Source organism: Ursus americanus, chromosome 1 (assembly GCF_024610735.1).
Source record: "Ursus americanus isolate L20-20 chromosome 1, mUrsAme1.1.p, whole genome shotgun sequence".
NCBI classification, from domain to species: Eukaryota; Metazoa; Chordata; class Mammalia; order Carnivora; family Ursidae; genus Ursus; species Ursus americanus.
The window spans coordinates 99,643,660-99,767,026 of NC_142127.1; the positions used below are offsets into that span (position 1 = coordinate 99,643,660).

Genomic DNA, 123,367 nt, shown 5'->3' on the forward strand with positions numbered 1-123,367 from the left:
AATATATTTTTTCTTTTTTAAATATTTTTAAATTTAAATTCAATTAATTAACATATAATGTATTATTTGTTTTAGGGGTCCGGTCTGTGACTTATCAGTCTTATATAATATCCAGTGCTCATTACAACACATACCTCTCCAATGTCCATCACCCAGTTACCCCATCCCTTCACCCACCTCCCCTCCAGCAACCCTCAGTTTGTTTCCTATGATTAAGAGTCTCTTATGGTTTGTCTCCCTCTCTGGTTTCATCTTGTTTCATTTTTTCCTCTCTTCTCCTATGATCCTTTGCCTTGTTTCTTAAATTCCACGTATCAGTGAGATCATAGGATAATTGTCTTTCTCTGATTGACTTATTTGGCTTAGCATAATACTCTCTAGTTCCAACCATGTCGTTGCAAATGGCAAGATTTCATTTTTGATGGCTGCATAATATTCCACTGTGTGTGTGTGTGTGTGTGTGTGTGTGTGTGTGTGTGTGTACGTACATAAGACACATCTTCTTTATCCACTCATCTGTCAATAGACATCTGGGCTCTTTTCACAGTTTGGCTATTGTGGACATTGCTGCTATAAACATTGGGGTGCATGTGCCCCTTTGGATCATTACATTTGTATCTTTGGGGTAAATATTCAGTAGTACAATTGCTGGATCATAGGGTAGCTCTATTTTTAACTTTTTGAGGAACCTCCATACTGTTTTCCAGAGTGGCTGCACCAGCTTGCATTCCCACCAACAGTGTAAGAAGGTTCCCCTTTCTCCGCATCCTTGCCAACATCTGTCGTTTCCTGACTTATTAATTTTAGCCATTCTGACCGGTGAGGTGGTATCTCAGAGTGGTTTTGATTTGTGTTTCCCTGATACCGAGTGATGTTGAGCATTTTTTCATGTGTCCGTTGGCCATTTGTATGTCTTCTTTGGAAAAATGTCTGTTCATGTCTTCTGCCCATTTCTTGATTGGATTATTTGTTCTTTGGGCGTTGAGTTTGGTAAATTCTTTATAGATCTTGGCTACTAGCCCTTTATCTGATAAGTCATTTGCAAATATCTTCTCCCATTCTGTCAGTTGTCTTTTGGTTTTGTCAACTGTTTCCTTTGCTGTGCAAAAGCTTTTAATCTTGATGAAATCCCAATAGTTCATTTTTGCTTTTGGTTCCCTTGCCTTTGGAGACATGTCTAGCAAGAAGTTGCTGCGGCCAAAGTCACAGAGGTTGCAGCCTGTGTTCTCCTCTAGGATTTTGATGGATTCCTGTCTCATATTTAGGTCTTTCACCCATTTTAAGTCTATTTTTGTGTATGGTGTAAGGAAATGGTCCAGTTTCATTCTTCTGCATGTGGCTGTCCAATTTTCCCAACACCATTTGTTGAAGAGACTGTCTTTTTTCCACTGGCTATTCTTTCCTGCTTGAGACAGAGACTGGTTGCCTAGGCTGAGGTGGGGGATAGGGGTGATAGCTGAAAGGTATGGAATTTCTTTTTAAGGTTATGAAAATCTTCTGAATTTGGCTATGATGATGGCTACGTATATTTGTGAGTAAACCAAAAACTACTGAATTGTCTATTTTTAATGGGTGAATTGTATATGTGAATTACATTTTAATAAAACTGTTTAAAAAGCTGATGATGAACGGGCGCCTGGCTGGCTCAGTCAGCAGAGTGTGCAACTCTTGATCTCAGGGTCATGAGTTCAAACCCCATGTTGGGCGTGGAGCCTACTTAAAAAAAAAAAAAAAACTGATAAGGAATATACCACAGCTTCCTCCCCGTTGGTGGGACACCTCTGAAGTATGTTCCACACAGTCTCTCAGAACATCCCCTGTAGGACCGAACCCACTTCCCACAGCCACGACATGCCCGTTAATACGCACTATATTTTCTTTCCTTTCTTCTTGATCTCATTTCTGCACCCTACGGTTTCTGAGATCACATCTCAAATGAACTCCTTCATGCAGCTCTTGTTTCCAGGTTTGCTTTTGAAGGAACCCAAACTAAAGCAACCATGTTCTTTGGGTCAGAGGTCATGGGGCCAATTCTGCACCCGTCCGTGGGGAACCCAGATGGGAGGACTGTGCCCACTGGTGGACTGTCCAGGGTGAAGGCTTGAACCAAAGTCCAGAACAGTCACAGAGCTGCCTCCGTCCCCTCAGCACGCCCAGCATGAGCCTGGTATGATTCGCACACACGCTAACACACACACACACACACACATACGCACACACACTTTTAGGCCTGTGACAGTTCACCCAGCCTGTCACTGCCCTTTACCCCAGAGCCAGGCTGTGTGGGACATGTTCATTTCCCCTTTGGCTTATTTTGCCTGTCTCTGTGGCCGGGCATCACCTGACCACACAAACCACCAAAACGGAGAAGCCGGAGGCTACGAAGGGCCATGTGGGACACAACCGGACACACTCTGTAGGAAGGGTCTTCCCTTCAGTGGTGACCCAGAGGTATCTGACTGAGGGGGGAGAAAGATTTCACAGCTAAGACTTGAAATTAAAGAACCAGGAACACCCCAGGAGGCCCCCCCAGGCACGAGCGTGGGAAGGCACTGCCTGCACAGTGAGGCCCCGGTCACTCTGGCTGTGAACCCCACCAACTGTCACTGACCACAGGCTGACTGTCAGACTGGGGAGGGAAGACTGGGGCTCAACCCAGCTTCTCACACCAGTCTCCAGGCCCCAGACTGGGAAACGGGTGCCTGGAATTTTATTCTTTCCTCAATTTAGGTCTCCTCAGCCTTGGTCAAATGCCATCATCTTTAAGCAAAAGACAGTTGCGGATGTTAATGCTGTTGGCACTCATGCACAGGGTTGCCCAAAGCAGCAGAACGAAGGAGCTCCAATCGGCTCAAAGATTTCCTGAGTTGGCCCTAGAATAAGAACTTCGATTTCATTTTTATGTATTTTACTGTGATGCTTAGTTTAATGTGTCAAATTGGCTAGGCTATAGTACCGCTATGTATTCAAACACTAATCTAGGGGCGCCTGGGTAGTGCAGTCGTTAAGCGTCTGCCTTCGGCTCAGGGCGTGATCCCGGCGTTTCGGAATCGAGTCCCACATCGGGCTCCTCCGCTGGGAGCTTGCTTCTTCCTCTCCCACTCCTCTGCTGTGTTCCCTCTCTCGCTGGCTGTCTCTCTGTCACATAAATAAATAAAATCTTAAAAAAAAAAACACTAATCTAAATGTTGCTATAAAGGTATTTTGTACATGTGGTTAACATCTGCAAGGAGTTGACTTTATTATCTTTCATAATGAGGGTGGGCCTCGTCCAATCAGTTGAAGGCAGTAGCAGCAAAAGCGGAGGCTTCCCTGAGAAGTTTGGCAGCACCAACTCCTACCTGAGTTTTCAGCCAGTGAGCCTGCCCTGTAGATTTCAGACTTGCCAGCCCTCATAATCACATAAGCCAATTCCTTTAAAAAAAAAAAAAAAGATGGGGTACCTCAGTGACTCAGTCAGTTAAACATCTGACTCTTGATTTCAGCTCAGGTCAGATCTCAGGGTTGTGAGATTGAGCTCCACGTCAGGCTCCATACTCGGCACAGAGTCTGCTTGAGATTCTCTGCCTCTCCCTTGCCCTCTGACCCTCCCCCTGCTCTCTCTCTCTTTCTCTTTCTCAAATAAATAGATAAAATCTTTTAAAAAATACATATACATATATGTAAATATCACCTATTGGTATTGTTTTTCTGGAGAGCCATGACTGATACATTTACCCTCAGAGGAAGGTAGTTCTGAGAGGGGCTGAGCTGTGGGACATCAAAGACAAAGAGTCCATCTTTCAGGGACACAAGTGTCTCTCCTGGGGGAGACAATGCCAAGGTCATAGGGAAGCAGGTGGGGAATTTGCTGAAACTTACCCTGCTGCTCTGTACCCATAAAATGCATCCTGCTGTTGGTTTAACCAAATTGGCCAGAGAACTGAAAATAACTCCCATAAAGCTATCCCAAGACAGTACTACAAATGGAAAAGTATAGAAACCACTCAAAGGATTCACAAAATCCAGGTCCCATAGCCAGGTCCCATAACTCAGAACAGGTCACACCACTGCCCTGATGGAAATCCTCCCAAGGATCTTAGAATAAACCTAAGCTTAGCTCAGCCTGTAGCCCAGCCTTGCCCACTTCATTTCACCTTCTCCTTCCCTTTGCTCTGCCAGACCACTCTCTGCCACCTCAGGACCTTTGCATATGCCTTTTGCTTTCCTGGAACTCCTGTTTCCTGGCTCTTTGCTTGGCACCTTCTCATCCTTCAGGGCTCTGAGATGGCTTCCCTGACCACACATTCTGACATGCCCCCCTCTACCCGCAAAACCATCTGCTATGTCCCCTGTTTATGCCCTTTATAGAACTTATCACAGTTTGGAATGATCTTATTTGTTTGTTTTCATGTTTATTGCCTGTGCCCTCACTCCGGCCTGGAAGTTCCAGGAGAATGTGCCCATCTCATTCTCTTATGTCTTCCCAATAAGCTCATCCATGTTCAGGTCAGGGCCCCTCCCCCCTGGCGATCCATATCTAGCCGTCCAGGAGTTTGGACCTGTGCCTGGAGGGTGGAGGACATGGACACTTCTACAAAGGTTGCAGGGTTGAATCTAAAAAGAAAGTCTTGTCGCTGAACAAGGTAGAATTGAACCGAACCCTGAAGAGTGTTCCAGGCAGAGAGAACGATGAGGGGAAAGGACGCAAGGCAGCATCTCTAGGGACCGGCTCAAAGCCGGAGAACCAACCACTATAAGCCAGATGGAGAGTGGTGTGAGCCGAGGGAGGGCAGGGCCTGAGAGCAGACTAGATCCACAGGGGGATTTTCAGTAGGGAAATGATATGGTCTGGTCCACACACTGAAAATCTGAGGGAGTGGGGAGTAGGGGTGAGGAGACATTTTTTTATACTATGGTATTGGCTAGACTGCCAGATTTTTTTTTCACTATGTACATGTATTGCCTTAAAATTTAAGCAGACAATCACTCTGGCTGCTAGGCGAAGCCTGACTACAAGAGGTTGAGGGGATTTGGTGGGAGCCTGTGACAGAGACCACAAGCTGCCCGCCTGATACCCAATCTCTTCTCCCCCTCTCTCCTCACTGACAGATCCTACTCTCTTTTCTCCCAAGTGACCATTTACGTCAACAGCAGGCTTCCAGCTAAAAGACTACATTTCCCGCAGAGGGGACGCCATTGAGTAGAAGCTGTTGAGTGGGACTTTTGAGGAAATTCTTTAAAACAAGGACAGGCGGGGCGCCTCGGTGGCTCAGTCAGTTAAATGTTTGCCTTCCGCTCGGGTCATGATCCCAGGGTCCTGGGATCGAGTCCTGTGTCGGGCTCCCTGTTCAGTGGAGACTCTGCTTCTCCCTCTTCCTCTGCTCCTCCCTCCTGCTTGTGCTGTCTCTTAAATAAATTAATTAAATCTTTTTTTTTTAAAGATTTTATTTATTTATGTGACAGAGAGACAGCCAGTGAGAGAGGGAACACAGCAGGGGAGTGAGAGAGGTAGAAGCAGGCTCCCAGCGGAGGAGCCCAATGTGGGACTCGATCCCAGAACGCCTGGATCACGCCCTGAGCCAAAGGCAGATGCTTTTAACGACTGCGCTACCCAGGCGCCCTAATTAAATCTTTTTTTAATTAAATAAAAGAGGGACAGGCAACTGACGAGAGATATTTTTACTCTCTTCTGCTTTCCTTGGTTTTGACCCTTTGTGACTCAACTTCAGTGGGGTTACTTTCGGCGGGAGTCCCTCATTCCTAAGTCACAGAAGCAAACCTACAGCTTCACATTTGCCTCCCAAGCCCCTGAGATTCGTTGGTTCTGGTCATTTCTTGGCTGTGTAACTTCAGAATTCCTGCCCGTGGCTGGGAAGGCCAGTATCTGTCTCCAAAACGCCATTTCTACTTCTAACTTCACTTCTTTTATGTTCCCTCTGCATTCCTGACACCTGGGGTTTCCCTTTCTTAGTTTAAACCTGGTTACGTATTCAAAAAGTTACTGTACTGTATTTTATTCCGCATCCCCGTGTATAATCACTTCCCGCACACGGTCTTACTTTCTTGTTCATCTACGGCACTCAGTTTAACAATTAGTTGCGCGCCATCTTGTCCATTCCTTCAGGGGATATATTTTGTCTCCCCAACTACATGTAGATGCTCCCACTTAGGGGCCGAATTATGTTCCTGCAAAATTCATACGTTGAAGTCCTAACCCCGTGGTTCATGAGACTGTATTTGGAGCTAGGGGCTTTAAAGAGATAATTAAGGTTAAACGGGGTCCTTGGGGTGGGCCCTAATCTGATATGACCGGTGTCCTCATAAGAAGAGGAGATTAGGACGCAGATGCTCAGAGGAAGACCCTGTGAAGCCGCAGGGGGGAGAACAGCCTTCTACAGGCCAAAGAGAAAGGCCTCAGAAGACACCAACCTTGATAACACTTGATCTTATCCTTCCGGCTTCCAGAACCCGGAGAGAATGCATTTCTGCTGTTTGAGACCCCCAATCTGTGGCACTTGGTAGGGCAGGAAACTAGTATACCCCATTCTTTCATTTGAGCGTCTAGCGTGTGCAGGGCTCGGTGGCCACACGCTCCTGTCTGCTTCCCAGGCCTACTTTCCTTTCCCACCGACTGTTGCGCTGGTCCGCGGTGCGAGTGCGAGCCAGCTGGTCCCCGTCAGCTATTTATAACCCTTCCCAGCCCCCCTGCCTGCTCCCCTTCTGCCTCAGACCCCTGTCTCCAGGCTGCGGCCTGACCCCTGCCCTCCCTCCCTCCCTCCCTCCGGGTAGTCACGCTCTCCCTTCCTGGGGGTGGTCCTCAGAGAGGCTTCCCCGACCCTCCAACAACAGCCTCCAGGCTCAGCTCTTCCCTACCCTCCCCCCACCCTGCCTTCTCCCCAGCCATGCAGTCCGCAGGCTGGTCCTCCCTCACTTGCAGCTGCTTCTTGCCATCTCCTGCTCTGGTGACCAGGTCTGTTCTCGCGGCCACCCTGGCTGAGCTTTGGCTTCTTCAAACTGTCTCTCGCCTCGGCCCTTCCACTCTGCCCCCGGAACCCCGCTTGGGCAAGGGACTCTTTACCCCTGAAGGTCCTTCTTAGGTGAATTCAGAGGGTTTGCTGAGCAAGTAAAAAGGAGGAAGGGCACAGTAATAGCTAGAAGGGGGGCAAGTTTCCCTCCCTCAGTTAGAGGGTGGGAGGGAGGATCAGGCAAAAGGAGGAGAGGAGAGGGAAGTCAGTGGGTCCGAGGGCAGCGGGGTCCATCTCCTGTGTCCTGGCAGTGCCCCAGGGAGGGGCAGGACCAAGAGAGGAACACCACTGGCCTGGTGCCCCCAGGATGATGGGCCTATGGCAACATCATTAAAAAGTCTGAGCCCAAGGGCAGCCCCACCCCTGGGGAGGAGCCCACCCTCAAGGATTCAACAGACAGGAAAAGGGGGTCTTGCAGCCAGGGGTGGGTTATTGCCTGAGGCCCCTCTGCTCGCCCAGCCTGGCCCCGGCTTGTGGAATGATGTGGCAGGTCACATGGAGCAGAAGAGAGCCCCGAGGAAGGGTTGGGGGAGACCCATCACAGTGCGGTTGGGCGGCCAACACTAAGCAAGCAGATCGAGCTCTCTATGCTGCAAAGCTCAGCAATGAACTTGATTTGGAAATTTCTGACAGTCACGGGCTTGATATTTTTCCCATCTATTTCCCAGATGGAAAGTGCAAAGACCCCACTAGCTGGTTCCAGACCAGACACCAGGCAACTCTGGGCCCACAGTCAGGGCTGGAGAGACCTGCCAGGGCAAGCAGCCCTGTCCCCAAGCCACACATGCACATGTCCACGCCTCAGAGGAGAGAGAGGGGCAAGCAGCCTCCTCACCTGGATCTGTGGCAATCAGGGCAGGCTGCCTGGAGGTGGAGGTGCAGCACCCATGTGGGGGGGGGAGCACCAGGTGGGGAGCATCACAGAAGGCCAGGGGCTCGTAAGCCGGGCTCCAAAGGAACATTTTTCACAGACTCCCACGAGAACAAAATGAAAGGCATGAAGACAATATAGCTGGACAGGCACTGTTAGCAAGTGCAGTGACTCAGCCTGAGCTGAGTCTAAACGGGACGGGATGGAGTCTAGAGCATCGCCCTCAGGCTCTGCCATCCTGGTGAGCCCCCTCCCCCATGACCCCCGGAGTGACCCAGCTCCGTGACCCCCGGAGTGACCCAGCTCCAATGCCAGTCCCTGGGTGGCTTTGCCAGGCCCTGGGTCTCCATCCCAGTGGGTCCTAGACTTCCCGGCTGGGCACGGTCATCCCCATGCCAGGAACGCATGCACAACAAGGGACACAACAGACATCCAAGCCCCCACAGAGCAAGCACAGAGGAGCAGGAGGTCACCTTGCCTGATGTGCTTCTAAGATGCTCCACTTGGGACTCAGGTGGCTGGCCCAGAAGCTTCCCTTGGAAGGACAGTCCTAGGGGTTTCCCATCTGACCCTGGACGCTCCTTCCCCCATATGACCTGGATCCCCTTCCCTAAACCTTCAGGCCCCAGAAGCTTCCCCTTGCAGCGCAGAAGCCGCCTTCCGACTTGGGGTCTTCTCTTCTCGGACTCACGGCCCTCCTCCTCCTTCTGACCCTAGATCCTCCAGCACTTAGCTCCCCAGCTGTGGACCAGGGTCCCCCGCTCTCTGTGATCAAGACGGCTCCAGCCCTTGCACTGAACCCCCTGTAGCTGTCCCGTGGCAGGTGGTGGTGGTGGCAGTCTCAGGGTGGGGACAGGAAAGGGAACCTGGGAGGGGCGGGGGAGCATCTCCACGGGCACTCCCCAACCAGGGCGGTCACCAAACGGCAGGGGAAGGGGCTTGGCTCACAGGAGGAGGATACTAGTCTGTCTAGTGGAGCCGGGGTGTCAATCTTCGGTGTCATCAGAGTCACCTCCTTGCTGCCTGGAACCCCAGAGTTTCTGAGCCAGCAGGGCTGGGGCGGGGCCTGAGAATGTGCATGTCTAAAAAGGTCCCTGAGCACAGCACTTTCAGAACTGCTGATACAGACGTTTGGCTCCTCGGTTTCGGGCATTGGTTAACGTCAGTTCCAGTTGAAAATCTGCCCCCTGCTGGCAAGTGGCCTCTTAGACAAAGAAATCGCTCCTTCAACCTAAGTTTGTTTCTATCGGAGGGATCAATATATTTACCTCCTGATATGGGTTGTAAGGATTAAGTTGAAACAATTCGGGTAAATTCTTTTGCACCATTCCTGGCACAGAGTAAGACTAGGGACTAATCAATCGTTTTTCAATTGGGTGAGGTGTGGGAATTTGGCTGGAAAGAAGCTGCTCTTTGGGGGGTTTTCTTTCTCTCTAAGTCTTAAGGAATTATTTGACTTTCTTTAAAAAAAATTTTTTTTATCTCTACACCCAATGTGGGGCTCAAACTCATGACCCCAGATCAAGAGTCCGTACTCTACCAACTGAGCCAGCCCAGCACCCCTTGAATTACTTGACTTCTATTTACTTATTTATATTTATTTGTCAGAGAGAGAGCGAGCACAAGCAGGGGGAGTGGCAGGCAGAGGGAGAAGCAGACTCCCCACTAGCTGGGAGCCTGATGTGGGACACGATCCCAGGACCCTGAGATCATGACCTGAGCTGAAGGCAGAAGTTTAACTGACTGAGCAACCCAAGCGTCTTGAATTACTTGACTTTTAAAAACGTGTACCTTGGGGTGCCTGGGTGGCTCAGTCGGTTAGGCATCTGCCTTTGGCTCAGGTCATGATCTCGGGGGTCCTGGATCGGGTCCCACGTGGGGCTCCCAGCTAGTGGGGAGCCTGCTTCTCCCTCTGCCTCTGCCCCTCCTCCCTACTCATGCTCTCTCTCTCTCAAATAAAATCTTTTTTTAAAAAAGTGTACCTTGGTTACAATTAAAATTTAGTTTAAAAAATTACATATGATTGCATATCATTAAAAAAGAGAAATCAAAAGCACTTTAATAGTTTAAACATGAAAACATCTGTAGATGATTGTATTATTGTCCCCAGCTATTCACTCTCCCTTCCTGAAAGGGGATTATACAACCCTGCCCACTGCCACGTGACCTGCGATGCCTCCCAGGGGAGAACTATTCAAGCCACCCCACAGACTTTGGCCTTGAACCCTTGATTACTTTTGCCAATGGAGTGTGTGTGTGCGTGCGCGCACGCGACATGGCGGGGGCACCTTGGAGCAGAGACTTTAGCCGTTGCTTATTTCCACCCCATCGCTTGCTCTTGTCCTCTGCCAAAAGACTGACTGACACGTCTCTGGTGGGGGCTGTCCCTTCAGCTTTGTTCTAGAATGAGGAAGAATCACTGAACGACCCACAGCCAAAAGGAGCCACGCCACATCCAAACTGTGAAGGAAATGTGGACAGGCACGGCCGTGAGCTGCTGAGACGTTAGGACACTCCTTCCTGCGCTAAACCGACAGTGAAATCTGACTGAAACTATCCTGAGACAACCGGCTCGATAGAGCCCAGCGCGTGCGTATGGTGGGAGCACAGCCAGCAAACTTAAAGTTACGTCCTCAATTACATTAACTTTATATATTTTTTAAAGATTTGTATTTTGCATTTTTAAAGATTTGTATTTTAAGGATTGTATTTGGGGGGCGCCTGCGTGGCTCAGTTGTTAAGCATTTGCCTTCAGCTCAGGTCATGATCTCAGGGTCCTGGGATCGAAACCCACATCAGGCTCCCTGCCTCTCTCTCTGTCAAATAAATAAAACCTTAAAAAAAAAAAAAGATTTGTATTTATTTATTTATTTATTTGAGAGTTGGGGGGAGATAGAGAGAGTGAGCACGAGCGGCGGGGAGGAGCAGAGGGAGAAGCAGGCTCCCCGCTGAGCAGGGAGCCCACGGCGGGCTCAGTCTCAGGACCCTGGGATCATGACCTGAGCCAAAGGTAGACACTTAACTGACTGAGCCACCCAGGCGCCCCAACTTTAAATTTATATTCAAATGTATGCAGCTATTGGGGCGCTTGAGTGGTTCAGTCCCTTAAGCATCTGACTTTGGCTCAGGTCATGATCCCAGGGTCCTGGGATCAAACCCCACATTGGACTCCCCACTGAGTGGGGAGTCTGCTTGTCCCTCTGCCTCTTACCCTCCCCCGGCTCATGCTGTGTGTGTGTGTATGTGTGTGTGCGTGTGTGTGTCTCTCAAAAAAATAAAATATTTTTTAAAAATGTATGCAGCTATCGAAATTATATGTGAGGAAATAGGTAATTGCTCAAAGTATCATTTTTAGTAAGTGAAGGCAAAATTTAAAACTGAAAGTACAGTGGGATCCCCATTTTGAAAATAAAAATATATCTTAAAAAATATGTATCTTGTATATATTGGTTAAGGTAAGTTGGGTGGTAACTTTGCCTTAAAAAAAAAGGATTGGGGGGGAAAAAGTCACCTAAATATTTTCACAGTGGTTATCTCAAGTTAGGGAGTTAGGGAGGGTGGTTATTCTCCTTTTTACTTATTTGAACTTTCCAACTTGTATATGATAACCATGTCATGCTTTCATAATCTAGAAAAATAGTTACACTGTACAGGTAGGTTTAAAAGAATCAATAGCAGAGGGGCACCTGGCTGGCTCAGTCCCTAGAGGGACTCTTGATCTCGGCGTTGTAAATTCAAGCCCCGTATCGGGCGTAGAAATTACTTGAAAATAAAATAGTAAAAGGGGCGCCTGGGTGGCTCAGTTGGTTAAGCGTCTGCCTTCGGCTTGGGTTGTGATCCTAGGGTCCTCGGATCGAGCCCCGCATCCAGCTCCTTACTCAGTGGAAAGCCTGTTTCTGTCTCTTTCCCTCTGTTGGTCCCCCTACTTGTGTGCTCTCTGTCTCTCTGTCAAATAAATAAAATATTTTTAAAAAAATAAAATAAAATATTAAAAAAGAAAATAATCATTAGCCGATAGCAGTGCAGAGAACAGGGAGCCCTGAGAAGGCAGCAGGGCCAGGGTCCCAGGGGTCTTGGTGGGACACAGAGGGAGGGATGGAGAAGCCCCAGTCACACTCGCCTTATACCCAGGCACCCCAGGCACACCCCTGAACCCAGAAGCTTTTAACGTCCTGTGAGACCATGTATGACTTAAAAAAATATTGACTGACTCCAAATATGAAAATAAAAGTGTGATTACTGAGTTAATAAATATTTAATAATAAAAGCCAAATGTTTAAATGTTTACAAATTATAACATGATGTCAAAAAGTCAAAAAGTCAAATGCAGTGACTGCTTCATGGGTACAGGTTGCCATTTGGGGTGATGAACAAGATCTGGAACTAGCTATAGTGATGGTCGGACTACGCTGTGAATGTACTTGATGCTGAATTGTACACTGTAAAGCAGCTAAAATGGTAAATTTTGTATGTATTTGATCACCAAAAACAAGGCTCCAGATCCAACTGCAATGCACGTAAATTCTTATAGAATTATATGAAACTCCCATTGAGGGTAGGATGTGGGGACCTTCAGTGTATTTAATGTGAATGGGAACCCCACAAAAATTTCCCCAGAGGAGGTGATGGTTGCTAATGATTCGTGTTCTCCTGTCACTGGATACCTTGTGGAGTGACAGTGATGTGTAGCTTTCGGGAGTGAGGTATGGAGCACAAAACGCCTCTCCACTCTGCCACAATGGGGCTTAGGGCTCAGACCCAGACCCTCAGAGGGATCAGCCGCATAGAGACCAGATCAGAGTGGTAACCTCCTGCAATGCCACAGAACCAGCACCAGGGGACAGCAGAGAGCCAGGTCAGGCTAGGAGGGCGCCAGGGCGCTTGCCCACGTCCACTGCTCTCCGAACCGGACTCCCGCCTGTGACCATCCCTACCACCAGGACAGTGGCTACAGCTTGAACTTCCAAAGATGGGGCCATTTTCCAAAAGGAAATTGCTTTGCAAGTAAAACCCAAGTGTTTCACTGGCTCCTTCCAGTGGGATGTTCAAGAATATTCAAGATGGGTCCGTTTTGGGGGGTACTGACCTAATAAAGTTCACATCCCATTTTGGGGGGTATCAGTTTAAGATATTTTTCACCTGGTATTCATCATGCTGATACCTTTAAGAGGCCAGAACACTTTAACAGCAAGGCTGGTGGGACAGTTTCTCTGTAATACTGAGGTGAACAGGGTCCAGCCAGCAATGCCCTGACACCATTCTGTAGAAAGCAGTGACAGTCCTGAATCTCTTCTAATTTGCCTTTACTATGATGTAACAAACCACCTCAAAACTGAGCAGTTTAAAGCAATTATTGTTACTATCACTACTATATTTGGGGGGCTGGGCTAAGCAGAGTGGTTCTTCTGCTGGGCTTCCCTGGCTTCACTATGTGCCTGCGGTCAGCAGGCAGGGGTGCTGGGAGCTGGTTGGTCTGGGTCCGACGTGGCCCCACTCACGTGTCTGGTGTTTGGCTGGGGTGATGGGGGGGGCAACGGGGCAACGGGGCGACGTTAATCTCATCATCAAACAGGCCAGACTTCTTCACTTGGCAGCTGGGCTCCAAAAGGAGCAGGAGAAGCCAAGCCCCAGTGCAGGAACGCTTTTTAAGCCTCTGCTTTGTCATGTTTCCTTCTGTCCCCTTGACCAAAGCAAGTCACACAGCTACGCCCTGATGGGGGGTGTGGGAGAGAAAAGAGGCTCCATCTTTTGACAGGAGGAGCTGCAAAGTATTATGATCTTAAAAAACATATCGACCACATGCTCTTTCTCCTCTTCTGCCACTACCAAGAACATCCTTGTACAAGCAGAGATGGATAGCAATCCCCACCCCTCCCCCATGAACCCTCTGATCAAGTTCAAGGCAACTAAATGTGCCTTTCCCAGCTGTCTGTGGAACACCAGTCTCACGAAGTTAGATATTACAGGCTGAATTGTATCCTCCCACAATTGGCATACTGAAGCTCTAACCCCCCAGTGTGACGGCATGTAGAGATAGGGCCTTTAAGGAAGTAATTAACACACACACACATACACACACACGCACACGCACACACGCACACACACACACAGTCCTGTATACGCAGCTGGATGAATATGTGGATGGGGGTTTTGTTTGCTGGACCGAGGATTTTTTAGATTGTTTCCTTTTTGTTAAATCAGAGCACAGATTTCAGCAGATTGTATTTTCTGAAAAATGGCCACAGCAACATTTCCAGTCCTGCATGACTCTCTCATGAAAGGAGGCAGCCTAACAGAACCAGAATACAGACTCTGGGGGTGCCAGGCTGGCTCAGTCAGTGGAGCACGTGACTCTTGATCTCAGGGTTGTGAGTTCAAGCCCCACGTTGGGCATGGAGCCTACCTAAAAAAAAAAATTTTTAAGTACTCTTAAAAAAAAAAAAAGACCACAAACTCTGGAGCCAGACTGCCCATGTACAGACCCAGAGCCACCATTTTCCAGCTGTATGCCCTTGAGCACGTTGTTCTTCCTTTATGTGTCCCTGATTTCTTTGTCCGCAAATGGGATGATAATAGGACCAACTTCAAAAGGTTGTTTTGAGGATTAAAAAACACATAAAACTCATAAAAACGGAAGTAATTGAGGTTAAATGAGGTCATCAGCATAAGACCCTAATCCAATAGGACTGGTGTCCTTATAAGAAGAGGAAGAGACTCGGGAGTTCTCACTGTCTCTGAGTGTAGGCACAGAGTCCATCTGAGGACACAGCAAGCAGGCGGTCTGCAAACTTACCAGAAACCAGCCCTGCCAACACCTCGATCTTGGACTTGCAGCCTCCAGAACGGCTGTTCAAACACCCAGTCTGCAGTGTTCTGTGATGGCAGCCCGAGCTGACTAAGACCTAAGGGTTCCTTATTAATTATGTTTGCGAAGTGAGTGTCCAATACTGATCCTCCCCCCTTGGAAATTCATAAAGCTCTGTAGCCTAGCAAAGGCTCCGAGCAGTTCCTCAGCCCAGAAGCTTTATCACAGTGTTTCCCAGACTGACTCAAACAGGAGGTTCTTTTCCCACACCTACGATCACTGTAAGAAGCCATGTTCGTTTCCAGGGCTGTTGTCATAAACGAGCACAAACTGGGTGGCTTTATTCTCTCATAGTTCTGGAGACCGGAAGTCCGAAACCGAGATGTCAGCAAGGCTGGCTCCTTCTGGCTCTGAGGGAAAATTCACTCCATGCCTCTCTCCTAACTGCTGTGGCCGCCGGCCACCCTGGGTGTTCCTCAGCCCACTCCACCTCTGCCTCTCCGTCTTCATGCGCCCTCCCCTCTGTGTCTCATTCTCAACTACAGTTCCTTTTTTTTATTATTTTATTTTTTTATTTGAGAGAGAGAGAAAGCGAGAGACAGAACATGAGCAGGGGGGAGGGGCAGAGAGAGAGGGAGAAGCAGACTCCCCACTGAGCAGAGAGCCTGAGGCGGGGCTCCATCCCAGGAGCCAGGATCATGACCTGAGCCAAAGGCAGACACTTAACCAACTGAGCCACCCAGGCGCCTCTCAATTACAATTCTTATAATTACATCTACGCCCTTATTCCCAATAGAGTCATATTCTGAGGTTACAAGTGGACATGTCTTGGGTTGGGGGGGGGGCACCGTTCAACATACTACAGAAGCCAAAGGTCCACCAAGGTGGCTGGGTCAGTGTGGGCATGGAGCAGGAGAGAGTGGGATGCCTCCGGGTGTCTGTGGAGGGTTCACCCCTCCAGGGGATACACGGTGGGGGAGCACTCTCCCCCCTTGACAATGCTGGCTTGCCAAATCCTCATTTCCTAACCCCCTTTCTGACCACCCCCATGAACACATTCCTGTCTTGGGCAGCTCAGGACTTACTGTTCCAGTCACCCAAAACCCAATAGGACTTCCTGCCCCTGCTCTTGCTGCTTTGTCCTAGAAGACAGAGTCAGTCTTTAAGGGGAAGTATTTGCAAAAACGATGTTTGTGTATGGTGGCAATATGGCAGGCAGGCTCTTACAGGGCTGTGCTTCTAGAGGCTTCCTCCCAAAGCCTTCCCAAAGTCCTGCTTCCTCCATGTTCCTCTCCTGTCCAGAACCCTCCACCACTGGCTTGACTTCAAGGAGGAAATGAGACCTCTTCCTCCCCTTAGGGACAGCCTTCCAGAATCAGCCAGGGTGTTCTTACAGCTCCCCCCACAGGGGCTGCCTCTTCCTGCCTTGGCATCTTCCTCCTGGATTGCATCCCTGCCCAGCCTTCCCCCACCTGTCCCCACATCTATTTGCCTATAAGCCACATGGCAGGTGTGTTTCAGGGGTCTGTAGGTCCCTGGAATGTAAATAACCAGAAACAGTTCAAACCTCAAGGGGGTGGTGCTCAGGGAGTCTGTGCCTGTGCATTTTTCTGGGGAGGGACCCAAAGCTTTTCATCTCTTCTCCAAATCATTCCTTCCTGACCTAGGGAGGCTAGAACTGCAAGAACTGCAAGCAAGAGAGCAGTGTTCGGGGGCCCGCACAGGAACAGACAGTAGGCCTAGCCCATCTAAACGGGTCAATCGTCCACAGGGATCAGATGTGGCAGCACAGCCTGCAGGATGCCCTACAGACGGACAGATGGACGGAGCAAAGCTGGCTCCACACAGAGTGGCAGCTGTAAGCAGGAGGGGAAGCTCAAGGCTCTACCCCCTCCACATGCACCCCCACCCTCCAGCCCTGTACCCCAAAGATGACTAGCAGATGGCTGGGGCTGGGAGAGAGCTGGGAAGCCTGAGGGCAAAGCGCTGTGACCCCCACCCCCACCACACACTATGGTTTGGCCTCTGGCTGGCCCTGTCTCTAAGTCTTACCAACATCCTAGATTTCGGGAACGTGCACACTCCTGGGAAGGTGCATTTGGCGCACGGGGCTGTGTTGTGACAACAGGTAGGTAACTTGTCTCTCAACTTGGATAATACAGGTTTCACAAGCAGCCATCTATCTTTAACCTCTTCGAGATTCTATTTGAGAGCCTAATCCTGTGCTCAAGGATTCTGTATTTGTCAGCCGGGGCCACCATAACAAAGTACCATGGACTGGGGGTCTTGAACAACAGAAAGATATTTTCTCACAGTTCTGGAGGGAGAAGTCAGAAATCAAGTTGTCTGCAGAGTTGGTTCCCTCTGAGGGCTAAGAATGGAGGGTTGTTCCCCTCCTCTCCTTAGTTTATAGATGGTCTTCATGTTCACATGCCCTTCTCCCCTCAGTGTGTGTCTGTGTCCAAATGTTCTCTTCTTATAAAGACACCAGTCCTATTGGATTAAAGGCCACCCTAATGACCTCATTCTAACTTAATTACCTCTTTAAAGGCCCACTCTCCAAATACAGTCAAGAGGTACGGGGAGTTAGGACTTCAACATGTGAATTTTGAGGGGATACATTCAGTCCAAAACAGACACCCAGGAGTAACATGAGGGTGGATGGTGGGACTTGTGGGCAGAGGGATAACAGTTTGATTCTGACCTCTCAAAGCTAGTCTACACCAGGACCCCCTCAGGAAGCTGCATGGCCACCAGCCCAGCCTCTGAGGGGCGTGGGTGGCCCATCCCTCCTGGGCCCTCAGACACTTGCCCAGAGTCCTCTTACAGCAGCTGGCAGGCCAAACCTGAGGGTGGAGAGGCATGAGGGTGGACCCTGGAGCAGCCTGAGGGGGTGTACATGTGGTTTGGGGAGGGCTAAAGTACCCCTTTGTTTTGGAGATGGAGGTGGGAGGGATAGTCTCTCAGTTCAGTTGGCCTTCTGCTCTGGAGTGGGTGTTAGGGTGGCCCCAGGAATCCTATTTGCATACAGGGCCCAGACTTCTGGGAGGTTAGGCAGAAGGAATGTATTTTAACTTGCAAATTTGTTCTAATACTTAAAGTGATATTTACTTGTTGTTGAAAGGATAAATGAATCATATAAGTTAAAAATGCACAAAAGCTTGAAAGAAAAAAATTTGCCCATGATCCACCAAAACTACCAGTCTTTGACACTGGTTAGTCATTTGTTATTTGACAGTATCATGGGCTTTCAGGATCTTCTCTTAATGCAAGTACTAAATGATGTTACTATAGAAAAATTAGAAAATGCCGTTCACCAAAAGAAAGAAATTTTATTAGGTCACTTATAATCCCACTACCTAAAGAGACCTTGTTGGGGCTTTTTTTTTTTATCTTATATTTCTTGGACTACTAATACAGTCGAATATTTTCTCATGTTTATTAGTTACTTAGATTTCTTTGGTGAAAGGTCTTTTCTTGTCTTTTGCATACTATTTTTGGGTATTAATGGTATCTTATCAATCTGTGGGGAAGCTCTATATACTAAAAAGGTCCTGAACAAGACTCCCACAAATGGCTCCTACTTTTGCATGTAGACTATTTTGAGCTGAAGGCAATCAAGACCATGTGGGCCCCTTCCTTAATTACCTAGAAGAATCTTAATTGGGGGTCTCTCCCAGAATAAAAGTTATTGCAAGAGATATATCTTACCTGAGTGACCCATCTGTATGGCAGGGCAAGCATCTAATTACCAAACATCTCTTCTTCTTAGTGCCCTGTGAATTGTCCTCCTCCTCTTTGAAGCCCCAGGCCCCTATCCCATTCCTTAGCTCAGCATGGCCTGTATACTTCATTTTACTTTTCTGTTCTTGAGTCTTTCATGTATGTGGGGCTCCTGCAATTAAATTTTTATTTTCTCCTGTTAATCTGTCTCATGTCAATTTAATTCTTAGAACAGGCAGAAGAACCTTAGAAGAGTACAGGAAAGTTTTTCCTCCCCAACAACAGTACAGATGATAAACCTTTGTGGTATTTGTAGCAAATATTTTTACCCAGATTGTGGTTTGCTCTTGTTTTTTAGACCTGTGTCTATTTTTTCCCTTTGGAAATTCTTTACTGGCTTTTATGTTTAGAAAGTACTTCTCCTTCCCAAAATGAACTATCTTTTTTTAGTTTACTTATGACCTCTCTCTTTTTTTCTTTCTTTCTTTCCATTTACCTCTTTAAAATCCGGAAGTGAGGGGTGCCTGCGTGGCTCAGTCAGTTAAGCATCTGCCTTTGGCTCAGGTCATGATCTTGGGGTCCTAGGATCAAGCCCTGCATCAGGCTTCCTGCTTGGTGAAGAGTCTGCTCTTCCCTCTCCCTCCGACACTCCCCACCGCTCATGCCCTCTCTCTGTCTCTCAAATAAATAAATAAAATCTTTAAAAAATAAATAAATAAGACAAAATCTGGAAGTGAAAGTGAGAAATTTACCCAGGGTTTTCCAAACACTTAACCAATTGTCCCAGCACCTCTTTGTACCCTGGCCCTCCACTGTCCCTGCTCTCTGTGTCCTTGAGGGCAGTCTCAGCTACAAGCCAGCCTAAAGGAGTACACTTCCCCCGGGGCCTGCAGTCCCCCGGCTGTTAGCACTCACACAAAAGCATTAGAAAACAACTGTGATTTTTGATGTTGTGGAGAAGGTGAGGAGTTTACCTTGGAGAACTCCACACAAATAACTTAAAAATTCCCTATAGACATTTCTGTTCTCCTGAGCCTCCGCAGCTCCATCCCGGTGGGGGGGGGGGGGGGGCAGCTGACCTTACCTCCCCTCTCAGGGCAGCCGCCTTGCTGCCATCTGTAACTTGACATTCATTTCTCAGGAAGTTCAAAACCCTCACTGCCTCTCTCCTGGAGAACAATTGGCCAGTACAGCTCCGGACCCAAACCCAGCTCTTTCCAAACAAAGACCTCCAGCTAACAGCATCCACCTCCTTAGAAAGCAGAGTAGCAACTGTTTTTTGTCACTTGAGAATTCCTTTGGGGTCTCAGTCCCCACACCATGGGGCTTATTAACCTATTTCTTCCAAACACATCCAGTGTACGTCTAAGTGGAATTCCCCTACCATCTGCTAATGGAGCTCTAGGGTGTTCTGTCTCCTCAGTGTCTCAAACGTGCAGGAAGTGGGAGTTCTGGAAGATGAAGAATCTGGAGCCCCTCCCTGGAGCACCGATATTCAAAGAGCCTGCCCTGGGAGCAGAGAGTGAGGACTGAGCAACTGGGGAGTAGCCAGCCAAAGAGTCAGACCCCCAGGGCCCTTCCCAGGTCCCCAAGGTGGTCTCGCTGGCAGGCAGGGTCCATGTGCACCACCCTTCTCAAGGTAGATGGGGTCACGGGGGACATGTGGGCAGAGCAGCAGAGCTGTGGAAGGCTCCAGGCCCACAGTCCCAGGAGCAGCCACAGGAGCCCCGGGGTGGCAACAGCCAGAGCAGTGACCACGTGAACTGTGCCCATCACAGCAGGTGTAGAGAGCGGGTGGCAGCCTTAGGGACTCTGAGATAGGGGAGAGGACTGTGCCCTCCCCCCATGTGATTGCACAGGCGTGTAGAGGCGAATTCTGACCTGGATCAGTACAGCGGTTAAGAGCACAGCCTTATGGGCGTGGCCAGATGGCCTGGCTTGCATCTCAGCTCCTGCCCTGACTGAGCCACACTTTCTTCACACCTGAAATGGGACAATGGTGCGTACCACAGGCCTTGTTGGGAGGATTAAGCAGCACAGTGTCTGGGCGCACTCGAGAGTGAAGACCCGCTAATCGGTCACCACTGTGAGTTACTCTGTCAGCTTCCTGGGGCTGCTGTCACAAATTACCACAACGGGGGCTTTACAGCAACAGAAAGCTCTTCTCTCACAGTTCCAGAGGCCAGAGGCCCGAAATCACAGTGTCTGCAGGGTTAGACCCCCACCCCCCACCCCGAAAGCTCTAGGGTAGAAGCTTCCTTGCCTCTTGCAGCTTCTGGTGGTTCCTGGCGTTCCTTGACTTAGATCACTCTAATCAATGCCTCTGTCTTCACATGGCTGTCTTGCCCGTGCCTGGGTTTCTCCCTTGCCCTTCTCTCATATCGCGTCATTTGTACCCAAGGGATTTTAATTTATGGAGGTGATTGAAAGATGACACAGAGAGGTCATTGCCATTGAAAGAACGTATTACAGTTCCTGAGCGAAGGGGCATGCCTCACCACACAAGGCCACGTGGGAAACATCAAGGGGGTCAGGAGGAAGGGGGGGCGCCTGGGTGGCTCAGTTGTTAAGCATCTGCCTTTGGCTCAGGTCGTGATCCCAGCATCCTGGGATCGAGACCTGCATCGGGCTCCCTGCTCCGCTGGGAGCCTGCTTCTTCCTCTCCCACTCCCCCTGCTTGTGTTCCCTCTCTCGCTGGCTGTCTCTATCTCTGTCAAATAAATAAATAAAATCTTTAAAAAAAAAAAAAGAATGGCTAGTTTGAATAATTCCAGCAGGCTTTGGGCTATAGGAGTGGTCTCTAATTGCTGGTACCTGGTCCTGGGATGACTTGGGGCAGGGGCAATATTGGCTTGGTATGTAAGAAATAAGAAGGTGGGTGGGAGCTCAGACTTAGACAGCCCATCTGCTCCAGAAAGGAGAGTTCCTGGCAAGATGACTTGCAGGGGAGATAGGTAAATACTCTGGCCAATAGTTTGACCCTGTGATTGATAGGTGCTCAATAGACTTATAGAGTCTAAGAAAACACAGAACACTTCTCTTCTTTTATAAAGACACTGGTCATTGGATTTAGGACCTACCTTAATTCTGGATGATCTCAAGACCCTTAATTTAATTATGTCTTCAAAGACCCTCTTTCCAAAGAAGGTCACATTCACGGTTCCAGGGGTTAGGGTAAGGCCATATCTTTGGGGGGTCCACAATTCAACCTACTACAGATGCCAATTGACTAGTTAGCTTTAAGGTTCTGTTCCTTAGTGTAGACTCTGGGGAGAAATGACAGCTTTTGCCTTTTTTGATGAGCCCTGCGGTGTCCTTCCCACAGGGGTGGCTTTAGCTGAGTGTCAAGGCCAGGAGGAATCCAAGGAAGGCTGTGGGAGGGACCCTCTGGGGTGATTTCTGGAGCAGTGTGGGCAGAAGACTTGGGATGAAGAAGGCAGAAGGGAGATGATTGAGAGCAGTGACCATGGTAGCCAGAGACCCCAGGGTATTCTGGAGAGGTAGGATGGTGGGGCCTCCACAGCTCAGGTTCCTTGGATGACTTTCAGGGTAGGGATGCTATTCCTTAAGGCACCTTCAGTTGCTAGTAACAGAAAGCCCTGGACCAATTTGCTGAAACAACTTGGAAACAAATCACCTCTCATCACAGGAAATCTAGTGGCTGGGTGGCTGCAGGTGTAGTTTGATCAAGCCTTTGCCCTACTTTTCTACAATCCCCATGGTTCCACTACTCTCTATGTGGGGCATTTTTTTTTTTTTTTTAGGCCAGGTGCCCTCATGGTTACAAGAGGCCCAACTAATGTGATCACGTACAAGAGCAGAGGAGAACTACCTCTTCTGAGTCTCCTAATGAGTAAGGAAACCTTCCAGAGTCTCTAGCAGAACTCACCTCGCTCTCATGACTCCATGGCCAGCCTTGTATGAAGGCCTGTGCCTGATCCAGTGACCCCTCCAGGAAATAGTTTAGATCATCAGGCACACCCCTGGAGCTGGACTGGGGCCAGACTGTCTCCCTGCTACACACCCTCCTCGCTATGGGTGCTCCAAATAGATGATTCCCATCACCCGCACACTAGTGCAGCAGAGGGCCTAGTGCAAAGGTGCTGGGGAGGGGCAATCCCTGGGCATCCCCAGGGAGCCTGGCGAAAGCACATTGCCCTGGAGCTCAGCCCATCCCTCCCTGTGTAGGAATTATTCATTCACTGCAGCAACTACAGGAATATTACTCATGGGGCAGGGGATGGATTTCTCGTGAGTGAGGTCTGAGGATTGACCTGGGAGTCGCCACAGGCAGGCATCCCCTCCAAGGGAATCTTGGGCTCATTTGGTGAAGAGACTCTTGGAAAGAGCAAATCATCCATGAGCCCTGATGGCAGGCAGCCTGTCCAAAAAAGAAGATGGCTCATCGTCATCGTGGACATGCTGTCCACCCCTCCCCATGGCTCTGTGCTTCCTGAGAGCTTTACCCCTGTCACCTCCTTGTTCGTGCATCAGTGCTGCTGGGCCAACCCCAGCTGGAACTCAGGAGTCAGCACAGACCCCACAGGTTTGGGGCTCAGTCCCACAGAACTGCCCCCACTTCAGACGCCAGCAGCAAATGGGTCCCCAGGCCACCTGCACTTCTGCCTGGCCCCCTCCGGTTCGCTAGAACGAGTCACAGAACTTAGGAGAACCTTGTACTCAGGACTACAGCTCAGTACAGAGGATACAAACGAACAGCCAGATGGGGAGGTACACAGGGCGAGGTCGGGAAGGGCCCCCAGGGCAGGAGCCTCTGTCCCCAGGAGCCTCTGTCCCCATGGAGTCGGGGTGGCCACCCTCCCTACATGTGGATGTGTTCACCACCCAGAAGCTCCCTTAGTCTCCTGGTTCCAGAGTTTTTCCTGAAGTTCCACTGTGCAGGCGTGACTGATTAAATCATGGGCCTTCCGTGATTACCTCAAGCTCGGGCCCCTTTCCATCCCCGGTCAGGCGGCCGGGCTGCAAGTTCCACAGGCCTGGTTTCTCTGCAGACCAGTCCCACCCCGAAGAAGCTCTCTAGCCACCTCATTCCCACAAACTCGGGTATGGTCAGAAGGGCCTCCGCACGAACAGCACAAGACACTCCAGCCACGGAAGTCCACGAGTTTCAGGAGCTCGGGGCCGGGAACCCGGGACAAAGGGCAAATGCGTCCTTGTCCTTATACCACAGGTGAGGACTGTTACTACCCCAGTTTACAGACGGAGGGACGAAGCACAGCGATCTGAAGTGGCTTGCCTTAGTCGCACAGCTCATCGCAGCAATAGCAGGATGTGAACCCAGGCGTCCCCACTCCGCTCCTCAGAAGGGACCCCTGAGGACTGTCCACTTCAGCGGGCAGGGCGACAGCCTCCCTGTTGGGAGAAGATTGTAATCGGATTCCGCAGTGTGCCAGTAAACCACCAGTTTACCGGGAAAAAACAAACCCCGGACTGGTAGCCGCTTTCCATGGTGTGAGTAATCCCATGGAGGCTGCTTCCCAGCTGCCGGCCTGGCCTCACCGAAAGCGGGGCGGGGAAGAGCAGTGCTCAGCAGGCCGGACAGCTGTCGGGGTTTGGGGGGCTCACCCGTCGTTCCCAGTGGGTCTGAGGGGATGGGGAAGCAGCCACTTCTGGGTCCGATTCCAACAGCAACACTCCAAGGCGGGCAGAAGCTTCCTGCTCTCATGTGATGGGACTTCTACTCCCACCCAAGGATGAGCAGACAGCCGGTCGTCTCCCTGTTTGAGGGGCAGAGCCTTGCTGGAGCCCTTCTCGCTGATGGGGGGCAGCCCGCCCAGGGCCCCAGCTTGTTCCTTAAGCTCTCTGCACACAGCGCCCTGTATTGTGCCCTAAGGCCACAGCTCCTGTTCTGACATTGGAAAGCCCCCAACGCCTGATCTCAGCCTATACTCACCCCAAGCCCCACCTCCACTCCTGGTTAAGTTTACCCTTCTAGAACCTGGGGATCTCCCATTCTTCGCAGCTCAGCTATGTAGTTCATCGTGGATGGTATTTAATCCAGCATTTCTGTGTTTGAAGGGTGTGTGTGCGCGTGAGTTTGTACAGGCTGGGATAACAGACTTCCCACTCACTGAGCCCACCCTGTTGTTTAGGGTGATTTTTATTATTTACTTATTTAATTCTTTCTTTCTTTCTTTTTTAGATTTCATTCACTTTATTTCTTTATTTAGAGAGAGCGTGAGAGTGGGGACAGGGGCAGAGGGAGAGAGAGAAAATGTCAAGCAGACTCCCTGCTGAGCACAGAGCCCGAGGGGGAGGAGGACTCCATCCCATGACGCTGAGAACATGACTTTAGCCTAAATCAAGAGCCGGGCACTTAACAGCCTGAGCCACCCAGGCGCTCCTTTAATTTTTTTTTTTTTTTTTAAAGATTTTTTATTTTTATTTATTTAACAGAGATAGAGACAGCCAGCGAGAGAGGGAACACAAGCAGGGGGAGTGGGAGAGGAAGAAGCAGGCTCACAGCAGAGGAGCCTGATGTGGGGCTCGATCCCACAACGCCGGGATCACGCCCTGAGCCGAAGGCAGACGCTTAACGACTGAGCCACCCAGGCGCCCCCTCCTTTAATTATTTCTTATATGTATTTTCTGATTTTGTTACAATAATCGGAATAGCTTCTGGGCCATTTGCTTTATTTCCTGTCAGCTTGTCCCCAGTGGACTTTCTTCTACATGTCTGTGCTCACCATACAGTGGATCTTGTCTGTGTTTCCCACCCAGCATCTATTTCCCTTCTTTTGGTCACAGCACCCCAAAATCCTTTGGGGACCCATTCCGCTACCACTTGCAGGCCTTCTGTGTCCGTAGGGATGACCCCACACCCCCACACCAGGCCTGACCAACCAGGATGTGGTCCCCGGGCTGTAGAGATGGCTTCAGAGATGGCTTCAGAGAAGGAGGAGGCCACAGGGCTCAGGCTGGAACTACACGACCAGCATCGCTGCAGGGGCCCAGGGCCACTGGCAGCCTGAGCAGGGACCACCTCTTCCTACAAATCTAGCATCAGCCAAGAGAGGGAGAGAGAAAAGATTGAATCTTGACATTGCCACTGAGCCCCTTCTGTAGGGAAGTTTTCCTTTAGACTTTACAGGTTTCTGTGAACCCAACAAATTCCTTTTTTATTATTATATTGAGCTTAAGCCAGTTTAGCTGGCTTTCCTCTGCTTTCAGCTGAGAGTGTTGGCAAATACACGCAGTGCACGTGCAATAATGTATCCTGCTTTTTAGAGGAAGAGTATTTAACGAGCATTTCCCCATGTGTCCAGGTAGGCTTTACAGAGCTGCATAAAAGTCCATAAACTGGGTTTACCCTGAAATGAGAACATTTATTTATTTAATAGGACAGTCATCATCCCCACAAGACAGGACTGGGAAAGAAATCAAAGGCAACTTTTTTTTTTAAAGATTTTATTTATTTACTTAGAGAGAGACAGCATAAATGGGAGGGGCAGAGGCAGAGGGAAAGAGAGAATCTCAAGCGGATTTCACGCTAAGCATGGAGCCCCGTGTGGGGCTTGATCCCGGGACCCTGAGATCATGACCTGAGCTGAAACCAAGAGTCGAATGCTTAACCAACTGTACCTCCCAGGTCCCCCCAGAGGCAACATTTTTGAGACTAATTTCCTCCTCTGAACACTACTGAATAAAGGTAAGAAACTTTTTTTTTTTTTAAGATTTTATTTATTTATTTGACAGAGATAGAGACAGCCAGCGAGAGAGGGAACACAAGCAGGGGAGTGGGAGAGGAAGAAGCAGGCTCATAGCGGAGGAGCCTGATGTGGGGCCCGATCCCATAACGCCGGGATCACGCCCTGAGCCGAAGGCAGACACTTAACCGCTGTGCCACCCAGGCGCCCCAAGGTAAGAAACTTTTGAACCAAATTAGGGGAAAAACTCTTAGATATATTTTCTCTTATATACGTGTGCATATACATATATATATATATATATTTCCTATAATAGAAGAGATATACGTTATGTTCTACACCAGTACTGTTTAATATTTATGTGTAAATAAATAATATTTTTGTCTCCAGATTTTAGTAATCCTCCCTGCTCTTTGACTTCAATCCCTCTTTATTCTACTTTATCTTTCCTTGGCGCCGATTTTTAAGGTAGGTGAGATTTAACAACGGTAAGTGTAAAGTGCAACATACAGAATCAAAAGTTGAATTCCAATAGAAGGGGAGGACAAGGAGCTTGGCTTCAGTGCCTGTGAAGAATGCCTGATGGTCTTAGTGGGCCACAGGCTGTCCGTGAGGCAACATCAAGAACTTACTAACTAGAGGCAGGGCTGGGGGGTGGGGAGGGGGGCGGTGTGCGCTCTGGAGTCTGGCAGATGCCGTTGAACTTGCTATGCATTAGTTTCTCTAAGTCTTGGAGACTTCTCTAAGTCTTCTAAATTCCACTCAATACATTCCGTTACATCTCATTGGCCGGAAGCTCTTACCGAGCTGCAGGGAAGGCCGGGGGATGCATTCTTCTGGCTGAGCACATAGCCACCCTGAAACAAACTGGGATTCTGATACAAAAGAAGAAGGGCTACTAGCCTGAGCCACTAGCAGTCTTCTCCATGATTCTTTCACAAGGTACAAGTTCGTACCAACTGGTCCCTCCCACCCCAACAAACTTGGGTTTGCCCTGTGACCTCTGACATGGCAGCACACTACTCATGGGGAGAAGAAATACTTAATGAGCACTGAGCCTGGTGCTCGGGAGAAGTGACACCAACCGTCACCTACTGATGTGATGCGATTACGGTAGGCCTCTGTCTGCATTATCCAGTGTCCTTACCATGCTAGTCGGCCAACATTTTTCATATCCCACCCCAGATGTAAGAGGGCATTGGAGAGCTCACGTTCCGAAGCCAGACAGAGTTCAAAACCCAGATTCAGGGCTTATTAATAGCGTGACTTTGAATGCGTCACTTATTCCTCTAAGGCTCGGCTTCCCTGTGTGTAAAATGGGTATAATAATAGATGTACACCTACCTAGAGACAACGGAGTAGTTGGAAGGATTAGATGCTTGGCTCCTTCTCCTGCCTGTGGTAAGTGGTCACTAACTGTTAGCTGAGGACCCCAGGGGAAGCACGGTTATAAGACTGCGCCCTTCCACTCCAGCCCCCTGCTCCACAAAGAGCACCAGTCGGCTTACCTGGGTCTGCACTTGTCCAAAGAATACTCAGGGGTTTACAGCTCTCTTGTTATTCTCTGCCCTTCCAGCCCAGTTGAGCAGGAAGAAGATGGAGATTGTCCATCTTGTGTCACAAGGAGTGCAGGGAGCAGAGCCCGCGATGTGCGGCTATGCCCGGCTGGCAGCCCCTCAGACACCTCACCCCCGGGTCCCACGCTGGCAGCCCCTTAGATGTCAGACACGGATCGGCATTCCCCCTCACCAGTCCTCAAGGGAGTGGCAGCCCTGATGACATCAAATGTTTGCTTGGCCACACCCTTAGTGTTCTCTTCCAAACACACTCACTCAAAATGGAAAGATATTCCCCCCAAAAAAGGGGGGGGTGCCTGGGCGGCTCAGTTAGTTAAGCTTCCAACTCTTGGTTTCAGCTCAGGTCCTGATCTCAGGCTCATGAGATTGAGCCCTGCTTGGGGCTCCGCACACTCAGCGCTGAGTCTGCTTGTCCCTCTGCCTCCCCCTCTGCTCCACCCCGGGCTCTCTCTTTCTCAAATAAATAAATACAATCTTTTAAAAAATGGAAAGATATTCCATGCTTATGGATTGGAAGAATTAATATCGTTAAAATGGGGGTGCCTGGCTGGCTCAGTCGGTAGAGCATGTGACTCTTGATCTTGGGGTCGTGAGTTCAAGCCCCACATGGGGCCTAGAGTTTACTTAAAAACGTCCACAAAATGAAGCATGAGAGACTACGGACTCTGAGAAACAAACTGAGGGCCTCAGAGGGGAGGGGGTGGGGGAATGGGATAGGCTGGTGTTGGGTAGTAAGGAGGGCACGTATTGCATGGTGCACTGGGTGTTATACGCAAGTAACGAATCATCGAACTTTACATCAGAAACCAGGGATGTACTGTATGGTGACTAATATAATAAAAAATATTATTATAAAAAAAAATGTCCACAAGGCCCAAAGCAATCTACAGATTCAATGTAATCCTTATCAAAATATCAACAGCGTTTTCCACAGAACTAGAGCCAGTAATAGTAAAATGTGAATGGAACCACAGAAGACCCGGACAGCCAGAGCAACCTTGAGAAAGAACAAAGCTGGAGACATCACAATCCCAGGTTTCAAGATATACGACAAAGCTGTAGTAATCAAAACAGTGTGGCTCTGGCAAGAAAACAGACACACAGATCAACGGAACAGAATAGAGATCCCAGAAATAAATCCACGCTTATATGGTCACTTAATCTACAACAAAGGAGGCAACAATATACAAAAGACAGCCTCTTTAAAAAATGGTGCTGGGAAAACTGGACAGCTACATGCAAAAGAATGAGATTGGGCCACTTTTTAACACAGTACACAAAAATAAACTCAAAATGGATGTGAAGACCTAAATGTGAGATCCTAAACCATAAAAATCCAAACACACTTTCTCATTCTTTGCAGTATGGATAGACCGAGAATTTTCCAGATCTTTACGTTCTAGTTCCCTTTAGCTTAATAATTCCATCTTTAAGTCATTTCCCTCCTTTCGAATTCTACTATACACAGAGGAGCCCAGCCACACCTTCAAAATTTTGCTTAGAAATTGCTTCAATTTCTGCTCTTTCCGTGCTGCCGTAATGGTGCTCATGAGTGTCCTGGCAGACGCCCTCAAGAACATTAACGATGCTGAAAAGAGAGGCAAACGCCACGTTCTTATTAGGCCATGCTCCAAAGTCATTGTCCGGTTTCTAACTATGATGATGGAGCGTGGTTGCATTGGCAAATTCGAAATCCTTGGTGATCACAGAGCTGGGGAACGTGTTGTGAACCCCAGGGGCAGGTTAAACAAGTACGGAGTGATGAGCCCCAGATTTGATGATGTGCAGCTCAAAGATCTAGAAAAACGGCAGGATAATCTGCTCCCGTCCCGCCAGTTTGGTTTCACTGCACTGACAACCCCAGCTGACATCATGGACCATGAAGAAGCACGATGAAAACACACAGGAGGGAAACGCCTGGGATTCTTTTTCTAGGGATGTAATACATACACTCAAATAAAATGCCTCCACGGAAAAAAAGAAAGAAATTGCTTCAATTTCTTCTGATTTCACTGCTCGCAAGTTCTACCTTCTGGAAAACACTAGAACACTAACGCAATTCGGCCAAGTTTTTTGCCACTTTATAACAAGGATCGCCTTTCCTCCCGTTTCCAATAATATGTTCCTTAAGGCCCTTAGCCTTCACTTATTTCTACTCACCACTGCTGGGAAACTGACTCAGCAGAAAGACTGGCCAAATCCAGGTCCTGAGTCACCAGTGTGGACAGAGAGGTGCCGGGGCTGGCTCCTTACAAGATTTATGATAAATCGCCATCTGTGCCATTTTTCCTGTGGGCACCAGCACCTGCACCTACACACACACCTCCACTTTTGCCCCAAAACATTTGCCTTTCTCTCCTTATGTACGTGCAAACTCGGCTATAAACTGTCCCGTGGGCGCCTGAGTGGCTCAGTTGGTTAAGCATCTGCCTTTGGCTCAGGTCACGATCCCAGGGTCCTGGGATCGAAGTCTGCTTCCCCCTCTCCCCCATGCTTGTGCTCTCTCTCTCTCTCTCTCTCTCTCAAATAAATAAATAAAATCTTTAATTAATAAATAAATAAATTGTCCTGCGGACTCAGCCCAGTGGGACAGCCAGTGCAGAGGCTCAGGACCTTTGCTGCGCGAGTACCTATGACATCGCCAGCTGCCTACTGCCCCCTGTGACCTCACCACCTGAACAAGGTGAGCAGGGCTGTGGCCGCCCCCTCAACCAGCACAAGTGACAGAGGGCCTAGATGACCAGCAGAGCCTCGGGAGAGGCCAGAGCTGCCAGCCTCCCGACACATGGCGACGGCAGACCCGCAGACAGCCAGGCCCCCCTCCCCGCAGACGCCCTGGTGGCTAACGGTGCTGCAGCGTCATCTGAACAGCGGGATGTAGATCAGGCCTCGGTCGAGTCGGCGACCTCGAAACCCACATCAGCATCCGGGGACGAGGACAAGCCTGAAGCATGCGATGGACCAGGGCAAGATTCACGTGTGACGGGGAGTCTTCAGACCTCCCAAGCTGACCCCCTGATGGGGGAGGCATCGCAGACGGCAGCAACCCCGGGCGGAGAAGGAGAATCAGCTCCAGCTTCCCCAAGGGCTCAGGTTCAGTTCCACAGGAACGGGGATGCTCCGCCCATCGAGCGCACTGCAGACGTGGATGGTGGGCTCGGCAGTCAGGCCACCAGCACCACTGAAACTGCTGAGGAGGGACCTGAGGGTCCGGAGGCCTTGGACGTTGACACGAACAGGTCCCAGGGAGTGACAGAAGGGGCTTCGGAGGACCGCTCGGGAAACCTGCAGGCTCAGCAGTTCCCTCCGTCCCCAGGAGGCAGCGCCCCGCCCTCGCCTGGCCCCCAGGAGGTGGCCCTGGGGAGGAGGTCCCTAGACTCCAGGCTTTACGAGGCCGATGAGGAGAACACCTACATGCGCTCCATGACCAGCTTGCTGGGCGGAGGGGAGGGGACCATCAGCTCCCTGGCAGACGTCCTCGTGTGGTCGGAGACCACCACGGGCATGGCCACGGCCTTCCTGGCCTCCGGCCACAGCTCCGTCACTGACCTGCTGCACAGCACTGGCCCCAGCCTGCGCTCCGTCTCCAGCATCCTGGGGAGCACCTTCTCCTCTGGGCCAATGGCAGGGACTAGCTCGGCTCTGCGCTCCATCACCCACATGCTGGAGAGGGTGGAGCAGAGGACCGTAGAGGGCGTCCGCTTGGCCGTGCGCTACCTGACCAGCCACCTTCTCCCCGGCCAGGCCCATGATGGCCCAAATTCTGACTAGACCCCACGGACAGAGCCCCGAAGGACCGGCTCAGCAGCTTCTGAGAGCCGTGGGACCCTCACGCCTGCTCCCTTGCCCACTCCTGCCCTGGCTGGCTCTCCCCAGATCGGGCAATAAAGCACTGGCGAGCGTTTATTTTCTAAGCGCAGAAGGGTGTCCCCTGAGGGCTTCTCAGGTTGTCCCGTTGTGGGGGGGGGGGGGCGGCTGAGGGCTGGGGACTGAAGTCCAGAAAGAGAAGAGCCTGGCAAGGGGGCCGGGCATGAGGTCCTCAAACTTGCAAACATTGACCCTGCCTGGATCTCCAACCAAGTAAGTGGGCTCCTGAGGAAGTGAGACCTGACCCTTCCCCAGGCCCTGCTGACGTAGCAGGCTGGGGGGGCCCTGCTGGCGTAGCAGGGCTGGGACGTGATTGATGTCACCTGCCCAGCCCCCAGAGGCAGTGCCTTTGCCACCCCTGCCGTGCAGGGGGCTCCCATGAGGAAGCGGGATGCCAGGCCCCAAGGGGACACAGAGACAGACCAGGTGTGTCTAGCCCTCTTCTCAAGGAGCTGCCACTTTCTGTCGGTGAGACGTGAACTGTCCTCATCGTGAAAGCAAAACCTTCGGAGGAGGAAGACTGTCCGTTCAGATCCCGGTAATCGGGGTCTTCCAGAAGATCAACGGAGTCAGACGGGAAAAGAGAGGAGCGGTGGCGTCCCCCCAAAGAGGGGACAGGAACAGCAACTGAGGCAGGCCGGAGGCGCGCTTAGTTGGGGAGGGCGGAGGGCAGCTCCACCTGACCTGAGCCCAGAGCAGAGGACAGGTGATGACGATGCCAGGGTAGACCCCAAACACGGTCCACAAACAATTTTTGAACCAGGTAAATGCCACCGTCTGGCAGGCACGGCCTGAGAGAGACTGCCAAGGTGAAGGAGATTGGAAGGGACGAAACCAAACTCCAACCAGATTGGCTGAAGGGATTAGCCGAAAAGCCCAGTGGCCAAGTGGGCGTGGCTGGATCTGGGCTCAGCCTTGTCCTCAGGGCTCTGTCTCTCCAGCTCTGCCCTTCCCGCCCTCCTCCTGGCGCCGTTCCCAGGCGGCTCAGCCACCTTCCTGGAAAGACAGAGGCCCTTGTTCTCACCAGCTCTGGTAGGTTTGGCCCCCTTGCTCTCTGTCCCGCACCAGTCACTAAGGCTTTGGAAATGGAATACCTCGTTACCTGGCCTGGGCCTCACACCTACCTGGGGGGGGCAGGGCACTAGGGTCAGCCCAGCAGTGGGGGTTCCCACAGGAAGAGCTGCTGGACCAACACCGTTTTGCCAGTTAAAGCGTTGTACAACTTGGGGGCCGGGCTGCCTGGAATCCTGCTCTCCCTCCCACTAACTGAGTGTGTAACTTTCATCTCCCTGTGCCTCAGTTTCCTTATCCGTAAAATGTCAATAATAGCGGTACCTACGGCCTCGGGCTGCTCCGAGGGCAACATGAGTTAATGAGTCAAGTTCATAGAACAGTGCCTGGCACGCAGTTGAGAGCTCTGTGTTAGCTGTCGCCGTGATTATGACAGAGGCTTCTGTGCAGCAAGGGCTGACTTTCCCTACTTGCTCCAGCCTTCCTCTTTGCTGTGGAATAAACAGTCACGTCGTCAAATACCCCCATGAACACATCTTCTCTGTAGGTGGGACCCGCTGCCCCAGGCATCCAGGTGCCAGTGCACCCGGGGAGAAGGTCGGGCCTGCACCCTGGGGGCTGAGGGTGAGAAGAGCACCGAAGTGGGAGCACCCCAGCTCTGGATCAAACGGCCAGAGGGAGAAAGGAAAGGCCCGACTCGGGAACTTGGGGAAAGGCCCCGTTCCCCGGGCAAGAGGGAAGCAGTGGCTGGGACACGGGAGCAGCTACAGGCGGGAGTCCTGCAGCCCATCGGGCATGTGGCCTAGTGAGGGCTGAGAATGGAGCAAGGGGAAGACTACTGGGGAGAGACAGTGGGAACAAGGTGGTGTGTTGGGGGGGGGGGAGAATGAGCGGATGTGAGAAGAACGGGCTGGCTGTAGGGAGGGTACTCTCTGGGGTTGAGAATTGAGGCAGAGACACGCCCCCACAAAGCTGGGCTAACACCTGATGACCAGCAGCCCTCCTCCAGGATCAACAACCATCTTTTTGGATGTGTGATGTGCCGCTGAGAGATGGGCCTGTGACAGAGGTTCTGTGTAGAGAGACATTTCGGCTGGGCCGAGCGCCCGGGCGGGCACAGCGTCCTGCCGTCTGAGCCCGGCAGGGGCTTGGCCAAGGGAAGGGCACCGACAAATCCTGGCAGCCAGCAGAAGGGACACTGTGGCCTCCCCCCACCCCCGTGGCACGGTGGACACTGTGAGGGCCAGCCCTGTCCCCTTCGATGAAGGACTTGTTCCCCCAGCTGCAGGGAGCAGTGTCAGCGGATAGCAATCAGAGAGCCGCCGCCCCGCATCGTGGCCGGGTCTGTGCCCCAGTCTCAGGCCTGACCGTCCAGCTCCAGCTCCAGAGCGCCCCCGTGGGGTGGGCCGGGGTGACCTGCGGTTTGTACTGCCGACTCATTCCCCTCCCCGCCCTCGGGCTCAGAGCCTGTGTTCCAGAGAACCCAACCTGTGTCCAGAGGCTGCTGTTATTTTTCCCATCTGAGACGTGTGTGTGTTTGTGGGGATGTGGGGGTGGGGGACCTACAAATTCAAACCGTGGGAAAAGTTCAAAGATCTTCCCCCCCCCCGCAAGATCTTTTTAAAAAGAAGCTTCATTGTAAGAAAAGTCAGAAATTTGACGCCATCTTGAGAATGGTTAAAAAAAAAAAAAAAAGGCTAAATCTTTGTCAGTGTTTTTACTTGTTTGGTAAGGACAATGTTATTGTTTAGTCTACAGCCACTTGGCTAATTGGTTAAAGTCACCATGTGATTGTGGCCAAGTTTATAGGTTTGGCTGGGTGAGGCACAGATCTATCCAGGAAAGGGTGTCTGCAAAAGAAAGTGACCACAGATAAGGGCAGCCCCCCCAGGGGGATGTACCAAAGTGTAAAGGTAAATTAAGGTCTTAAGGACACATTTACATATTTAAATGAAAGACTGGATCCTCTCTAGGCTGAGAGGAAGCCCCATTTCCGGGACTGCCTAGTTCTGGAGCTTCCAGTCCCTGAGAGTGGAGGGTGCACCCTCTGCTGGGGGGAAGGTGGCACCGGCCTGTACCCGGAGGGCACAAGGCCAAAGCCCAGCCTTGAAGATGTTTGCCTGGGGATTTGAGACACACTTGTGAGAGAAATGGGGGTTAAAAGAAAATTTTCTCTACTTACAACACTTCTGACACCGAATGTGTGGGTTTTCCACACCAAGCAATTCTCCAGTTCTCTGCAGACCCCCCACCTGGGTGTCCTACAGTTCAATTCTGGCACTACCTTGAGTTCGCACAAACCCTACAAGTGAGGGCTCAGTCCCACCAGATTGCCCCACTTCAGGTCCCTAGGTACCCACTCTTCTGTCTGAGGTGGCTACAGATCAGGGATTCCCACGACTGTCTCCTCAGGCTGGATAATTGGCTACAAGGACTCCTAGAACTCAGGAGAACACTATCACTGGTTTATTATAAAGGATATTGTTGACAATACAAATGAACAAGCAGACGAAGAGGTACATAGGGCAAGGGCCAGAAGGGTCTCGAGCACAGAGGTTTCCGTCTCCCAGAAGTTGGTGTGTGCCGCCCTCCCAACACGTGGATGCTTTCACCAACCCAGAAACTCTCTTGTTTAGGGTTTTTACGGAAGTTCCATTATATAGGCATGATTGATTAAATCATTGGTCATTAAGCCCGTCTCCAGCTCCTCTCTTCTCACCAGAGGTGGGGGAAGGGGATACTGAAAGTTTCAACTTTCTAATCCCAGGGTTGTTGGCTCCTTGGTTTCTAGCCCCCCCCCCATCTCCAAGAGTCAATTATGGAAATTCAGGTATCTTTGAAAGGGGCATATTATGACTAACAAAAGATGCTCTTCTCACCCCTCTCAACCACTCAAGAAGTTCCAAGAGTTTTAGAAGTTCTGTGCCAGGAAGAGGGCAGGGGTGAGGCAGAGACCAAATATGAATTTCTTATTATGTCACGGTTCAAAATAAACTCTAAGATACCACCAATCGAGCTGACTCGGGAAACCCCGGCTGGGTCTGGGTCGGGCTCTCTGCTCAACGGGGAGTCTGCTTCTCCCTCTCCCTCTGCCCCTCCCCGCCCCCCTCACCCACTCATGCACACACTCTCTCAAATAAAATCTTAAAAAAAAAAAAAAAAGGAACAAGGGCAGAGGGGATAGACCCTCCCACCGAAGTCACCGCCAGAGCCCAAGATCATGGCAATGTCTGTAGAAGAGCACTCCAAGTCAGACTTCAGACAGCCCAGAGTCCTCCAGAAAGGATCCCACCATGGCAAAGGCTTTCAAGGGTGGGGCCTGGCTGAGGGGGTCTCTAGAAGAGCAGTACCCACTGAGCCTGAGCCTGAAAGCGGGCTGCCCCCTCCCCCCTGTGGAGTCCTCAAGTGGACCCTGAGATACTAGACGAAGGTCCTACTGATTTCCAGGCTCGGGTTCCTCATTTATAAAATAGGTCTCCCATTTGCCTCACAGGGATGCTATCACCAATAATACATATTTTTAAAAATAGCATTTCACCATGGGCATGTGACAAATGTCAGTTTTTTCCCTTTCTTGGGGTTTTCTGCATTGTCTGTCTGTTGATCAGGAGTCTTTTAACTTGGAAGTGACAGAAACCAGCCCGAAACAGCTTCCTTAGGCCCAGATTGATGGGCCAGGCAGAGAAGGGCTAGGAAGAACTGGCTTTGGAGATGCCCGGGATCAGGGACTGTCCTCCAGCTCCCATGGCAACTCTGTGTCTTCTCCAGGCTTCTGCTCCGTGCAGGGAACGTGGCTCCTGAAGGCTCCAGTCCCACAAGCTTGCGCTTCCAAGACTGAGAGGAAAGATCTGTTTCCCTGCTTCTGCCTGATAAATCCTCAGGGAGGTGCTCTGGTTGGCCCAGCCTGGATCACATGTTGGAAAGGCCTTCCTCATCCAGAGTTCCCGGTACCTCCCTGAGCAGGTGGCTCTTGGGCACCCTGAGCTGTGTCCCTCCCAGAGAGGAGAAGGAGGGAATTAAGGAAGCCTGTCCCCTCTTGGCTTTCCTTTGTCCTCACTGCAGGGGGCACTGCTCTAACCCCCCTCCCCCTGCAACTGAATGGGGGCCTTCAGATAAAAACCACTTTCACACCAGTCTGTAAATGTTCTACCCAGTCAGAAGCTTCCTATGACCATGTGTTTTGGGAAGATCTGAGGCATTCTTAAGTATACTCCCTCTAACGCCATGAATTAAAAAAGATTCCTTTGCATCTCTGAATTTTAAATATCAACCAATGAGGAAATAGGATTCACTTAAAACACCTGGTTTTGCCTCTGACCCCCTGCATTTTATTAGTACTTGTCAAAATAGTTTCTGGTGAGGAAAAGCACCTCCCACAGATGGCCTCCACCACACTGAACTTCAAGATAAGCAAGGTCCTCTAGCAAGAGGAGGAAGTTAGGATTAACCCCTGACCAAAGATGGCTAAGTTGAGGCAGACCGGGGCAGGGGCAGATATGGCAGATGACTGCCGGCCCCTGCGTAGTTCTGGGCTTTGGGATTCAGCACGTAAAGATCGGCCGTGGTACGAAACAGAGATGGGAGGGAGATAGAGCAGCCTAAGAAGGAGGCCCACGCCAGAAACTCTGCAAGGCGCTCAGGGAGCCCCCCGCCCCGCCCCCCACCCAGAGGCGGCCTGGTCAGACTGCAGCCAGGGCAAGGAGGTGAATGGCACAGGACAGACGCCAGAGGAAGGCACAGGAGTGGAGGAGCGAAACAGGGAGGGAAGCAGAGTGGCGTGAGCAGGGCCCGGTGTCTCCTCCCCCAAGGCAGGTGGCCAAGCGAGGCAAAGATTTCCTGGGCGACCCGAGGGGAGGGGAGTGAAAACGCCCCCGTCCGGCCACCTGCTCCTCGTTGCCAGAGCAGGAGCCCAGGTTGGGGCCTGGTGAGAAACGAGACTGGAACGGAAAACTGGGGCAGTCAGACGGGGTGACGGCCAACAAAGGCCCCTCTCTGGGAGAGAAAGGCGGGCTGGCCGAGGGTCGCACCCAGGCTGCGCCGGGCCCTCACCGGCGGCCGGAGGCCAGGCGGCGCCGCTTCCTTGCTGGGGCCGGCCCTCTTCCGCCGGGGCTGGGGGGGAAGTGGGGTGGGCACAGCTCCGGGCGGGACCGAGGGCGCGGCCCGGAGGGCGAGGGGCGGCGAGGACAGCCACCGCCCCGCCCCGCCGTGTCCCTGGCGACCGAGACCTCAGTGCCGGGGCGGGGGCCGCGCGAGGGTGAGTCTACGCCGGTTGCTACGCAACGGCCGGGTGACGTCAGGCGATTGAGTTTGGTTCCCAAGGTAACTGGCCGGGCAGCTGGGCCGGGAACTATTTGTGTCTGTCCCCAGAGGGGCTGCGGAGCCTCCGGGGTCTGGCGCAGCGGAGGAAACGCGCTGCTGGCCCGCGGGCAGGCGGGGGACGGAACACAGAGGCCCTTTCAGCTCTCGGAGGCCGGCGACCCAGGCGGGGCGGCGTCTGCGCCCTACAGGAGGACGCCCCTCCGCCGCTCCCTGCCGCCCGGGTTTTCTCCCCACGCCTGAGGGGGAGGCCCCTGGATCGGCGGGCTTTGTCCTACTTATAAACGCTCTCCTGAGTAAACTCTAGGAAGAAAGGGGCTTCTGTTTGTAGCGGCCCGGCCCTCGCTGCACACAGTAGGTGCTCAGCACTGCATTCCCATGGGACGGTGGACATTCGCTGCCCTCTCAGAGCTGCCAGCCACCTCCAGCACTCAGAACCCCGCGTCAGGTGCTGATCTCGAACACCTCCGTACCTGGCCTCCGTGCCCCGGTGAGCACATCAGCGGATTGGCTCCATAATTGGGGGGGGGGGGCACAATGCAAAAATAAAATGAGAGGCCCCTTGTTCAAAAATGACCCGGGGACAATGTAGGAAACAAGCCCCAGTGCTGCCCACTGAGGACGAACTGCAAGAGAGTGAAAGTGACACGTCCCTGGGTAAACTGAGGCAGGTGGCATCAGTCACAGAGGAGAGAGAATAAGGTTCAAATCTGGATGGGAGAAGGTGAGGGACAGGACGCAGCATGAGCAGAAAGACCCATCAGGTGTGCGAAAAAACTGTGGGCCTGAGAGCTGGCCTCAGGTTTCCTGGGGGGCCCCTAGGACTTCAGGGGGGTGTAACTGGGTCTCAGGACTGAGGCCATGCAGTCTAGCCAGGCCTCTCAGGCTCTTCCCTCCTAATGACACCTGTTGTAAGAGGATAACATCAAGTCTCCCACAGTCTGTCTCCAGGGAGCCACCGCCACCTCCCCCGGCACAATGAGCCAGACCAGGCTGGATCCAGGGACATGGATACCTGGACCCAGGTCTCAGAGAACTGGTATGCATTGACATGGAGACCAGCTATTTGCCCAGGAGCCAGAGCACGCTTTGCCTGTCCCACCCAAGGGAGGCATCTGCCCCATCCCTGTAAACCTTCACTTTTGTCAACAGTCTGACCACTGACCAGGGGCGCTGAGGACCAGAGGCATCTGGTATCTTTGAAAGAGCAGCCCCTGGGCTGTCCTTCCCAGGCAGTGAATTTCCACAGCCTGATCCTCACTTAAGAAAAGGGTGCAGCCCTTCTCCCCTCTCCTCCCCTCCCCTCCCCTCCCCTCTCTTCCCCTCTCCTCCCGTTGAAGCTGGCTCCATGATCCCAGTTTCACACACAGGACCTGTTCTAGGATGCACCTGGGCTCACCTCCCCCCCAGATTTGCCAGACTCTCCCAGAGGATTCCTCAGGAATGGACCCTGCGCCTAGGAACCAGAGCTGGTGTGCAGAACCAGCCACATAATTTGTGGGCCCTAGGGCAAAATGAAAATGCAAGAAGGTCCCTTGTTCAAAAACTATTAAAAATGTCAAGGGGGGGGAGCATCTGGCTGGCTCAGTTGTAAGAACAGGTGACTCTTGATCTCGGGGTCATGAGTTTGAGCCCCACTTTGTGTGTAGATATTACTTACAAATAAATAAACTTAAAAAAAAAAAAAAAAGACTGTCAAGATGGTGACAATAGAGCATTGAACTAATGCTGGGCCCTGGGTGACTGCATGGGTTGTATACTCACAAACCCCGGCCCACCCAGCTGGCAAGTCCTAAACACCAAGCAGACTTCTGGGACAGAGTCTACCTGTTCCCTCCATCAGGGTCCATCTGTTGGCCTCTCCCCATGCCGGCCACCTCTGGGGGCACTTTCCTAACCACCCCTTCAACACAAACAGAGCTGGGATTCCTCAGATATCTCATGGAGGGGATGTGTCCAGTGCTTTCCCATCAAAGTGCCCAAATCACAGGATACTTTCAGAAATGTTCATTTATGCAAATGCTGGATGTTTGGCTATTTTCAGCTGAAGAACACTTGCTCTTGAAAAAATATATAAGGGGCATCTCTGTAAGATGATGAAATGTGAAATGTAGCAGCTGATTGATGAGGGCTTGGCAGGAATCAACTCTCAAACAATATATAAGAACAAAAGTCAAGGGTGTGTATGCAGCCTCTTAAGGTCTATGTCACACCCATGGTACACCTCATTCTGCCCTCAGGGAACCAGGGGAGGAAGCCTCTGCCTCAGCCTATTGGGTTCACCTTCACCCAGGATCAGGCCCTGCAGTGGGGATGATGGTGAAAGACCTCCCCCGCCTGCGAGCTCCCCAAGGGTCAGCTGGGCCTGAAGCCCTACTTCTCCCTCTTCCTGCTTTTGCCACCTTCCGGACCTTTCCGCAGTTGTGACCCCAGGAGACCTCCCTGATAAACTTCCTGTACACTAGTCTATGAAGTCTCTCACCCACCGGAGGCACCCATCGGCCCCTCCCACCTCTTTAACCGGCCTATGACAGTTGTTCTTTCATTCATTCAACAAATCTTCACTGAAGGCCTACTATGCACCAGATGCGGTCCTAAGTCCTGGGGGTAAAGCAGAATAAGGCAGGCAAATACCTCGGCCTTCATGGAGCAGACATAGAGCAACCAAAGATACAATGCAGTAACATCAAACTTCGAAGTTCTATTAAAAACAACACCAGAATGACACAATAGAGAATATCTGATCTGAGCTGGGGGCAGCTACTTTAGATCAAACATCCTCTGGGTCAAGGACGGTCTCTCTGAGGAGGCAACAAGAGGCCAGGCACTCACCAGTTTGAAGGAGAAGCATCAACCAGGCAAGTTCAAAGGCTCTCAGGTAGGACGTTGGGATGTTGGGTTCATAGGAACAAATGTGAGTCTAGAATAAAGCGAGTAATGGGAGATGAGGTCAGAGGCAAGGCCAGATGATGCAGGGCCTGGAAGAATAATCCAGAAGAATTCAAGTTTTATTCCGAGTGAGGTGGGAGCCATGGGGCAGCTTTAAGCAGGGCAATTATGGCAATTACCTGTTTAGAGCCTCACTCTCGCTACTGGGCAAAGACAGGACTCACCATGTGTATCACCTGCTGTTTGGCACATGTTTGCCCTTTGGCCTGATCGTGACTAACTGGGGTTTGTGCAATAGCCTTTCTGCTCCTTGAGGTTAGAGGCCAGTCCTGGGACTTGTTTGGATCCCCCACGCGCCTTGCACTGAGTGGGTGCTCAATAAATATTTACAGGTCAACCAGCAGACCCTTCTGTGTCTGCAATGATCTTCTGGAGTCTTACTTCGCAGACCAGAATCAGTGCCACCTGGGAGCTTAGAGGAAAGGTAGAATCCCTGAATCAGAATCTGCAATTTAGTAAGATCCCCCAGAAATGCAGCTGCATGTAAAGTTTGAGAAGCACTTCTAGAAAATAGAGTAACTGAAGGGCCAGACAAGGAGAAGGGGAGAGTGGGAGGTAAGCCAGGAGGTGAACCCAGGGGCACACAGTGGGCTCACTTGGGGAGTCTCCCTTAAAAGTTGCAACCACCCTGAGTTACTGAGTCTGAGAGGAGCTGGATCAGTAATAAAGCTAATACTTATTTTGGTGCTTTCTATGTGTCAAACACTGGTTTCTCAATCTTTTACACGCATTAACTAATTCGGTCTTCATGACAGCCCTATAAAGCGGGACTATTACAACCACCATGCCCATTTTGCAGATGAAGAAACCGAGGCCCCGTGAGGTTAAGGTTATTCCAGAATCTTCAGCAGGTACACGCGCATTTGGCCGTACCTGGCGGTTAGAGCAGGGCCTGTTCTGATTGGTCGCTGCCTGCCCTACGGATTATTCAATGTTTTGAACGTCGCCCTGGTTACGGAGCTGGATGGAAGAGGCAGGATCCAAATCAGCCCACTGCGCTCGAGCCGAACTCCAAACCACGATCCTCTATCCATCCAGCGCTATCACCACCCAGAAACAGCACACCTCAGGGACAAGTGATGTGTGTCAAAGGGTTTTGCAAGCTATAAAACCCAGTATGAACGCTAAGTGCGGAGATTCCTCCGGGGCAGAAGTGAGAGAAGCCTGTTAAAGCTGCAGAAGCTGGGCCGCCAGAGGTCAGAGGAGAGACTGCTGTGGGGAAGCAGCATTTTCTCTGCTAGTTCCAAGGGGGAACTGAATCAGAAGGAAAGGCCTCCCAGAGTGGCGCCCCCACGATCAGCCCTGGGGAGGCTCTAACTTGCCAGATACCCTCAGCTCTAATCATGTTGCCTGGGCGTGTCTTCAAGGACTGACGGGACCCTCCTGATATTGACCACTAGAGGGCGCTGCTCCCCAGCCTTCGCCCCTCTGGACCCCACCTGCTCACAAGAAACTAGGACTTGGAGGAAGTCCTAGGGAGCAAGCACCGGGGACTTTGAGAAGTGGAAAAGGGGAGAAGGCAAGATGGAACGGGGACTTATACATCCTTTCAATCCCCAAAACACTGGTGCTGGCGCTCCTGTTCCCATTTTACAGATGAGGAATCTGAAGTCCAAAGATGTTGGACAAGATCCCCCAAACCAGGAAGCTAGGAAGAGACAGAGCTGGATCATCTGATTCCAACCTCATTTCTCAAGGGGACCACAGGTTGATGTCAGCTCATCTGACCCGGTCATGTTGCTGGTGTCCCTGCTTCTGTTGACCCTGTGTTCTGAGTGGAAGCCAGAACCTCTATCTTCCTGTATTTCCCTACTGTGTTCCAGCAACAGTTCCAACAGCCAGCGCTCATAAAAATGGCCCCTTCTTGAAACTTTTGAAGTTTGGTCTCCTGCTTCATTGCCCTCTGGCCTTCAGGAACCCCCTCCTGCCACCCCAATACAGCGGCCTCCGATTCTGGCAGATTCTGGGGTCTCCTCTAGTCCTTGGCCCCTCTACATCCCTTCCCCACCCTAGGGACCCCACAGGTTTAGGCTCTGCCCCCTGACGGCCCACGGCAGGGAGCAGCACAAATAGACAAGGGGACATTTGAACCAAGAAGAGCCTGTGATTGGGGCCAAAGACTTTTTTCTCGGCTCCCACCAACTCCTTTTATGGCCTCTGGGTCCAGTTCCTTCTTCATAACAAGTCAGAGCTGGAAAAGGCCTCAGGAGTCACTAGGTCCAACTTGAGCCAACACTTTCCTTTTCTACATAAAAACCCCCGCGGCCCGCCAGTCTGCAGCCAGGTTCGCAAGACTAGCTAGGCCAGGGCAGGAAGCGGCCCGCACTGGAGGGAAACTCCAGTCCCGGGCGGAACCTGGGCACGTCGTCGGCCCAGGTGGTCCAGTCCCCGCACCTGCAATAAGGAGTGGGGGTGGGGGCCCAACCGCCGCTTCGGCTAAGGCCCCGCCCCCAGCTTCTGAGCCTCTGTATCTAAACGCCGGGACCGCCCTAACGAACGTCTATTTCGGCCTTTCCTGCGCTCTGCTCTGGGAGCTATGGGTAGCTCGCGTGTCTGTGCGCACGTGCGTGTAAATGATCCTGTGTGTGCAGGAGGAGTGTCTGCGACTCGGAACACGCGTCCGGGCCAATGCGCGGGTCTGTGTGCGCCCCCTACGGACTGGCCACCCCCGGCTGCCGCAGGGGCCAGGTGGCCGTGTGCAGCACTGCGTGTGCCAGGCGAGTACCAGCCAGGGCCACCCTTCCTTCGCCTCGCGGCCGAGAGCATCCGGACCGTGGGGGCTGCTCGTTCTCTGGCCCCGGGCATGGGCCTCCCTTCCCGTTCCAGCATTTTCTGTTTTCCCGGGCCGCCCCCTCCTCCGCCCGCCGGGAGCGCTCCGGGGCGGCGGCTGGAAGCAGCCCCGCCCAGACCGGCCGGCGAGGGTGGCAGGGCTGCGGGGCGCGCGCCGCCTCTCCCCTGCCGCCCCCGCCCCGGCGCCCCGTTGGGTTTTTCCATGACTGCATCCGGCCGCGGGCCGCCTTTGTTCCCGCCGTCCTTACGAGCTGGCCCGCCTCTCCCATGCGCGCCGGGGTTTTTCCAGGGCTCAACTGGAGCTTGGCGGAGGCGCGTCCTGCGCCCGGGTCGGGCGGCGCCCCCCTCCCCCCCTCCCGCAGGACCCCCGCGATCCCCAGCGGGAAGCCGAGCAGTCTCTGGACGTAATGCTCCGTCCCTCCTGTCCCCAAAACCAAGGCCTGCGGCCCCTGTGCGCAATTTTGTACATTTGTGCGCAAAGTTGACTACCCGACCCGCACCTCCGCTCTTTGGGAAGCACTTCTGGCGCCCCATGTCCCTCCCTCCCCGGGCTGCGCGTTGGGGGGCGGACGGAGGTCAGATGGGTGCAGTGTTGGCGGAGCCAGAGCCGGGCCGCCCCGGCCTCCGGCTTGTAGAAGGACCCAAAGGGGCCTGGGGTGCAGTCGGGGCGGTAGGAGGCCTGGCCTGGCCAACCCCACTGCAGAGGGGAACCCCGGCGCGCACCGGGCGGGGCAGAGCCGGGGGACACCGAGTGTCCACCGCGTGCAGGCCGCCCCACCCCCACGGGCAACCCAGCACACGGCACACTCAGCACACTCGCAGCAGCAAGCGCCAGAGCGCGGGGGACGCACTCCTCTGTGCAGTGCACCCCCTCCCCAACATAAGGAAGGAAGGGGAGACAGGCGGGGGGGGGGGGGCTGTTCCAGGGAGTGAGCGCAGGCACGGGATCCTCACGCACCGCAGGGCACACGGCCCCATCCCGGGCACACGACAGCATCCAGTTGGCCCACGCTGAGCTCCCTGCAGTTTGGTCTCTGCAACAGTGGCGTTGCGCCCCGGGAGAGCCTCTCAGCTGTTACTCGGCCATGTTGGCGGGAAAAGTGGAGGAAACGCTGTGTTTGCTTCTGAGTGAGGCTTGCTAAGCCCTACCACGGAAGGCTGACTCCCAGGGTGGCCTAGGGGTCTAGGGGTGAGGGGGGCCTCTGCGCCGAGGACGGGGTGCTGGATTACGCGGTGTCTGGCTGTGTGGGGGGTTTGGAGTCCCTGGCTGGTCCCTCCTCACAGCCCAACCGGAGGCAGCTCCACGTGGCTGAAGATCAAGAGGTCGGGGTGGGGGGAGGATGAAGGGTAAGGAACCTCCAGATCCAGGGAGGCCCAGAGCGCGCTCTCTGGGGGGGAGGGGGAGTGCGGGCTCCTTCCCTCCTTCCCTGGTGCCTTATCTTGTTTTCTAAGCAGTCATGGCTGGAAGCGGGATGGAATCCAGTTCCCCCAACGGTGGTATTCTGGCTTCTCCTTTCTTCTCACCACACCCTGCAAAGGGGTGCGAGACCCGTTCAAGGTCTTAGGCAACAGGAGTGGTTCAAACGGCAAACCACAGTCCTTAACCAGTCCTACCTGGCAGGGGTTGGCAGTGGGGCCGGCAGCCTGGAAGGAGAATCTGCCGGCACCAGCGCTCTGACCAGCACTCTGCTGTGCCCTTGTCCTCCGTTGTCTTGTCCACCATTTGTGCTTCATTTTCCCTGCTCTCGACCAGGCTGAGAATCTTAATCCCAGGCCTTCACCGCTAGCCCTCAGTTCTCTCATCTATAAAATGGGGATACTAATGGTGTCTGTAGGTTAGATGAATTTATATGGGTTTAATATAAGAGCCTGGCCCATAGCAAATACTAAAACATTTGCTATCGTTATTGAAAGTTAGGGGCACCTGGTGGCTCAGTCTGTTAAGCTGCCTTTGGCTCAGATCATGATCCCAGGGTCCTGGGACTGAGCCCCACGTCGGGCTCCCTGCTCAGCCTGGAGTTTGCTTCTCCCTGTCCCTCTGCCTCTCTCTCAAGTAAATAAATAAAATCTTTAAAAAAAAAAAAAAAAAAAAGGCGACTTGTCTAAGGTCACGCAGTAAGTAAGTCACACCAGTAAGTGCTTAAGTTTAATTCCAGCACAGGTCACCTGGTTTCAGAGCCCAGGCTCTTAGGCTGTGCTGGTCAAATTTTGCACTAACAGAATTGGGAAACAGTGCCCATGTACATAGCTCATCAGCAAAGTAGGGGAAAATCATAGGTGTTGTGGGGTAGGAGACATTTTTCTAGGGAAGGGCCCACATTCATAATAGTGGTGTCTGACCTAGTTCCCACTTTGTGGCTCTTACAATTGGTATATGGCTTTTTAAAATTACATATGTTAATCGAGAAATTTATGACAAGCCGATAATTACCTTGATGGTAGAAAACTCCAGGTCCTTCCAGCAGTAATGCGAATCCTAGGATATTTCATTTCATATTGATTGACTTGTTTTTTGCCCAGCCTTGCGGCGGATGCTGTGCGGGCAGAGAGAGCATTCTTAGGAGGCAGAGAACTCACTTCACTGCCTTCTTGTGTGTAATGGTGATATCTTTAAGTGCCAACAGGACTAGTTTAATTAACTAGCTGTTAATATCTGATGAGGACCTGTGGCCGGCGGACCCAGGCGGTCCCATGATCCTTCCTCCCGGTCTTCCTGCCTCTCTAAAACCGCGGGCTGCCTGGGGGTGGGGCTTGTTCTAACCAATAGCATAAGGCAGAGATGAGGGGTGGGCTGTGCTCGTGTGCGTCTGATTACATTATAGGAGATTGCAATGGCTTTGAAGAAGCACGCTGCCGTGCTGTGCACTGCCTATAGAGACGATGGGATACTGAGATACCAGCTGACGCAGGTGAGAAACTGAGGCCTCTGCCGGACAGCCTGCAAGGAAGAAGACCCCCTTAAGCCTTGCCCACGCTTCAGGGAGAAACTGCAAGTTAATACATGTGGCTTGTGTTGAAATGCTACATTTGTCATTGAATTGTTACGCAACAGCAGAGCACTAATGCAGGATCTTTTAGGGGAAAGGTCTTGCATGGGACCGTGAAGGAATGTGGAAAGCGTAAGGGATCCTGCACTTCAGGAGCTCCCAGGCAGCCAAGGTGAAAAGGGAAACGTGACATGGTTCCACTCTTTGACAAAGAGGCCACTTGGCTCCTGAGTCTAAGAATTTGTCACATGGACTCTAGAGTCTATGAACAGTGTGCAGAGTCAGGAGGGCCTGGACCTACCTGCAGTTCAAGATCCCTCCTCATCCTGCCTCCCTTCCTGCCTGGCCTCTTGCCACATCACTGCCCTCTTTCTGGACTGCTCGTCTCCCTTCTCTGCTCACTGACTTCTCCATTTTTCAAGGACCAGCTTGACCTGCGGCCTCTGCTACGAAACTTGAACTCCCTGTTAGAATTAACCACTTCCTTTTGATTTCCCAAATTTTTGTTATCAAAAGGATCATATTATAGTATTCATTTCCGATTTTTTACTAAGCACCTACTAAGTGCTAGGCCTCCCGTTAGGTGCAAGAGATACTGTCCCAAATATAGCACAGAGCTGTCCTTGGGGCCTAAGGCCTGGTCGTGGCGGCACCAGTCACAGGCCCATCCTCTCCTGCACGTAGGCCAGGCGCCCTCTGCGTCCTTGGCGCTCAGCAAACACTGCTGCGGGTCTCCGTGTCGGTTAAGGGAACGACTGAGACTCTGCAGGCTTTCCTCTGGTATCTCATGAGGGGTTCCTGGCCTCGTGACAGGCTCTTTTGAGGGGTGAGTCAACTGTCAGATATGCTCCCAAGTAACTGAATCAGTGGCTATTATGATTTAGTGACGTCCTTGGGAACTCCACACTCAACGTGTCGAAAGCAACTGTCGGCAGAGAGGGACTTAGTTTACCTGTCATTGATATAGGACTTTGGGGGCTGACTGTTGTTAATAGGTTCAGTGGCATTTTAAGGTTGTTCGAGGCCCCAGGGTATGGGGAGATAGGGATCTCGTGTGCCAGTGATAGGAGATGTATGCATCTGATTTATCTAAAAATTGAAGAACGTTAGCAGCACGTTAAAAAGAAAGGGGGCCAAGACATGGCCTTATTAGTCCTTGTTGCATGGTACCCAGCTAGGTGTTTATAAAATGGGATTTTCAATTCCCTTGTAACTAGCGGCAGCCCTGACACGACTTCAAAGGCTGCTGGCCATGCTGTCAGGTGGAATTTGGAAATGTCTCAGGGCCCTGGAGGCCAGAGACTGTGGCATTTGGCTGTTGCCAGGGGAGCGGCCCACTCCATCCTTTCACTGTGCTCCCTCCCCCAACCTCCTGGCCATCCCAGGCAAATGTTTGGCCCCTTGTTTTCCGTTTCCTGGAGAGTCTCCTTCCCCAAGCATCTTGGCCCTCTGGGAGGGATGGGACCATACCCCCAGGTTCCCTCATCAGTGGGGTCCTAGCAGCGCATCCTGGGACTGCCCTCCAGATCCCGCATCTTGCTGTGTATCTGATGGATTTCTCCGGCTGTGGTGCAGCTTGCACCTGAGGCCTACATTACCTCTGCCTAGGATTTCCAAGCCACTCCCCCAATCCTCCAGTGGGAACTCCCAGCCCACTCCCAGACACAGACCAGGGCTTCTAGGGGTCCTTTTTTGGAGTATGATGAGTTTCCTGGAATCTGACCAGAGTTCTGGTTCATTCCCTGGAACTTGTTTACTGTGGACGGCCTCTCCCGGGAAGTGGTGGTGAGCCTTCTCCCCAGTGATGAGGAATCAGCCTCTTGTTTGTTTCCTCACTGCCCCAGTTTGCCCTCCTTCCCTCCTGGGCAGAGCATATGTCCCCTTTGAATTTAAACTGCACGGGTAACGGCCTCAGGAATGGCCTAAGAAGCTGCCCCTCAGGCCCGTAATCTAAAAGACCCTCGGATGAAAGGTGCCCCTGCTAGCCTGTCTCCTCCCCCAGCCTCCCTAGAGCTGGACCATTTTTAGGGTCCTATCTTCATACCCATTTTTCTGTTTCATTCTTGGAGTTTGGTGACCCGAGTTTTGTCCTGACATCTTGGCTGGGGGCCTGGCATGCTTTGACTCCCCTCTCAGACTCGGCATGAGGTTCTAGAAGGACTGCCTGCTGCTGTACTCTATGTGTGCCCAGCCCCAAACCCCACTCCCAGGACATCACTCCACTGAGGCCACATAAAGACATCTCTCCAGGCTCTGATCTCTTCCTCAATCGGACAGTTCTGCCCCAGGCAGTTTCCAGCTGATGGTTTGGGATTAATAAACACAGCAGGAAGTCTTTGTTCTTAAAAAAGAAAGTTCTCTTAAAAAAAAAAAATAGTTATGCACATAAAAAATTCAAAAAGCCAAAAAAAAAAAAAAAATCTCTCCAATACCCATGTTCTTTAGTTCCCGTCTGTACAGGTAACTGTTTTTGGTGTTTCTTGTTTCTTCCAGAGATTTCTAAGCCCTCACTCCCACCTCACCCCCCCCCCATGGAACAAAAAGCCCTGGTTTATAGTGTTTGCCAGTTTTCATGGTGTAAATACTCCCACCATGGCTGATTTCAAGCTACCAACGTGATGTCCGTGAACGCGGAGTTAAGAAAGAGGCAGGATCAGCTAGAGATGAGAGCCTGCTCCGGCTCTCCATGGTGAAATTTCACGTACATCATTCACACAGCCAGACACACACAGATGCAATCATAGGACACCTACACTTTCCTTCTTACATCGTAGTGAACCAAGTTTAGCGCACACTGCCGTGGAATGGATATATCAACCCACCTGTTCCTCCGAGAAGACCCTAGACGGGGAGAGTCTGGCATTGGGAAGCGGGAGGCGGAAAACTATGAAGGGCCATCAGGTAAACCACAGGGTAAGAGATTTTAAGAACCTAATTAGTGAGATGTCATCGTCAAAGAATAAAAACTTCAGTTTGACTAGATCTTGAAGAAACAATATCTGAATTTCTTTCTTTCTTTCTTTCTTTCTTTCTTTCTTTCTTTCTTTCTTTCTTTCTTTCTTTCTTTCTCTTTCTTTCTTTCTTTTAAGATTTTATTTATTTATTTGACAGAGAGACAGCCAGCAAGAGAGGGAACACAAGCAGGGGGAGTGGGAGAGGAAGAAGCAGGCTCACAGCAGAGGAGCCTGATGTGGGGCTCGATCCCAGAACACCGGGATCACGCCCTGAGCCGAAGGCAGCCGCTTAATGACTGCACTACCCAGGTGCCCCAATATCTGAATTTCTAATCGAGTACTTAGGAGTTAAATGAACCCCTCATTGAGGACAGGATTTAAACTGCTCTGCCGGAAACAAAAATTTCACCTAGCTCCTTTAAAAACTTCAGATGGTTGATCCAATTGCCCAGCGAGAAAGAACTGAGGAATCTAAAAGCCTGGAGAGAGGAGTGGGGTGAGCGGAGTCCCATGCAGGCGTGTGACCTTGGGCTTCCTCGGTGCTCTTCAGAAGCCCAGGACAACCCAGCCCTGACATCTGCCAAATGACTCACTTTGGTGGCTGCCCAGCACTCCCTCTGAGCGCCATTAGGAAACATTTGTTTTTTGCAAACAAGCACTTGAGAAGGGATTTCAACTCCCAGGGTTTCTGGGTGACTTCCTCTGTGGCCGGCTTGTCCCTCTGCCTCCTGGCACCTCTGTCAGGCTTTTGAGCTTCCAGCAGTCTTCGCCAGAAAGACGATAATCAGGGCTGGTGTCCACCTGGGCTCCGTGGGTCTGGGTTATTCTCTGGAAAGCTGCTTCTCATAGACAACTGACGTGGAGTTTCGTATACCCGTCAGGTGACTGAGGGTAACCTTTGGGACCCAAAGGGGCCTCATGCCATGCTGGCCTCTGTGAACCCCTCCGCTCCCTAAATCCCAGGAATAAGAAGGGGACGCATGTTGAGCATCAGAACTGCAAACTGTTAATTTATGGGAAGGGAATGGCTTCTAAAGTAGCCACATTTTTTTTTTAAGATTTTATTTATTTATTTGACAGAGAGAGAGACAGCCAGCGAGAGAGGGAACACAAGCAGGGGGAGTGGGAGAAGAAGAAGCAGGCTCCTAGGGGAGGAGCCTGATGTGGGGCTCGATCCCAGAGCACCGGGATCACGCCCTGAGCCGAAGGCAGACGCTTAACGACTGCGCCACCCAGGCGCCCCTAAAGTATCCACATTATTATGCCTAAAACTGAGCAAGGGATTCATTCCAAATGCTAAGACGTACAAGTGTATAAGGATCCCTAGACGCAGCCCCCGGCCATTGTGCAGCAGGAGGTTACGGATGACCCCACCCCCCCCCCCCAGCAGCGCTTGGGGTTCCCTTTGAAGCATGTGGCTGATCCCTTTGGGAAGCAACCCTTCAGGCACCATCTTGTCCAGGGACATATCGCAGACAAAGCCATTGCTATCAGGAATACGGGGATCTGTAAATGGGTATGTAGAGCTAAGAGGAATAGACCAAGTTCAGGAGACTGTGAGGTTGGAAGCAGATGGCCGAGAACTGACTTCGGCTCACCATCCATCCATGAGGACAAGGCCATCTCAGTTTGTTTAGGGAGCAGCAGGAGGAGATCTGGATCGTTATGAAGGCCAGACAACTCGGAGATGACTTCCCCATGTTGAGAGAGCTGAAGATGGCTAGCCCACCACTTTCCTTGGATGGGGGGTTGTAAAAACTTAGAACCCAAGATTTGGTGTCTAAAAGCCACAGGCTGCTAAAGAAAAGAGGCTTTTCCTGGGAAGAAAGGTCACAGCCTTTGGATTTATTCCTCCGTGCTGGCATGCAGGATATAGTTTATTTAGTTAATTGGCATGTTTAGTTCATGAACACCCTTGAGGACAGGAAAAATATATGGCTATTTATTTCTGGAGAGTTCGGGACTGAGGAATTCTCGAGTGGATTTACTCACATTGCCAGGACTAGATTTGCCTCATTCACTTAGGCTGAGGGGCAGTAATGCAGAAGGCTTCGTTCCTCCCAGTAGACAATCCCTGCGCATTCCACGGCCTTCCATGGGGAGAACAGAGAGCTTCAGGACCGCACTGGGGAGAGCTCCTCTAGGGCTGGCCCAAATGAAACTCAGCAGAGAGAGAATCGGGGGACAGCTTGAAGGACCACGCAGAGCACAGGGGCTCCTGCGTGGGTTTGTCATTCGGGGTCAAGATGGAGGAAAGGTCGCTGCTGCCTCACATTCATGAAGATTGGGAACAGAACAGATTGACTGGAAAATAGGTAAGGAAAATAAATCTTAAAAAATAGTAAATCTGAAAATACCAGATGCTGGGGCTATGTGGAAATGGGTATCTTTAAACACTGTCATTGGCAGTATTACCGCATGACAACCCTGGGGAAGCTGAAGGCATACGAATCCCAGACCCAGCCACGCCGCTGCTCGCTGTATCCCCACCCGAGGTCGCTAGCACAGGTGTTCCAGACGACACGCACAGAGATATTTTCTTTTTACAAAGATATTTCTTGAAGCACTGTTTGTAATAGCACAAAAAGTGAAAACAATCTGTCTCTCCACAAAAGCAAGGACAAAATGAACTCTAACTTGCCCATGGGAGGTGCTCCACACTGCAGTGAAAATGCAGGAACTAAGTCTTCATGTATCAACATGCAGAATGTCCAAAACATTGCGTTAGAAAAGCAGGTTGCAAATATGGTACACACAGTGATTCCTTTTACTTAAAGTCTCAAAACACATTTAAAAATGGTACTGTTCTGTTTAAAAATGCATTTGGGGGGCCCCTGGGAGGCGCCGTCAGCTGAGCATCCAACTCTTCGTTTCAGCGCAGGTCAGGATCTCAGAGTGTTGAGATCAAGCCCCGTGTAGGGCTCCAAGCTCAGCGAGGAGTCTGCTAAAGTTTCTCTCTCCCTCTGCCCCCCCATGCTCCCTCACTCTCTCTCGCTCTCTCTCGCTCTCTCAAATGAATAAATCTTTATTAAAATTTTGATTTATTTGTTTGTTTGTTTATTTATTTATCTGACACAGAGAGAGAGTGAGCGCATAAGCAGGGGAAGGGGCAGAGGGAGAGGGAGAAGCAGGCTCCCCACTGAGCAGGGAGCCCGATGCGGGACTCGATCCCAGCACCCTGAGATCATGACCTGACCCAAAGGCAGATGCTTAACCGACTGAGCCACCCAGGTGCCCCTCAAATGAATAAATAAATCTCTAAAAAATTTAAAAATGATAATTCATTTAGGGGTGCCAGACTGGCTCAGTTGGTAGAGCATGGGCCTCTTGATCTCAGAGTTGTAAATTCAAGCCCCACACTGGGTGTGTGTAGGGATTACTTGAAAATAAAATCTTTAACAACAACAACAAAATTCATTTATAATATGTAGCAAATAACAGAAACATACACGGGGCTGATTTTCACCCACCTCAGGGAAGTGGTTACCTCTGAGGAGAGAAGGAAGGGAAAGCCACACGGGGCTTTGGCTATTTTTGTAGAGCTTTATCTCAAAAAACAACAAACAAACAAACAAACAAAACCTGAAGAAAATAAGGCAAAATATTAGCATCTGTCTAATCTCAGTGTCCGTCTTCAGATGTCTCTCCATATTACATTTTATACTCGTGGTAGGCTGAATAATGGCCCCCAAGATGTCCCTCTGTGTCCTAATCCGCGGAATCCTTGCATACTCTACCTCATGTGGTAAAAGAGACTTTGCAAGTAGGAGTAAGGATCTTGAAATAGGGAGATTATCCTGAATTATCCTGGGCCCAGTGTGATCACCAGGCCCTTGAAAGAGGGAGGCAGGAGGTCCAGTCAGAAAGAAGAGGTGGGACCGTGGAGGTAGAGGTCGGAGGGTTGTGTTTTGAAGATGGAAGAAGGGGCCGCTAGCGGAGAAATGCAAACGGCCCCTGAAGGCCAGAAAAGGCTAGAAAATAGATTCTTCCCTGAAGCTCCAGGGGGAAATGAAGCCCTGTCAGCATCGTGGTGTTGGACTCTGACCCCCAGAAGTGTAAGAGAATAAATCTGTGTTGATTTAAGCCACTAAGTTCGTGATAACTTGGCATAGCAGCAATGGAAACGAATACAGGAATTTGGGGGGAATGTTTGTAATTCAAAAGTTTGTTTGCTTTTCTTTTATGATGGCATGTTCGAAGAAGGGTAGTAAAGCGTAAGTCCCTTCTTCCTGTTCCTCCTCCTTCAGGAAAGTTCCCCATCCCAGCCTCTGTATTTAAGAGACTGAGCTGTGTGCCCATCTCAGGCTCTGGAGTTTCTGGAAGCCTTGGCTGTCAGAACATGTCCAGAGCACTGGGGTGAGCCACACCCCAGGAGAACTTCGGGAGCTGGTTCCTCCCTCCCTGGAAGGTAAAGCTTCCAGAAGCCCAAAGACCTTGAGGTGACTACAGAGATGGGCATGAGCACTGCATGAGGAGCCCTTTCACTACCTCCTGAAGCGGCTGTGTGGACTGCTGGGGGGCCAGCCAGTGTCAAGGGGCTTTGCCTGGGAGTGGAGCCTCCAGATGGATGGCCAGGCCTCCCCCCAAAGCCAGAGCACTTCTGCAAGGGGGCGGGCAGCAGCACTGGGCTGACAGGACCCTCCACCCCTGGACTTGGGCCAGTGTCCTCCCTGGGGTGGGGGCTTCGGCTGGGGGATACAGCTGAGATCTGACGGGTGCAGGTATGAAGTCTGGCCAAGGAGACATTTGTCGAAGAAGTTGGCTGGAAGAGAGACTGATAGAAGAGCGGGTTAAAGGCATGTAAGGATTCAGGAAGACTTGTTTTCAGGAAAAGAAACACCTGGGTATATCTGTGTGCGTGTGTGCATGAGGGTAGGGGGGCAGTGGGGGGAGAGAAGCGGGAGTGTGGGGGGTAGGGGGTAGCGGAGGCCAAAGGCTGGGGGGGAGGCTGCCGGGTCACGGGTAGAGGAGCGGTCTTGGGTGGGAGGGAAGATGGTTCTTCGCCGCCCAGATCTGGAAACTAGGTGGGAAATACATGGACAGGAGCCTGGAAGGACATGACACCCCCACCCCCCGACTCAGCCTGGTGTGGGAGTGGGGGACAAGGGAGGATCAAGAGGCTTCGCTCCATCTGGGTCTCTTGAACTGTTTTATATTAAAGGTATATTCCTGCACTACTTGTGAAATTAAAAATAAACTTAAACATATTAGACCCTATGAACATCACAGGCAGTTGTTCAGGGGAGGGGAAGACAGGTGTAGGACTCACTGAAGGGGTGGGCTGGGGTTTCCGGATTTGACCAAGTGTAGGGGGCACCTCAGGGGGAAACGTTGAGGGAGTAAAGGCACGTGAGACAAGCCTTGAAGGCAGCAGGACCCCTGGCCAGAGCAAGCCCCTGCTGGAGAGGAACGGGCAGCTGAGATGCCCAGCTGTTGGTTCAGGGTCTCTGGGAGGCTTTTTAAAAGCACGGACTCCCCACCCAGCCCCACCCCGATGCTGCGTCAGGAAGCCTGCCAGGGGCTCTAGAGTTCCCATTTGGTTCAAGTTCCCCAGAAGAATCTGATGAGTAAGCAGGTGAAAGTCCACCTCTGTAAGGGTTCTGCTGGGGACACAGGGTGGGGGGCTGCCATGTGAGGAGTGCTCCAGGCTTCACACAAAGCAGAGGAAAGGTGTTGGCAGGAGCTCTTATAAACAAAAAGTCCACTAGAATAAACTGGAGGTTCTTTTTTTTTTTCTTTAATATTTTATTTATTTATTTGACACAGAGAGAGCACAAGGAGGGGGAGCAGGGGAAGGCTCGGCTGAGCAGGGAGCCCAACGTGGGGTTCCATCCCAGGACCCCAGGATCAGGATGGAAGGTGAAGGCAGACACTCAACCGACTGAGCCACCCAGGCACCCCTAAAGTGGAGGCTCTAAGTGCAGCGGCTTTTCATTGGCTGCGTTGTGGCAGCCTCTCATTGGCTGGGCTGTTGCTGGGCAAGGAGATAATCCTTCCTCCTGGGGGGGGGTGTGTGTGGAGTAAAGCATAGGCTTCTTCCCGTTGGGAATGCAAGGTACTGTCTCTTCCTGTTGGGGTCTGCCATTGAGGACTTGGGGTGTGGTGGGAGAGCTCCTGGTTCTGCCCCATGGACTCCATTGTATTTCTTTATTTTAATTAATTACTTATTTACTTACTTCCTCATTTATTTTAAGTAATTCCTGCATCCAAAGTGGGGCTCCAACTCCCGACCCCCAAGATCAAGACTTGCACGCTCCACTGACTGAGCCAGCCAGGCGTCCCCAACCGATTCTATTTTAGGTGAGGTTTCCTTTATTCAGTTTCTCAGGGAAAATCTGCTCTCATGGCCACAGTGAGCACGCAGCTATCCTGCAGCTATGAGGCTCACTGGAGAATCCTGAGCCACGTTAAGGAGCTCTGTCAACTCACAGAGGATAGTTCAGGTGATTTGACAACTTTTCCATAAAAGGGTATTCTCCAGGTCGATTTTCCTTTCCAAGAGACCTTCACCCTCAAGGCCTGGGACAGCCCGTCACCATGGCAACAGCAGGTGGGTGATGGGGGAGACACGTGGACCCCGATCTGTTGACACCATCTCCTCCTATCAGGGACTTCTCACCTCAGACATATGGCTCAGTATCATGGCTCTGGTTACCTGTAGTCTCACCTAACCTGCAAGCTTCTTCCCAAAAGCTTCCCTCCTGCTTTCCCATCAACTTCTCTCCACACAGCGTCCTTACCCATCTCCACAGCCTCACTCAACCCAAGGTGCCACACACTCAGAATGAAAAACGGAAGGGGAGGACCCTTCCATGGGTCACAGGGCTAGGGAGGGGATGAGTTAACCCTCAGACTCACCCTAGCTCAGAATATTTATTTTCTTTTCTTTCCTTAGATTTTATTTTTAAGTAATCTCTACACCCAGGGTGGGAACTGAACTCACAACCCCCGAGATCAAGAGTTACATGCTCCACCGAGTGAGCCAGCCAGGCACCCCAGAATATTTATTAACTGCATTTTTTATTAAGGTAACAAAATACAAAATAACATTCTGGCATAGCTGCTCAGAACTTAAATAAATATAATATAAACAGGACAGTTGGGGCACCTGGGTGGCTCAGTCGATTAAGCATCCAACCTTTTTTTTTTTAAGATTTTATTTATTTGATAGATGGAGTGCAAGACCGCGAGCATAAGCGGGGGAGCGGCAGGCAGAGGGGGAAGCAGGCCCCCTGATAAGCAAGGAGCCTGACGCGGGGCTCCATCCCAGGACCCTGGGATCATGACGTGAACCAAAGGCAGACCCTCAACCGACTGAGCCACCCAGGCGCCCCAAGCATCTAACTCTTGGTTTTGGCTCAGGTCTGATTTCAAAGTCGTGGGTCCAGCCTCGAGTAGCGCTCTGCACTCGGCATGGAATCTGCTTAGGATTCTCTCTCCCTCTGCCTTTTCCCCTCCCTGCGGATAAGGGGGGACTACTCTATAAAAAGTAAGAATAGAAAGGAATTTTGAGGGAGGGAGAGGACTTAAACTCTGGGAGGACAGGCTGAGCGTGGCAAGATCCCTATTCCCTGAAGGTAGCGGTTCCAAATTCACACGGGAATTCCTATCAGAAGTTGGGAGAGAGGGAGGGAAGGAAGGGCAAAGGGGAAAAGAGACGTGGAAGGAAGGCTCTGGATGGCAGGGGAGGGCCAGGCCAGCGCCAGTGTAGAGATCTGAAGATGTCTCTAGGTTGGTCTTGTCTGGTGATGGAACAGGAGGGAAGAAGCCTGCTGTGGCCAGGAAGACCAGATTCTCTCATCCTAAAACCACCACAGTGTCTGAAACATCCAAAGAAGGGGACAGAACCTACACAGGGGGCTGTCCTTGGACCCAAGTGAGGCCACCTCTGCTGTGAGTCAGGCAGTCCAAACACCACACTGCCGAATCAAGGGCAGAGGGTGGAAACCGGGTCAAGGGTGAGTCCTCGGTTTCTCCATCCCTAAGAAGTGAGGGGTGCTGCCCAGACGAGCCTCTTCCTGTTGCTCACTCTACAAAGACTCCAAAGTTGTTTTCCTGTTTACCAAGTTGGAATTTTAAAAATCACCACGAAGTCAGTAAGCCTGCCTTTCTCCTACATCCGAAAGTTGAAAAAGTCCTCAAGCATGGTTTGTCTGTGAATTTTTAAAAATTGTCTTCTGAGTTTTCACATTGTGTTTAGCGTTTTGCATAGCTGAATTTGAAAACAAAGGTCAGAGGCATTCTTTGTAACTTACTATAGGCATTTCAAAAGAACAATCTTTGGTGAATACTAAGAAGTTACAGAAATAGACCGTTTGGTCACTGGCTGCTTAAAATGGAAAAGCCGAAGGTTTTCCGGGAGGAAACAAAAGGACGTGAGGAGTCTAGACTCTGACCACTCAGGCGAGTGTGTGTGTGTGTCCCTGAGTATGACTGGGAGTTTTAAGGGGCTTGCTCGGCACCGTCTACACCCGGGGAGCATTTTGGGGTGTGGGTGAGCAGCTCTTGAGTTGCAGGGCTGTTTCTGAATGAAGGCATTTCCCGGTGGGCGTGCTTGCATGGGAAGAGCGTGTGCGTGGGGCAGCCTGCTTCGTGCAGTCTTGCCTGTGTGGAAACAGTGTGAGTGTGTCATCCCCCCAGTGAGGGTGTGTGTCCCTGGGGCCGGCATTCCGTGTTACCGGGCAACCCAGCGTGTCCGGGTGTGTCCCCTTGGCGCTCTCTCTCCTGCTACAGTCTCTGGGCGCACGCAGCCTGCTTGCAAGGTGTCTGGGCTGGGACCATGCCCATGTGATCAGGTCTGTGACAGCCCCTGTGCCTGGCCTCAGTGAATACACGCACAAAAGCACAAGCAGTGCACAGCTGGGGTTCTCCTGAACTGCTGCCTCTGGAGATGGTGGCCAAAACTAGAAGTTTCCATTTGGCCGTGTGTGTGCAGACCTGTGTCTGAGTGTTGGACTATGGGAAGCTCAAGTAGGACCCTGCTTACAGCTGAGGGTTTAAAGGAACTGGCCCCTCCAGGAGCGGTTGTCCCTCTCTGCCCCCCCCCGCCCCACCCTCGACCTTGGGCATTGGGGGAATTTTGCAACAGTGATGGCACCTGACAGACCCTTTTTCACTGTCCTTGCAGGAATCTTTTTAACTCAATGTTTGGAACCAGCCCAAAGTCTCTCGGTACCATGGGCAGTGATCCCTCTAGACAAAAATGAAATGTCTGCAAAAGTAACAAGGCAGACCTATGAGTGCCTAAAACTGGTTCTGAAAGGAATTTTTCAGAAAGGGGAAAAAAAAAAGGAATTTAAAAATATTTTTGAACAAAGAAAGCGACATCTTTGAAATAATCAAAGAACTTTCTAGGTTGATTTCTTTAGAGTTCTGTTCTATTTTGATTCTCAAGAGATCTATTTTAATATTAAGGAGGTGAAAAAACAGGTTCAGAAAAGGAGATGATTTGCTCGAGGCTCACAGGGAGGTGGAGAGTTGGGACTAGAACCTGATCCTGAGGGTAGCCCCCCCCTTGGGTTTTCCCAGCCCGTTTCTGTTTCTGTTTCTGTTTACATCTGTGTGTCTCTGGGCGTGTCCCCCTCTGGCTGGTGCCCAAGCAGGCTCTAGGTGTGTCCCATCTCCGAACAGCTTGAACAGCTCGGCTGGCCAGCGGGGTGTTTCTCCACTGCAGGGAAATTCCGGGGGGCAGAGTCTGCCTCAGCTGCGGTGAGACATTATTTCCTTGGGAGGAAACCAGCTCTAGGCAGCCAGGAAAGAAACAGTTTCCATTCTGAGAGGGAGGAGATGAGGGAGGCAGGAGGTGGGAGGGAGGGGGAAGGGAGAGGGGAGGGAGGAGGGAAAAGGGAGGGAGGGAGGGAGGAGGGACAAGGGAGGGAGGGAGGAGGGAGAAGGGGGGGGTAGGAGGGACAGAGCCACCCCAGGGCCCACAGGCCCCGGGCTCCCTGAAGCCTCCAGACACGGGTTTAAATTTAGACCTTCTATTCTGGTTCTCGAAGCCCTGCCTCGCCCTGAAGCCCTACAGCTGGCCAGTTTCCCCAGCACAACTGCTCCTGCAGACAAGTAAGCTCTTCTCCTGGAGGGGGGCAGGCCCTGGCCTCACAAGTGTCTTCTGGCTGCAGAAGAGAGATCAAAGCCAGAAACCCACCACCCTGACTCACTTGCGGGACCTGGGGCCCCCTGTTGGCTCACCCCACTAACTCCATGGCCAGACACTATCAGGGAGGGTCAGCCACGTGTGCACCTGCAATGGGAACTGACTCAGTCCCCATTCGCTGGCTAGTGGAAACTCGGGCAAGAGAAGGACTGATTTCGGGACCTGGGAACATGCAGGTGAAACAGCAACAAAACAATCCTAATTCCTCGGAAACCACGTCATTCTGGTCTGTGCTCAGCTGTCCCTTCTCTGACCATCTACGCCAGCCCCTACCTCTTCGTCTCTGCCTCTCACCTGCTTCGTTTTCTTCTGGTACACACTGTCATCTCATGATGCCACGTACTGCTCTGTCTCCCAGGTTCCTCTCCAGAATGGCAGATCCGGGAGAGCGGGGGCTGGGTTTGCTCACTGCCCTATCCCCGGTGCCTAGAGAAGTTGGCTGTATTGACTGCACACTTTCTATGTGCCAGGCTCTGTAGTAAGCTTTTTAAATGCATTCACTAATCTCATCCTCACTATAATCCTGTGAGGGGTTTTACCCAGGAGGAGAATGAAGCGCAGAGAAGTTGAGAATATTGCCCAAGGACATAGGATTTGACCCTGGCAGTCCGTGCTCCTGTGCACACCGTGGCCCTAGATCACGGGAGCGCCGTGACCCTTTCCCCCAGCCTTGTGCAGCCTCTGCTGGGGAGCCCCCGCTCTCATTCTGCTCTTGCCAAGCTCCCTGTGCCAGCCTCAGGAATGCTGAGCCAAAGCCCTAGCCCCTGCAGCCCACCCAAACAGCCTGGGGGAAAAGAGGGGCATTCATACTGAGGGGATCCAGAATCTCTCGCTGTGAGGAGCTGTTTTTCCTGAACGCCCAGATCTAAAAGCAAAACCTCCCAAAAGAATGCCAGCTGTCAAAAGTCCCCTCCCCAGGAGTTGTGCAACCAAGGAAGATGGACTCTTCACTGGAGAGAAGCCTGCATTGGTATCAAAAAGTCACATAAAACAAAAACAAAACAAAAACAAACAAAAAAAGAAATCAGATAAACAGATATGGTCACAAGACTACCATACCTGCTATTTTCCTAAGGGCCCATTTATCTTCCCTAAAAGCCACTTGTTTTTCTGTAAATGCCCTTCTCCCCCCCCCCCGCCATTAGGATGGTATAAAAGCCCCCAATTCTAACCACCTCCTTGAATCACACTTTTCTGTGAACTCACATGCATGTATGTGAATTTAAAAATCTGTCTTTTCTTTCGCAAATCCATACTTTGCCAGTGTAATTTGCATGTTCCCAAGAACTGGTTTCTTTCAGACAATGCCGAGTTTGATCTGGAAGGAGACACACTGGTGGTGCCATTTTTCAGCTAGAAGGGGATTCGCTTGCCCTGACCGTTTGTTGGCAGTCAGGATGGTTTTATGCTAATTTTTCTTCCACCTGGTCACTGTACATCCGAGGACTCTGTAACCTCTGCAACTGAGTTTCTTTCACACAAAGCTAACAGATACTTGAGCCTGCTCCCTCAGTCTCATCAACACGCTTCCCGCTGAAAGGCCTGCTGGGAAGAGCCACTGCCCCCCAGCTGAGGGTCGGCTGGCCTTAGAGGCAAAGTGGGCACTTACTTGGGGGAATTCTCCATGGTCTGAAAGGCAACCCTTAGTTCTCTGGGCCAGAGAGGATCCCTTGTGGCAAGACTGACTCACAGTAATCAAACTCATCAAGCACTGATGTAAAAACCAGAATGCTATCTTCCTATTTTGCAGAGACGCCTTCCAGGCCCACAGGATGCTTGCACTGGCAGGTCTGGACAGTCTCTCTCCCGCTGTGTGAGTCTGGCAGGAAACCATACTACACTGAGAAGACTTCTGGGTGGGCCTGGGATCTATGGATGTATCTCAGTGGCCCAAAGCAATGAAAGGGTCAGATGTACATGAGAAGAAGCCCCCTGCCAGACATGTGGTTTGTTAGGAAAAAGCACCTGTTTCTCAGCTTTTTAAAGCTGATTTGGAAAGTGACATGTAAACACCCATAAACTTGGAGCTGCTCTCAGTGTGGGGAGAGGACAGCCCATCTACCCAGCTCACCCCCAGGGAGCTCTGGGGAGCACTGAGGTCTCTGAGCATTTTTCTGAGGTGTCCCTAGCCAGTGGCTGATGGCCTGCCTGACATATCTGGTGAGAGATGCTGGAGAGGAGAGCTGGTTGGTCGCCAGAGATTTCCATATTAGGAGAGAGACATTTATTATAAAGAGCTCCACGGTCGGCTTGGGAAGACAAGGTTAACCTCTGGATAGAGATCTTGGCATCCTAACACCTAGATTTGGGGACACCCCAAAGAGTTCTACCCAAAGAGCACCCCACCTCTGACCCCCGCCCCAAATTTACCATGTAGTCATTTTTGGAGTTAAGGTACAATAGTCCTGTGAGGCCCCTTTTGAAATGCAGATCCCCCTAAAAAGGAATACTGAACTATTTAACCCAGGATCCTTGGACTTTTGTAGGTGGGTAAATGAGTTCTAGAACTACCTTGAAATTTCTGGCTGTGTCTGGGTACTCCTGTTTCTATGGAAAGACATTCTTTTTCAACAAACTGCTGGGAAACGACCTGAGAAATAAAAAGGAAAGAACCAGGAGGAAACTATATGTAGATAGAAGTAATTTCCAAGACAATATTGTTCAATAAAAAAGCCAGGTGCAGACTAGGGGCCTAACATCTTACAATTTAAATAAGAAAAGGCAGGGTTCCAGCGCACGTTCATTTCGGCCTTAGATGTGGTGAGCAGCTCTGGAAGGGAAGAGAGGCCAGGGGACAGGGATGGAGAGAAGCTTCTCACCACCTTCTCAAACTTTTGACTATTGGCCCAGGTGCCCAAAGAGCAATTGATGTTTAAAAATTCATTCGGCCTGATAATAAGCTGCAGATGCTCCTGCCTCTAGCTCCCAGACTCGGTTCTGGGCTGTACTGCTCACCCGCTCCCGGGGCCTCATCGTGGGCCAGGTAGCACCGCACATGCGCAGTGCAGGGACCCAGGGCCTCAAGGACCCCGGCAAAGGAGAAAGTGCCGAGTGGGAGCGGCACAGAGGGTCCTCCGGGAATACTTGGGGCACAGTCTGCATCTTCGCTTATAATGCCCAGAAGGACTAGAAGGACCACAAGCATCTAACCAAAGCCACCGAGACAGGGAAATGAAGGACCCCATAAAAAATGTGCTTTGTGGGGCGCCTGGGTGGCTCAATTGATTAAGCTCAGGTCATGATCCCAGGGTCCTGGGATGAGTCCCGCATCAGGCTCCTTGCTCACTGGGGAGCCTGCTTCTCCCTCTCCCTCTGCCTGCCACTCCCCCTGCTTGGGTGCTCGTGAGCTCGATCGCGCTCTGTCAAATAAATAAAATCTTTTTCTAAAAATCTGCTTTGTGCTCTTTTAACTGCCTCCATTCTTGATAGGACTTGCATACCCCCCCCACACACACATGCCCCCTGATGCAAACAGTTTGTGTCCTCCTTACAAAGGGCAAGGAGTTAATGATTTCTCTAGAATAGTAACATCTAAGACAGGACCAGGTGAGAATGACCGGAGGAAGCCATCCTAGGAGGATTCCAGACCATCAGTAAGACATCTTAACGCCAAGACCCCCTGGCTCCAAGGAAGAACACCTAGGCCCTTTGAACACCTGAGAAGACCCATACATGAGAGCACCTCCTTGATAAAAATCCCAGACCGTGACCGTAGACGGGACTCTCTCCTTCCCTGAGTCTCCCAGACGCTCTGCACCTGCACCCTCTCTCTCTCCCTGAAGTAACCTCGCCCCATGGCTTCTCGGCTGGTCCTGCCGGACCCCCTCTGGGACCCCAGACTTGGCCTGCCGGCATCACCATTAGGGTGCCACGTGGGCCAACCCCAGCAGGTGGCAGCGTGTAGCCGGCCTGCTGAGGGACGGTGCCAGCCACGCTCCACACACAGGAGTGGGGACCGGATGCCCAGAGAGAGGACTGGCAGGGTGACTCCGAGGGCAGGAGGCACGGTGGGCAAGACGAAGCAGTTCCTTCATCTTTTCTGTTCCATAGACCACTCTGGAGTCTGGTGAGGCCTTTGGACCCTTCTCAGGGTGAGATTTTTGTTTGTTTGTTTTTAAGTAATCTCTACATCCAACATGGGGCTCGAACTCACAACCCTGAGATCACGAGTCACATGCTCCACCCACTGAGCCAGCCAGGTGCCCCCAGAGTAAGATTTTTAAATGCACAAAGTAAAATACCCAGGATCACAAAGGAAGCCAATTATACTGGAATACAATATGGTGGTGGGCCTGACGAGGACTATGAGTTTGAAGTCATCATGAGCATAGATGACACTCAATGTCGGCCACAACCGCGGTGTGATATAAAAAGAGCGGTGACTCCCACTCGGGACAAAGTCCCAGGAACCACCCGTACTACTGCACGGTGATGTCTACACACACAATTGAAGGAAATGCTAGATTTCAGTGAAAGATTAGCGAAAATAGACATGTACGTTTTTCCCGTCCAAGGGCATGGACTCCCAGAACCTTAAACACAGGCTAAGAAATGGAGCAGTGAAGGTTTGAAGGAGCACCGAGTGGGGAAGAAAAGATGGATTTCTAGCCCATCTCTCCAAACCAGTGTGTACTTCTGCCATTCAAAGTGAGTGTCGGAAACAAACACAAAACCAAAAGTGAGTATCAGAGACCCAAAAGGCATAGCAGGGGCAGGGGAAAGCCAAGGGAGGCTTGGTCTGGCTTCTGCCAGGACACTCTGCCCCAGCTGGAAGCAGGTATGAGTTGACAGGAGTGGAACTCCACCCAACACCTCCAGGCCCTCTGGTGACAAATGAAAATCGGGCCTGGCTGGGAAGACCGGCCAGGGCTCCTCTCCCTCTCATTTCTCCATCAGCCCTGAAATGCCTCCCCAGTTCTCTCCCAGGGAGACCATGCTGAGTACCTGGAAGTCAAGAACCCCCCCCCCAGGAGCCTCCTCCCTTCAGAAAGTAGTTCACTTTACCTCGATAATGGCCAACAGGGAGGAAATCAGGGGAAGCCCTTCCCTCTGCTAATGCTTCAAGATACTCTGAGTCTTATTTAAAAAAAGAACACAGAGGACCCTGGGTGGCTCAGTCGGTTGGGTGTCCGACTCTGACTCTTGATTTCAGCTCAGGTCATGATCTCAGGGTCATGAAATCAAGCCCCATATCAGGCTCCACACTGAGCATGGAGCCTGCTTAGGATTCTGCCTCTCCCTCTACCCCTCCCCACTGCTTGGGCTCACTCTCTCTCACGTTCTCTTTCTCTCAAATAAATAAAATCTTAAAAAAAAAAAAAAAAAAGAGCACCTGTCTTCTGACTGAGCCAGCCAGGCCCCCCCACGACCACTGGGAATTTTCTTTACACACCGATGAGGTAATCTGTCACATGGGCCCTCTGCATCCTCCCCAAAGGAACAGCAGGCAATCCACCTAATAAGACCCCCTGCCCCTCCCCAGAAGGGAAGGTGACCTTGCCTGAAGCAATCCTTTCTTCTCTTTTGCTAATAACTTCCTTGCCCCACCCTCCTTCCTATAAAAACCTTGCATTTTGTACAGCTCTTGGAAGTACCCCTCGACTTGCTGGACAGGATACTGCCCAGTTCATAAGTTGCTGAATAAAGCCAATTAGATCTTCCAGTTTATTCAGTCGGGTTTTTATTCTATAACAGTCTGAACCTTGAAAAACAGGGCAGCCAGATGCTCTGAAGTGCTAGAGGCCAGGACACAAGCACTAGGGTCTAGGTGCTGACCTGCAGCAATCTCCTACCTGGGGTGTCCCTACACGTCGTCGACAGGACACTGCTGAGCACTGGAATGAAAAAGAACAAGAACCGACCATCCTCAGCCTTCCCCCATCACTTTGGCTTTTCATAAAGGGGTCTAGGGTCTACAAGTATTCTGAAGTCCAAGAAAAGATCTGGAAGATTTCCACCCCATCACTCCTTTTCCCCTTTTTTAAGATTTCATTTATTTACTCATTTGTCAGAGAGAGAGCACAAGCAAGGGGAGTGGCAGGCAGAGGGAGAAGCAGGTCCCTGCTGAGCAAGGAGCACAATGTGGGACTGGATCCCAGGAGACAGGGATCATGACCTGAGCTGAAGGCAGACACTTAACCCACTGAGTCACCCAGGAGTCCCCACTCCTTTTTCCTTATCCCACTCTGGGTAGGGATTTAACATACTGGGGCACCTGGGTGGCTCAGTCAGTTGGGCATCTGCCTTCAACTCAGGTTGTGATCCTGGGGTCCTAGGATCGAGCCCTGCATCAGGCTCCCTGCTCAGGGGGAGTCTGGTTCTCCCTCTCCCTCTGCTGCTCTCCCTGCTTGTGCTCTCTCTCTCTGTCAGATAACTAAATAAAGTGTTTTTTTTTTTTTTTTAAGGAATTTAACATAGCTAGGCTTCTCTCCCAGATGTCTCTACTCAACTGGTGAGTCCCCTCCTCTGCATCTTCCTCCACCCGTGAACTCGTATGTATAATAATGAAATCAATGGCCAGCACTCACCGATACATTATGTGCATTCCATCATTCAATCCTCCTAGGAACCCAAGGAGGTATGTGCTATTACCCCATTCTACACAATCTAGAAAACATCAACTAAGTCCACCAAGCTCCACAGTGGAACAGGCAGGACAGGAGGGGTAGGGCAGGAGGAGCTGCACATGGAAGTTGTCCCCACCCCAAGGAGGAAAGGACACATGAGTGGGGTGCGGGGTGTCCTGAGTGCAGACTTGGGAACCAGGCTGCTTGGGTTCACACCCCAGCTTAGCTGATCACTAACTGGGCGACCTCAGACAAGCATCTCCACCTCTCTGTACCTGTTTCCTCTGTAGAATGGGGATAGTAGGGGGCGCCTGGGTGGCACAGCGGTTAAGCGTCTGCCTTCGGCTCAGGGCGTGATCCCGGCGTTATGGGATCGAGCCCCACGTCAGGCTCTTCCGCTATGAGCCTGCTTCTTCCTCTCCCACTCCCCCTGCTTGTGTTCCCTCTCTCGCTGGCTGTCTCTATCTCTATCGAATAAATAAATAAATAAAATCTTTAAAAAAAAAAAAAAAAAAGAATGGGGATAGTAACAGTACTTCACGGGTTGGCTCTGAGGATTAATGAGTTACACACAGAGATTTTTAAAAATTTACTTACTTATTTGAGAGAGAGAGAGAGAGAGAGAGCACATGTGCCAAGCACAGGGAGGGGTAGAGGGAGAGAGAAACCCAAGCAGACTATGTGCTGAGCACAGAACCTAACATGGGGCTCGATCCCATGACCTGACTTCATCACCTGAGCTGAAACCAAGAGTTAGATGCTTAACTGACTGTGCCACCCAAACCCACTCACCTTCCAAAGAGCTAGCCAACTTCCACCCAGTATCACTGTCCTAGCCTGTCTGCATTCGTTAGTGGTCATATTCTGTACATGTAATAAATTTTTATACCCTATAAAAAAAAAAAGGAAGTGCAAAAGGCTGAGAAAGAGATTAAGGTGGAAAGATTACAGGAAGGGTGTGTGTGTTTGTGTGTGTGCATGTGTCTGTTTGTGGGTGTAGTGTTTTTAAATGCAAAGAAAGAGATCTGCAAGGATACAAAGCGAACTGCTAAGGGTACCTTGGGAGTAGCAGGAGCAGGGGGAGATGAGACACAGCCTTCTGCGTTTTATTTGTAGAGGCAACAGTATTTTTCAAAATAATTTAATGACAAGCACGTACTACCATTGGACTTTAAAAAAAAATTATCAAGGAAGTCTTTTTCAAATAATTTCTTTTTTTTTCAAATGCTAGTTGGCCCATTGAACGTGGGCTGAAAATGGGTTTATAATTAACACAGGAAAAGTTTTCCTTAAACTTTAGCTGCAGGGCTTGAAATTTCCAACAGAGCAACAGAAAGGTGATGTTCTCAGCGGATCTCCAGTTAAGATTCCCCTTGTCATGCCCACAGCCCGCCCCTCCACCAGTGTTTTACCGACGACTGAAATTGGTGTTGCCCTGCTAAGGAACTGCCTGTGAATGGAGGTGATGCTGGAATTCCTGGAGACTCCTTCCCCAGGGTCTTGCCAAAGGAATTTATGCATTTTCTGGTAAGGGCTGGACCAGCGGCTTGCCAACCCAGAATTGCTGAGATTCCAAATTTGGGGTAATCTTCCCTCTAACAGGCTGTACTTTGAGCGCTTCAGAGCAGTAGTTCTGGGGTGGGGCCCAAGACTCTGCATTTCGAACCAGCTCCCTGGGCCACAGCCTCACTTAAATAGGGAGGGTCTAGAGTACTTGACCTAGAGCCCCTTTAGCCTCCTGAACTTACTCCTTTGGATCCACAGCCTGTCGATGTCCATTAAAATTTGGTTGCCGGGGCGCCTGGGCAGCTCAGTCAGTTAAAGTCTGCCTTCGCTCAGGTCATGATCCCGGAGTCCTGGGATCTAGTCCCACATAGGGCTCCCAGCTTAGTGGGGACCCTGCTTCTCCCTCTGCCCGCCACTCCTCTGCTTGTGCTCTGACAAATAAATAAATAGAATCTTAAAAAAAATGTGGTTGCCGCACAATGCCTGGTGCCACACGTCTGAGCTTGACCTCCGCATGCCCTACTCTCGATGAACACCGGTGTCACTGTGTTGGGAGACAACTTCATCATGACACTAGTATCAGCTTCCTGGAGTGAGCCTTCGCATCCCACACCAAGCCCCACAGAGTGGCCAGGTGGGGAACGGGGGTGGAGCACAGCCCTCCCTCCCCACGCTTCCCTTCCCTGAAGTGTCCTAGCTGCCTAGGCAAGCACACATTTCTCGACCTGCCCATGAAACCAGTTTCCCCAGATCCTTGCAAAATGGTTCCTACCTATTAGGTGTGCCTCCCCCATCTACTTGTAGAACAAAAACCGTCTGTCAAGAATAGAAAAGTGGGAATAAATGCTGTTGAATGTACATGAGGAATCCTATTCTACTTTTTTGTATGTTGAAAATTCATTATCATTTCTTTAAAATTTAGCATCTGGGTGGCTCAGTGGTTAAGCATCCAACTCTCGGTTTTGGCTTGGGTCGTGATCTCAGGGTCGTGTGATCAAGCCCTCCCATCAGGCTCCAAGAACAGCTGAGTCTGCTTAGGACTCTCTCTCCCTCTCCCTCTGCCCGCACACTCGCACCTCAGCACTCACACACTCTCTCTCTAATTAATTAAATAGAAACAAGGCAGCTTCTTCCCTGGGGTGCCTGGCTGGCTCAGTCAGTAGAGCATGAAACTTCATCTCAGGATCGTAAGATCAAGCCCCATGCCGGGTGTAGCGATTACTTGAAAAAATAAAATACAATCTTAAAAAATAAATAAATAAAGCAGTTTGTTCTCAAAGTAGATGACCTTAGAAGTACACATAGGAAAAAGGCCCTTGGTTCGTTATCACTAAAAACAAATTCGAAAGTCTGCACAACTACAAAATCCTAAATGCCTGTGTGAGGGCAGAATAATTTTCCATCTTCCCTTCTAAGTTCTTTGGCTAGTCTAATAATTAAATTAACATAAGGCAGATAAACAGGAAATAAAAACCAAATTTAATTTCGTACGTATAGGAGCCCCATAAAAATATGAGACCCGAAGGCAGTCAGGCCATTGAGGCTCACATGCCATCCTGAGCTGAGCAAAGAGATGGGGCTGGGGCTTCAAAGGGGAGGAGGGTGATTTGCAGGAAGATAAGAAGAGCAGATGTTTCCCAGGCAGATGTTGGCCCGTGGCGCTGCCATGTGGGTAAGTCTTTCAGATTAAAAAAAAATATATATATCTCTGGTAATAACTCTCTTTCTGGGCCAGGCTCCCCATCTAAGTTTCTTTTAGGCAATTAAGGAAGAGGTAAAAGCTTTTCTTGAGTTTGCTGAGACTCGATTGCCTTCAGATCAAAATACTCTACATGCCAAAGTGCACATTTTGGGGCGGCGTCTTCTGTTCCCTTCAATCCCAGCTTTGAAACTTTCCCAAGAAACCTCACAGTTCATAAGTTGAGTTGGTAAATCGTCCTATCTCACTGAACCGGTCTCTTAGTCCAGAGAATAGGCCAGTTCAATTAAACAGTTGTGTCTTGTGTCTCATTTTAGGAGGTGAAAATGCAGGTGGACTCCCAAAGTTAGGTCTATTGTGCAAGCAGTCAGATATTTAATAAGAGGCATTTCTACGGAAACAAAAGAAAAACAATGGTTGATGATTGGAGAAGATTATACTCCCGGTTTCTGAGTTCTGAAGGCATCCAGTTGAGAAGATGTCTAGGTATCTGGCTCCAAACTTCTTCAGATGGAGCGAGAAAGGGCAGTGGCAACCTGATAGATTTCTGGTTGGCAGTCTGAATGTCTCTGCTGATCTTTCCGAGTGCCACGAAGGCATAAAGATTGTCTGTACATGAGCTGTGGTGGTGACGTCTTTGAAGTTTATATCAAGTTGTCCAGCTTTAGCTTGCTTGTATGGCTTTGGGGAAAGAACAGTTTCAGTTCTCAATGATTCCAAGTCAGAAGGGTCAAAAAAGTAGAAGACTAGGTAGGGTGCCTGGCTGGCTCAGTTGGTAGAGAGTGAGACTCTTGATCTGGGGGCCAAGGGCTCGAACTCCCTGTCAGGTGCAGAGATTACTTAAAAATAAAATCTTAAAAAAAAAAAAAAAAGTAGAAAAATGATTCCTCAATTCCTCATGTACATTAACAGTCAGAAAACTGGAAATGTTAGTTTGAATAGCTGTAGCCTAATACTGGGGGAAACTAAAATTCAGGACCCAGGACAGTTTACAGGTAGAAACAAAACCTGAAAGACAATTAGCAGGGCTAGAATCTGATATCCACAAGGGTGTACTATAGTTTCCATTGAAACATAATTTTCTTTCTAGAGTCACACCCATTTCTACCAAAGACAACCACAGTAATTTGTTTGCAAATTAAGTCCAGTTTGAATAACTTGGCCTTATTATTTACTTAAGTACAGTCAAGAATAATGATTGACCATATAGGCTCTCTCTTCTTTGCTGGAACTTTTTTTTCTTTTCTTTTCTTTCCTTTCCTTTCCTTTTCTTTTCTTTTCTTTCTTTCTTTCTTTTTTTTTTTAAGATTTTATTTATTTATTTGAGATAGAGAATAAGCACGGGGTAGGGGGCAGAGGGAGAGGGAGAAGCAGACTCCTTGCTGAGCAGGGAGCCCAAACTGGGGCTCAATCCCAGGACCCTAGGATCATGACCTGAGCAGAAGGCAGATGCCCAACCAACTGAGCCACCCAGGTGCCCCAGCTGGAACTTTTCATAAGGAATCACATATTGGACTTTTAAAAGCTTCTCAAGGCCAAGAAGCCACCATCAAACTTTGCCTGCAATATATATAGATTTGGGCAAATTCTTCTTTTCCTGAGGTCCCCAAAGTATCCTAAGTTTCCTGAGCCTGCCAGAAAGTAACCTTCTTGGGGCGCCTGGGTGGCTCAGTCGTTAAGCGTCTGCCTTCGGCTCAGGGCGTGATCCCAGAGATCTGGGATCCAGCCCCATGTCGGGCTCTTCTGCTGGGAGCCTGCTTCTTCCTTTCCCACTCCCCCTGCTTGTGTTCCCTCTCTCGCTGGCTGTCTCTCTCTCTGTCAAATGAATAAATAAAATCTTAAAAAAAAAAAAAAAGAAAGAAAGAAAATAAAAAGAAAGTGACCTTCTTTACTTACCTGGTTAAACTGCTGGGAACCCTGTAAGCCAGGTACCAGGCCAATTTTTCCAAGGGCCTTTGTTGGCTCTATAAAGTCAACATTAGCTCTTTAAAGCCGTTTGATCATATCTGAATCAATGCATTTTATTCTCAAATATGACATTCCAGTGAAAGCCTTGGTAACATATCCAATGTTTCCAATTATGCCTGTTACAAGGAGAATAGATTCTTACTGAACTCAAGCAAATAAACATACTGTCATAAAGAATATTCGCTAAGTTTCCCAATTCTGGAAGGATCAGGCAGGGAGAAAAAGTAAATGTTTCAACTTTGTTTACAAAGGTACACTTCACCAAACTGCTGTTAAGTCATAGTTAAGAAAAAAGAGAAAAAAAAGTTTCCTTAAATCTGGAAAAACAAAACATTAAAGAACCAACAATATTTCAAATAGAAAGTCATAAAAAATTATAATCATCCTCTTCAGTTCACTCAGTCCCATGCTAATTTTTGTTCTGCTTCAATTCAGTTTTTCCATTAGGTCTAGAAATTCTTACCCAGTTCAGTCTTACGATCTTAAAGTTAATCAGAAACCTATCTTTGTCTAAGTCCTTTCCATGAATTTCCTTGAAGATGAAGCACTTTTGCAAGAACACTTTTGCAAAAGCATCAGAGTAAAACAGTAACTCTCTGTAAATGACAAAGGTGTATAAATGACCACGGTTAAAGATCTAATGAGAGGGGCGCCTGGGTGGCTCAGTGGTTGGGCATCTGCCTTCCACCCAGGTCATGATCCTGGGGTCCTGGGATCGAGCCCTGCACGGGCTCCCTGCTCAGTAGGGAGTCTGCTGTTCCTTCTCCCTCTGCTCCTCCCCACCTCATGCTCACTCTCTTGCTCTCTCCTCTCTCTAATAAATAAATGAAATATATTTTTTTAAAGGTAAAGAAAAACCTTTTACAATCTCTTATGACCCAGAACAGACCAATAAATAGTTCAGGAAAACTTTTTTTTTCAGTAAGTAAAAGAAAACTAAGTTCATTTTACATAAGTACACTATTGACATTAAAGTTTATTTTTAAAACCCTTATAATAACAATAATTCAATTTTAGCCAGCTTGATTACCCAAGGTAAAATTCTCTCTCCTCTTCTCTCTCTCTCTTCCCAACTTTCTATACCATTTTGTCCTTTATTCTTCTTTCCCATTCTGAAATAACCAGTTTTACTTTAGGACAAATTTACTTTTTTTTCCTTTGACAAAATGCATCTTTCTGTCTCATACCTCTTTTTTTTTTTTTTTTAAGATTTTATTCATTTATTGAACAGAGAGAGAAGGAACACAAGCAGGGGGAGTGGAAGACGGAGAAGCAGGCTTCCCACTAAGAAGGGAGTCCAATGCAGGGCTCAATCCCAGGACCCTGAGATCATGACCTGAGCCAAAGGCAGACGCTTAACGGCTGAGCCACCCAGGTGCCCCTCATACCTCTTCTTACCAAAAACACATCTTAATTTCCTTGCATAGAGAGTTATTTCCCTTATTATTTCTCGTAGTTTTGTTTTTTTTTTTTTTAAGATTTTATTTATTTATTTGAGAGAGAGAGAGAGAGGGAGAGCATGAGCAGAGGGAGAGGGAGAAGTAGACCCCCCCCCCCCCGAACAGGGAGCCCGATACAGGGCTCAATCCCAGGATCATGACCTAAGCTGAAGGCAGATGCTTAACCAACTGAGCCACCCAGGCGCCCCCGTAGTTTCTTTTTCTTTTCTTTTTTTTTTTTTTTTTAAGATTTTTAAAATTTTTAAATAATCTCTACACCCAATGCGGGGCTCAAACTCGTGACTCCAAGATCAAGAGTCTCACGCTCCACCAACTGTACCAGTCAGGCACCCCTATTTCTCATAGTTTTAGTGTCATTTATTGGAATTCTTAATGATGAGAAACCTGAATTTCTAGTGAAAACTAAGATGTAAATTGTTATACTAGCATTTAGACTGGCAAATTTATAAATACATTTCATAATTTCTAGAAGCATACACTTTTTTATAGTACAGTTTTCCAATGTAGTACAAACACATCCAAATACCTTTTAGTTTCTCTGTAATAAGAAGCAAAATGTAGATAAACCCATGTTCAGTAATTAATGTTTTAAGATTTTATCTTACTTGGAAATGATCTAGATATTCAATGAATTTCCGTCACTTAACTTAGTAAGACTCTAATGGTGGAAGTTATCAAGTGATTTTGGAAGGTTTGGGTTTTTTTAAGACTTATTTATTTATTTTAGAGAGAGAGCACAAGAAGGAGGGGCAGAGGGTGAGGGAGAGAGAATCTCAGGCAGACTCTGCCTGAGCCCGATGCAGGGCTTGACCTCACGACCTGAGCTAAAACCAAGTGTTGGACGCTCAACCAACTGTGCCACCCAGGTGTCCCTGATTTTGGAAGGTATTTTTAAGTATACACAGCATAGAACCTAATTATGGCTGAAAAGTTCACCTAAAAGTTCTTATTCCAATTACATCTATCTCAGTCACTGGTTCCCAACAATTATGCTTAGACTACTCGCAAGAACTTTGTGAGACGTTAGATAGAGTCAGCCATCCTCCCAAGCTATTTTTCTTGCTGACAAATTTTGTAACAGAGATAGCTTGAATTTTTTGACTAGTAAACCTAGGTAGAATAAAAGTTGTATGTCTGCATTATATTTAATTCTGAAGACGTGTCTATATTTTTTTTAAGATTTATTTATTTATTTGAGAGAGAGAGAGAGAGCATGATCAAGGAGAGGGGCAGAAGGAGAGGGAGAGAGAGAATCTCAAGCAGACTCCCTGCTTAGCCCAGAGCTGGATCCCAGGGCCCTGAGATCATGACCTGAGCCAAAATCAAACGCTGGCCGCTCAAACTGACAGTGCCCCTGAAGACGTGTCTATTTTAATTAAACCAATCGATTTAAACTAGCTTCAGTTACTGAATATTTTCCCAGATCATGTGAACTTGAAAAACATTTGAATTTGTTTCTATTATATTTCTGAGGGTTTAGGAACACTTAGTTCATATAAGTGCTTATTTTAACAAATTGAATAGATCTCTTTTGCAAATTAATATTGGCAATACCATCAGGAAGTAGAAAAATATCACACATCTGCAACATACAAATACAGACACACACAAACACAGACAAATACAGAGACAGTATAGCTTTCATTCTAAAATTTTAGCCATGAGTCAGGTATGATAATTACAAAACTCACTGGTTTATGAAAGAACAGTTAGATACAAATTTTGTTTTGGCTGTTGAAATAAGTTCACCTGCTCATATGGGTAAAACTTTTTTCTTTAAATTTTTTTTTTTTAAGTAATCTCTTCATCCAACGTGGGGCTCAAACTCACAACCCCAAGATCAAGAATCGCATATTCTACTGCCTGAGCTGGCAGGTGCCATGGCTAAGGCTTTTTACTAATATTTGTGAAGAGGACATTTAAGATATTTCATTAGCCTAATTTACAAATAGTTCCTTTTTTATCCTTTTGATAGGAAACCTCTCCCTAGGAACACCTGGCTGGCTCAGTTGGTAGAGCACGTGACTCTTGATCTTGGGGTCATGAGTTTGAGCTCCATGCTGAATGTAGAGCTTAAAAAATAAAAATCTTAAAAACAAAACAAAACAAAAAATCTCTCTCTAAAGTTTGCATTTCAGAAAACTGGTTATCAGGTCCTAGAGAAGATGGAATAGAAAATCTATAACACATAGGCATAGAGAAAGTATCCAAGTTTTCTCCAAGAAGTTTGGAGTATATTTCCCTCTTACCAAAGGTCTAGAGAAATTATTATTTAAATTTTCCTTCCTTCTTTTTTTAAAGATTTTATTTATTTATTTGAGAGAGAGAGCATGAGAGAGAGAGAGATCAAGAGCAGGGCGAAGGGGTAGAGGAAGAAGCGGACCCCCCCACTGAGCAGGGAGCCCCATGCAGGACTCCATCCCAGGACTTCAGGATCATGACTTGAGCCAAAGGCAGACGCTTAACTGACTGAGCCATCCAGGTGCCCAGTTTTCCTTCTTTTTCTTAAGTGGAGGACAATTCTGTCTCCAATATCCTAATCTTTTATAATATCTGCAAGCATTTTGAGATGAATAGGAGAGCTCTGGGGGATGGTAATGATAGGTGGACTTTGAATTGTTTCTAGAGCTGCATTTCTGGTTTTACAAAGATTTGTAAGGAAAGGACAGTTGCTTTTTTTTTTTTTTTTTTTAAGATTTTTATTTATTTCAGAGAGAAAGAGAGAGAGAGTCCCCACCAGTGGGGGGAGGGTTAGAGGGAGAAGCAGACTCCCCACTGAGCAGGGAGCCTGATGCAATGCAGAGCTTGATTGCAAGACCCTGAGATTGTGACCTGAGCCAAAGGAAAGACCCTTAACCAACTGAGCCACCAGGCGCCCCAGGACAGTTACTTTGAACTTCTCAGAGAATTGGGTTGAAGCCTAAATGATATTGACATGCTGATCCACCCAACTACACTATCTTAAATTTGCTTTTTATCCGAGAGATGTCCAACTAAGATGGAAATCGAAAGATTTCTGTGTTCTAGAGCTTCAGGGTTTAACGTGCTATGCCTTTGTGAAGTCTGTATAAAGTACTTTAACAAAGGCTTTCTTTCTGTGTGCACAATTCAACCTTGGGCCAGTTCACTTTAGGGGTAAAAACCTTTACTGTTGCTTCTGTCCGTCCCTGAACGTCATTTCTAGGAGCTCCTAGGAGAAATTCTGGTCATTTGTTTACTCCAAGAGGGGGTTTTCCTCAGGGAGCCAACTGGCTTGTCTGTTAACTAACTACAATATAATTACAGGTGGAAAGAACACCCCTTAGCAGCTAATCAAGGTCCCCGTGAGTGGGGTTTTGAATGGCAAGTAATCTTTCTAACTCTTCTTTACAATTAGTAGGATATTCCGGAAGTGGAGGGAGAAGGATTTTATCATTTAGAAGTTCTGCTGCTGTCTCTGTTTGCATGCATTCTTTGTGGTCAGGATCCAGGATATTTCCACAAAAGACACTGCATAGGAAGATCTGAGGCTGGCAGAGCCCGACTACAGAGCCCTGGAGAGTAGGAAAAGTTGTAAGAAAGAGCAAAGTGAGCCCTATATCCTGCCCCCCCTCCCCACTCCCCCACTCCCCTTCTTCTGCTAAATTCACTTCCTGGCCCTCAGCATTTCCATAGGTAACCAGTACCCTGGGCCTAGAGATCAAGTCAGAACGCTCTCTGTAAATCTCAAAGGAAAGGGAAGCTAAAACAGGCAGATGGGGCAGGTTTTTTGAGAATGGGAATTTACGTTGAATGTGGACTTTAATTTTTGTTCGAAGTCTAATTTCTGTTCTTTCATCTCACTAAGGGAGTCCCTGAGGCTAGCCGTTATATTCCTTGGTGTCCTCTTTTTTTTTTTTTTTTTTATTCGACAGAGATAGAGACAGCCAGCGAGAGAGGGAACACAAGCAGGGGGAGTGGGAGAGGAAGAAGCAGGCTCATAGCAGAGGAGCCTGATGTGGGGCTCGATCCCATAACGCTGGGATCACGCCCTGAACTGAAGGCAGACGCTTAACCGCTGTGCCACCCAGGCGCCCCTTGATGTCCTCTTTTTAACTGTTTTTTCCATAAGAAAAAAAAATTGTTTTTTCCATAGGTGCCAATAAGACAATTGTTAGATGAGATCTCTCTAAAATTTTCTCTTTCAAATACAGCCAATTAAGAGGATCCATTATCTGGCCATTGACAAATAGGATCTTATATTAATCTCAATAGTGACTCAAACCAGTTAAATCTTTTTATGGTTTAACTAGGGATGCAAGAGGCATCCTAAAAGAGGGTGCAGAGGATTCAATCCTCACAAGATCCAAGAAAGTTCACTCCCATAATTAGCCTAAGAAAGCAAAGACCTTCAGTGTCACAGGCAGTAAGAACGGTGCAGTAGAAATGGTGGCTCTGGTCTCCCATGAGAATGTGAGACACCTCCAGTCACAGACCTGCCATCTGTGACACCAGTCAGGAGCTACTGGTATGGGACTTCACCATCCCCATCCCCAACAAGGTATGCTTATGGACCGGAACTCCTCAAGACAAGCTCCCCTGAGAGCTGGCTCAGTCAGACAAAGCCAGTGCTGCTTTTCAGCTCTGGAACCTATTCGGCTGTATGCCAAGGCATGCCAGTACATGCATCTTCCAGTGAGAATATTCTCCCTGGTCACAAAGCCAAGCTCTCAAGACATGGAACAGGACGAAAGGAAAAAGCTCATAGGGGCTATGATTTTCCTTCTCATGACAAAGGACACAGAAGACAGAGACCAAAGGAAACAATGACTACCTCTGGGAGAGAAGGGATCCACAGATGCAAGAGTAGTCATGCCACGTCTTCACCAGAGTCGCCATACTCAAGGAACTACTTCACACAAAGACGGTCTCCCGCTAAGCTGAATTTAGGACAAGGAAAGAGGACTCTCACCACGCCCGCTTCCCCTGGATCCTCCAAATGGAGATCCAGGAGACTGATCTGGTAAGAATTCTTACCTTCTGTGGCTCTCTCAGCGGCAGCAGCCCAGGTGGGAGCAGAGTGTCCAGCCAGTGAAGGTCCCTTTGCAGGTCGCCAAACTGTTGGGGTGGGACATTTTTCCTTCTTTCTTTCTAGTTCTTTGGCTGCTCAAATACTTCAATTGACATAAAACAGATTAATAGGAGAAAAATAAATTTTATTTTGTACGTACGGGGGCGGGGGTTGAGGGGCATCAAAATATGAGACCCAAAAGCAGTCAGGCCATTGAGGCTCACATGCCATCCTGAACTGAGCAAGAGATGGGGCTGGGGACTTCAAAGGGGAGGAGGGCAATTTGCAGGAAGATGAGAAGAGCAGATGTTTGCTAAGCAGATGTTGGCCCTGCCATGTGGGTAAGTCTTTCAGATTAAAAAAAAAAAAAAAAAAAAAACAAACTTATCTCTTGTAATAACTCTCTGGGCCAGGCTCCCCATCGAAATTCTTTTAGACAATTAAGGGAGAGGTAATTGAGTCTGCTGAGACTTGATTGCCTTCAGGTCAAAATACTCTACATGCCAAAGTGGCACATTTTGGGGTGGCATATTTGGTTCCCCTTCACCTAAAAAATGGTGTAGAATCTGCTATCTTCATTTCCTCTTATAATCAGACCTGGTTGTAATCCCAAGTTTTATAAGTAGCCATGTAGCCATTTGGAAGATTCTGGAATAAACGGCAATGTGCTAATCAGTGGGGAGTTCTGCATCTGCCAGCCTATTTTTCTTCATAGGAACAACTGGACTTTAATATCAGGAACTTTTCTAAGCCCTTTCAATGTATAAACTCATTTAATTCATCAACCTTATGAGAATTACTACTGTTATCCCCATTTATGAGAGGAAAATGAGGCACAAAGAAAGTGATTTGCCCAGTCACACAGCCAGTGAGGGGAGAGCCCAGGCAGCTGAAATGCCATACAAAGCACAGTGCTTCTCACACTGAGACCGGGCATCAAAGGCACTTGCTCGCATCACAGATATACACACCGTCCTCTCAACAATCTTGTGACTGATAGCCACACAAGGAATATTATTCAGCCATGAAAAGGAATGGGGGTACAAATACATGCTACAACCTTAGTGAACTTAAAAACATTATGCTAAATGAAAGAAGCCAGATACAATGAGCACACATTTTGGATTCGGATTATGAAAAGTCCAGAATAGGCAAATACATAGAGACAGAAAGCAGATTAGTGGCGGGGTGGGGGTTGGCAGAAGGGGCAGATGATGAATGACTGTTAATGAGTCTAGGGTTTCTTTCTGGGGTGATGAAGTGCTCTGGAATTTGTGTGGATGGTTGCTCAACTTTGTGAATATGTTTTAAAACTACTGAATTATATACTTTAAAAATATTTTTTTATTAAGTAAACTCTACACCCAATGTGGGGCTTGAACTCATGACCCTAAGATCAAGAGTTGCAGACTCTACTGACTGAGCCAGGCAGGTGCCCCTGAGTTATATATTTTATTTTTTAAAAAAGATTTTATTTATTCATTTGACAGAGAGAGAGAATGAGGGAGTACGAGCAGGGGAAGCAGCAGGCAGAGGGAGAGAGAGAAGCAGACTCCCCAGTGAGCAGAGAGCCCGACGTGAGGCTTGATCCCAGGACCGTGGGATTATGACCTGAGCCGAAGGCAGATGCTTAACCGACTGAGCCACCCAGGTGCCCCTGAGTTATATATTTTAAAGGGGTAAATTTTACAGTATGTGAGTTACATGTAAAACAAAACAAAACAAAAACATGGTCTAATGAGAATACTTAACAATTCAGTAAACCAAACCTGGAGAAGAGTAGTAGAATATACCACCCTCAAATATGCCACATTGGCATAAAGATTATTTTGAGCGGAAGGCAATTAAGAAACCGATACAAGAAAAACTCTGGCCCTCCTCTTACTTGCCTAAAAGCAAGACATAACTTTGCAGAGGTGTCCCTACTCCCCGCTCTACCGGGAAGGAGAGAAGTTAATCACCAGAGAAAACTCCAGACCATTATCAGCCTAGAGATGGCACCAGAGGAACGAACCCACATGACAAACCTTGTCTACCATTACTTCCCCCGTATACATACCTTCCCACAATTTGCCAGGCTAGAAACTCAAAGTCATTTTCCTTTGTCACTTCTCTAAAAATGTATTGTTCTTTTATTAATATGCAATAATACGCCCAAGTTCTAACCACTCCTTTGAGTTACTCATCACTGGCTGCTCCCTTGTGTATGTGTGATGCACTTTTTAATAAACCTGTTTATTTTTCTCTTGGTAATCTGTCTTTGGTAGTCTAATTTACAGGGCTCAGAGAATTTAAAATGGGTAGAGGAAAGACGTTGTTTTTCTTCTCCTATACTCCCACAGAAATCCCCATGGTCTGGCTTTTTTCTGTGTCTCAGTTCCTATCTCTCCCACCCTTTAGCTCCCATGGCCTTTGTGGACTTACTCAGTTGTTCAAGTTTAATGTATCTCTTTTCTCTTCAGAGTCTAAGAGAAGGCTAGGCCCAGGTGAGGCATCACTGCATCCAGGAAGCCTTCCTGTCTTCTGCCTAAGGCAGGGCCACTGCCACCTTGTGTAGCACCCACCATCTTACACTCACCACCATGGTCATTTGCTCAGGGTCTGGCTTCCTCAATAAACTCTCAGCTCCATGAAAGCAGGGATGGGTTGTTTTGTTCACTATTCTTTTTTTTTTTTTTTAAGATTTTATTTATTTATTTGACAGAGATAGAGACAGCCAGCGAGAGAGGGAACACAAGCAGGGGGAGTGGGAGAGGAAGAAGCAGGCCCATAGCGGAGGAGCCTGATGTGGGGCTCGATCCCATAACGCCGGGATCACGCCCTGAGCCGAAGGCAGATGCTCAACCGCTATGCCACCCAGGCGCCCCTGTTCACTATTCTATCCCCTGCCACCAGCACCAAAACAGAGGAAGCACTTACACATCCACTGACCAGAGAACACAGGGCCTAGACACAGAGAACACAGTGGGTTTCAGAGAGTCCTGCTGCTTTGAGAGGGCAGGGCTCCTTCCCTTGCAGGGTCCCAACTGACATCAAGACCCATCCTTCTGGACCTTTCAAAGATAGGAGGGGTACCTTACATGGGTCCATGTCACATATGCCCTTTTATTATTTACTCAGATAATACATGTGCCTGATGCATCAAGCAACCACCTAACTTGTTTCTGAAGTGAATTTTCAAACTTCTTGATTTAAAGTTTTGAGCAGTCTTTTCTTTTTTTTATCATTTTCTTTTCTTTCTTTTTTCTTTTTCTTTTTCTTTTTTTTTTTAAGATTGTACTTATTTGTCAGAGAAAGCACAAGCAGGGCGAGCAGCAGGCAGAGCAGGCAGAGAGAGAAGCAGGCTCCCCGCTGAGCAAGGAGCCTGATGCAGGACTCCATCCCAGGATCCTGGGATCATGACCTGAGCAGACAGCAGCCGCTTAACTGACTGAGCCACCCAGGAGTCCTGTATCATTTTATTTTCATCGTGATAAAGGTACTCTTTAATCCCCATCCCCTATTACCCCCCTCCCCCACCCCCTTCCCTCTGATAACCATCAGGTGTTTTCTATAATCAAGAGTGTTTCTTGGTTTGTCTCTTTTCTTTTGCTTGTTTGTTTTATTTCTGAAATTCCACATGAGTGAAATCATATGGTACTTGTCCTTCTCTGATGGACTTATTTCGCTTAGTATTATACTCTCTAGCTCCATCCATGTCATTGCAAATGGCAAGATTTCATTCTTTTTTTATGGCTGAATAATATTCCATTGTATATAGATATCACATCTTCTTCATCCATTCATCTGTTGATGGACACGTGGGCTACTTCCATAGTTTGGCTATTGAAATAATGCTGCAATAAACATAGGGGTGCATATATCACTTTGAATTACTGTTTTTGTTTTTTTTTTGGGGGGGGGTAAATACCACTAGTGCGATCACTGGATTTTAGGGTAGCTCTATTTTTAATTTTTTGAGGAATCTCCATATTGTTCTCCACAGTGGCTGCACCAGTTTGCATTCCCACCAATACCACGAGAGGGTTCCTTTATCTCCACATCCTCATCAACACTTGCTTCTGAGAATTCTTAGGATGTTTAGGGTAGAACTGAGCACAAGTCTATGATCAGCAGGGAACTATATTAATATTTTCTCAAAGACGACCAGCTAATTAATCCTGACACTTCCTTGACACAGAACAGCAATGAAACACAGTCACGATCACTTAATTATTGAGCACCTAATATGATCCTGGCACTTTACAAATATCATCTCCAACCATCCCCCCAAACTCTGCCAGGACATATTCTTATCCACATTGTATATACGAGAACACAGAACCAGGAGATAAGTAACTTGGCAAAGGCACAAGCTAGTGTTAAAGTATTTTCTTTTACACGATGTAAGGAAAGGCAATTATCTAGAAAGCTTTTCAGTCACTGGAACTTTTTGATTTTCTAGGAACATTTTAAAATGCTCATTAGGAATTTGTGATTCAATAGAGAGGGAACAAGAAGACAGGGTATTTCTGTGTGTGAGAGCTGAAATCATATTCTGGTTCCATTTCCTACTTTTTCCACTTCTAAAAGTAAAAGAGCATAGGGCTTCCTCACACTAATGAAGTAATAATGAATAAAAGTAAACGACTTACACTACACAGTAACGAAAACCCAAATTCGTATTGCAATAAAAGAAACTAATCAAAGGACAGTCTGCTTTACACCAGCAAACTAAAAATGGGATAAGGATTTTGAGACACAGGTGAATCCTTAAAGGATTAATAGTAATGAGGGATGTGCACAGCCCTCACCTGTTCAGAACAGACAATCTTTCACCAAGCAAGAGAAGTACCTACCGTTTATCAGCTAGGTGTTGGGATCTCTATATTGTTAAAGTTTTTAAGACATAAAAAGACAATCAGAAACATAATAAATTCCATGGAAGCTGAGGACTTGGGAGACGGAGGGTGCAAGGCCTCAATTTGGATGATGCATCTATTTTGCTATTAATTGATTAACTTGGCCCAGACTTCCAGCCCTAAATCTCAGGAGCTTCCACTGTAAAGGACGAGTTATGCTGGGCCTGCCCTGTCTTAAACTGACCCAACTCTCATCAGTGAAAATACCTTTCTCATAGGCCTAAATAGGCTTGGGCAATTAAAATAACGCAATTATTACCGGAGAAACTGCTACAGTAGGAAAAAAGAGAGAAATAAGAAGGCTTTTCCTCCTGACTCCCCAAAATGATCATGAGTCAATTGACTTCTCCAGGATCACTAGAGGCCTACATTCTAGAGTTGGGGTGCTTTTCAGGCATCACCTAGTGAGGTCTCCTGGACCTGGAAGGGTCCTGCTGCCCCAAGGACAGCCGGGAAGCGGCACTCCCAAGGACCCCTCGGAGGCTCTGAACCTCTTCTATTTGCCAAACCACAGCTGTTAATCAAGATGCCATAGGCCGCATGTAACTTGAACCAAACTTATCTTTAAGATTTTGAGACAGAGAGTGAGCATGAAGGATGGGGAGGTGGAGATGGGCAAAGGGAGAAGCAGCAGGCAGGGAGCCCCACGCCGGGCTTGATCCCAGGGCACTAGGATTATGAACTCAGCAGAAGGCAGCCGCTTAACCAACTGAGCCACCCAGCCACCCCGAAACCAAACTTAAGACAGAGAAAAATACTGGCGGGAACCAGGCCAGTTTATTAAATGGTGGTTGTCTTAGAAGGCGGGTTTACTACTTTTCCTATTTTCCTTTAAGTGCTTTTGTGTATTTAACCTCTCTGTGCTTATTTCTCCATCTGTACCTGGTTAGAAAAATTATAGCACTTAAAACAGGGTCTGGTATGTAACTATTCAGTGAATGCCAGCGATCCTGACTTCTTTCGAAATTTTCTGCTAAGAACATATATTATTTGTAATATGAAAAATACTTCTGTTAAGGTTGTATTATTGTTTTTTAACAAACATCCCTTAAGGGAAAAAAATTTACCTTTTCTGCATCAGTGTTCTCACTCCTTCCCAACCCACATTCCCAATCTGAAGTAGAAAGTTTCAAACTATTGTAATTTGCGGAGGTATCTGTTTTTTCTTCTTTACATCACATTCCAAACTATGAAGAGTTACATAGACCACCAGCTCCCGCGGTAAAGCGCGCAGACGCAGGAAAGAATTTTGCAGAGAGAAGGCCTCGGGCTTTCCCCGCGGCGAGTCTCCCCTCCCCACGGGGAGAGAAGCACCCAGTTCCGCCATTACGGCGCGCGAGGGAAAATGGAGGCGCCCGGACCTCCCCGCGGAGGCCGGGAGCTCGGCGCCTGCGCGCTGCGCGCCCGCTCGGCCCCACCTCGGCTGGCGAGGCCGTAGCGACGGTTGAGGAAGGGCGAGGGGAAGGGAAAGAGCGCCGCACAACGCCCCACCCGGCGCCCGAGCGCGCTGTTCCGGCGAGCCCGGCTCCAGCCCGGGAGTCCGCTCCAGGCCGCTCCGGACCACTAGCCGCTCCGAAAGTGCGGGCCGCGCTCCGTGCTTTCCCTCCAGCCCTTTGTGTCCCGGCGCGCGTCGGAGGGAACGCGGGAACGCGCGCCGTGCCGTGCGCCTGCGTGAGGGGGCGGGACGGCGCGCCCTGTCGGGAGTCGGGAGTGGGCGCTGCTCATGGTCACCCCGTTCCGCCCCGCCCCTAGCCGCCATTTCGTGCTCAGGCGCGCAGGGTGTCCGCATGATGGACGCCCGGAAGCCGGGACAACAAAGGCCCGAGCGCAAGGGCTGTTCGGCCTGCTCCTTTTTCCGCTGCTCGTGGGGCGAAGATGGCGCCCAGACGCGGAAGCTGTGCCCTAGTATGGGGAGAAATGGTTTCCTCTACCTCTTACGAGTGGGCCCGCGAGCTGGCCCGGAGGGCGGGGGTTGGCATCCACGGCCTCGTGTGTGCACAGCCCTGGGGTGTGCATCTTACCATGTGTGCGCAATCTCGGGATAGTGCACTTGTCCCAGTATGCCCAAACTTGTGTTTGCACAATCTGACATGCACGAACCGGTGGGTTTCCACGTCGTCCTGTGTGCATCATCTCGAGGATGCTTCCACCCGAGTATGCGCACAATTGTGTTTGCGCCGACTGGCTGCCTACATAGGTCCGTGTGTGTACGGACTCGTGTTTACACGAACCCAAGATGTGCACAGGTGCGTGGATTCATGAATCTGGTGTATGAACCAACCCGTGTTTGCTCTGGGGTGTGTTTACCCACCCGTGCAAGCTCAGCCTCCTGCAGTCTGGAGCACCCGTGAAAACTATCACGTTTCTGGCCTGCTTGGGATTCTTCTCCCCTTAACTGAGTTTACATGCAAAGCATAACCACCTGCCTGCTACTCTATGCTATTCTTAACCTTTCCTCTATTCTTTCCTCCCAGCTCATTGCGCTCCTGCCGTGGCCCCCACTTTGCAATGGGGTCAGGGACAGTGAGGGGCAGCCCGTGAGAGAAACAAAGAAATGGGCAGTAAAGGGCAACACGAAGGGAAGGAGGCCCCTGCCGCGCAAGATTTAAAAAAACTTCCTGGAGGAAGTCATGAACCAAGACCAGGGCCTGGCTACAGAGGGAATCAGGGGAATCAGTTTCTCCTCAGGCCTGGGAACTTTGTTCTAGGGGACATTTAATAGGAGATGCCAGCAAATTCATATTTGAGAGGATGGAGTTGAAGCAGAAGAGGGAGGTGTTAAAGAGGGTGTGTGCAAAAGAGGCCTATTTGTGGGGCACAGGGGACAAGAGAATGGGGGAAGAGGCTCAGCAGGGAAGTGGCCTCCCCAGGGAGGGAATGGGGTAGAAAAGCAGGATGGGGGACTGTGGTCTCCCCAACTGTTTACACTTCCTGCTGTTTCTAGCTCTTCTGTGTTGAGCACACCCCTCTCCCCAGGGGAGAGACAAAGACTCAGGCCCCAGCTCTGACCTGGCTGGGTGCCTGGGCAAGCACCTTTGTCAGTGGAGATGGAGGGAGATAACTGCCTTAGGAATACTGCAGGCACAGAGTAAGTATCCAGTAAACGTGAGATGTTAGCATTTATGCCGACTGACTTTAGAAGTTTCGTAGTCCTGCCCTCCGTGTCCTGTTATCAAAAAACCACCTCTTGGTGTGCCTTTCATATAGTTATGAATATTTTCTTGTTATGCTCGCTATTCCTAGGTACATTTTAAAGGCATAAAAGTACATCACCTCTGGGGCACTTGGGTGGCTCAGTCAGTTAAGTGTTTCTGCCTTTGGCTCAGGTCATGATCTCAGAGTCCTCAGATAGAGCCCCACATGGGGCTCCCTGCTCAACAGGGAGCCTGCTTCTCTCTCTCCCTCTGCCCCATGACCCTCCCACCCGCTTGTGCTCCTTCTCTCTCTCAAATAAATAATAAATCTTAAAAAAAAAAAAAAAAAAAGGAAAGTACATCACCTCTAACGTATCTCTCCACATTCCCATTGAGAACCCCTCTACAACAACCTCAATATGTTATCGTTGTACTCTTATTTGAATGTGTCTCATGATGGAGAATGGGCCACTTCATAGGACAGCCTTTTTGGTGAAACATGTTATATTTACCTTTATGAGGCCCAGATCTTTGCAATCTGAAATGAAGGCTTTTTATTCTACCACCCAAGAGATACTTTCTGAGCATATGCTGTGTTAGGTTTGTGTTAAGGCTAGGCATATAGCAGTGAAGGGGAGCAAAATATACTACCCCAAAATATGCCTCTTTAGCATACTGATTATTTTAGGCTGGCTATTTTTCGGAAACAGACACAGGTGAAGCTATGAAAACTGAGAAGTTAACCTTTTGTAAGAGACATTTACATTTATAAGGGAAATCTCCATTTGTAGGGGTGTCTCCCTCACTGTACCGGGAAGGGGAGGATGATTCCTAAATCTCTGGAAACTCATCAATGGAAAAGACAACAATTTAAATCTACACAACAAACTTACACTTGTTTACTGTGCTTTGCTGGTAACCTTGCATAATTGGCTCCCTACCCCCAGCATCTTTTGTCTTTAGCTGAAAATGGTATTTAAGGCAATGGCTTTGGCCATTTTGGAGACTTAAGTTACTCATGTATATTTTTGTTCGTTTTTCTCTTCTTAACCTGTCTTGTATCAATTTAATTAGGCTAGCCAAAGAACCTAGAAGGGAGGAAGGAAAAACTTCACGACCCCTGCAACAGCCAGACATAATTCCTGCCTCTAGGAGGTCACACCCAAATCGCAGGATACCAGGGTTCAAGAGCAAATAGCTTCTTCACACCTGATATAATGCTGAAAGTCTATATAGTGTGGATGACAGCCCACTGGGCTGTCCCTATGCATCCTGAATTAAAACTCTAAGGACGGGATGCCTGGCTGGCTCTGTTAGTAGAGCACAAGACTCTTGATCTCTGGGTTGTAGGTTCGAGCCCCATGTTGGGTGCAGAGATTACTTAAAAATAAAATATTGGGGGGGGGGACTCTAGGGAGCTGTGGAAGTATGGACTGGATGGGTGCACAACCACCCGCCCCCACAGGGAGCGACCTTGTCAAACCCAGCCTCCCTCTCCCACATGCTTTCCACAGTTGTCCCAGTCCTGGGCATGGTCCATAGTCCTTGCTACTGGGGGTGGGGAGAACTGAGCGCATGATCAGGAGCACCAAGCACTTCATTTAGAAAGAACCACAAGGGGCCTTCCTCAGAAGGGGGCTGTGGGCTTGGAGGAACCTCCCCCCCTCCCCGGGGTTGCCTTTAGGGGTGGGGGCCATCTTGCTGAGCCCTCTTGGCAGCCACTTCTGGGCAGCCCTGCCTGCCTGGGAGGTGGGGCCTTGGGGATAAATGGTCGTTGTACCAGTGTCACTCAGGCAAGGTTGACACACCATCACTTTAATCCACCAGCAGGGCCGCAGGCTGGAACCTTCTAGGAAACCAAGCCTGAGATATGATCTCATTCAAATCTGTGTAACCTGGAAGTAGGTGAGGTGGTCCCACGCCCTCTCCTCTGAACAGGCAGGTTGTACTGGATCACTGCTCTGCGTTTCACACTTTTCCCAAAACCAAGCATCTGGATGATATCGTTCTCCCCAAACGGCCCTTTCTTGTAGTATGCTCCAGATTCCAGCTCCCTGGCCTCCCAGCCCCTGAGCAGAGGGCCAGAACAGCCCCCTCTGAATGCTGTTCTGGGTGTGGAGTCAGTGCCCAGGAAACACCTGGTGGGGAATTTCTCTAACTCCCAAGAGTAAACCACAGAAACCTAGAAGGCACCACCCTTGGGCAGCTTCTTACCTCCAAGGGTCACATTTAAGAGAGGAGGGGTCCCTGGAGAAATGAGACCGTTTGCAGGAGAATAAATGCGACCTTCTGCCTGCCGACTTCCTGCAGAGGTCTGTGGGCTTGTTCAGGGACTGTGTAAATAATTTAATGGAAAACTCCAGAAGGGAGGCTGTCCACGTGAGCCTGACCTTGCCCGCCAGCAAGCCAGTTATAAAATGTTTCCCCTCTAAGGAGTGACTGGGCGTCAGGATGCCTCGGTCACCGTGCAGAGAAATAAGACATTGCTCTGTACTCCCGGAGAGGGACAACTGGCCTGAGTGTGCCAACTTCGAAAGGGCGGGAGGGATTTCTTCAGGGACACCAGCCCTCCAGGCCACCCCCGCGGCTCAGGTCTCAGACTCCAGGGTCTGAGATGGCAAAGCCAGGGTCCCGGTGGCCCCCCAGACGTGTCAGCCCCCCCCCCCCCCAGGGTAGCCCGGGTCCCTGTCGTCGGCCGGCGCTGGGGCGGAAGAAGGCTTCCGGCCCACCCAGCCAGGCAGGGCGACCCCCTCGGGCCGCAAGGCCGGCCGCGCTCACCCCCGGACCCCCCTACCTCCCCCACCCCGCGCGCTCCGGCCCCCGCCCGCCCCCTCGCCGCCCTCCCGCTCCGCCTCCCCTGCCCGCGGGCGGCTCCTCCCGCCGGCGCCCGCCCTTGCCCTGCCCGTCCGGGAGACGGCGAGCGGGGAGGCAGGGAGGGAGGCGGGAGCGAGCGGGCCGCTGCCCAGAGGCCGCGCCGCCCAGGCGCAAACATTTCCTTATGTGGTGGCTCCACGGGGCCGGGGCGGCGCCCACGCTGCTGGGGACGGCGGACACGCCCGGGGCCTCGCGGCCACCCTGGCTCTCGGGCCGCTGCCGCGCGCGGGGACCTCGGCCTCATCTGGTGGACGAGACCAAGAGGGAAGGCCCTCTGCCCTGTTTGTCCCCCGGAGCCTGTCCCTCGTTCCCCTAGAAGGAAGTGGTCACTGCTTGTGGGCCAGACCCTCTCTCACCGAGTTCCCCTGCGTTTGTGGGAAGGTGGCCCTGGGCCGTGACGTTCAGGCCGAGACCTCTCAGGACTGAAGGGGCCAGGGGTGGGCTGCCTGGAGGGCTGCCGGGTCCCCTCGCCGGGCCCCTCCCTGGCCCCTCCGCACAATGCAGCACCCTCATTCGCCTTGGGAGCTATATTTGGCCATGGAGGGATAACAGGGTGACTCATGGGAGGCATGGCCCAGGGGTGGGAAGTGGAGGAGCTGCTTCACTGGAAATGTCGCGGCTTTCTGTTCCAAGCGGGCTCCAGGCTCTAGCCCTCCAAGAGAGCTTGACATCGAAACTTGGGGCCCACGGGCTGCCTTCCTGCTTTAAGGGCAGGTCTCCAGAGCCTGATTAGTGCACCCCGGGCTCTGATACGCCCCCACTCCAGCTTCCGAGGTGTCTGCTCTGACCCCCTGAACTGTCCTGGATTCTCAGGCCAGTATCCCTGCCAATTACAACCTTTGAGCAGACTTTAACATCGACTAGGGCAGGTTCCCTATGGGATATTTTTTAAGTGGGGCTTTTAGCAAGAAGTTTGCCAACCTAGTGAATCTCTAATTGGTCTAATTTCAGAGAGTATAATTTGAGGCTGCATCTGAGAGGTAATCCTGGTCTGGGAGGCCTTTGCATGCAGCACCCCCTCCACCAGGCTGAAGGAGAAGAAACTCTGCTTGGCTCCCAGCCCTCCCCACCAGCTTCCCCGTGACTCCCATTCCTCCTCCTGCAGCCCCTAGATTCCTGGCTCCCTGGGGTCTGTCCTTGAGTCACGGGGAACTCATGCCCAAGCTGCCTTCCCGTGCCCTGCCCTTACTACCCAACACCAGAAAATCATTTCCAGCCTCAGAGCCCCCTCAGCCCCAGCCCACTCACCCATCCTTGTTCAGTGGGACAGAAGGATTCCAGCCCCCCCGCCCCCGTTAGAAAACCACTCTTCTATAAGATTCCAGAAACTGAAGTAAAGAATCCTGTCAAGGACGCCTGGCTGGCTTGGTTGGTAGAGCGTGCAACTCTTGATATCCGAGTTGTAAGTTTGAGTCCCACATTGGGTGTAGAGATTACTTAAAAATAAAATCTTGAGAAAAAAAAAAGATAGAAAAGAAAGAATGAATCCTGTGAGGAAGAGCACAATGATCATCCTTGCCCAGTGCGCTGAAACAGTACATCAGTGGACAGACTGTTCGGTTTTAAGATTCTCTTTTCACACTGGGGAGAGGCCCCCAAGGATCTGGAGGAGGGAGATGGGGAAATGGACGCTCAAAAGCAGGAGACACTGTAATCCATACACTAATAAAGTGGGCAAATCTTCGAGTAAGAAGGGATCATAGTGGTCCTCTCTCTCACTGCAACAACCTTAAACTACCTATTTATTTGCCAGAGAGAAAGAGAAAGCACGCGCGCGCGTGCACACAAGCAGGGAAAGCAGCAGGCAGAGGGAGAAGCAGGCTCCCTGCTGAGCAAGGGAGCCTGATGCGGGACTTGATCCCAGGACCCCGGGATCATGACCTGAGCCGAAGGCAGACACTTAACCGACTGAGCCACCCAGGTGTCCCGGTGTGTTCTGTCTTATATAGAATTGAAATCTGCTTTTTTAAATGTCCATCTCCATGGTCCTTGTGTGTCTGTCCACGCATTCTGTGAAGGCAGGGTCCCAGGCTCCCAGGAGCGTAGCCGTGTTCAGTGAATATGTCCTCGGAATGAACGATGAAATAATGAATGTTCACCCAAGTGTCGTCCTCTCTGGGATAAGCCACACCAGCTTCTCCCACCATTCCACATATGACACTGTTTCTAGAACACTCCTCTTTCTTCCCACTCGGCTCCACATCCAGGTTCTAAGCAGTAGCATGTTCTGTGCTACCTGACCCTTCGAGACCTTGTTCGTGCCCCCTGAGGCTGCATCTCTCTCAAAGGCTGGTCCTTTGTGTGGCACAGCTGGAACTTTATTGTATTTTTATTTTTATTTTTTTAAAGATTTTATTTATTTATTCGACAGAGATAGAGACAGCCACCGAGAGAGGGAACACAAGCAGGGGAGTGGGAGAGGAAGAAGCAGGCTCACAGCAGAGGAGCCTGATGTGGGGCTCGATCCCATAACGCCGGGATCACACCCTGAGCCGAAGGCAGACGCTTAAGCGCTGTGCCACCCAGGCGCCCCACTTTATTGTATTTTTAAAAAATATTTATTTATTTTATTTTATAGAGTGAAGGCGTGAGTTCGTGAGCATGAGCTGGAGGGGGAGAAGGAGAGGGAAAGAGAATCTCAAGCCGACTCCACGCTGAGCACAGAGCCCAACCGATGTGGGGCTCGATCCCATGACCCCGAGACCATGACCTGAGCCAAAACCAAGAGTCTGGCCAAAACCAACTGAGCCACCCAGGCACCCCCACAGCTGGAACTTTAACTTTCACAATTTTAGCAAAGAGGAGGGCTCCTTGTTGCATATGACAATAGTGTCATGCCCTGGGATGGGCCCTTGATGCCAACTGGCATCTCAGGAGGCTGGGCTGGGTGATGGGTAGAGACCCTGATTGTGGGCAAAGAAGATGCAGAAGATGCTGAGCAAAGGGCTTTGGGGGCTCTCACCAAGACCCCCAACTAAGACCAGTCATCGGGAGGTCCCTGACCATGGTTGTTGGAGCCCCATAAGGCCCCAGGGCTCCCAGATTCTGTGGCTCGACTTTGCCCTCCCACAAAGCTGCCTAGGTGCAGGGTAGCAGTGACCACATGGCTGTGAGTTAATCCGTGTTTGTTGGCTGACTCCTGGATGGCCTGCAGCCAGGGAGCCATCCTAGGCAGTGTCCACACTTTGGACACCTGTGCCTCCCCATCCCCTTTGCAGTTTGGGGCCAGGGCAAACTCACACCTCTTGCATCAGTTTGTGGATCTGATGAGGGCTGGTGAGAGGAGGCTGTGGCCCTGAGGCTGCCTCCCATGGACTGGAAGTCTAGCTGGGATCAGGCGTGGCCTCAAGTTGCGGACTAAAGGCCAGTAGAAGGTGAAGTCCACCAAGTACCCCCAGGAAGGACCGGGGGCCTCTGCCCAGAGAAGTGTTCCTCCCCTGGAGGGACTTTATGCTACAAAGAGTGTCCACTCTCCGAAATGACCCGCAGGCATCATTCCAAGTGGTCATGTGCTCCATGGGGTGGTGCAGTGGTGGGAGCTCTGGCAGGGCCAGGCCAGTGGGGGGAGGGGCATGAGGTGGGGGAGGGTCCTTGCTCCTGCTGTATCCCATGGCAGGATCATTGTGACAGAGAGGAAACCCCAGAAACCAACAAGGTGGGGGGGGGGGGAGGAAGATAGCATCCCCCCAAGTCTGAGAAGGAAAGGAAAGCGCAGGAGAGCCCGTGGGATGGTGCCCCTCCTGGTCCTTGGGTGCTATGGGCTCTCAGCTCTGTCCTGGCAGAGGGCCATAGGGCACTGGCTTGGCTGGCCTAGCTCCAGGAGGACGCCAGCTTGGCCCCCCTACTGCAGAGCTCACTGGGTGACCCAGGTGTGCCAAGGAGAGCAGGACCCACACCCAGACCCCACGCTCACAGTCCCTGCCCTCCACCCGGCTCCAGCACACACCTTCACTCTGTCCCCACGGTCCCCACTGTGCTGGCTCAGAGTGGGGGCAAGTGCCTCCCTCCCTGCTCCAGGCCTTAGAGAGCCTGAGAGGGCCTCCTGAACGCCCTTGTGGTCTGTCTAAGGGTCTGAGGCAGGCTTCATGTGTAGGGAAAGAGGCCTGGGTGGGTTCTCAGGGGCAGGGGTGAACTCCCGCTCTCACCCGAGCTGGCTGCATGACCTTGGGCCGCTCACTGTGCTCCTTGGCCCTCAGTCCTCAAATCCCAGCTTTGCTGGCCAACGTGTAATTGTTCTGATTCTCAGAAAATAGACCATATGAGCCTTTCCTAAGTGGGAAGGAGCAGGGAGGAGAAGGTCAAGGCCAGGGCCTGGGTGTAAAATGCAAATGAGAACTCAAATATGTAAATCAGTCAACATTTGTTCCTTCTCTTCAGGCCCATGAGACCCGGATGCTCCCCAGAGTGCCTGTGGCCTGACCTTTGGGTGTCCTCACAGAGAGGAGCAGGCTGGGCACCTGTGAGGGCACTGTGGCATTCACGTGCTGGGGACAGGGCCCTGGCTGGAAGCCAGGCTTCCTCTGCCTGAGCCCAGGGCCCTTGGTCCTCTGTCCCATGGAAGGCACAGCTTTCTGCCCCTCTGCGGCCACTGGTCCCACAGACTATTGGTGGCATCTACCTTTCCCCAGGGCTCGGGGAGGAATGTCTTTCAGTCTGGGGCTGAGTTGGCCCTGTGGGTCTGGTGTCTGATATGGGGAAGACCTCTGAGGAGCCGACTGGCCACCCACTATAACTGGGACAGCTGTGGCTCTGGCCAGGGGTCTCTGTAGGTCAGGCCCCTGAGGCTCTTTCTTGTATGAAATACCTTGGGATAAGAGGGTACCGAATTTGGGACCCTGCCGCAAAGGATGGCACTCAAATGATGCTGATGAGGGTGACACCAGCACTGGGGGGAGGGGAGGCTGTTCTCTGACGCTGCTGGCCAGCAGGCAGCTGGGCCACTGGGGCCCTGGGGAGACCCAGATGTTGTCTCTTTTCAGCTCACTGCTTCCCAAGGTGGGAGGGGAGACACTGGGGAGGCCACAAGGAGGAGCCAAGGGGCCCTCAGGGTTTACTAAGGAGCAGTCAGGGAGGGCGGCCATCTGTTCCCCAGGTTGCAGGCTTCAGGGAGCAGAATGGGCCACCAGGAGGGGCTTCCCAGCAACGGCCTACAGGGCCACCCTCCAGGCATCACTCCTCCAGAAGCGGGTTCCAGGGGGTCCTGATGAGGGTGCTGAGTAGATAGAGGAAGAGATAGGACTTTGGTGGGGAGGGGGATAGGAGGCCTGGAAAAGAGGGTCAGTTCCCAAGGGAAGATGGCAGGGTCTACCCCCCCCCCGGGGCCCCATTCATCTCTCTGCCTGCCTGCCAGAGCGCACCAAAAAGGCCTCAGACCTAGACCACCTGGCAATTTCAAAGCCCTTTCAGGCCCTGGACAAGGACAGAGGGTCCCCATTTTACTGAAACTTTTGTTTTTTACCAAAATCTATGAATCTCAGTTTTTGAGGGTCCTTGGAGTTCCCCTGAAGAGCTGGATGAGAGCCTCAGGAAGGAGACATAGGAGAGGGGTTACTGCCCTGGGAGACTGTCTTTGGGCACTGTTCCCCCAGGGCTCTCACATCTGATCCCCACCACCCCAGCCCTGAGCCAGCTGGAAAGCCCCACTCCCTCCTGGTCCCCCTCCCTCCTCTGGGCTCCCTCTCCCTACCATCCCAGTCCCAAAGCAAAGAGAGCCCCTCCTGCAGGACATCCTACTTCCTGCCTCTGTCACCTGCAAACGGCTCAAAATTCCCCTCCCCAGTGAGGAAGCCGAGGTGGCTCCAAGCCACTCTGCACTGGTTCTGGGCACCTGACTCCACATTTATTCGCCCGTTGGATCCTTCCCATCCACACTGAAGCTACCAATCCCTCCACGGTAACCTGAGTGCCCTGAGCCCACTGCCCCCTCGGCTCCCTTTCCTCACAGCCACCCTCTTGAAAGAGATGTCCACGCCCAGCTCCACTTCCTCCTCCCTTCCTCAATCCTCAGCCCATGGCCACCCTGAAACCACAAAGGGTGTCTCCGCACTGCCATGTCCAGCTCACCGTCCTCCTTTCTCTGCTCCCACCAGAGTTCACCTCTCTCCCCGTCCAGTCCTGCTGGCAGGTACCTCTGTCTGCCTGGGTCTCAGAGCTGGAATTCTCCCTCCAGAACTAGCAGAGGGCGGGGAGGACGGGGGGTGCAGAGGAGGGCACTGGTTCAAATAGGCCTCCCTGCCGAACAGCTGGGTGGCCTTGGGCAAGTTCCCTCACCCTCTGTGCCTCAGCTTCCTCAGCCGGCAAGTGGGGAGGGCAACGTGGCAGTGACCTCCCGGGTCTTGTGAGGATCTGGAAGCACATGCCCTCCCTTAGGGCGGGCTGTCCAGGGCCAGATAACCAAGAAGTTTCACAGAGGGCTTCTCAGGGCTTCAGGCAGTTTGGCTGACTTCGGAATCCCAGCACTTCGAGAGGCCAAACACACGTACACACCTGAACATCACTCTTCCTGAGCATAGGGTGGGAACATTCTGAGGGGCTCAGTCATTTGCCCAATTCCCCGTTCTGACCACTGCTGCCACTGCTCCCAGCACACCGAGCTCCGGGCATCTCTACTCAGAACCCAGAGGCCCCTGGGGCAGAAGGGCTGGAGACTGGCAACGGATGGGTTAACTCCTGGCCCGGCTCCTGGATGAGATGCTTCTCAGGGCATGGGACACCCCCCCCCCCACTCTCCCAGGCTGTCCCCAGTCCCCAAAGCAGCCGGCACCCCTCCCCTTTCCACACACCCCCCTCCACTCCCTCTTTTCCCAGAGTGACAGAGGGCTCCCCCAGGTGGCCACACGTGCCAAGGCTAGAAGCTGGGGAGCCTGTCTGCAAGGACTCGCTTCAGACATTGTACCCCTTTAGCCCCATCAGTACATCTGCCTGGCCAGACCAGGTGTCCCAATCTGAGGGTGGGAAAATGAGGTCACCCGCTAGCGTGCTCCTGTACGCATGAAACAAGCAGCATGAGCGGTCTAGGGATGTCAGGTATCCTTAGCCAGCCTATGGCAGTTGCTAGCAGCCATTGTGAACACCCTTGGAGAACTCTCTGCAGGGCCCGGGCCAACCCTCTGTCCCTCACAGGACAGAGAGACATGGGGACAGGAAGCAGAATACAGAGGCCCCGCTAGAAGCCAAAAACATAGCAGCACCAGTAATCACCGCCATTTATCACCTGCCTTCTGCGTGCCGGTCATCATGCCCTGGCTTTCCATCCACTTCATTTACTTCTCACAACAACCTGGGAAATAGGCACGATGACCACCACTGAGCAGATGAGGAATCTGGGGCCCAGGGAAGGTAGATCCCTCGTCTAAAATGCCCCAGCAGGGTCATACCTGAACCTGAACTCAGACATGTCTGACTCCAGTTTCTCGCTCGTAGGCAAGCCTGCTTGGGCATGGGAAGATGATCGGGCGAAACAGCTAGGAGAGACACAGGTACACCCGGGAGATGCTCACGAGTGCGGATGCGCACGTCGGGAGCACACACAGCTGGTGCTCTGGCAGAAGCAAGTGGAACTATGACATTGGAGTCTCACGGGCACAGGGAATGTGGCATGTGAGAGAGGGAGGAGCAAACCGGTCCCCTCCAAGGTGCACACACAGGCCCAGAGTGGCCCGATACCTGGCGATGTGTTCAAGAAGACTCAGACTTTGGGAACTGGTCTTTCAAGAACACAGACACCTGGACACCATGGTGTTCACTAAAATCCAGAAAGTTCCAGTGACAGGTGGCAGCCCCCCTTCAGCTCCCAGGCGGGCTGAGGCTCAGTGTTCTCAGTCCACACAAAGTCCGGAGCTAGCCAAACACAAGCAAGGGACACATACATGAATGTGGGCTTGGTCACCCCCCCCCCCCACAGACATACATCTGAAAACAGAAACTGCTGTTGCCATGTGTAGACACAGTTGAACTCTCAGCCTCAGGGGCGATAGTCCAGCTCACGCTGACAAATACACAGAACTCTCGGAGAGAAGAGGAAGAAATGTCGAGCTGGCTAGGGGGCTGGAAGTCCCTGCAGCCCCATTGACACATGGGGCCTGAGCCCTGGGATTATCGTGGGTTACAGAGTCTGTCCTCAGGCAGCCTCCTCTTACCTTCCCAGGCCTTGAAACGCTCTTCCGCCCTCCCATTTTAAAGGCTGGGCCAAGGCTTCGAATGCCCAGGATGGCCACAAGGGGGCGCAGGAGCACTGAATAATCCCTTCAACCCAGCCTCCTCCCAGAACCCTCATTCACCGATTCCTAAATATGTAGTAAGCACCCGTTCTCTGCCAGGTGAGAGAACCTGGAGAGTGGAGGGGGAGGGGAAAGATGGTTAGGGCAAGAGAAGAGGCACTTAGCTACGCCTCAGTGGGACTGGAGGTTAGAGGGCGAAGATTTGGTTGGAGAGGCAGGGTCAAAAATAACAGCTAGAATGTACTGAGCACCAACTGTGCTCCAAACTCTTCTAGATTTTGATATGCATTAGCTCCTGTAATCCATAACTGTGTGAACTCGGTTCTCCCATTATTCCACTTTCATTGTGGGTATTGTGGGTGCAGTACGGCAGGAATGATAGTCACTCCATAGAGTTGCTGTAAGGATTAAATGGATCAGTACAAATACGTGCAAAGCACTTGGAACACTGCCCACTTGTTATGCCCAGTTGTGGGAACACATCCCCATTTTACAGATGAGGAAACCAAGGCACAGTTAACAAGGAATGGCCTTGGGGGTGCCTGGGTAGTTCAGTCACTTCAGCGTCCACTCTTGATCTCAGCTCAGGTCTTGATCTCAGGGTTGTGAATTCAAGTCCCGCATTGGGCGTGGAGCCTACTTAATTCAAAACAAAACAAAACAAAACAAAACAAAAAACAAAACAAAACAAAACAAAATAAGGAATGGCCTCAGGATTCAATCATGAGCAGGCTGGTTCCAGAGTGTGGGCTTACCCACTTATTAGACCCCCTGGTAGGTCCTATCAGGGAGTCCTGGGGGTAGTGGGGAGCCACTAGAGAATTTTGGTAGGTAAGGAATAAGACTTAGTTTGCTTTTCATGCTGGCTGTAGGGGGGGCAGCCTGACGGCAAGGTGACACTGGTCATGTGGAGGCTATCACCATGGTCCCACCACGGTCCCAGGATGGCAGTGGGGGGGTAGAAAGAAGACAGATATTAGGACATTTGAGGGACATTAAGGAAGTAGCCTGAAGGGTCTTGGTGACCAATTTCGTGTCAGAGCTGCGGGGGGAGCAGAGAATGGGGAAGCAGAGTTGGGAGAGGGTAGGACCATGTGGGGCATCTGAAGGGAGAAATCTGTAGGCCCCTGGCCTGCCCTCTGGTCTTGACCTGGGAGAAGGCTCCACACCCTCAGACCTGTACATAAAAAAGAGCCACCCCCAGATTTCTCTGCCCCATCTTTCCTGGAGAGCCTGGGGATGTGTGAGGCCAGGAACCCCGAACTCTGGCTCCCTTCTGTTCAGGGACTAGGGGGCTCTGGACTCCATGGGGATGGCACTTTGCTATCCAGGATGCTGTTCTCTGCCATCCAACTTGGCATCCTGGCCCTTGTCCACGGGGCAGGACCAGGGAGCCTCACCCACCCTCTCTGGCTGCCTATTGCCCATCATGGGACAGGATGAAAACATCGCCTCCTCTCCCACACACACTTTGAGGCTTCAGGCTCACAAAGCTCTGTCTTCTACAGGATCTCATTTAATCCTCACAGCAACCTGGGAGCAGATCCTTATTACCCTGGCTGCACAACTGCAGGAGCCACCTCAGAGGTAAGGGGCTTGCCCTGGGTCACATAGCTTGTGCCTGGGCCACCCCTCTGCCAGGACTTTGGCTGCAAATTGTCAGCTCCTGCGGGGTCCACTTCCAGCCCCACTGGCTCTTGGTGGCCATCTTGGAGAGATGGAGGTCCCTTCACCCCCCAACTTAGGTTTCCGTGCAGAGCCCAGAATGGGGCTGAGAGAGGGGCATGGTTTGGAGTCACCAGGGCTCCCCTGGGAGAACACAGTCCAGCGTCAGTCCCAGCTAGGGAAACCAGGAAAGGAGGGGAACTAGGTGGGTGGGGGAGAGCTTCCCAAAGGGTGGGGGTGGAGTGGGACGTGTCTAGGCAGGCAAGTGGGGACAAAGAAGCTGCCAGGTGTGCAGCCAGCCCCAGCCGCCAGCCCAGATTCAAACGGGGCTGAGGCTGTGATTGGTGGCCCGGGTCCCTCGCCCCACCCCTTCTCTCTCACCTCCCAGGCAGCTGAGAAAGAGGGATGGGGTTGAGAAGGCCCCTCATCATGTAAGTCCTTAAGCAGGAAACCTGGCCTGGCTGGCGGTGAACTCAATTAACTACTTCTCCTACTCCAAGCCCTGCCAGGACCCTGTCTGGAATTCTGGCGCCACCATCAGACTGTGACTCTCCGAGCTGCCAGGTTTGGGTAGACCGGGCTTCAGGTCATCCACCCACCCCTCTTCTGGGGCGTCCTCCAGCCCGCGCCCTCCTCCAGTCCTGAGTGTCTCCTGTTTCCTGACTCCCTCTCCCAGTCCAGCCACGAGGCCCCGGCCAGGCTCCCGCGAGGAGCGGCTTCCTGTGCCCTACCCCATTTCCACGTGGGCAACCTGGCCCTCCCGTGCCCGGGAACCTTGCCCTCCGGGCCTCCCCGCCGGGCGCCGGCGAGGGCCCCGTGTTCGGGCCCTCGGGAACCCGCGCGCAGCTGGGCTGGGGCGGGGCTGGGGGCAGCGAAGTGCACAGGTTGTCTGGCTCCGCGGAGTGCCAGTCGAGGGGGGCTGGGCGGGAATCCGACTCCGGCCTGCGCCCCGCCCCTGGCGCAGATGGCGGGGGCGCAGGCGGGTCCCCGGCGGCCGAACAGGGCTCCGGTTTCGGGCGCGAGGGGCGTGGCGGGCGCGAGGGGCCCGCTGAGGCCGCGGCCAATGACCGCCCGGCCGGGACTCTCCCAGCCACCAATCACGGTCCGGCCTGGCCGCCCCCGCCCCGCCGCGTCCTTTGTTCCAGCTCTCCCGGTGCCCCCCCCCCCCCCCCGGCGCGGCCCCCGCAGCGGTGCTCCAGGCCTCCAGCCCTGCGACTTCCGGCCCGCGCGGACCGGGTCGTGTGCCTGCGCCCGTGTACTTGGTGTGTGCGCGCGCGTGTGTGCAGGGCCCACCCCCGCCCGCCCCCGGGACACTCCGTGCCGCCGCGGGGCACAGGCCTGCGGGTGGCCTTGCACGCGCGTGTGCCCGCAGCTGCCCCAGGGAAGCTCTTTTGAGAGGCTGAACTTTGGCCACGGGCAGGGGATACGCGTGAGCGCCGGGGCCCGGGCAGTGGTCCAGCTCAGGCTGCAACTTTCCTTACACGGCCCTGGTTTCCCTCACACTCTCACGCTTCCGTGCTTGCTGCCTCAGATACGTCCACCTGATGAACTCGAAGTCTTCTTTCCAGGCTTATCTTGGGGGTTGCTTTCTCTTCGACACCCTTGGGAGTCGCAGGTGCCTCTGGTGTCCCCCACTCACGCAGCACGTGGTCCCCTCTGGTCTGGGTTTCTGGCATCTGCAGCAGCCAGGCTCCGAGGGACTCAGACTCAGTAACCCCAAAGCCTGGCAGAGCCCGGTGCTCCATGCATGTCCACTCCAGGGACAGCAACAAGTTGTCATCCCAAATACTTCCATAGTCACACAACACCTTCAGGCCTAATCTTGGTTCCATTTGAGGCTGAGGCTTGTCATTTCAGGCCTGTTATAAGGATTAAAATAGCTAAAATCTTTGAAGAACAGAGTGACTGCCTATAAGGAGCCACCACACCCACTCAGGCAGGCCACTGCCCCTGCCATACCATGGACTTGCCCTCCCCGAGCCCTTGCCACTGACAAGTTTCCAAATCCGGTGGATACTTCTCCCCCACCTCCTCCCCTTCCCCCCACCTCCCTGCCACAGTGCCCTCCCTTGACCTCTGAGCCTTCTGTTCAGGACTCCATCCTCAATTCCCTTCTCCCCTTTTTCCATCTTCGGTGAGCTCATCCACCCCCACAGCTCTACCTGCCCTGGGGCAACCAGTCTCCCGGCTCCCCAGAAACCCCCACCTGGGTATCCCTCAAGCCTCTCAAACCCAATTTGTCTCAAACTCAAGGTCCTAATCCTAACACACCTGCTCCTATATTTGTATCACCGTTGCCAAGGCCAGAGACTTGGGCGTCATCCTTACCCCTCTTGCCCACCATCTACTGTGACCAAGTCTGTGCTTCCAGATCTGGCTGCCCTGCTGCCCTCGGGCCAGCACCTTGGCCCACGCCCTTCTACTTTTTGCCTATTCTCCTCATCAGCGTCCTTGCTCTCTGCCTCCACAGTCTACAGGGCTTGCTGCTTGCAAAGTTGTTTCTCCCACTGTCCTCAGTATCTAGTCCCAACTTCTGGTTATAACTGAGAGGGCCCTGCCATCTGGCCCTGTCTGCCTTCCCATCTCAGCCCTAGGCACCAGGCACACAGAATTACTTCAGTTGAAGCCCTTGACACAGGTTAGAACGTTGGGAGTCGGTCTGCATTCCCAGGGTCCCCTAATGGAAATGGTGCCAGGCAGTAGGACCATCAGAGGAACAGCTAAGTCTGGGAGGTGAACTGGCTCAGCAAACAGGCTCTGCAAACAGGCACACCTGGGTTTGGGTCTTGGCTCTGCACTTGCCCACTCTGTGACTTTGCTCTGTTTCTCATCCTCTCTGGCTCTTGTGTCATGTTCCAGATGAGCTTAATATTGCGTCTTTGAAGGGCTAGAGGAGAACTTAGGATCCAGGGCCAAGAGTGGCCAGGGGCTGCCTCCCCTCTCAGGTACTCCCCAGAGCCTCAGCATCTAAATCACCTGGAAGGAAAGGCAGGGCCTGAGATGGAAAAGCCATTTGGGAGGCATTGGGGAGGAGGGAAGGGGCAGGGGGGAGGGGAGGCCGACAAAAGAGACCAGCTGCTGTTTGCACACAAACCCCAAGTTGATAATGAGTGGAGGGGAGGGGGGCGGGGCGGGGAAATGTCTTGGCAGAAGCCTCTGCCAGCTGAAGTGTCTGCCCAGAACCATTGTGCCCCTCCCTCCACCCCCCCCTCTGGGCCTGCGCCACTCACACCCAGCGGTACATCTGCTCCTACGACTGCAGCAGGGGAGGGCAGGAAGGACCCAGTCCTGGTGATCTGGCCCCTTCAGCCCAAGGCTCAAATCCTCCCCCTCAGGCCACACACATCCTGAGAGCTGCCCCAGGGAAGCCCACAGGAAAGGCTGGAGCCTAATGGAGCCCAAGGGCGTCTGAGGACTTGGAGCAGGCCCAGACTCCCAGTCTCTGAGTGCCCGGTCAAAATGAAGGCCCTCGGAGAAGCTCTGAGGAACTGGTACTTTGGAGAAGAGTCCTCTACCCCTGGGGCCTACCCCACAGGAATAAGGGTGGGGGTGGGGGGAGGCCCGGGGGCTCACATCAGCCTCTTGGCCCCCAGAAAAGCCAGGAAGATCCCTGGGTGGCCCATAAGACAGGATGCAGATAAACAAGGAAGACCAGCCAGGACCCTGGGTGTCAGGAGTGGGAATTCCCACCACCCCTTGGTCACCCACGCCTGGACAGTGGTGGAAGAGCTTCCTCTCCTGTGGCCCCAGGGCCCTGTTCTATCTATGCCCATCCCTCCCGGCCCCCAGGGTCGGGCTGGCCTATTGGCGTCTTCCCTGGGCAAAGAGTCGCCCGTGCCCGCGGCCGCTCCTGCCGTGTGGGCTGTGGGTGCAGCTGACAGGAGGGTATGCTCCCGCTGCCTCGTGTGCTAGCCTAGCAACCGCTCCCAGGGGCAGGGAGAGGCAGCGCCAGGAGGGGATGGCAGCTCCAGTGCACTCCCCTCCGCCTGCTGCCTCCTCTTTTCCCTCGATGCTTGAGCTCCTGGCCAACACCTGCTCCAGAAGAGGGTCAGCCTTCCCCCAATTCTAAGGACAGAGGCCAGACCGTGGCAAACCGCACATCTCGGGCCTGGGGCTTCTGTGCTTTGCACAAGCAGCAGGGAGGAAACCTTCACCAAGTGGCCACAAGCCCTGGGCCAGAGGATAGTGGTGCGGACTGCCCTTCACTTTCCTTCTCAGCAGCTCACCTCTCCCTCTTTCCAGGCCAGAGTGGGATTGGGTGCAGTGGGAGGGAAGAGAGGGCAGGCCAAGGAGGCAGGAGAGCTGGTCAAAGGCTTGGAGACCAGGATGATAGGGGCCCAGGAGCAGAGTTTCACAGTGAGGAGGAACCATGGGGCTGGGTGACAGAGGGGCCTTGAATGCCAAGGTGACAGGGGTTTATCTGGAATCTGTTGGAGCCACCGAAGATGCTGAGCAAGGAACAAGATGGATAGGGCAGTGGAGAGGTCACGGTCACACACCAGTGAATGGTGGCCAGGTGTGTCTGGATGTGGGGCAGCTGTGGCCCTCAGTAGGGATAACACCAGGGGCCCTGGGGTCAGACAGGTCCGGGTTCCAGTCCAAACCTGGAGCCTCTCTGGGACTCAGCTCTCTCAGCTGTAATTTGGGGGCAACATGAGACCTCCCTGTGGGTCTGTTGGGAGGGTTGGATGATGGGATGCATGTAGGAACTCTCCGGAAAGTGTACTATTGTCACTAGTGGGGAAAAAGAGTGGTTGGAATGGAGGCTCTGGTTCCTGAGACAGAGGGCGGCCTCCACGTGGTCAGAGGGGCACACTGGTGACACTTCCCTTCCTGGTGCGTGTGGGCGCAGCAGCGGTGTATACAGCAAGAATGGCGGTGGGTTCCAGAGGGGTGATGGCTATGTAGCTGGAGTCTAGAATACGGGATGTGCCCTAAGCCCGAGCTCAGCCTGAGCGGGCATGTGGGTAGGCAAGAACAAGGGCTGTTGGAGCGGTGGCCTGCAGGGACACACCACTTGGAGGGTCTCCAGGGCTCCCATGTAAGGGCTGGATATAGGCAGGGTGGGACCAAGAAGCCAGCACCCCCACAGGGCTATAGACAGTGCAGGGGGCTTGCCATGAAAAGGCCACTGGAGTTTATTTTTTTTTTATTTTTTATTTTTTTTAAATATTTTATTTCTTTATTTGACAGAGACAGCCAGCGAGAGAGGGAACACAAGCAGGGGAAGTGGGAGAGGAAGAAGCAGGCTTCCAGCGGAAGAGCCTGACGTGGGGCTCGATCCCAGAACTCTGGGATCACACCCTGAGCCAAAGGCAGACGCTTAACGACTGCGCCACCCAGGCGCCCCAGGTCACTGGAGTTTAGAAAAAGTAAAGCGGTACTTCTCCCATCGGCAGTTGTGTGTGCCCACTGTGTCGAGCCCAAACGAGTGTGTGTTCAGGGAAGTGTTCCCTCAGCTTGATTTCACGAGTAGAGGACCGGCCTCGGCAGGGGGCTTCAGGAGTACCAGGCCCTCAGGCTGGAGAATGCCCACTTAAGACCCTGAGGCCAGGGCCGAGGAGGCCGGCCTGGTGCCACCCTGAGAGGGGACCAGGCTGGCTGGGGCCCAAGGCCTTACCCAGCCTACCCTCCCGGGCCCGGGCCACAGAGGAGGCATTGATGGCAAAAGAGGCGCCCCGAGGCTGCTGCAGCTGGCGCGGCGTGGGCCTCGCTGGGCCTCGCAGAGGGAGCAGTATGTTTCCTGCGGCACCCAGGCCTCCACCGGGCCCCAGGGCACAGCGTCTGAGCAGCTGCGGTCAGTGTGGGTGCCCTGTACATCCTTGTCCCCAGGAACTTCTGTGTAGCAACAACTCTGATCAGGGCCCACACACCCCCAGGAGGAAAAACCACGGGCCTTCCTTCCCAGGTAGGAGGCAGAGAGCTCCCCATCCACCCTCAAGCCCCACAGTGTCTCTGCCCTGGCCAGACTTCTTCAGGGACACTGTCCCCCCGACATACACAGCAGGCAGAATCGGGGCACCTGGGCCTGCCCCCCCCCCCCCCCGGCTTTTCCCCACTGGACTCCCAGTGAACCTTTTCTTTGGCGTGCCCTCACTTCCCTCTCTGATTCTCTGCTCTCTGTGCCCCGAGGCCTCTGCTCGGGCTTGCCTCCTCCATGGAGCATTCTGGGATTGCTCCAGGCCGAGTTACACCCTCACAGGCCTAAATCTCTGATATGGGTGTCATCTTATTCATCAGGCTAGAGCGTAACTGTTCACACACAAAGCTCCTCAGGGATGGAACTCAGCCCGAGATCCTCCTCTCTTTCTCCTCATAGGCACAGAATAAACATCAGAGTGGCCAGTGGCCAGCTCTGCCCCTCCCAGCCTCCCGCCGCTGCCCGCGTGAGCTGGCCGCCCCGGGGGACCACCTGACCGGGTTGTTTTCCGCTGAGCGGTCGCAGGCCCCGCAACTCTGCCGGCGAAAGCCCAGCTCCATTCACACTCCGCACACCCGGGGCCCAGGCGGACATGCGCATTTACACACACACACACAAACACACGTGCACACAGCCATGTGCACACTCAGACAGGCCCAGACTCAGACACACATCACAAATACAAACACAGACGTGCACGCGTACAAACGCTCACATTGATAGGCGCTCGCACAGACACAGATATGCACACGCATGCATGCCACACACAGGCACCCACAGACACACTCACAGACCCGTACAGAAGCTCGCACCCACGGGTAGCACGCTCCGCCAGGCCTCGGGGTCAGGAGGAGGAGCTGCGGATCCCTGCGGCCGCTGCCACCTCCTTCCTCCTGGAGCCACCAGGCCAGCAGAGGGCGCCCGAGGTCCCTTCCCTCCAGGACCAGCCGCCGCGGGAGGGGGAGCATGTGGTCGCCACCCTCCCTCCCAAGCCAGGTCCGCTTTGTTCCCCAGCCCCGGAGGAAGCCACTGCGCCTGGGGACCGCTTAGCCACAGAATCCTCGGGGCCCTGCTTGGTCTCGCTCCTCTTGGCCCTGGAGACGAGCTGGGGGGCCGTGGGGCACAGCACAGGGATGGCAGCCACCACAAGAAGGGAGAGCTCGCCCATCATCCAGGCCCAGTAGTCAGGACCATGCACCCCCCGGGGCCCTCACAGGCCTGCAGCTCTTCCCTTCTTCCCACTATCTGTCCAAGAGTTTGTTAACATGTTGTCTCCTGGGAGGGGGACCCTGACCCCTGAAATGGAGGCTAGGACTCCAAAAGCAAGCCCTTCAATCCTCCCCTTTCACCAGTGCTCAGCTCTTCTGGCCCTATTGAGCACACTGGTGAGGACTTTGATTCTGTAAAGACAGAAGTCTGAGGAATTCCCAACCCCCAATCCCAAAACCCAGAGTCCTGGAGCTGTGCAAAGCAGAGGTTACACCTGGGAGTCGTTGAAGACCTGCCTCTGCTGCCTATGAGTTAAAGGCCTTGGGCCAGTGATCCATGCCTCAGTTTTCTCATCTGTAAAATGGGTATCCTTAACAGTCACTGCCTTGCAGGTGTATGCAAGGACAAACAAGATAGCACACGCAGACCCCTGGTTTGGGGCTGTGCACCCGGTACGTGGAAGTTGGTGTTATCCCTGTTGTGATTACTGTGTGCTGAGCCCTTTCCTGGCTGAGCCTTTGAGTCAGCGTTTGGACCCCAGCAGAGAGCCACACAGTAGGTGCTCACTAAACCCTGGGGCATGAACACCATAGGGGTCAGCCTGGGAACGCCACACCTACACCATCAGCAAACAGCGTGCGTCAGGGAGAGCTGGGCAAGATGCCAGGCCTTGTTTTCCAAGTGGTTTGTTTCTCGGGGACTTGAATGTCTATTCCTGGTGGGGCCGAGCTCGCAGCCTGGCCTTGTGCCTTGGCTGAACGAGGTTCCTCTTCCTCCTTCTTCCAGGACAGGAGGACTCGGCTGGCCCTCCCAGTCCACTCCCTTCAACCTGATTCTTGGTTGTCCCACCATAATTAGGCTCTTTGGAGCTCAGGAGGAGGAGTCTGTGCCTCCTCTTCACCCCCCAGACTCAGGCTGGTCCAGGATGGGGGTCTCCCCATCGTTGGGGGCATTGCTGTCCCTCCTGAAGGCAGGTGGGGAGCCCTGGACAAGCCTGTGTCAGGGGTGGGCCCTCTTGTCCCCTGCGGCCCGGCCCCTTGCTTAGTGGTCAGCTGTGCATGGGGCTCAGCAGGGCCCAGGCAGGCTGCTCTTGTCATTAGCGGCCCGGCCTCACTCCAAGTGAATTAGCTAGTCCTCCGGGAGCTAGTGCTGAGGCCTGCAGGCTCCTGGCACTGGCCAGTGATTCATTCACCACAGCCTCACCCCCACCAGAGGCCAGTGGTGTCCCTGCCCCCAGACCACTGGCCTGGCTGGCGGCCGGGGAACAGGAGGCTGGTGCCCAGAGCAGCCCTGGCTGCCCGTCCATCTGCCCCCTATCATCCTATTAATCAGGCTGTTGCCTGCTCCCTCGGGTCGCGCTTGCCTCCATCCGCCCACCCCTTCCTCACGCAGGCCTGGTGGCCCTGGACCTGTGCCCAGCCCTGCTTCCGCCAACCTGGCCGCCCCGCCAGGCTCTGTCTCCCGTTCCCTTCATCCCCTGGGCCCCTTGAGTGACCCCAGGGAGGCTCCCTCATCCTCCTTCCCTCTCCCTCTTTGCCTTCCTGCCCCCCTCAACTGAAGCCCTGGGATTCACTTAACCAGTCTTGATGAAAAACAGAGGCTCTGCCCGTGCATAAGAAGTTCCCAGTAACTGCCTGGGGCTGGGCCCTGCCAGCCTCGGGCTGGTCTTGGCTTTAGGACTCACTTGGACGAGGAAGGCACCACCTTGGTCTCCACCACGAAAGCCCTGAGGAGCCCACACACATCTCTCCAATGCCACTCCATCCCTCATTCTCATTTACTTAACAGGAGATAGGTGTTCAGAAACAGGTGTTGATGAATGAACGAATGAATGCCCTTCCCCACAGCAAAGAGTGACTTCTGTTCATCAACTCGTGTGACTCACATCTTCTCCTATCTCTGGATTGAAAACTGTCCCATTGCCCCTACAGAGTGGAAAGCACCTCTGTTTCGTGGCCAGAAGACATGAATTCCGGCGCTGGCCTATTTCTCTGAGCTGTGCCTTTGAGTCTCTGAGCCAACAGGTCCTCTTGGTCATGTGGGGCCAACCCTCCCCTCCCCCCACCCAGGCTGGCTTTGAACCTTAGAAGCGTTTTATCTTGTGCAAGGAAAACAGGGCATAGAGATACCACCCAAATGGTAGCCACGAGAGGACTCCGCTCAAAGTGCTCTTCCTGGGGGGCCTCCCTGGCACATATGTGTGCCATTTGCCTGTATTGTTCTCTAAGCCTTGATGGTTGCTCTGTAATTGCTCTCACACGGCTTCGTCATAATAAATAGCATCTGCGGAGCAGTTCACAGTTTACAAACTGTAACTTTTTCCTCATCCCCTTCCCACCTTTACAAAAGGAAACTTGGAGGCTCAGAGAAGTTAATAGATTTCTCTAAGACCACACAGGAAGGGTGAGGCAGAGCTCACCTCTCTCCAGCCTATGGAGCCTGCTGGTCCCTAGCTCACTGTGTCCCTGGTTCCAGGCAGGGGAGGAGGGAGGCACGGGGTAGGAGCTCGGCAGGAGGCAGGGATGTTACCTGGGGTCCGATGGCTGATGGGGGGGGACACTTCTCAGGCAGGCTGGGCGCATGGGTGTCGGCGCAGGATTGTGAGATCATCTGTGCGTGCAAGTGTTTGGGTAGAGACAAGGTGATCCCCGAAGGGGGCTTTTGGAGGCATCATGTCTCTCAGGGTGGGATGTAGGACTAGGTTATTTCCATAATCACTTTCTGTTTTTATTTTATTGATTTATTATTTCTATTTAAGTAGGCTCCATGCCCAACGTGGGACTTGAACTCACGACCCTAAGATCAAGAGAGACATACTCTGCTGAGCCAGTCTGGTGCCCCCTCCCCTTCCGTTTTTAGGCTTAGGTGACTCAGAAACTTTCAGAAAAAGACGAGGCCAAATGAAATGCCTCCATTGGAACTGAAGTTCCATTATCAGCCAGATCAGCTGCATTATTAGCTGTTTGTTTGACTTGCTTATTTTGTTCGGTCAGAGCACTGAGACGTGAGGGAAGACATGGGCCTGTCCCAGAGGTGCAGTGAGGTGAGGATGGGGGATGGGGACAGCTCAGCAAGCAGCCACAGAGGGTCCGCTCTGCAGCTCTGATCCAGGAAAGTCAATGGGGCCCCGGGAGCTGTCAGCAGGGAAGGTCTGGATCCATCTGGAGCAGAGCTGCTCATCATCTTTGTCTTTTTTTTTTTTTTTTTTTTTTAAGATTTTTATTTATTAGAGAGAGAGAGCGTGTTCAGGAGGTACAGAAGGAGAAGCAGACTCCCCGCTGTGCAGGGAGCCAAACTCGGGGCTCAATCCCAGGATCCTGGGATCATGACCTGAGCTGAAGGCAGATGCTTAACTGACTGAGCCACCCAGGTGCCCCTGCTCATCGTCTTTGAAGTCCCAGCTCAGAGGATGCTTCCTCCGGGAAGCCCTCCATAACTGCTCAGACAGAGCTGATATCTGCTGTCTCCTCTGGTTCCCCCTGCTCTGGCCCTTGGATCTTCCTGACTGTGCCTGCCTCCCCTACTGGGTGGTAAGCAGGGCAGGGAGCCTCTGTGTGTGTGTGGGGGGGGATGTTCGTGCATGTATCTGCTTACATTTGGGAAGGTTAGAAAAATACAGAAAAGTACAAAGGAGAATGAGGCAAACACCCATGCACCTGCAGGGCCTGGCTTGGTGCCCCAGCCCCTAGATGGGAAGGAGGCTTCCATGACTGCCGCCAGCCCAGGCACACATGCTCAGGTCTGCACACGCATGAAAACACATGCATGGCCTGCACTCACTAGACATGTCACCCGACATGGATGTGGGGTACGTGTTCATGGTTGAACTTACAACACAGGTGCACACCCATCGTCTGGAGAGGGGCCTGTTCCAGAGAAGAGTGAAGCTGGGCCAAGGCCGGGTGTGGCCGCTGTGTGCCTGCCATGTGCCGGTCTGCCACGGCTGTCCCGGCCAGCGGCCGCTCCCACTCCGTGCTCCTGTGTGCATAGGCGAGGCGAGCTCCCTCATCTACCCAGAGCCCACGTGGGAGCCAGCAGGCTTGGGGCTTCCTGACCCTGTTTCCGGGGTTTCAGCCTGCAACACTTGGCTCTTTGCCAGCCTTTCATGCTGAGCCCTCTGCCAGACCAGCCCCCTGACCTCCAGCAGCAAGGACGTAGCAGGCAGTCCTGTCTGCCGGATGGCTTACACTCAGGGGTGGCCACGGTGAAAAGAGAGAGAACGAGGCCCCCCAGGAGGGGGACCAGAGGGCAGGGGTCAGTGCCTGAGGGCAGAGCTGGCTGACCTGAGAGCTGATACCACTAACCACCCTGCCACAGTTTCCCGAAAGGCTGCCACCATGAGCTTTGTACCCGGAGAAGGGAAATTGCCATCAAGTAATAACAATACAAGTTATCAGTATGTTGCAAGTCGTGGGTGCTCTGTCACTGGGATGGGAGCAAAATGACTGCTGCCCAGTGTCCCGGCAAAGCTCATCTGCCCCCGTATTCTGCAGAGTGGGTCAGCTCTCTCCACCTTGACCCCAGCTCAGCTCCCAGTCCATGTTGGCCCACCCGGGGCTTCAGTGGCTCAGCTGGACTCAGAGGTTCTAAGCCTCAGAGGGCGGCTGGGGCTGTAAAGAGGGTCCTTTCCGCATTTCACTGGGGATTTGTGAGCCCCTCGGGGTCTCGGGCTTCCCCCAGGGAGCCCACTCAGGGAGTGAGGGGGTGCTGGGCTGGATAGTCGCTCTTCCGGCCTGCCTTCGGGTTCTCTGAGGGACCAGCCCCGGCCCAGCCGTGGAATGTCCAGGTTGATGGTCCCAGGAAATGGGCAGGGAAGCTGTGTTCTGAGCTCCTGCAGCTCGTTTCTGGGGGTGTTTGGGGCCACACCTCCTTCAGGCTGAGAAGCATAGCAGCACTTGGGGGACACATTCCTGTCACTTGAGGTGAGAGCCAAATCTGAATTATTTGTGTAAATGCCATGAAGGGGGCATGGAGAGGCTGGTTTTTCACTCATCCTTAATGTGCTGAATTTTACCATCTCTTGGAAAGTCCCCCAAAGGACAAGAGATGGTAACAGGAAACAGAAGGTGGGGTGGAAGTGAAGAGTCAAGGAGGGGCAGAATCACCAAGTCACATTGGGGTAGGGATGCTGGGAAGGGCTGGGAAGGAGCCAGGGCAGGGGCAAAGGGAGGCCAGTGGTGCGCAGCTGGGGCAGAGCGGGACAACCCGTCTCTACCCCATCAGCACCCTTTGGGGGGGGCCTCCATTTCTTCTTCTGTAAAATGGGGCACCTCCCTGGATAGGGGTGAGGCCTACTTGGCATAACCTGTGAGAAAGTGCTTCAGGTATAAAAGGCTCTAGCTGTTTAGTTAATTATCACTTAATTAATTAATTTTTAAAAAATGTTTTTAAAAATTTATTTATTCGACAGGATAGAGACAGCCAGCGAGAGAGGGAACACAAGCAGGGGGAGTGGGAGAGGAAGAAGCAGGCTCATAGCGGAGGAGCCTGACGTGGGGCTCGATCCCATAACGCCGGGATCACGCCCTGAGCCGAAGGCAGAAGCTCAACCGCTGTGCCACCCAGGCGCCCCCACTTAATTAATTTAGACCTCGGTTCTAAAGTTTGTTGAAATGCCTAAAGACCAACAGAAAGAGAATCACGGAAGTTAGGCTAAGCGAAGAAAAGAGGGTAGCAAATATGAGGAAGCCAGGGGTAGGGTTCCTTCCATCAGCCTCAGGGGTTGTTCTGGAACTCAGAAGTGCCCTCAAGGTGGGTGCTGAGCTTCCCACAGCCCACAGACAGGGGAATGTGATTCGGTACCAGACAAGGAGGGTCTATAACGACAGAATGAAACACACTATTCAAGAGAAGTCTTAGGAGGTTGTTACTGATTCCCATTTTACAGGTGAGAAAACCGAGAATTGTTTTTTAATGATTTTTTATTATATTATGTTAGTCACCATACAGTACATCCCCGAGAAAACCGAGAATTGTTGACCCACTCTAAGCCACAGAGGTAGGTGGGGAGCCCTGATCCAATGGGCTCTTACCCTGCCCCTAGGGGGACAGGAGGGAGAGACCCGGAGTCTGCACTCCTAAGCATCAGGCCACACTGTCCTGCTGGTGCTGAGGCTAGAGAGAAGTTTGTCCTGTGGGTCGCTCTAAAAGGAACATTGTACAGTGTTGTACTTCCAGAGCCCAGAGTCAGGCCGTGGTGAACAGTAGCCTGGAGAAATGTTCAAGACAGATGTTACCAGTTGTCTACTGATCCCATGAAAAAACTCAATGGAACATCCTAGGAACACTTAGTTTCTAGTAGGCTGATTTTCTGGTGAGCCCTTGGCGGCAAACAGTTGCAAAATGCCCTTCCCCGCCCCCCCCCAGATCTCCAGACCACCCTGGAAAAAATCTTGCCCCACGACCAGATATCACCAATCTGGGGAGGACTTCTCTGCAATTCCTACAACCTGAGAGGCACCGGCCGGGCGACGAGGGCCTCAGTTGGTAAAAATAAACTCCTTACTGATCGACAGAGGAAGCCCCAGGATCCTGTCCCTGACGTTTGAGGAGGAGGGGTGGGCAGAGGCTGATGGCGGGAGGGGCGCTGAGGACCAGTGACTTTTCCCTCCTGGAGCTATGGGGCTGCACCTGCCAGCAGAGCTCTGGACCCTGGCCTGGTTCCAAATCCCAGCTCTGCCACTTACTTTGGGCCGCACCTACCTGTTCCATGACTCAGTTTCCCCTTTCATAAGGTGGGGATAACCGCAAGCCTCACGGGATTGAACAAGTTAATATGTCTAGAATTCAGAACAATGTCCGGCCCAGAGTTTGCTCAGTGAAGCAGGAGTTGCCGTTCTCATGTGGCCGCTCTCCTCTTGCACCTCCGATGTGCTGGGGCTATGACTATGGTCGCTTGCTGTGCCCCCAGTGGGGCGGGGCTGTGGGGTTCCAGTCATGCAACAAAGTGGAAGGGCACACTTGGAATGCCTCTGTTCAGTGGGGCAAGCCGGGTTTCTGAAGAGCCCCCCTTCCCGGTGCCCCTCTTGCCACACTTTCTCCTTCATGCGCTTGCCTGGCTGGATTCCACGTTGGAGCTGCCAAGACTCTCACTCCTGCTCTCGCCCTCACATCTTACCCTGATTTAAGCTCTTGCCGAGCCCTACCTGCTCCAGGGTATACCCCCTGACCACTCTGGTCTGCCCTGGTCTCTTGAGTTTTCAGAGCCGGTGTCAGCCAGGGCCCCAGTCATTCAGTGAGAGGGGGGTGGATGGCACGGGGCCCTGGCAGCCAGGGCTAAGGGGGCTCTATTCCTGGCCAGGAGTCACTCTGCTGGCAAATCAGCCTCCCGTTCTGGGTCCCAGTGCCTCCATCTGTAGAATGAGGCTCTTTTCCATCCTCTCCATCTGCGGGGGGCTGAGGGGTGGTTCTTGCCATAACTGCTTGAAATGTGTTCGATTTTTTTCTTCTCTGGCGCGGAGCAGGTGTCAGCATCCTGGGATGGGGGCTCAGTGGAATGTTGGGCCCAATTCCATTTGATTAAGAGCAATTGAACGGTCATTTCTTGAGGAAGTATAGCCAGATCTACAAGGCACAGAGCCATGCCGAGTGGGGGCCCAGAGAGACCGCCCTGCCACCACCAGCTCACAGTACGTGCAGGGCAGTGGGCACTTATGTGACTGTCTAGGTCCAGAGGTCCCCTCTTATTTTAGCCCAGATCATGGGAACAAGGTGGGGATGATACAAGGACTTGCTTAGAACCAGTGTCAGTCAAGCCTAGGAGCAGATCCTTGTGCACGCAACTCCTACTGGTGGCCCTGAGATGAAATGAACAGAGGCATTTTCGAGGGACTGCGGAAAGCAAGCATGGAGACCTCCACTGCTGCTAGAGCAGAGCCGCGCATGAGGCTGAGAGCTCTGGCTAACCAGAAGCCCGGGTTCTTGATTAAGGATGGTTCTTAATGCGTGCCCCTCCCTGCTTTGAGAGCTGCTGCGTTTCAGGTCGGCTCACTTTTTAACATTAATCATTAATTTCTAATTTCCCTCTTATCTTTTTCTGCAGGTATTCAGAACACATTTTACTTTCTATCAGGAACGTCCCTGAAACCAAATTCAGCCTTTATAATAGTGGTGACTTCTGAAGAACATTCAGGAATACATTTTATCATCCTGAAAAAATCGATTGAGGTAGACCTCCAACAGATCACAGACAGGCCCAAGACTGATTACCACCAAGGTGAGAAATACCCTGGGGGTCTCAAAACCACGTCTAGGCCAAGGACTTTGCAACTCAGAGTGCTGTGGCCCTGTGAACAGCCCAAGAGCAGGGACAGGCAGCCATGCTGTTTTCTCCCTGGGAGCTGGGCCATATTCTGTCTAGCAAGTGGGAAGACAGAGACCTTGCCAGGAGCCGAGTGGACAGGTAGGTGTCTGGCTGATGCTTTTGAGGTGACACTCTAAAAATGCCTCAGTGCCAAAAGATGGCATAACTTGGCAAATCTGCTAAGAGCCAGTGAATGGTCACAGTGTAAGGCCTAGCTGTAAGGCCTAGCCCCAACATAGCCGTCGAGAGCATGCTGCAGCTGGGGAAAGCACTGGGCTGGCTCTTGGTTCGTGTATGTGAACTCTTTCCTCTCAGGCTTCATTTTATTTTATTTTGTTGATTTATTTGAGGGAGTTTGCGAGAGTGTGAGAGTGGGGGTGGGGCAGAGGCAGAGGAGCAGAGAGAGAATCTTAAGCAGGCTCCACGCTCAGCGTGGACACAACCCGACACAGGGCTCGATCTCAAGACTCTGCGATCACGAACTGAGCCCAAATCAAGAGCTTGTTGCTTAACCATCTGAGCCACCCAGGAGCCCCTCCTCTCAGGTTTTAAATGCGTGAGGAGCTCACATTTGCCTGGGAAAGGGACTGCTACCTTCTCTTCTCTGGGAAGGTTTGGGTTTTGGGGTAAGGCTTCGTCCTGCTTTGAGATTTTCCTACAAGATTGTCCAAGTGAGATCCTTGCTTTTTCTCCCCTGTGAGATTCGCAGAAAACCTCTTGGAGGAGAGAGTATTTTTGAAAGGAGCCTAAGAAATCTCCCCCTGTTCTAGAGACCCTGGCTCCCACCTGGATCTAGAAACAGTCACGACTGTCAGCTCATGGCAGCCTTCACGGCACGTGGCAGCTGAGAGCCCTCCGGGAGGGTGTGGGAGGTCCTGATCCCGGCGCTGCCTGCTTGCTCTGTGATCTTTGCTAAGCCCCTCAATCCTTCTGCCCTGCCATGTGCAAGCCAAATGCTCCCAGCATCACCCTGGCTTCTCCACGGCAAAGACAAGCAGAATCCAAGTGGGACGCTGTTTTTGGATCAAGGGCCACAGGACCCTTCTTGGCGGTGGTTACAGATTTCTTCAGAAATGCTATTCTTACCAGCTTGTGAAGAAGGACTGGACCAGTGTGACCAATGTGCCCAGGGTGCCTGGGAGTTTCCTGCTTGTAGCACTAAGAGTTCTATGTCCTGCAGCTACCGGGACAGTTGGTCGCCCTGTCCGTACTCCCCTTTGGTGTGAGAGAGTGAGCAAATTCTGGCTGGTGGTGTGTCCTCCCCATCTTACACCTTCTCCCCCCAAATAGGACTGCAGGTGGCTTCTCTGCTGGGGTGAAGGAAAGACCCATTTGAGATTAACAGAAAAGAGGAAAGCAGACACCTCAAGATGTCGAAGAGCCTGCCTCTCCCCAACTTCAAGCTTACCTGGCGTGGGACTTCTGGCCTCGCAGGGGGTGCACAGACCCTCCTCTAGGGCCCACTGGAGGCCCCTATCCTACTAGGTTCCCGTGTGGCTCCAGGTGGCAAGAAGGGACAGGAGTGGAGATGACCAGTTCAAGGTCTCCTCATGTCACATAGAGGTGTTTAAACCCTTCCTTGGCTGCTCTGCCCGCACAGGCCTTCACGGTCACGGCCACTGATGTGCTCCCCCACTCAGCACCTTCACCTGCCAGCGGGATGCTGGGCCCACGCGCTCACACACAGTAACCAGAGCTTAAGCAAAACACCCACGGAGCTTGAGCTCTGCAGCTAGGCGTGCACACACATGGATGCTGGGAAGCGGGGCTGGGAAACAGCAGGGGCAGGCAGAAGATTCCTAGAGACACCACAGGGGGCACATGCATGGGGGGTCCAGCACTGGTGCCATGGCACGAGCGTGCTTGGGAGGCGGCGGTGGCCATGGACACAGCACCCACACCTCCCCCAGCCTCCTTATCTAGTCTCCAACCAGAGCTCCGGGTTGGCATCAGTCTGGGGGCAAGCCCTGAACGTCAGGAGATGTCCCCCACTCTCTCTCTGCCAGGCAGGAGCCTCTTGGGGCTGCCAGACCTGTGTAGGTACCAGGGCCTTCTGGCACAGCTCCTCAGGAGAACGGGCAGGCCCGGACGTGCTGCACAAGGGAGCAGGCGTGTGGGGGGGTGGCTCTTACACAATCCCATCCGGCCTCGGCAAGGCGGGAGAGTTGAAAGGCCCCTGGCAGCTCCCCAGGCCCTTATGCCCAGGCAAGGAAACCACAGCCTGAAATGCCTGGGTTTCTGAAGGGCGGGAAGGCGGGATTTTTTGAGGCCTGCTCCACTCAGGCTGCCTCTCAGACTCTGTCATTCCTCTGAGGCCAGAGGGGCTGCCAAGCATGTCAGGCACCGAATCACAGGCTTCCAGAAACTCAGCTAGGCTGGTGCCCTCATTTCCCACTGAATATGGGAAAAATTTGTTGAAGATTTGCCCAGATACCTGCAAACACTGAAACCAACCCACTGAGGTTACAGAGAGCAGCTGGAAAATGGGGTCCCAAGAACAGTGATGATGTTCCTGGATGTGCCAGACACTATTTCAAGCACTTCCTGAATATTAACCAGTTCGGTTCCCACCATTACCCTGGAGGGTAGGCCCTGTCATTGTCATTTCCATCCTTTAGAGGTGCGGAAATAACTTGCCCAGGTCAACAAGGCTAGTGTGTGGCATGACTGGGATATGAACCCAAGCAGCTTTACCAGCATTTATATCCTTTTTGGTCTTTTGGGAATCAAGCAGAATTGTGAGACAACCAATTAGGAATACACTGGAAATGGCTTAGGAGCAAGGGTTGCAAACTTTAAATGCCTATAGGGCCAGGCAGGTGAAATAAATGTGTGACTCAGGCCTGGTGGGGAGAGGTCTGTGGTCTCAACTGGAGAATGTGTAGGCAACCCAGAGATGTCCCTATACAAATTCCTTAAAATAAAACTTGCCTGGAGGCCATTTGCCACAACCCCCCCCCAACCCCCCAAAACACACCCCCAATCATAGAGCAGCTCTAACATAAGCCTACTGCACCCGGACATGTGCCAGGAAATGTGGCCTAACAGGGCATACCAGCTTGTCTTGGGGGTTTGAAAGAACACAGAAGCAGCAAAGGACAGAGATGCATTGGTGAGTGGAAGTGACAGAGGACAGGAAGAACAATCGATTTAGAAACAGCAAAGATGATGTGAGTTGCCTGTTCCTGGAGAAAGGAGGCTCTTGGTAGCCTAAAGAACTCCACCACTTATAAGCCCAAGAAGGTCCAGGGAGGCCACTTCTGCTCCAGGACTCATCTAACAAGACAGGATCCTCCATTTTAGGATTTTAGTCCCAGCCTGGTCACTGATTCACTTGGTTATTTCAAGTTCCTTGCTATAATCCCTTGGTCTGCTTTTTTGACTTGTTACAAGTAAAGTGATAGCATATTAGAGGTTGAACGTACAAATTTGCTGATTTTCAATTGGTTTTGACCTACAAAAACATCAGTTTCATATGATTCAACCCTATAATTGTCCTGTCTACCTTTCAAGGTGCAGAGGATAAATGAAAATGTTTGAAGCGTGAGCCAAAGATTCACTGCCATGTACACAGCAGGCACCCAGTGAATGCTTGGTAAATGTAAATACTGGTTCCAGAACCAGGTGGGCATGAGCCTTCCTTACCGCTTCTAGCAAAGCCAACTGCCTGGGGACAGGGTCAGGCAAAGCAGCTCTTCGAGGGAAATTCACGTTCACCCAGCGCCTCCCGGCTGTTTGCTCCAGTGCGTGTCGTGTCCCCCCCCCCCCCCCCCCCCCCCCCCCCGGTCCAGGCCAGAATCCAGAAGTCATGTCCAGTTTTCAGCTTGGACACAGAGACAACTGCCCAAAGCCACCATCCGGGGAGGAAAGAAGCCTCAATCGCTTAGATGTGGCACAGACCAAGGTCTCGGGGTATCGGTATCCGGGTTTTGTGGACTGAACAATCCCTTCTAGGGTAACTGGAACTTAATGGATGCACCGCAGGTAGAAGGCGCTGTCATGCCTCATTTCCTATGCGCACAATCCCTCCACTTCTCTTAAGGCTGTGGCACAAAGGAGGGGGGTCACAGTGGCAGCGGCCAAAGAGCCCTTTCCTCCTTTGGGGCGAAAGGCGGCCCCAGGTCTGCGCCGCAATAAAGGCCACCAGCCGGGTGAAGGAGGGGACCGAACAAAGAGTTGGGACGCGTGGTCCTCGGGGACACCATTGTGAGTCCCTTGGATTGGCGCGCGCCCACCCTGGGGAAAATTCCACTTCCAGCCATTGGGGTACCTGGGGGCAGGACTGAGACCGGCGGGCGCCCCCTCCGCTGCCGCATACCGCGGACGGGATGGCGACCGCCAAGCAACAGGAGGTGGCGCGGCTCTCCCGCCCTGTCCAACACCTGTCCTACGTTTCTCCCGGCCAAAGGACAGGGAGCCTGGGCTTCTCTTTTCCCAGAGGACAAGTCGCTCGGGAAAGCCCCAACGGCCAGACTGACAGATGTGAACCAGGATGCGGGCCTGACGCGTGCGGGACAGGGGAAGTGGGGAGGGGGCCCAGACCCAGGTGGCGCCCCGGCACTCCGTGCCTCCTCCAGGCCGGGAAGGGGAGTCCGGGGCCAGAGGAGGCAGTTGGCGAGTGCGTGGTAAGCTCAGCAAAGGGAGTCTCGGGGTGGGAATGGGGTCAGCGAGCCCCTGACCTAAGAGAACCAAGAAGGGCGACTCGGTCTCTCCTCCCGTTCCTCACTTAAGTTCTACTGGACTTGGCATCCGTCCCTCCTCCACGACTTCAGACTCCGGGTTTTCTCCATTCCCAGGTCCGCGGCCCCAAGAGACAGACAGCGGAACCTGCCAATGGCAGGACGCAAAGCGTCAACTTTGTGTTCGCCCGCCACTCTCAGCCAGTGCGCGCCCGTTTCTCCAGAGTCCCGCCTTCCGTGTCGGGCGCCCCCTTCTGGCAACACGGGGATGAACCCTATCTGTCGCCATGTTGAGTGCGGCACGGTTATTTTTTTTTTTTTCTGGAACATTTTCCCACCTATTCTGATTTTTCTTCTCACACAGCTGGTTTCTTAGTTCGACAGTCAAGTGCGGTGACGATAAAGAGGCTGTAACCTGTGGTCTTCGGATTGTGTGCGTGATCCGATCGCCACGTCACGCCACGCTTGCCGAGCCCAACGCCATCTTGAGTGTGGCGCCTTGATGGTTCCCTTCTCCGGGCTCCGCGTGGTTCTCTAAATGGCGCCCCAAACTTCAAGGAGTTCCCAAGGACTAGACCAAGTGGTCTAAGAGGGCGATTATTTCCCCCAGTAAACTCTCAGTGTATAAGTTCATGTGCCCCTCGCAGCCCCTTAAGTGGGGTGAGAGAGGGTGGACTCGATGGCCGGGCTCTAGAGGAGGCTCCCCGAGGCTGTCGCGACGGCAGTGACCGCTCGGGGCAGGCGCTGTCCAACGGCCTGGAGTGCGGAGACTGCTGCGTGGTGCGACGCTCGTGGGCTGTCCCGTTCGAAGGCAGGAGCCCGCACCAGCCCACGAGTACCCTCGAAGCATGAATCTCAGAGTGTGTGTGTGTGCTTGGCACGGAGCCCGCTTTTCGGCTAGCTCAGGCGGCCAACGCCGGGGCTAGTGGTGGGCAACGGGGTCACCTCTTCAAAGACCCGGGGCACCTGGGGTTGGGCAAAGGGTGTGGACGAGGTAGAGACGGGGCGTCCCTTGAGCGCGGGTCTCGGCCTCGCGCCCTCACTGCTCGTCGCAGGGCTTCCACCCAGTTGCACTGGGACAATTCTCGGTCGAAGGTGCCCCGGCGCGGGGGGCGGGCACCTCCCCGGGTACTGCACAGGGCACCGCCCCGGGCGAGCGCAGCCCAGCACCCGGCCTTCCCCTCCCCCCTCGCTGGCAGCCGTCGTGCGCGCCGGCCATCGCCTCCTCTTCCCTCCCCCTCCTTCCGAGCAGCAGCGGGGAGGGGAGGACGGGGGGCTGGGCGGGCGGCTGGGCGGGCGGCTTTGCCGCGCTTTGGCTTTCTGCGTCAGCAGCCCCAGCAAAACAGCGACGGGAGCGCGCGCCCAGAGCGCGCTGTGCGCCCCTCCCCCGCGGCGCCGGCGCCGCCGAGACCCGGCAAACCAAGGCCCTGAATGACAGTGCGGTCGGCGACTGCGCAGCGCGGGACGCACCAAGGCACTGCCGCTTTAAGCACGCTTGCCCATTGTTCGGAATCGAGCCAATGAGCGAGCGCCCGCTCCCTGCGCTCAGCCAATAGTATTCGGGCAGAGGAGGCCGAGCGCCGCCCACTAATCTATATTAAAGGTTCTGGCGCCGCGTGAGTTCCCCACTGGCTGCTCTGAAAAGCCATCTTTGCATTGTTCCCGTGTCCGGCTTCCCGTTCGCCGCAACCACCTCCGCCGCGCGCCTCCTCCGCCACCGCGGACTCCGGCAGCTTTCTCGCCAGAGTCCTCGAACTCTTGCTTTCTTTTTAATCCGCTGCATCGGATCACCGGCGTGCCCCATCATGTCAGACGCAGCCGTGGACACCAGCTCCGAGATCACCACCAAGGTGAGGTTGGACGCCGCCCGCCCCTTCGGGGTCCGCGCGCTCCTGCCGCCGGACCGGTGTTTGGCGCGCGCGCGGCGGCTGGGCTGTCCCAAGCCCGCTGTCTCTTCCTCCCGCGGAGAGACCTCTCGCCCCTGGCCTAGGACCCCAGGCAACCCACTCTTTTGTGTGCGGGGGAGGGGGCGGGAAGCACGGCGGCAGGCGTGATGCCCGTCGGGGAGTGGGCTGGGCGCCCTCGGTGCCCTGGGGGGCGGGCGCGGGGCCTGAGGGGTCGGGTGGAAGCTGTTCCACAGCTCCTGAAACTTGTTTGTGAGTCGTCTGAACGGTGGCGGGAGAAGAGGGGCCGGGTTGGGGGTCGTCAGTTCGCAGGGCGCACGGAAATAACTTTGAAACTCGAGCGCGTTTGGAATCGGAAGTGCTGGGGGGGGCGCGTGTGCGGGCGCGGACCGGCTGCGGGAAGTGGCGGCTCCGCAACGAGCGCCCGCCGGCGGCGCTGCTCTTTGTTCCGAGCCGGGCCGCCTCGTTTCGCGCCTTGCGGTGGGTCCGAGGTGGTTTATCTGGACTAAGCTCTGATAAGGCGGAGTGAGGCAGCGGGTCGGCCGACCGCGACGTCGATTGTCTCCGTGGAGGTGTGAAGGTCTCCTCCGCCCCGGGTGCCCTCAGGGAGGGCGGGGGTAGGCGTCCTCCGGGGAGAGTGCGCTCGGAGCAGCCGCCCAGCTTCAATAATTGACCAGCGGTGCCGGGTTTGGCTGTGGAGGAGGCGAGCCCACGCGCCGTTGGGAGGAAACGGAAAGTGAAGGAACGGCGCGCCGGGGCGACGATGGGCGCCCCCCGCGGGTGCCCGGGAGTACCGTGTGCGCGGCCGCTTCGGAGGCGACGCGGACGAACAAAAGCTATGGCAGCGGCTGATCGGTTGCACGGTCGAGCCGGGCGCCGGGGGTTGTCGGGGCTTGGTGCTGCGGGTTCACTGCCCTCGGTTTTGAGCTCCTGCGCGTTTGGCGCAGCTCGGGTTTTGCGCGCCGGGTCATTCCCGCGGCCCGCGCGGGGAGCGTCTCGTCTCCGCCCTCGGCGGGAGCGCGGCACTTTAAGGCAGGTCTGCTTTTTTACCTAAGGCTCTGGTCCGTGCCCCTCTAGTGCCCCGCTAGGGACTGGCAGGAGTCACCTTGGTGTCTCCTTAACCTCTGTGCCCCTGGCGTCACCTCTGGCTTTCTCCCAGGGGTGACTCCCCCGGCGGAATGGAGCTTGCGACTGGGATCTCCGCAAGGGATCCAGCCGGCCCCCTCTGGGCCCAGCCCGGGAACTAGTTGGGTGGGGGAAGGGTCGGCCCTCCCCCGTGCGGACGTCCGTGTTCGTTTTCCTCCAAGGTGATTTTCCGCCGGGAGCAATAAATAGCCCCGTGGAGCGCGTCCCCGACGGCCTCGGGCTGCGGGACCGTGAAAGCCCCGTGGACTTCGGGGCGGCCTCCCGCGGGACTCTGCCCGCCAAATGCAGAGAGGCAGGCCCGCGTATCGATGCCGGCGGTGGGGGCGTCAAGAGGCCGGGAAAGACCCGCGCGCAGCTCGCGCGGCGGTGGGGCCAGCGCAGCCCGCAGGCTAGGGGTCTCCAGGGTCAGGGGCGCAATCGGCGGCCCTGGGCCACGTGCTCCGCGCGCGCGGTGCGTGCCGAGGCCCGCGCGCAAAGCCCGCCGGGCGGGGGCTGCGCGCCTGCGCGCAGCGTTCTCCCCGCCCCCCACCCGCTCCCCGGGGCTTCGGCCGCCAGGGGGCGGGAGCGGGCGGTGCCGGGGTTTGCGGCCCGCCGGCCGGTGGTAATAGGGCCGACAGGTGCCCGGGGGCCGCTCACTGGACGGAGTCCGAGCTGCGCCCGGCCCGACTGCCTGTTTGTGTTGGCGGTCGGATCGGCAGGGCCAGGTGGAAAAAGTTACGGGGCTTCGGGGCGCCTGCGGCGGCGTTGCCCTTTGGAAAGCGGACTAGGTCCGCTCCTCGAGGTGCGGTCTGACGGGCCCTGAGAGCCGCCGCGCGCGCCGCGAGACGTCAGGAGGGAGATGGAGCGCACTGGGCGGCGCGTTTCTGAACAAGGGTCGAGTGCCTTAAGCCCGGGCGTGTTTCCCGGCGAGGATCAGCGACTTCCTGGGACAGCTGTCACATACAGGGATTGGTGGGCTTGGGTTTTTTCAGAGACCTGGGCTGCCGTGGTTCTGGTGCTTAGCTCGGCTGTGAGGACTTGAGACAGCCCCTTCAGTTTTGCCTGTTAGCTCCCTCCCATTCCCTTCCCGGGCTAGCCCGCCCACGGGAGCTGTCCCGCAGTGCCCGGGCCTCCCTCCCTTACCTTATTTATTTATGGCACATACCTGCTGTCTTCCAAGAAGGATTTGTGATAGGCGGAGCTCCCTCTGGTTGGAAACCAGCCTGTGATGGGTGTGCGAGTGAAGTGTTCCCGGGCTCGTCTGCCCGGCCAGACGGGTTTAAGGCCCTGGTGCCACATGGCTTTTGCCCTAAGAAATATGAGTGAAGGGACAGTCGAACAACTGCAGGGGCTCTTTTGGTGTGTTTCTTAAGGGTTGAGAAATCGGAGGAAACACTGACCACAGACACGCTGGGTATCCTGTGTCCCCTCCTTCCCGTGTTTCCAAGTGTAACAGGGGGCTGTTAGGACATCCAGATCCGCGCTGCATTCATACCCTTGGGTCCTGGGCCTCTTTGCCAGCCCAGG

The 123,367-nt window shown here is 52.1% G+C and overlaps 2 protein-coding genes, 2 long non-coding RNA genes and 1 pseudogene across 5 annotated transcripts in view; 4 read left to right on the forward strand and 1 right to left on the reverse strand.

The window, feature by feature from the left end:
- The first annotated feature begins 29,189 nt into the window (after nucleotides 1–29,189).
- Nucleotides 29,190–29,546, forward strand: LOC123790070 (small ribosomal subunit protein uS8 pseudogene; annotated as a pseudogene).
- Nucleotides 29,547–30,386: 840 nt separating this feature from the next.
- TEX44 (testis expressed 44) lies at nucleotides 30,387–31,421 on the forward strand. The gene is made up of 2 exons (XM_087864326.1): nucleotides 30,387–30,889; nucleotides 30,974–31,421. Exons 1-2 carry the CDS (start codon nucleotides 30,387–30,389, stop codon nucleotides 31,419–31,421), a joined length of 951 nt encoding a protein of 316 aa, XP_087720452.1.
- A 27,678-nt stretch (nucleotides 31,422–59,099) lies between these two features.
- On the forward strand, nucleotides 59,100–61,568 carry LOC123790071 (uncharacterized). Its single transcript, XR_006778999.2, has 3 exons — nucleotides 59,100–59,232; nucleotides 59,523–59,586; nucleotides 61,431–61,568. It is a non-coding gene; the product is annotated as an uncharacterized LOC123790071 (long non-coding RNA).
- Nucleotides 61,569–67,729: 6,161 nt separating this feature from the next.
- Nucleotides 67,730–88,550, reverse strand: LOC123790072 (uncharacterized). The gene is made up of 4 exons (XR_015725606.1): nucleotides 88,158–88,550; nucleotides 77,875–78,011; nucleotides 71,348–71,535; nucleotides 67,730–70,304 (listed from the first exon to the last, which is right to left on the reverse strand). It is a non-coding gene; the product is annotated as an uncharacterized LOC123790072 (long non-coding RNA).
- Nucleotides 88,551–120,439: 31,889 nt separating this feature from the next.
- The window catches only part of PTMA (prothymosin alpha), a 4,546-nt gene continuing 1,618 nt past the window's right edge, over nucleotides 120,440–123,367 (forward strand). The window contains exon 1 of one of the 2 annotated variants that reach the window (XM_045794129.2): nucleotides 120,440–120,661. In XM_045794129.2, the coding sequence (XP_045650085.1) occupies nucleotides 120,617–120,661 (45 nt within the window). In that variant the 5' untranslated portion in view covers nucleotides 120,440–120,616. The remainder of the gene's footprint in view (nucleotides 120,662–123,367) is intronic. The other variant, XM_045794128.2, reaches the window with a different exon arrangement.

Excerpts from the sequence above, each read along its gene's own strand:
- TEX44 (XM_087864326.1), top strand. The coding sequence starts at position 30,387 with ATGACCAGCAGAGCCTCGGGAGAGGCCAGAGCTGCCAGCCTCCCGACA. Across the intron at positions 30,890-30,973 it reads TTGGACGTTGACACGAACAG|CGCCCCGCCCTCGCCTGGCC; the intron begins GTCCCAGGGAGT and ends CCCAGGAGGCAG.